This window comes from Dipteris shenzhenensis, chromosome 5, assembly GCF_047967505.1.
Source record: "Dipteris shenzhenensis isolate YYH24624 ecotype China chromosome 5, Dip_SZ_1.0, whole genome shotgun sequence".
Classification (NCBI taxonomy): Eukaryota; Viridiplantae; Streptophyta; class Polypodiopsida; order Gleicheniales; family Dipteridaceae; genus Dipteris; species Dipteris shenzhenensis.
In genome coordinates, this window is record NC_141600.1 from 47,703,588 (window position 1) to 47,847,766 (window position 144,179).

At 42.8% G+C, this 144,179-nt stretch overlaps 1 protein-coding gene and 1 non-coding gene across 4 annotated transcripts; both read right to left on the minus strand.

The window, feature by feature from the left end:
- Positions 1-30,022: 30,022 nt before the first annotated feature.
- On the minus strand, positions 30,023-120,154 carry LOC147902113 (O-fucosyltransferase 2-like). 3 transcript variants are annotated; one of them, XM_087374771.1, is made up of 10 exons: positions 119,360-120,154; positions 106,878-106,967; positions 106,702-106,801; positions 106,415-106,491; positions 105,911-105,999; positions 89,164-89,284; positions 88,896-89,039; positions 50,188-50,600; positions 30,668-30,908; positions 30,023-30,500 (listed from the first exon to the last, which is right to left on the minus strand). In XM_087374771.1, the coding sequence occupies exons 1-10, from the start codon at positions 119,939-119,941 to the stop codon at positions 30,159-30,161; spliced, it is 2,199 nt and encodes a 732-aa protein (XP_087230897.1). In that variant the 5' UTR covers positions 119,942-120,154; the 3' UTR covers positions 30,023-30,158. The 3 variants fall into 3 exon arrangements, 2 of the variants coding, with proteins under 2 accessions (XP_087230897.1, XP_087230896.1); XM_087374770.1 differs by having other exon boundaries at positions 30,668-30,911; XR_015541005.1 differs by having other exon boundaries at positions 30,365-30,500; positions 30,668-30,792.
- On the minus strand, positions 87,279-87,397 carry LOC147902114 (5S ribosomal RNA). Its single transcript, XR_015541078.1, has one exon. It is a non-coding gene; the product is annotated as a 5S ribosomal RNA (ribosomal RNA).
- Positions 120,155-144,179: the final 24,025 nt, after the last annotated feature.

Genomic DNA, 144,179 nt, shown 5'->3' on the forward strand with positions numbered 1-144,179 from the left:
TCTTTAAGGCACATGTCTTTATGTGCTTAGATCTTGAATCAGATACTGTTGCAAAATGTTATGAGTCTCTGTGTTTGACAGTTTGTTTTCATGACAGTTTTTACCCCCTTCTAGTAGACTATCCATATCTCTTCAACCATCTGTCTGTTTTCAATGAAACTTATATCAACACGAAGCCCATCTCAAGGCGCTCTCTTTTTGTGCTTGAATCTCTAATATCATGTCTCTACTAAAAGTTATAGGCCTCTGTGTCTAATGATAGTTTGTAGAGTGTTTTGAGCTAAGTGTAAAGGTGTCTATGAAGGAGGTGCAATGTTTCCTCAGAATCTACCCATCCGACCCAATCATCCCCTTCAAACTCCTCGATATATATCAGTTCATATCATGTTGAGTTGCAAGATCTTCTTTCAACAACGTATCGCTCTTCTCTTTGGCACAGACCGGCTCGCTGAGATTATGGCCTCTGCTGATCCTTTCCTTCTCCCTATGCTTGATTACAACATCACTTGGGATGTTACCATCTTCATTCTCATCTGAGGTAGGAAAGTATGGTGTGGTATCTTAGCATAAAAGCTTTTTTCTAATGTCCCATTCTCAATGATAAATATCTTTGGTTGTGAGTTCGAAAGCAGCACGAAGTGAAGAGGTGCGTGAAGTTTATTACCCCCAACTTCATGTCATATCTTTTGGTGGAGACGCCGGGTACGTTTGGTATTGGATTCATCCCACCTTACTAAATGGTCTCGGGTGTACTTGATTGCATGTTATGCCTAGAAGAGGCATGTGTTTTGATGAGATAAAGAAGATGCCTGGAAGAACTCCGTTAGAAGAGATTGCAACCCGTTTAAGAGAACTTGAAGATTGTGAAGGTGATGCTCAAGCTATTCGCACAGTCACCATGATCATATCCTTTATGTTTGCACTGTTGAATATGTTGGTGAATCAACAATGCCGGCAGCAGGCACAATGATAGATTGGGGATTGTTCCATGCACTGGCAGCTTGGTATGAAGAAGAGTTGAGTCTTTGGGTAGTTTTCGACTATAACAGTGGAGTGGTGATTCTTAATGCTTTCAACTTCTTTTGCTATGCAAATGATGAAGAGTACAATATCTTGAAGATTTTATGTGCACTTCCTATTGTGAGAAGGGTGATTCTAGAATGCATGTATACACAATGTTTTCATGGTGCTGGTTGGTCACTTATTTTTGAAGATTTTGTTGAGGATCACATTGTGGAGGGTTTTCAACAAGTGGTTATGCATAATAAGTTGGTCTTGGTATACTAAGGCTCTGTGGGATCTTGTTCGGATCTTGTTTGGGATATTATTTAGATCTTGGTGTTTCCTTTTTGTGTTTCATCATGGTGAAGATTCCAGTGTTTCGAGGGACCTAAGGGGAAGACCCGGAGTCTTATCTTCGGGATTTTGTTCGAGGATGCCGGCTTTCTGGATGGTCCATGAAGGATCGGGCAGAGATTTTGCCTAATTTTCTTGAAGGTGTAGCCTTGAGTTGGCATGAGACCTTGCCGGACTCTACCAAGGAGGACTGGGACCAAGTGGTGGTAGCAATGAAGCAGAGATTTGGGACAGTGGAGTCGCCAAATGCTTTGATGTTGCAGTTGGACCGGTTCTATCGAGGAGAGGGTGAGCTGGTCTCTATGTTGGCAATCCGATATGAAACTTTATGGACAAAGTATGAAAGGGCAGCTTTGCGAGTTGTGGCATCTGCATCATTAGCCTCTCAAAGTCTCTCAAGGATGGAGCACTTAAAGATGAGCAAATTTGTTATGGCTTTGGAGCCTCGTCTTCACTCAAAAGTAATGAGTAAAGATCCAACAACATACGTGGAGGCACTTCGCATTGCAACCAAGAAAGAAGCTTCTCTAAAGATCGAATCCTCTTTTGTGTCTTCAATAGCTTCAACTTCTAAGGTGGAGGTAATGGGCACTCCTCAGGTACAAAAGTCCTCTAAGTTAGATCATAATATCTCCCAATTGATGGCAGAGTCATTTGAAATTACATTTGGTTAATGCATGGCAACCTAGAGCACCAAAGAGTGAAGATAGGCCTCGAGATAGGAGTGGGGTCACTTGCTATGAATGTAATGAAAAAGGTCACTATCGCCCCGAGTGTCCTAGATTGAGAAAGAAAGAAGAAAAACAAGTATCCTTGTTAGAAGCTTCTTCAGGGGATGAGGAAAAAGAGGTAATGATGGCTAAACGGGGGCGTGGTAAAGCAAAAGAAGAAGAAGAAAGCAAGGAAGAAGTAGATGAGGAACATCAGGAAGAGGAACACCATAGTAAGAAAAAGAAGGCATCTAGAAGGAGAATTAGCCAGTCAGACTTTCCTTTAGGACAAGGAATTGGAAGCTATGACTTGTTGTCCGACCTTAAAGAAAAGGAAGCTCATACACCTTTGCTCAATTACTTGCTTTGTCTCCAAAACTACGGAAGGAATGGGGAAAACTAGCAAGCACAAGAGTGTCAAGGAAGAAAAAGAAGAAAAGTGCCATTCCTATTGTTCAAAAGGTAGATATAGATGTTGGTGATGATGTACCTGTGGTTGATGTGATCATTGATGGTCAAGTGATTTCTAATGTGTACATTGATGGAGGTGCATCGATTAATGTCATGAGTGAGAAGACCATGATAGATGCTGATTTAAAATACTCTAGTACTACCTCTCCTTATCGCATCAAATTGGCTGACAACACTAGGGTTAAGACCTTGGGAGTTGTGAAGAATCTAGAAGTGGATGTATGTGGAATTTGTGTGCCGACTACTTTTCAGGTGATCCCTACCAAGCCAGATGCACGTGCCTATCCATTGATTTTGGGAAGGCCTTGGCTACGCAAGGTGAAGACTGTTCAAAAGTGGGATACTGGAGAATTGATTTTGCAGGGAAATGATAAGAAGGTGCGCTAAAAAGGAAGTTGTCAAGGAGGAGTCTTCAACATCATAGAGTTCAATTAACCGATGAAGAAGAAGAGACAGGGTGTAGCTCCGAGGAGTCCAACTTAGAGGGTAAGGTGGAAGGAGTGGCCTTTGGTCTTTGTCTTGGTGCTAATCGGGATGAGTCAGGAAGGAACAAGGTGGTGGTGCAAGAAGATCCTGTAGAGATACTTCATGTGGAGGATGTGGAGCACACTAAATGATGCCAATGCAATGAAGAGCTTCTTGGTGATTCTCTATCAGGTAGTGAGAAGCTCCAGTACTTGGATATGTTAGATGATTTTCCATGTCTCTTTGCAACAAGCTATTCACAGGTTCGACCAGTCTCTCTTGTGGAGCACAAGATTGAGTTGAAGCCAGAAAGCAAGCCAGTTGTGCAACGCTTAAGGCGATTGGGGGTGATCCAAGCTGAGGCACTAAAGAAAGAGGTAACACAACTACTTGAGGCAGGATTCATCTTTCCTGTTGATGATTCAGAATGGATATCTCCTGTAGTTGTCACACCAAAGAAAGGAAATAAGTGGCGAGTTTGTGTGGACTTTCATCCTTTGAATGCATGCACTAAGAGGGATCATTTTCCTTTGCCATTCCAAGATGAAATACTAGACCAAGTAGCAGGGCATGAGATGTATTCTGTATGTGATGGGTATTCTGGGTACTTTCAAATTCGTATTCGGGAGGAAGATCAAAAGAAAACATCATTTGTCACACCTTGGGGAGTTTTTGCTTATAGAGTGATGCCTTTTGGGTTGACCAATGCACTAGCTACATTTCAAAGGTTCATGAGTCAAGTCCTGGAGCCTTACTTGGGAAAGTTCATAAGGGTGTTTTTGGATGATTTTTGCATTTATTCTCGGCGCATAGATCACATGGAGAAGTTAAAGATGGCCTTAGCTAGGATTGATGAAGCAAAAGGGTGTCTAAATCCTAGCAAGTGTCATTTAGCTCAAACAAAAGTAGTCTTGTTGGGGCATATTGTGTCTAAAGAAGGCCTGCAAATGGATCCTGACAAGGTTCGAGCAATCATGGCATTGCCAAGTCCTGAGAGTGTCACTGGTGTTCGCAGAATTCTAGGAAAGAGCAAGTATTATCAATGCTTTTGTGATGATTTCACAGAGATAGTGCATCCCATGAACTTGTTGACAAGAAAAGGAGTTTCTTTCCAATGGGGTGTGGAGCAACAAGAGTCTTTCTAGCAACTTAAGGAGGCCATGAGTAAGGGCCCAATATCGAAGCCCCCTGATTGGTCTCAAGACTTTTATGTAAATCCAAGTGTATCTTTGCATTCAGTTGGTACTGTATTGCTACAAAAAGGAGAGGCAGGTAGAATGCAACCCATCTATTATGCCAGCTGACAGCTTACAGATGTGGAAACAAGGTATGAAGAAATGGAGCAGCAAGCTCTCTCTTTGGTGTTTTCCATCAGAAAGTTTCGCTCCTATTTATTACCTCGACCATTTTTCTTCCTTACCTCTTAGTCTGTATTAGCATATCTAGTTCGCAAGCCTAATCCTGGGGGGAGATTTGCAAAATGGTTGTCAGAGCTTCAAGAGTTCTCTTTCTCTTTTATCATTGAAAATACCACTAGGTCCACTATGGCAGATTTGCTCATAGGGTGGGAGGATCTAGGAGAAGAAAAGAAATGTAAGGAGAACATTAAAGATGAAAGGGATACACCACCAACAGCTTTTGTTTTGTATTTTGATGGGGTTTTTAGTCCTTCATGCCAACAAGGAGCGGGGGGGATAGTCTTGATGAATCCTGAAGGTCAAGAGGTATGGGCAAGAGGACAAGAGCTTCCAGGTATCACAACTAACAATGCAGCTGAGTATAATGCTTTGATTCTTGGTTTGGAGGGTTGTCTTCAAAGTCAAGTTAAAGAATTGGAAGTAAGAGGAGATTCTCAGCTTATTATAAAGCAAATGCAAGGGCATTACAAGACAAGAAGTCCTCATTTGAAGGAGCTTAATCAAAAGGCTATGGCACTATGCAGTCAGTTTGATTTTTACAAGTTTGTTCATATAAACAGAAAAGAAAATCAAAGGGCAGATGAGTTAGCTACTCAAGCCATTGTAGTACAAGACCGGGGGGTGGTTTCTTTAGTAGACACTGGATGGCCAGAACTGCAAGATGTTTAGCAATATGTGGAAGAAGGCATGTTTCCTCAAGGGTTAGCTCCACAACAGAAGCAAAGATTGGTAAGGAAGGCTTGTTACTATACTATTGTTGATGACATTCTTTATAAATTGGGAAAAGATAAGGTGCTCCGTCGGGTGGTCCATCCCATGGAGACTAGGAGAATCCTAGAAATGTGTCATGAATGCTCTGGTCATTTTGCTTCAGTAAGCACAGCTAGGAGAATTCTTAATGCAGGATACTTTTGGCCACACCTCCATAAGGATGTATATGAATGGTGTCGAAGTTGTAAAGTATGCCAAAAGTTTGGAAGGCGATAGTTGATTCCTGGGCCCTTAAAGCCTATTCCAGCATATGGACCATTTGAGAGGTGGGGGTTGGACTTTGTGGGACCACTCCCTCGCTCATCTCAGGGCAAGCATTATTTATTGGTGGCCACAGATTATGCGACTCGATGGGCAGAGGCCAAGGCCATAGTCAATAGCAAGGCAAGCACAGTTGCAAAATTTCTCTTTGATCAAATTTGTTCACGCTCTGGTTCTTTGGAAATTCTCACTGATGGGGGAACCTCTTTTAGAAATGAACTAATTGAAGATGTGGTGCATAAGCTAAAGATAAATCATAGCATGTCCACACTATCTATCCCCAATGTAATGGCTTGGTTGAGAAAACAAATGGATTGTTGTGGAATTCAATGGGAAAGCTTGTTGACACCAAGAAAAGGCATTGGGATAGGCACTTGGCAGAAGTTTTATAGGCTTACAAAACCACACACAAGCTAGCTATTGGGTTTACACCATTCCAACTAGTGTATGGAATAGAAGCCATTTTACTTATTGAATTGGAGATACATAGTCTTCGCACAGCTGTTGCCAGAATAGAAGGACAAGAGGATGCCTATGCTCAATCCTTGGTACAGCTAGAAGCCTTGGATGAATGCAGATTACAGGCCTTACAAAACTTTGAATCTTCTCAAAAAAGGCGCACGGCCCGTTTTGACACCAAATTACACAAGAAGAAAGATATTGCAGAAGGAGATTTGGTAATGAGATTTGATAGCCATCTGGACAAGCGGCTAGACAAAAAGTTTATCGGTCGATGGGAGGGACCATATCGAGTCAAAAAGAAGTTCACGAATGGACCCTGTCAGCTTGAGGAGGTTGATGGCATGGTGATACCCGGACGCACCAATGAGTATCGCCTTAAATTCTTCTATGCTCGACCACCTTGAGGGCCAGTAGACCCTCTCTGTACTAGAGAGGATCTGCTGGGGGGGGAAAGATGTGACGCCCAAAATTGATATTTTTAATTTGGCATTGGTATTGTTTTTCTCTATGTTTGATAAGAGTTTGAGTATCAAGTGATAGCCTAGCAGCTCTCACTTATTTCTATTTTCTATGATATTGTATGGGATGGAGAGGATGAGTGGAATGGCACATTGTAAATACCATAGGTATGAATTATAAATACCCTGGTATGGGGTGAGAGTTATTTGTGTATGGGATATTATGGAGTTTTTTAGAAAATAGGAAGAGTGAGTCATATAAAGAGGTGGGCTCATGTCCATGTGTTCCAATAATATAAGAGAGGCCACATGCCAAGCGTGTGGAAGGCATGTGGAGGAGTGTGAAGTCAAGAGGAATCCTTCTAGAACTCCTATGTGGAATAAGGAGGATGTGGACATGTGGAAAAGAGAGGGTCCCTATAGGCTCCATGTGAGGAGACTCTTGACTTTCTCAATATTTTAAGAGTCTTAAGCATCTTGTGATGGGACACATGGCAAGAGTAGCCAAAAAGGACATGGATGGTGACATACGTGCTTATGTGATTGATGGGTAAAGGAATCTACACGCAACAATTATAAATGGGTGAAGGAGGGTAATAAAATCTCTATAAAAGGAGCCCTCCTCTCCCTTGTTCATCAATCTCTTCCACCATTAGGCCTCATGTTGCTATAGCTCTAGTCTCCCCAAGCCTCTTCCATGAGCCTTCTCTCCCTCTTGTAGATATTCTCTTATGTAGACTCTTGAGTCCATCTCTCTCTAGTTTATTCTCTCTCTATGAGTAGTCTTGGAGCTTCTACTCCCTCTTGTATGTATGAAACCTCTTCTTCTCCCTTGTGTTTGTAGTGTTGAAGTGGATTCTCACTCTATTTGTAATGAAGGTCACTTCAGGTTCTCTCTCTCTTGAGTGTTTCGTCCCTTTTCTCTTTTAAAGCCTTGAAAGTTCTTTCTATTCGGCCGCTCACTGTGCATACATGGTCCATTTGTTTCTCGAGCCACCATGCAAACTTCTTCCCATCTTCTAGGAAAAATCTATGAGGGGTGGATCGTTGATGAAGGTGGAGTCTTGAGGGAGCATCCTGCTCAGGCGAAATTAGCCTGGGTGGAGGATAGTTTTCATGACAGTTTGACCCCCTGTTAGTGTTTTGCTCATAACTTTCTGCTCGATAGTCCGATTGTAATGAAATTTATATCAACGCGAAGCTCTCTTCAAGATGCATGTTTATATGTGATCAGATCTTGAATCAGATACTGCTGCAAAAAGTTATGAGTTCCTGTGTTTGACAGTCTGTTTTCATAACAGATTTTACGCCCGTCTAGTAAACTGTCCATAACTTTTTGGCCGCTTCTCTGTTTCTTACGAAGCATATATCAACGCGAAGCTCTCTTTAAGATGCATGTCTATATTTGCTTAGATCTTGAATCAGATACTGTTGCAAAATGTTATGAGTCTTTGTGTTTGACAGTCTGTTTTCATGATAGTTTTTACCCCCTTCTAGTAAACTATCCATATCTCTTCAATCGTCTGTCTATTTTCAATGAAACTTATATTAACATGAAGCTCATCTCAAGGCGCATCTCTTTGTGTGCTTAAACTCTAATATCATGTCTCTACTAAAAGTTATAGGCCTCTGTGTCTAATGATAGTTTGTAGAGTGTTTTGAGCTAAGTGTAAAGGTGTCTATGAAGGAGGTGCAATGTTTTCTCGGAATCTACCCATGCGACCCAATCATCCCCTTCAAACTCCTTGATATATATCAGTTCATATCATGTTGAGTTGCAAGATCTTCTTTCAACAACGTATCGCTCTTCTCTTTAGCGTAGACCGGCTCGCTGAGATTATGGCCTCTGTTGATCCTTTCCTTCTCCCTATGCTTGATTACAACATCACTTGGGATGTTACCATCTTCATTCTCATCTGAGGGAGGAAAGTATGGTGTGGTATCTTGGCATAAAAGCTTTTTTCTAATGTCCCATTCTCAATGACAAATATCTTTGGTTGTGAGTTCGAAAGCAGCAGGAAGTGAAGAGGTGCGTGAAGTTTATTACCCCCAACTTCATGTCACACTAGCTTGTGAGGCGAGAAAAGAGTAGAAGACAACTTACCCAAAAAACGACAATGCCAAACCAAAGATGGTACAAGGTTACATCAAGGTGTGTCTAGGTTGTAAGGCAGTGGTGGCAAGTTGCAAGTACTTAATCTTCCAAGATTTGACAGGCACAAGGTGTGACAATTCAAAATTCGTGTGAGCAGCAAAATTTTTAGCCGTTGGTTTTCTCCCCTCTGGCGATACACGTCAATAGAATTGGATATCCCAAACAACTGCAATGTGGCCTCAATGCTTCAAAACACAAATAGTCCAAAGGGCATGCTATTGGGTTTGATGCTGTGTATTATGAAATGCAATGAACTTTGGCATGCTTATGAGCCATATAACAAGCAAGTGCATCGAAAAAGAAACAATTCAAAATTGTAAATAGTGTTGGATTTATTAAAAGATCTTTGCACATGCACAAATTGCATATTTTCAACTTCTTCCATTTTAGGGTGAATCTAGATACCAATACCAACAACTATCAATGTTTTAAGACCACCATGCTGTAGTCCCACTAGTTTGGATTCAAAATTTTCAATTCGTCTTAGTTTTCAACAAATCAAAAAAAAGTTATGGAGTGTGTCCTCAAATGGGTATGCATCACTTTAGCACAACATTGAAGGCCCATTAATCTATGCCTAATGTTTGTATTTAGGTGTGGCCTTGGGTTGAGGAGTAGCTCACATAGTGTACTTTTGAATGATTACTTGGTTTCATGTATGTATAGAAAAAAAATTTAATATTTTTGAATAAATTACTAAATCCTATAGTCTTCAAGATGCATTCTCCACATGCAACATAGCACTTGTAATGCTTTAATGGTCTCGTTACAAATCCTTATTCCATAATTTTTTGGTCTCATGTTCAAGTTTGGAATGTACTACAACTTGAAGACAAAGTTTGCCAAATTCCATTGAGCAATGCATAAGTTATGGGTCATGCAAGATACCTATGTACAGAAAAGTCCGTGAACCTCACCAAAAATGGTAATGCATAAGTTATGGGTCATGCAAGATACCTATATACAGAAAGTCCCTGAACCTCACCAAAATGGCTACACCCAAGCAAACAATGACCCAAAAAGATGCATGGCATGTCAACATGTGGCAGTTTAAATGTTGAGGCACATTAATGCAAAATCATCATGCTAAAGAAAGGGATACTCATGAAGCCACCATTGATTTGATGGGACATCCTATTGTAGGTTTGTTGGCTCTTTCCCACAGCTTTTGCAGGAAGAGCAGGGTAATCTCAATATGCAGAGTTCCGAGGCTTTTTGTCACCTACAGATATACTGGGGTTGTCGTTTGTAGTATACGTGTAGCTTAGGACCTCGAGTCATATTTCGGGGAGAGACATAGGCTTAAGTGTGGTAAGCAAACATAGTGCATGCATGTGTAAAAGAATCATGCATCATCATGGTTGAGGTAATGAAGGCTTTCGCCTTCATTGGGCATTGAGGGGTTTAGGAGGAGTTTAAGGGTTAGAGGGAAGTTCTGCGTTTAGAAGGAGGTTCCAAGGTTTAGAAAGAGGTTCCAGATTTTAGAAGAGGTTCAAGGGTTAGAAGGAGATTCCAAGGTTTAGAGAGAGGTTCTAGAGTTTAGAAGAGGTTCCAGGGTTAGAAGGAGGATCCAAGGTTCAGGGTAGAGTACAGGGTGGAGAGCTCATCTCCCTTGTAGATCATGGAGGTTAAGGGTTTAGGGGGAGCATAGGAGTGGGAGAGGAAGAAGGTGTAAGAGCATAGGGAAAAGAAGAAAGAGGAGAGAGGAGGAAGAGGGAGGAGGAGGAGGAGAAGGGAAGAGGAGGGAGGAGGAGGAGGAGGAGGGAGAAGGAGAAGGGAGGAGGAGGGAGGAGGAGGAGGAGAAGGGAAGAGGAGGGAGGAGGAGGAGGAGGAGGGAGAAGGAGAAGGGAGGAGGAGGGAGGAGGAGGAGGAGACGGGAGGAGGAGGAGGGAGAGGATGGGTTGCAAGGTTGGAGGAGTTGCAATTGTGAGCACGTAGCTGGGTTGCCATGACTTTAGTCTAGTGGCTGTGGAACTTGTCTCTTGCCAGTCGATCTTGTTGTAAAGCCTTGGCACCATACAAATTTTGCTCAGTTTCCAGGTAGCCTGTATCCACCATTTTTTCGAACAGAGATATGTGGTGTGCTTTTAAAAAGATCACTCTTTGATAGAGTCGGCTTGTAATATGAGCATCGACCCGTTCAGTGGGATTAAAATTGAGTGGAGGCAATGGCCATCGAGGTAACATGGGACCTCCAGAATGTATTCCAATGTTTTGCAGAAGATAGCACTTAGGCGAAGGAAGCGATCAATGTTGCCATGCATTATTTGCTCATGCTGCTAAAGTGCTCGAATCATTGTGCCTTGGGTATTCCATTCTATACCAAAGTATGGTTCGATCATTAGCCAATTAATGGTGTGACCTTCATCCCAAAGTGTGTATGTTGGCTTCCCATTTTTTACATCATGGAACTGCATAGAACTTGGGATGGGTTCCGAGACATGGAGGTGCACGTAGGTACTCTTTCAAGAAGATTACATCAAAGAGCTTGGGACGGCACCAATCAGATTGTGGATCCAACTTGCTTATCCAACCTTCACTAATTTGATGCTGACGAAGGTTGGTAGGGAAGTTGTCCAAGGTCCATCCACCTCGAGTTTTCATATCATGATATTTGCTCCAAAATTCCTTGATGGGGTTATTGGGAAGTGGTATCTCATCAAAATCATACTCATCATTGGAACTTGGCATGGAAGTACGAATTGGATTATCCGGATCTTGATATTCAAAATCAAATACTGTGTCATTTTCTATTCATGGAAGCACAAGTAGTGTCGGAGGTGATGATGGGGTAGGGAGAGAATCTGGGGACATGGGGGAGAAATATGGAAGAGTATTAGTTGTGGAAGGGGGAGCAGAGGGGAGGAGGGGAAGAACTGGGCAAATGGTTTAAGCAGCTTGGTAATCCTCGAGGGTAGGAGTAGCAAGGGTAGGGAAGAAGCTAGGTGTGAGGGTTTTGTAAGTTTGTGATTGTTGGGTTAGTTGAAAATGGTGAGAGGCATGAGCAAAGAGACGATGGAGGGAATACATGTTAGAATGGAGCTCGAGGAAGGTTAAGAGGGTGGTAGCAGCAACAGTAAGTGAGGTTATGAGGTTGGCAAAGAGAGCGGTTAGATATGGGAAGTTGGATGTGAGATAGGTCCTGTCATCTTCTAACACTTCTTTTTGCTGGTGCGATGGGATCATCAGTTGCATGGGTGGGATGTCGATTATGTCATGCCTTGCAAATAAAAGTGATGGCCTTTGTAGCAATGGCAAAAAACCAGCAAAATAACCCTGAGGGGAGGACTATCCATGATGCAGCATACATATGCAATGAAAGCATCCACCCTAAGTGCTATAAATTGGCATGTGTAGATAGGTAGAAGATATTTTTCTCATCTTTAGACAAGTCTTGGCAAATTATGCACAGAGTTTTGGTCCCTATGGAATGTTCCCATTTGATTGTTGGATGAGCGGATATGATACTGATTTGGAGTTGCTTCCATTGGATAAGCACGCATGCGTTGAGGTGATCTTCCACTTGTAGAGCAGCCACAAGCTCTTGGTACACCACCGTTGTGCATTGTAGTGGGGCTTCATTGGTGTTGTCTTCCATTGCCTCATTGTTGTGCACTAGCAATTGGAGTTCAAGCTTGGAGATGATTATCTTTTGGGAATGCATCTCATTCATTTTTTCTTTGTATTTCTGGTAGATGGTTGTATATGCCTCCTTAAGCTTTCTCATTTGCAAGGTGACCTTCGCCTGTTGAGGAATGTCTTCAATGGTATTGGACCATTGGTCCAAGACTTGTGCTTGTGAAGTGCTGGCCTCTTTAGTGGTAGCAAGTTGGTCCTTTAAGATTCTGCATTCCCTTGTAAACTCATCAATGCTAAAGGCACGTATTGCCAAAGATTATTTCATGTCTTCAAGCTTGTCTTTGCAATCCTGGAGCTCTTTTTCTTTGTGAATTAGAGTGTGAGTCGAGAGCTTGTGCACTACCTCCATCTACTCTGCTAAGCATGTGCGGAGGTCAAGGAGTTATAGTAGGTCTGTAGGGTTGCCGTTGCTTGTACCGCTGCTGTCAGCTATGTTTGGCTTTGGTGGAGGTTGGAGGTCACATCCCTCACTACCTTCTCTTGAGCTTGGAGAGCTTGGTTCATGCGCTTTTCTTCTACCTCCTTCTCATCTATTTGCACCTGAAGTGCCTTGATCTCTATGGTGATTGCCTGGAATTGGTCTTCGATTTCTGTTGCAGTTTGTCTGTCATATTCTCTTGCATATTCTTCCTTGGCCAAGGTAGTGAATAGTTCGAACATTTGGATCATTTGGCTAGCTTGATGTTGGAGAATGACAGATGGTGATAAGGACTGGCGATACTACTGATACAAGTGGTGCCCATGTAGCCATCCTGATGATTTTGTAGTACTTGTGGGGGGTTGTTCCAATTGTATTTCACTCACTTTGGTACAATAGTCATACTGTTGATCTAACACTAGCTCCCCTTGTGGCTCATGGACTGGCATGGCATCAATGGGAGGTGCTAATGCAGATGTAGCCTCAAGCTCTAGTGCCATCAGCCTCTGGTTGTTGTTGTTGTTGGAGATATATTGGTTGCAGTTGTGCACTGAGTTGTAGCATCTTGTGGGGCACTTTCTCAATTACGACCTCCAGAATAGGCATTTCTTCTTAGGTATCTGCATTTTCCGATGTGATTTTAGGCTCTCATGCAAACTGCCTAGGCCCTGTCAAAGTGCAAATTGTACTAGCCTAATCTATCACCTAATGAGCATAAAGATCACGGAGGATCAAACCAAATACGGAAAGCCATGGGGAGAGAGACAAGAACTATGAAACACTCAATCTATTCCAATGTGCTATATCAACAATACATGATAGGCCTCTTTTATAGAGAGTGCTCCTTGAATAGTCAACACATGTGGGATCCTCTCATCCACATATCTCCTTGTGGATATCCTCAATCCACATCTCCACATCATGTAGTCCACATCCTAGGGTGGCTACTTTAATACATTCCTTATCACATATGTACCTTAGCCTCCAATTATGTGCACATGGCACCACAACTCTCAACACCTCCCCTTGGTGCCATGATTCTTTGGCTACCACAAGGTGGTCAGATGTGAGTTACAAGATCAAATCCTCCCTTGGGTGCTTACATGGCTTCTCTCAAGTGGTCAGGTTTGATTTACAAACATATGGGCTAAAGGTGGCAAGGCTTTTGCTTTTCAATGCTTCATGTCGATGTCGTTGTCTTCTTTGCTTGACGTAGCTTGAAGCATGATGCTTTGTTCTACCATGTGTCTTGATGCTTTATGTGTGGATGCCATGTTTCATGCTATGGTCATCTCATACACTTGCGCTTTTGGCATGCTTATGACAGCGATGTGTGCATTCATGCTTTGATTTGTCATTTGTTGCAAAGGTCTTACCAATTGATTTCTTTCAATATTGGCAGTGTCTAATTGCATACAATGATTCTAATTTGACAAGTGCATAGAGCTTGAAAAGACAATCACTTTTCCTTTTTGGAGCATGTCGAAATTCTTCCTGGATTGGAAGTTACGGCTTGTCGAAGTTTCTATGAAGAAGAGGGCTTTTAATGATGTGGCACAGGGTTTGTTCACATGCTGCTTGTAGACTGTGCTTGGCCGAGACTATGTGCTTAGGTGGCACTTAACTAATCTTACCCTCGCCATGGTTATTGGTGGTGAGTTAACTTAACCATGGTTTCTTTTGATCTGCCACGTGGCAGAAAACTGACCAAGTCCTTACCTAACCTTACCTTGGTGGGTTTATTTGACTAACCCTAGTTAATTTTAGTCTACCACGTGTCAATTAATGGTGACTTTAGCAAGGAACCTTGAGGGGAAAAAAAAACTTTGATGGCGTCGTTGATTTCGCTCATCTTTCTCATTGCAGCTCGTTGGTTGCAAAATGCTCTGCGGAGATCTCCGTGGATGGTCTGCCTATGCTTTTAACAGGCTGGACCAGCCGACGTTTTGCATGCTTATGGCACTGTCGGGTCGATGGAACAGTGAGAGAGAGAGATATGTGTCACAAAGAGCGAATCCTTCTGTGGTTACAACCCCCTGAGAGCACTTGACGTGAACTCAAAAATTGGCTCGTCAACAACCTTATCAGGTCTAAGCTTCCGGATATGGCACCTAAAACGGTGACTCTCACAGTGAAGAAACGAAAAAGTACTATCCACACACTCCACTGCCACAGAATAAGAGGGGGCCACCATCAATTGAGGAAGCGGGATCTAATACAGCCACTAGCCAATGCAGATCTTTTGGCGGCCCGCTGTATCCCATATTTGAGCCTTTATCATCTTATGATCCACCACAATTGTTCTCATCCGAAATTCTACCCCAATCGTGGCTTTAGAGTCCATGGTGAACTCGTTTCGAGCAAAACGATTGAGCAACTACGATTTCCCAACGGCGGCATCACCAATCAAAACCACCTTAAAGACATAGTCTATTTTCTTATTGTAATCCCCATTGCTAGCTATTTTTGCAGGGAGCTCAAACCAAGTGCAGCATCGATAATATGGCAAAAGAGAAGAGCAGATCCTGGGGTGGTTCTCAAGGAAGTGGGAAGACGAAGAACATAGTGCCGCAGTTCAGTTGAAGGAGGCGTTGCTCAAGCCAGTGAACTCTTTGGAGGTGCTAGTTGTCACACTCCGTGAGTGACCCGAGTTGGCAGCTGCGTTGATAGGCGTTGTGGAGCGTTTGAATGTGTTGCTGCTCGTTCTGTCGGTTGAAGGAGGTTTGTGACCAGCTGTGTGTCGTGCTACTGAGCGTGACCTTTGTTGGAGCATTGTGGGTGCTGCTACAGGTCGTGGACCTTGGAGTCAAGAGGCTTGGCTGTGTGAAGAAGCCTTTGTGATCGTATACTTTCATGGCTTTAGAAGGTCGTCACGGCAGGGAGCCTCCGTCACGACAGGGAGCCTCTATTTGCTTGAGGGCATAGAGGATGCTAACCTTGTTGCCAATGGAATGCTTTAAAGTTGGCTGCTACTACGGAGTAGTTGTTGAAGGTGCTCGTTTGAAGATTACTACAACCACAGAGAGCTACAACAAAGAACCTGAATCATGCTCATGACCTAGGAAGCTTTAAGGCTTGTGAGGGGTCTCTCGGGAAATTCTCCGTCTTGTGGTTTACATAAACCTCTCTGAATCCCTCTCGTAATGGAATGGATTCCTATCTTCCCTTAAAGAGAAGAATACCCCAATAGACAAAGACACAAGAAACAGAGAGTCTCTTTCTTGTCGAATGCTCAAGAAAGAACCTGAATACAAAACTCGACACATCTATTTCTCCATAGCTCGGAATGATGAGCTTCTTAAAGCGAATCGAAGAGGGGAATGAGCTCTACAAGATGAGCTAGAGAAGGAATAGAGATGCCTTAAGCGGAGGGCTTGACACTCATGGAGAGAATGGAGCACATCGGCTCTGATACCATGTCAAAGTGCGAATTGTACTAGCCTAATCTATCACCTAATGAGCATAAAGATCACGAAGGATCAAACCAAATATGGAAAGCCATGGGGAGAGAGATAGGAAGTATGAAACACTCAATCTATTCCACCCCTTGAATAGTCAACACATGTGGGATCCTCTCATCCACATCTCTCCTTGTGGATATCCTCAATCCACATCTCCACATCATGTAGTCCACATCCTAGGGTGGCTACTTTAATACATTCCTTATCACATACCTTAGCCTCTAATTATGTGCACATGGCACCACAACTCTCAACAGGCCCCTTTGCTTTAAGTAAGATGTTGCTTCCTTGGAAAGAGCACAAGTCGATGTAGGTGGCCACACAAGTTCTAGTGACTGGGCCTCGTCAATGGTTGTGTAGGCCGATGGTGACTAGGGAAGCATTTGTTCTTCTTGGTCATGCACTGAATCCTCCTCGAAGCTATTGCTTTGGACCATAAATGCATGTGGTCACTGTGGTTGTGAGGATGTAGATGGTTGCGAACTCTGGAGGGGGTCTCATGGTTGAGGCTGTGGGCTCTTTCTGCACATCCTCTTTAGTGGCGACATTTTTCTGAACCGGCATCCATGTGCATGTGGTGTACCATCGATCATTAGATTAGTTGGCATGCAGGTATGACCTTTGTGTGTGTGTGTGTGTGAGAGAGAGAGAGATCTTATTTTTATACATGCCTTGAGAGTGTGGAATGAAAGTGTGTGGCATAATTATTCATGCAATCATCTATGTGTCTAAGCGAAAGCGTGTGAGTGCACGACATGACCTAGTAGCTAGGTAGGGACTAACTATATGCTTTTTTTGTTGTTGGGATTTCAAAGGGCACCTATAACTCAGGCATCACTTCTGAGCCCTAGGTTCAAATCGATTGATGCTACCTATATGTGCAAAGATGTACATATGCAAGTGAGTGCTCGTGATACAATCTAATCCTAACTAAGGAAGACGGGTTTCCCAAATCTTCATTTTTGTCGGGGATGGCTGGCGTGTTGAAGTAGTAGTGCTTCAATCGACTCCCATTTATTATTGTGTTGAATTGGACTCCATCTAATGTTTCTAGTAGCACAGCTCCGATGGGATTCATCTTTCTTACTCGGTAGGGTCCTTGACCTAGATACTTTAGTTTCCCCTTGTGTACTTTAGCATTGTATAATAGGACTAAGTCACCTTCCTTGATGTCTTTAGCTTTAAGATTTCTGTCAAACCACTCTGCATTTTTCTGTTATCATGGCATGGTAGGTGACTAGTCTTGTTTTTGTATGCTTCTCCAACTGATAGAGTCTTTCTTTCAAGGATTCATGGTCTCCCATGCGTTCCTGTACTGCTATGCATAGGCTTGGTATTACAAATTCTAGTGGGACCACAGCTTCAAGGCCGTACACCAATTGAAAAGTTGTGTTCCCTATACTGACCTTGAGTGTGGTTCTGTATGCCCATAAGGTTGCATTCAGTTTCTCTGCTCAATCAGAACACTGTGGTTCTACTACCTAGGTGAGTTGGTGGATTCGGCCTATCCATTCCCTTGGGGATAGTAGGGTGTGCTTTTTCTATGGATTACCACGAAGCCAGACAAGAGTTCTTGGATTACTTCATTGATAAAATGTGTGCCTCTATCCAACACAATTTCAATGGGGCATCCAAATCGGGTGATCACATTTTCGTATAAGAATCTTGCTGTGCTTCTGGCATTTGCCTTTCTGACTGCTTTAGCTTCAGCCCATTTTGTAAAGTAATCAGTGGCCACAATGGTGTAGCATGCCTGTGTTCCTTTTGCTGCTAGATGTATGGGACCCACATAGTCAATCCCCCATTTTTCAAATGGTTTTCGTGCAACGACTATTGTTAGGCGATTGAAGTCTTTGTGTTGTGGTTTAGTAGTCCGTTGGCATACATCACAACCTTTTACATATTCATAGGCATCTGCCCATAGTGTTGGCCACCAGTAGCCTACAAGGATAGCTTTTCTTGCTGTGGCTTCCCCTTAGAAGTGTCCTCCTGCAATGCCTTCATGGACTTCACTTAGGATTGGCATGATCTCATGAGGCATTACACATCTTCTTAATATCTGGTCCTTGCCCATCTTGTACAGTTGTCCTGCAATGAGTTGATAGGGTGCATCCTTTAGAATTAGTTTTCTGGCATCTACTACTTTCATTTCAAGGGGTGGTCTTCCTACCATTAAGTACCTAATGATATCTCCACACCACTCTGGAATAGCATCTATTTGAAATAGTGTAGCATCTGGTAAGTTGTCTTCTACTCCAGTGGCTTCTTCTCCCAACTTAACATGAGACATGTGATTGGCAATGTAGTGTTGGGCACCTTTGCGGACCACTTTTTTGAAGTTAAATTCTTGAAGCAAGAGGAGCTATCTGGTTATTGTTCTTGTTGTACATGAACGGTTCACAAGATAAAGTAATGCTTGATGGTCGGTGTAGAAGACAAAATCATTTGCCAGTAGATAGTGTCAAAATTTCTTAACACTATACACCATTGCTAGGGCTTCTCTTTCTGTGGTGGTATAGTTAATCTCTGCATCATTGAGTTATCGACTAGCGAAGTAGAATGGGTAGTATTTCTTATGTTCACCAAGTTGACAAAGCACACTCCCAATTGCATACTTGGATCCATTAGTATGAACATGAAATTCAATATCCCAATTGGGAGATATAAGGATGGGTGATGTGATTAGGCGCCACTTTAAAATCTCAAAGGCTTAGTCGCACTCTTCTATCCATAAGAATTCCACTAATAATTTGTAAAGTGGTCTAGCTATCATGGCATACCGAGTGGTCTAGCTATCATTTCTTATGTTCACCAAGTTGACAAAGCACACTCCCAATTGCATACTTGGATCCATTAGTATGAACATGAAATTCAATATCCCAATTGGGAGATATAAGGATGGGTGATGTGATTAGGCGCCACTTTAAAATCTCAAAGGCTTAGTCGCACTCTTCTATCCATAAGAATTCCACTAATAATTTGTAAAGTGGTCTAGCTGCATCATTGAGTTATCGACTAGCGAAGTAGAATGGGTAGTATTTCTTATGTTCACCAAGTTGACAAAGCACACTCCCAATTGCATACTTGGATCCATTAGTATGAACATGAAATTCAATATCCCAATTGGGAGATATAAGGATGGGTGATGTGATTAGGCGCCACTTTAAAATCTCAAAGGCTTAGTCGCACATAAGAATTCCACTAATAATTTGTAAAGTGGTCTAGCTATCATGGCATACCGCAATATAAATCTTCTATAATAGCCGGCATGTCCCATAAAGACCTGTACACCTTTGGAATTTGTAGGAGGAGGCAATTCCATGATGATTTTGATTTTGTCCATGTTAATTGCAATCCCATGTTGAGAAACGATGTGTCCCAAAACAACCCCGTGGGTGACCATGAACTGGCATTTTGTTGGATTTAGGGAGATGCCATACTCCTTGCATTTGATTAGTACTACTTCAAGACATTTGAAGTGGTCTTTTTTGTTCGAACGGATGCACAAATCAGCCAAGAACACTTGTAAAAACTTATTCAGAAATGACTTGAAAGCTATGAACATGACTTGCTGGAATGTGGCTGGGGCATTACAAAGGCTAAATGGCATGACTCTATATGCAAAAATAACCCATTCAGCAAATGTTGTTTTTGATTGGTCTTTAGGAGCAATTTGCACTTGGTTATAGTCACTGAAGTCATCCAAGAAGCTATATATTTCGGAACCTGCCACCTTTTCCAACATTGTTTCTATTAAGGGTAGGGGATAGTGATCCTTAATTGTGGCGGCATTCACATTCTTTAAGTTTATGCATATTTTGAGCTTCTTGTTGCGCTTAGGCACAATGAAAATGGGTGAAACCCAATCAGTGTGCTCTATCTTGTAGATGAATCCGGCATCTAGGAGTTTTTCCAGCTCATCATAAACCATTGTGCCATACTTAGGATTTGTGCGATAAGCTTAGTCCACATACCTTAGGGTGAGCACCTTCCCTTATAGGTATCATGTGTACTGCCACGTCTGGTGAAATTCTTTTCATCTCTTTGTATGACCATGCTAGGCAGTCACGGTATTCCATTAGTAGTGCTTTGAGTTTGGTTTCATCTTCCTGTCGAAGCTGTTTCCCAATGAAAACCATTTTTTCTTCCTCCCCTTTAAGGGCGAGGTTTGTTGTGCGGGTTTTTGCCGGTCCCTCATAGATTGGAGTTTCTCCAATGCTATCGGTTTCTTGAACTTTAGATTCTCTTAGTGGTCTTGGCATTGCTATTGGGACACTGCCTGATGGTGTTGAACTAGCCTGACATGTGCCATGTGTACTAGGTGGCATAGTTTCATTTACCAATTTGTTAGGCTCTTTTTTGCTTTCTTTTTCTGAAGTCACTTGATCATCCACACATGTGGCTTAACTTCTTACATTGGGAACTGTGGGGTAACTTTTCCACTGGTAAGGTGTTCCCAAGTAAGGGTTCATTTGCTACGCATACTCCTTCCAATCCCTCAGGGGACCATTCAAGAGGTGGTGGTATTGATTTTGAGGGAGCTAGCTTTGCAAGATATAATTCGACAATCCTTGTTTGGACTCGTTTGAATTCATTGAAGTGTTCGCGGCCTTGGCTTTTCTATGATTTCCTGCTTCAGCTTTCTTGCGAGATCTTCTGCTGGATGTTATTCAACTTTGGAGGTTCAACTTTTGGGAGCTCGACTACCATTAGGGCATGTAGAAAGTCTAAGTCATTATCAAAGATTTAATCTTCAATTTCAGCATTCTCAGCCTCAGTTTCAAGGTCCCAAGGAAAATGGGAGTCATCATTGGTATGGGTACCTTCTTCAAGTTCATTATTCCACTCGAGGTCAGCCATAAAGAATGGCACCTCTAAATCGATTGGTTCTTCATGTGTGAGTGGAGGATCTACCTGTAGCACCTTAGAATCTATCTGTGAGAAGATGGGGTCTAATGAATGGCAGTTGTCGATGGTTGCCAATGTTTATATCCAATTATTGACATTGCTTTATGAATCGGCCGCTATGGCATGCTATTGCAGGGGAGCTGATTTGCTTGAGATTGTCATTGAAGATGTGTCATCCAACACTCTAGGCACAATTGGTTTTATAGCTCCTATCCCCACATTCACCCTGACTGTAGTGTCACGATTCTGGATTATCAGTCTATCAGTTTCCTAGTCATGGAGGACTGATGCTTCCCGTAACCAAGGACATCCTAGTAAGATTTGATAGGATTTTTTGGGAAGATCGAAGATTGTGAATTAAAGGGTAAAGCGGACTCCTGCACCCTTTGTGGACACACCATTCACTATTCCCAAGGGTTTAGCCCATGAATCATCGATAAGGCAGATGTTGAAATTAACCTTTTGCATTGGTGGGAGACCCCATTCATCATAGAGCTCCTTTGATAAGACATTTACACCTGCTCCACCATCCACTATGGCTTAAACTTCATTATATGCCTTGTGGATCAAAGGCACAGTAATGTTGTGTATGTCATCTCTCTCACCCATCTGCACAGGCATATCTTTGATGTCGTTCATAGGTGGAGGGGGATTTGCGAGTTCAATCCATCCTTTGAAACTCTCCCAGATATTGAGACAATTCCGTAGGAGGATTCCGATGGGAATTGACACATGGCAACTCAGGATGCTAGAGAGTGTGGCTCCTTCAAGTTGATGTGGTGGTACATTATGTTGTGGAGTCTATTGTTGGAACAAAGGCTCAAGTACAGTATCAATACTTTGTGGGGCCAAGTCATGGATTGGGTCTTGAGCTTGTTTCTCGGCCTCAAATTGAGCTTATTCCTTCTGTACCCATTGTTGAAGTGCCTAAAAGTGAGCCTTCTCCACTTCTGCATTTGGGTATAAAACTTATTTTATTTGAGGCTCGAGAGCTGATGTGGATGAGCTTGGCTGCTCATTGCTTGGCGGAGGTGGAGGCACTTGTGCTTTCTTTTTAAGAAGTTGCTTCGATTGGATTGGAATGTTAGGGTCCTTGGTGGCCTCTTTCTGCTAGCATGTAATTACATTCACAGGATGTGATATTATGCTTGCTGGCCCCAGACTTTGACGGTCCACCCAATGATGCCAATTGGGACGTCAGGCTTAACCTCTGTTTGTTGTGGGACCTTATTTTTCATGGGACAATCCATACAAGCATGTCCTATGCCACAATCTCTGCAGAGTGGTTGGAAAGAAGCGGGGCTACCATGATGAGGGCACTCTGTGATCCGGTGATTTTCTCCATAACCTTAGCACTTGATTGGTGCTCGATATGTGTTGGGACATACTTGATTTGCATATACTGGTATTAGTCCCTCTACTTCTTCTACATAATACAATGGGTACTCTGCTTCATACTCAAATGGCGAGTCTACTTCCTTGGCTTGTAATTGATGTATTGGAACTGCCTGAGGAGCTGGATTTGGCGCTCTTGGATATGATCGTGGATTCAGATTCCTGAGTAATTGTGGGACTTGTGTCCAAACAGGAACAGGATTTAGCCTCAGAGTTAGGCTTGTGCAAGTGCCGATTGCCTGTACACTAGCATGGATGTTGCTTGGTATTGTTGAGGTCAAGGTGGGTTGTTGCACACGTTGAAAATGCAACTGTTTTCATCATGGTCGCCAATGACGTAGATATGGCACCACAACCTTAGTGGTGGATTTGCTTGTGCAGTGATCCTGGCTCTTAGGACCAGGCACTCATTTGCTATATAATTGGCCATGCAGTGTGGACACCATACATTTTCTCGCCTTGGATAAGTTTGAGGTGGCAGTTGAGACAAGTGAAGCTTTTATTCCATGGCCTGCATCATGTCTTCTTTCAACTTCATGGTCATGGTCTTTAGGTGATCTTCATTTGATGTTTTGGCAATGGACTTGGATTTGCCCTTTTTAGAGCGCTTATCTCGTGCACTGGATCTGCCATCATCACTGCTAGCGTCAGAGTTGATCATGCCATCCTCGATGCCAATGGCTACCGCATGAGCAGTGATGAACGTTTCATAGCTGCTAATCTTTTTCATATCCTTCTAGATTTTCTTCCTTAGTCCCGCAATGAACCAGGCCGTGAGGTACTTTGCATTAGGGCGTGGGTCACATTTGGTGATTAATCTTTTCATCTTGCCTAGATACATGCGTACATCTTCTTGACGGCCTTGTTCGATCTTGCTTAGTTGGAGAGCGGGTTCATCTTGTAGCCTCTCTGTTTGAAAGTGCCTTTTGAATTCTATTTGAAGCAGGTCCCATGTGGCTTGCTCTTCCACTAGGAGCTCTAGGTACCATTCAGACACTTCATCGGTTAAGGCCATGGGAAACCAGGCCACCTTGGTTTCATTGGATTGATCTCCATCCGCTCGGCATGCAAAATTAAAATGTTGGAGGAATCTGGCTGGGATCTCCCCTACCATTATATTTGGAAAGTTCCCGTTTTCCCAAGGGGTGCCTGCCTGGATTGTTATTATTTCTGTGATTAAAGAAATTGCCAGCCTTTGCATCGAGGTCAATATCCCCATCATTATCACGACAGCATCCAACCATGTTATAGCATGGAGGAGTTAAAGGGATTTCTTGAATTTCAGGGGGGGAATCCGGGTAGAGGATTGTCGGAGGCGGTGGTGGCAGTGGAGTTGTATGTGAATTTGGCGAGCGTTGGAGTTGGAGGCATTGGCCGGAGCATAGCTGCATGCAGATTGGGCGAGAGTTGCAAAGGGTGTCTATGCCGCAAGTGCAAGTATTGATGTAGTTGTGTTTGGAGGGTTAGAGTTGTGTTAGTGTTGTGGCATGTTAATAATGTGCCTAAGATTGTCCCACGTGTGTAGGGAAATGTGCCGGTGCAGACGAATCATCAATCAGAGGTCACGGTGTAAAGATATGAGCGAATTAGTGCGAAACGAGGCCCACATAGGGGCGCAAATGAGCGAGTGCTAGGGATGCCGAAATGGTGTGCCATGGGCTGAAAAAATTCCCCATAGCATGGTGTTTTCATGTGTGAAATAGTGGTTCAAACGGGGTCCAATTTGGGTCCCAAATGAGCGCGATACGAAGTGTTGAAGTAGGGGTAAATTTTGCCTTTTTGGGGAGGGGGAGGGGGGGGGCTTAGTCTTAAGATTTGGGGTGAATGGGCTTTAAGTCTAACTGAGAGGTAGTAACTGACCCAGGTCAGTTGACCTAATTGGCCCAATTAGTATAACTAACCTAGCTATCTAGTTAGATGCCTAAAAGTTAGTCTAACCTAACCTAACTATGGTTTAAACTGACTACAGCTAACTAAACTAACCACAATTAGTTGAGCTAACCTAGTATAGTCAAACTAACCTAACTGTGCAGTTAGTCTAACTAACTCAAGAGGGGGGGATTGGTTTTTTGAACGAAGGTAGGAGATGCAAGAGGTTTGAAGGCCTTTGGCTGAAGACACGGGAGGCAAGCGCCCTGAGGCACCGTTGGGCGAGGGGGGGGAGCACGGAAGGGCTAGTTGGAGGCGCCACAGGAGGGAGGTGTGGAGAACGGAGGGGGAGGAGGAGGCGGATGCAGGCAGAGCAGGAGGGGAGGCGGACGGAGGCGGGTGCGGGCAACGGTGGAAGTTGCAAGGCTGGCGGCTCTCTGCACATCACTGCTGGTGACCGATTGCACCGCCATTGGCGAGCGCTACGCACACGCCACCGAGGGCTCGCAATAAGGGCTTACAAGCCCTTACTTAATAGAAGGGCTAAAGAGCCCTTTAGTAAGAATTAGGGTAGGGACTAGAGCGGCCGACAAGGGGGTAGAGAGAGAGAGAGAGGGGGGGGAATAATAGAGAGAGAAAGAGAGAGAGAGAGAGAGAGAGAGAGAGAGAGAGAGAGAGAGAGAGAGAGAGAGAAGTGGGAGGGGGGTAGAAGAGAGAGGGGAGGGGTAGAGAGAGAGACAAATAGACAAACAGAGACAGACTTAATGTTTCTTCAATTCAGTCAATCAACAATCAACTCTTTAGTACATTGGGGTATGTAGACTTGAAACTAATTGTTGTCTATCAGGTGGTATAGATTTGTTTTTATGTTCTTCCCATAGAGATGATCGATGAACATATGATATTGGGAATGTGGAGCTATGTCATAAACTGCCAAATTGGTTGGAGAGCTAGAACCGCAACTCTCATGTACGGGGGACGAACCGTTGTAATTCCACTCTATAAAGTTCATTCCACTTCCCCCACAGTACGACCACTCACAAGAGGCAATGAAATTTTAAACGAAGGCAATTCCAAAGCTCCAAAAGCCTCCAGTGCCCCCTCATCCGATCCTCGGAAGGAAACCCATACAAATGCAACTCAAAGTCCTAATCTTGAGATAAAGGCAAACCCTTGCCACTACTCTCCCACCTCTACTTTCCACGCCCAATGCTAGGGCCCTACCTAGAAATTTTGCGAACAAGAGGTGCATGAAGCTGTCCTTTATGCACAAGACAACTTCAAAAGAGGACAACAGTCCTAGAAGACCAAAGCCATGGAAGGGTTTTTGATCCCTCCTTGTCCTACGCCAACATGGGCAATCCCATCAAGGAGCGGAGCTCGACGTCCAATCACCTCATCTGCAAGGACAAATTCCAACACTCCACGGGCAGAAGTTTCACAAGCGTTGGGTTGCAATAAGGCTCTGTTGGAAGCCCAAGGCTAATATCAAGGCAAGCGATACATTTGGGTTCCAAAGGTTCCAACGACACCGAATACGCGACCTCAACTCACTAAGATTTATAAGGTAGTAATACAAGAACTTGTGTCAACTCCTAATGCAATCCCACAAGAACCTACCCTTGAGCCCAGCATAACGAACAAGATTATGAGCCCAAGGGATGTCATGATTCCACGTATAGTGCAACTCAATGAGAAAGCCGCCAAGGTCATTGAGGAAGCAACATAGGAGCCGACCCCTAAAAGGGGGGTAGTTACACAAGAACCTTCCTCCAAGCCACCATCATAAGTCACCTTACTCAAGGGAGCACCCACGGTGTCACCCAAACCTACTCCGTCTGTCAAATCCAAGGTCGCAGTACCACAAGAACCCACATGCCTTATTCTGAGAGAGGTCCATCAAAGTGAATGCCGCAGTGCCAATACACACCTGACAACCAAGATGATGCACAAACTCAACACATGCTCTACTTGGTTGATGACAAGGCATGTTGTTGTTCGGCATTCAATTCCATTGCATTCCACATAATCGACACCCCCCCAAATGTGTGCAATCATCAAGTGAGTCTATACGGTAGGCATATCACCCACATGCACCAGTAGCACACAAGTCCTGGGTTTTTCATAATGCACCCACCTCATTCCCGGTCAGCATTAGGTGAATACAACCAATACATTTTTTGCCTTTTTTGCTTTTTCATATTTTTCATCCTTGCACGCTGACCTCACGAGTCTATGCATCACCAAGTTCATCCACCCCATTTTCCCTCCAGGAAACACCCTCAGCATCAGCATCCGCTCTTTCCCCTCTCTACAACTCTAGCAACTGTCAACCCGATGACTGGTTGAAAACTGGGCAGATTACTTATGCACACAGATGAGGGAAGACCTAAAGACAGTGGGCAACCCGATGCTATACATGCCCATACTTTACCATATGTTGGGGCAACAACTGCCTATCGAATATGGGCTGGCCAATAAAGCAGCCACAATATCCGTTCCAACAGTCGAAGAGATGACGGTGGCCAACCCCAAACAGTTGAGAAGTGATCCAAACGCTACCCCCTCCGGCCATTCTGCTGAACGGCCACTTGATAGTCAACGGGGGGAACAATACGAAGACCATCAAGTGCAGGAATTCCTAAAGAGACAACAATGCCTCGAGGCCTCCATCCGACACCCTAAAGTCAAGACAAGCATTCAGGTTCCCAATGATATGGAAGGGTTTCATGGGGACGATACTATAAATATTGGTCTCCACCTCGCGGCAATAAGCATTCCCCCCACCCGCTCTGCTCCCAAGACTACAGCCACTACCCTTGTACAACCCCAAGAGCCCACTTCATTTATCACAAGCTCTTCCTCTTCTCCATGGGCGGGGCTCACATAAGCCCTACAATTTTGCAACATGGAGCTTCAACTACTGGATGCAATGGCCTAGCTCCCTTAGGTAGTGCGCACAATTCAACAAAGGTAAGAGCATGCCACCAAACTGTCCTCCTCTTTCCTACAAGCACAACAACCACACCCTCATTGTCATCGCAAAAGCCACCGGGCAAACCGCCCTCGAAAAAGTAGAGGAGTATAGGGAAAAGGCCGAAGAGCTAGAGGTCACTCTTACAAAGCTCAAGGATGACCAGTGAATCTCTAGTTCAAACCATGATGGACCAACTGGACAAGGTAGAATCTAGCCTTCGTACCGTGGAAGAATGAAGGGCACAAGCCGAGCACAAGTACGCTAGGCTCAGCGAGGGATCCGACCAATAGATCCAAACCCTTCAGGATCTCCTCGCATAGGAGCGAGCCCTCACCGTTGCCATGCAATCTGACAACGAGAACCTTTGCACCTCTGGCCACCTAGAGGAATCCGTGTTGGAAGACAGAGCAGTAGGAGTTCACGATGTACAGGGAGGTCTCTGCACAACTCACCGCCTACACTGTAGCCCCACACACCGTCCACCAAATACTTCAGATGCACTCCGCACCCAAAACCTCATCTTTCACATAGATGTCACCGCCCCTCTCCTGCCCAACACACTCCATACCATCCTCCACCGCAATCCACTGTTGCCCCATCCTTGCCATCCCTGGACATTCAGCCCACTAGCCTATCCCTCCGATCTTCAAACCTTAGCTGCCCACCCCATCCTCCTAAACATCTAAGCATGGTATCGAGTAATCACTGAGTCCACCAATTATCCACAGGACAATGAGGTGATGCAGCTAGCCAAGCCCAACGAGCTTAGCCCATGGGTCTGTACTCCCAATAGCCTACAAGTCGACATCGACTGGATGCAATCCTATGGCCAGGCTTCCGCAGTTCAAACACAAGAACATCTAGTTGCATATCGCTCCACGGCCTACCATCCCCTCGGCATCATCATTTGTACAATCGGGTGCTACAAGCTCTCCAGGTTTCACTCAAGTCCTTGGTCAACAATTTTGAAACAATTCATGTAGCATACCCCAAAGATGTCACCGAGGAGGAGGGTCAAGATGGCATCTCCATCTTTAACTCTACGGTCCCCCCTATAGAAATTCCGTAGACATCCCCTACAAACCCTACCCAACCCCCTCAACAAGTCGCCGATCATGTCCCGCCTCCTCTTCCCCTCGCACAAACCTACCTGAATACTCCTCTAACGCCTCCAACACTAGCACCAAACAGCATGGGACCTCCCAGTCCATCTCCTCCAACTCTGCTCTCGACCTTCCAGACGAGGCTTTCAATACACTATTGCGGCCAACAAATTTTGTCCGTACAGAAGCACTCTCCAAGACCTCTTCCAATCTAATGACGAGAGTGACAATGCCCTCCAATGTCACCAAAACCGAGGGGCTTATTAGCATGAAGCAACTCCTGTTCCATTTACTGGCAAAACCCTTGTCGACGAGCAAGTCTAAGCCAAAGGTATCGATAGCAAGGAAAGGAAAGGGGGAGGGGGGGAGCAATGCTAAGCAGGAAGTTCAACACCACCCATGCTCAAAGAAATGCTGGGGTGCAACGAAAAGCGAAGAGGTGACTTTTCAAATTGGAACCCTACACTACAAAGGGCCTTCCACAACTTTTTTAAGTTAATTCTTATATGACCAAGGAGGTTGATCCAACAACAATGGAGGAAATTTTTATGGAATACAAAATCATCAAATATATTTGAAGGCATATATGTAAAGAAACCTTGATAAAAGCATAACAATAAGGGCACATGTATTTTAATTGTAAAAAACTAGACAATGATCCAACCCAAGTAGTATTGTTCTCGATAATGGAAGAGCAAATAACCACCCATGCAACTATAGCATCATTTACGACCATGCCAATCGAATCTATTCAAGGATTTTAAAAATAGTGAGATGACAAATCAACCCCTACACTATCAAACAAGCACTTAAAAGCAATGCAACTCCCTGAAGTTTAATCTTGTTCTTGTTGGTATCATAATTGGCATCCCTAGCAAGTAGCCCATTGTGTCCCCACTTGTTTAACGTTTGCAACTCCCACTTTAAAATTATTGTTGAACCTTGTGTAGATCTTCCATCTCCAATACCATGGAATGCTCAAGGGCAACAACTACCTCCACATGCCATTTTTGCATCCAAGCACCCACAATGATGCAAGGTAAACCCTTCTTTACTATTAGACAAAAGGGCGATCAATGCATGCCATTGGATACATGGGAGGTCAACAGTGCACACTTGGCACCACACTACATTGTCAATTGTGCCCTCCATGATCGAAAAGTCCAAAGAACATGTTCATTCCAATCCTTCAATGAAATTCACAAATCTTGACCATCCAAAAGCCCACCTCAATTGCCAAATAAATCTAAAAATAAGTGAGTAGTCCACTTCATAAATATCCCCAAATTTAAGAATTGCAATATTCCCATTACGAAGCCCTTTTTGAGGCCATGTCACACCACATGAGTGCTTAAAGAACCTTTTAAAATATAGCCAAGGATCTTAAAAACTAAAATAGTCCAAGGGGCTCGAAACCAAGGTTGCAATTACATTGATAATACAAAGTAGGCCTTTCACACTAAAATGTATGGCATGCCTTGTAACAATAGAGCTAATGTACAAGACATATTTAAGCCATGACCATAAATGTGAATCTCTCTCCTCATTAAGAGGACCACATGCTCTCAAGAACCAACAAAAAAGCTTAGTACAAGGCCTTAGCATAACTCTCACAATAAACGGGCATTATTTTTTAGTGTCCAAAAAATCAAAAAACACATTTCCTATCCACGAATTTTCCCCACAACAAAGATGCACATTCACAATGGAAAAGGTTCACTCTATATACATGGAAATCTCTTGATATGATTTTCTTTGTATTGATGCAATAAATTTTATAATTGTACATATAAAAACTTGCAACCATACATGGAGGGGCAAAGACAATGCTCGCTTTTGCTATTTAAAGAATACACCCATTCTATGAATCCTTAGCATCATGTGGCTTATCAGCAGCACCTATCTTACACATGCACTCTGGACATCTTGGATGCCTATATATGCTTCTGGCTATTGGACGCACTTGGACCCGTTTACTCTCTTTCACAGTCTTTCTCACTCTATCCCGGAATTCATCCCATTCAATGGTTCTGTTCTTGGAGAAGATACTAGCTAAGCGTCGTTTATTAGGTCGAATCGTGGGAAGGAGGCCCCCACCATAATAGATTCGATGACCAGATACTAAAGAGGACAATTGACTGCCTGAATCAGTCATTGCAAATACATCAGCTGCAGCGCAGACGATGAAGTCCAAAACAGCCAACTGCGGCAACGTAGTTAAAAAATGGTAAGTAAAATCTCCATATATGCACAGAGCCAACATAAACTCTTTTGAACGGAGAATATGACATTTTGGTTTCATTAAGCAAAGCTAAAATGGGAAATTTAAACCCCCCTCTTCTTTCAAAACAAAAGTCAGTGTTTCAATACCTGGGATGAGCTGTTCATAAAGGGTTCTAGTTCTTTTGCAGACAAAAGATCCTCCTTAGTGACTAAATTTGGATATAGAGAGGTCAGTGCAACCATGCGTGATTGACCACCAAAAATGTGAGCACCTGCCAAGTAGACCCGGGTTCCTCTTTTAAAACCAAGAGCCACAAGCATCAACACAGCCTCCTCTGGTGTCAGTGGGCATTTCCCTTCTTCCCTCAACCGTGCTGCTGAAAGTAATCTGCTGTTGAGATGTTGGGATTAAAAAAGCAAATAGATATCACTAAGTCAATGTCTACTTGTCAGTTCACCATACACAACAACAATATCCATACTTTTGCAGAGGCAGTATTTCCATATCTAAGAAAATTTTGTCAAATTACATCCCCCAATGCCCTAGCACTAAGTGTAGCTATATTCAGAAATAGCGTACCATATCTGACCAAATTATTAAGCCATGGATTGGGGAGGAATGTAAGTCAGAGAATATGAATCTGAAAATAGAGAGCAAATAACACCCAGCTAGATTGCCATATAGGAGCCAAGGAGGAAAAAGATAAGCTGACCAGAACCTAGACCAATCTTTCTAGCTGAAGACAAAGTAAGGAGCTCTCACAAGGCATTCCTTCTGGACAAGGAGCCTGATGTGGGATATGGCTGCAAGCTAGACCATGCTCTATGTTGAGGAATATCTTTTTGTGAATCCCTCTACAGATCGTCAGTGTACTAGTGATATACAATTGTCAACCAGTGTTAAGTTAAATCCAACTCAAAATTAGACCAGGAGATCTTGGACTGGGGGGGGGCTCTCTTGTATTCCACTGTTGGATCCCACAGCGTAAGACAGCACGGTTCTTACGTTGTCAGGTGCATATTGAAATTTCAGCTGAGCAGCAGATGCCCCGGTGCTAGAGAGTGCATGGCACAAGCTACCTTATTGGAGCTCGTCCAAACTCTCTTTAGCAAGGTGGGCCCTCATGGCCAGCCATGCCCACCAACCATGGCTGGTACATAGCCTCTTAATGATGTTTTCACAGGGGACATAGGGGGCAGCTCAGGCGCTTGGTGCACAATTTCTTATAGGCGAGATCGGATGGTACCCCACATGCTAGAGCAAGAGTCGCTTCGCAAATGGTGATCTTGGCCCACGTGGAGGGAAGACTTGGCATCATCCATCCGAAGATGCAAAGCAGAGCCTTGTTGGGCAAAGCTTGTAGTGTGTGGCCTCACCCAGGTTTAGAAGCTCTTGCTTCGGCAAGGACTTCTCAGGAACACCCCTGCACAGGATGACAGTGGCAGCAGTCTCATTGGTGGATCTTCTCACAGGATCCCTTCACAGGGAAGGGATCACCACTGATGAGGAGTTTACATAGGAATGGCAATGCTTGTCTAGGGGACTCATCTAAGCCAGCCCTCAATGTCACGAGGAGTTTGAGCACCAGCACCTTCTCTAGCATCCAGAGGTCCATGATCATGATGGATGTATGCTGGGGAAGGGGAGGCACATTAAGTGGGCACACTCGGATAGTGGCTTGGCTAGTTCCTTTGGAGCATGGAGTCGGCTTCCTCGGGAGATGCAGGCATGTGTTAGAGCCCTCTCAATTGAGAGGGGCCAATTACAAGTGGATGCTGCCATTCCTAAGTCTTGGAGGGTTGGTCTGCAAAGAGCCTCAGGTCCCCTAAGTTGATTCTCTAGAACAGAGGTGCCTTTGCAGATCCTTTTCATACATCAAGTCCTCATGCTTCCAATCCCGTGTACTACAGAGGGGGGCTAGGAGGTTTTCTTCAACCAATAGCGGGAAACCTAGAGTTGGATGGGGCCCTAGATATGCTCGAGTGGGATGGAAACAGAGTAGTCAATTGTCTTGGGAAGGATAGACCATTGACCTACTTTGGGAGGGGACTCTCTCAATGGTGGATTTGGTTGTTGGGAGGGTCATTCCCTACGAGAGTTACAATGGGATCCGAGTGAGGGGTTTTGAATTGCTAGAGTAGGGCACTCGGAGAGGATTACAGAGGTGCACTTTTTCTCGTACACTACACGCTTAGATCGTTGTCTTAACTCGATGTGCTTGCATGGCTTTTTGAGAAAGCGACATTGGGTAGAGTAGTCGACGCCCCAGGAGGTCATTTACCAATTCTGGTCTCACCTCTGGACTAGCACCTGCCCACAAAAGAGTACATCTCTCTTCTGGATGGTGGCCTGCGAGGGATTGTCCATTGCCCCATGGTAGAAGCAGATGCAAGTGGACAGAAGGTGCCACCGATTGTTGTATATTGCTTGTGGAGCTGTCTCACAACACAGGATCTAGCTTGTTATAGCCTTGTTATGGCTTGTTATAACTGGCCTTGTTATGGCTTGTTATAACTGACCTATAAAGCCATAACAAGGCTAAGCGCTAACCATGGAGGGGGGTTGCACACATCTCAGGTATACATGGTTGCACATATTCATCCAAGATGGATATAGGCTATAGCAACCTATAATAGTACAGGGACATCTCCACTGACGTCATCAGCACCCAAACAATGGGTGTAGACCATAGTATAAACATATGCTCTTACACTTACAAATCCACACACCCACACATACTTGAGCATCCATTCATACAAAGGTCTTCAAACCATAGAGGGCCTTTTTCAGCCGACAAACCATACTTGAGCATTGCAAAAAGAAAGTATCTCGACATACCATGCCTACGGTGCCTACTTCAAACCATAGAGGGCCTTTTTCAGCCGACAAACCTGCGTTTCGGAGCCTGCAACCTCAAATCCTGGAGGCTGAGTGACATTGACCTCTTCCAATAAATTCCCATGAAGGAGAGCGATGTTCATGTCCAACTAATGAACCTCCCAATGCCTATGAGATGCAAGAGCCACAAACAACAAATGGTTGTAATGTGTGAAGTGGGAGTGAATGTCTCCTCAAAGTCAATGCCATGTTGTTGGGCATAGCCTTTCGCAACAAACCGGGCTTTGTAGCGGTCCACCCTGCCATCAGCTTTCTACTTCAATTTGTAGACCCACTTAGTGCCTATGGCACGCTTGCCAACTGGCAAGTCCCATGTGCCATTTGCATGAATGGAATCAAGTTCATCTTTCATGGCATTCATCCAATCTCTACTATCAAATGCATCCTTATGATAGAGAAGTTTCCTATTACAAGATGTAGCAGTCAAAGCAACATGAAGCTAATTGCCCTATATTTGTTTTTGTGCACCTCTAGTGTGAGCAGCCAAGGGCTCAGCTTGGTTGCTGACCTGTAGAGTATCCAAGAGCCACCTTGGAACTCTTTTCTATTGTCTAATGACATCCTGCTCCTCTACAAGTGCCTGATCAATGGCATGATCATCAAGGGGATGCAAATCAGGCTGAACATTGGCAACAATAGGAGGCTGTGAATTGCTAGAAGCATTTGGAATCGTACCCTGCAAAGTGTCATCTGAACCTGTGAAGGGCGGTATGGAATTAAATACATTAGAGGCTTCTACTGATGGCTGGTTTTTTACAGCCCTCCCAAGGTAAAGCTGCATGCTCAGCAAAAAAAACGTCTCTACTGACAATTACCTTGCATGTGCTAGGCTGAAACAACTTGTATCCTTTGCTCTGCGAGCTGTAGCCAATGAAAATGTATTTGATGGCCATACCATCAAGCTTATGCCTCAGCTGAGGGGTACATGTACATACATATGCAAGAGATCCAAACACCACCATGTGAGAAATTAGAGGCTTGCAGCCGATCCATCCTTCATAAGGGGTCATGGTCTTAATGCTCAAGTGGGTGCTTGGTTGAGCACATAGTTGGCACACATAATGGCATGCAACCAGAATTTATTGGGTAAAGACTTCCCCTTAAGCATGCACCTGCCCATCTCCATTTCTATTATATTTTTCCGCTCTGCAAGTCCATTTTGTTGCGGAGTGTATGGCACTATGCACTGATGTATGATATATTCACCCCCCTCAGCCTTGTCACTGCGGAGGGCCAAGAGTTTTTCCCCACTCTCATTCTCTGCTAAGGCAAGAAAATGCTTGAAGTCAAGAAAGACATCCAACTTGGATTTCATGGGATAAATCCAAGTGAACCTAATGAAGTCATCCACAAAATTAACAAAGTGGTGATGCAGTCCACATCGGCCCACACACATCACTATGTACTAGGTGCAACTTCCTGGATGCACCAAGGGTCCCATCTTTTGGAAACGGGGACTAAAGCATTGTTCCCACATACATGTTTTGTAATTACATGCTCGGATGGGAGATCTATTACCATGTCCTTTGAATGCATCTTCACCAAACTGTTCAGTTTAGATCCCCCAATCTTTCATGCCATAAGTGACTAATGGAAATCACAGATTCAACCATGGCATTAGCTTCAATAGCAGCCTGTTTTTCAAATACACCAAGGTTATTACAGCCCTTTGTCTAGTGAGTACAATATAGTTATCGCGCTGGTTATCATACACGACACAATGATGACCATAAAAAAGAACTCTAAAGCCATGTGTTAAGATCGCTGAAATAGAAATCAGATTCTTCTTGATACGTAAAACATACAAAACTTCCGCAAGTGTCACTATCTCTCCTGACACTGACGTGACTTGCACTTGACCAATCTCTTTCACGAGATAAGCTGCATTGTTTGCACAAGTGGCAATGCCCCCATGTGGAGCATCACTCAAGGACTAAAATAAGGACTTACAGGAGGTAATATGCTTAGAAGCACCGCGGTCAAAATACCAGGCTGACTTCGAATTGGAAAGAGATAAAGGTAAAGCATGCATCTCCAAAATTATAGTGGCAGTCACAACAAATGCCGGCTCATCTTGAACCAGGTTTGCTACCTCATGAGAGTGATCGTGGGTAGCAGGAGCATGTGTAACTGCAAGACCTTTTTGTTGTTTTTTCTTCTGCAAAGCAATGCGCTTCCAACATTCAGGGATGTCATGGCCAGGCTTCCGGCAATAATTACAGCGCTTTTTCCTCTTCCTGTCAGCAGGAGAAGAAGATGATGAGGTGCCAGACGGCGCTTTAGGGCTTTTTTTACATTTTTCCTCTTTTTGGAATATTTGCTCTCTGAAAGGTTTGGGCTTTCGCCAGATTTGGTGTCAATTGCTGTGACATTTTCTTGGTACAGCTCAATTTGGTAATTTCATGCATTTGCCATTTGATTTGGGTAAGTTGTCCTTCAGAATCTAGGGCCTTTGTATCATGTGTCCTCCATTTGGCATTCTTGCCTCTAGATTGGTTTACAATAACATTCAGCAACTATTCGTGGACCTATTCAGCTTTAGATTTGCATTGGTTAGATTTGAAGACATTTGCCCTTTGCTTTGGTCTGGTCACTTTTGCAGACTAATGTTTTCTTGAACATATTTTTTATAGGACAGCCTGTTGGCAAGACACCTTGTTTTTAGGACAGCAGTTAGGGGACAATCTTTTAAATTTTTGCTCAGTGTTTGAGCAGCCCTTTGTGACATTGCTGTTATTTTTTGAATTGACATTTGCAGGTTTGCAATCTACTTTTGAGCAGCCAGCTCATTGCATTGTAGCCTTGAGGCTTCGACATTTGCAGGGCACTTAATTTTTGGGGAATTTTCATTTGCAATGGCAAACCATGAGTCATTTGGAATGCTTGCCGCTGTCTATGAAACTTGATGGACTCCCTAACTCATACTAGGGATTGGCTACAACATTGAGGCTAGTGGCCATGGGTAACCCCAACCACTATTCTTTTGGTTAGCTTATTTCCCTACTCCTGCAAGAGTAGCAGGGTCGTCAAAACAGAGCTACTTCTACTCATGCAGATCAAGCGCTTGCCATCGATCATGGGGGCAAAGGAAACCGGGGGGAATTTTTATAGCAAGCCCAAATCCAGCAAATGTGACTCAATGTGCTGCAATTTCTAGCCAATGTCAATGCTCCCGCATGCCATGTCTGCAATAAATTGCCCCTGGCCTCAAAAAATCCCCAAAATCTACCAAAATCCGACCCCTAAAGATAGCAATGTCTACAATCTCACTCAAACTGAGTGGAAAAGTTCCTGCAAATCTGCCAAAAGCCTTGTCCTTTGCAAAATTGAAGCCCAATGTGAGAAGCCCAAATTCTGAAGGGCAAATTGCAACAAAAGAGGGCAAATTAAAGAAACGGCCCCAAAAAATTGTCTACAAATTCGCAATCTTGTTGCAAGTTTTATCAATGTACTCAAAATGCCGGAATTAAAAATGCGTGCTGCAAATAAGCGCAAAATTTGTACAAATAGGTGTACGAAAGCTATGCGAACCTGTATGACAAATTTCGAGAGTTGTACAGCCAACTTCTGCAAGATATACGGCTGATTCGAATGGCTGTATGAACAAATTTTGCAAACTATATAGACGAATTTGGTCAACAGCCGATTTTTAATAGCCATACGAACTACTTTAGAAAATCGTACGGACGAATTCCATACAAACTTACGAACGAAATCCATACAAACATATGGCTTGACAGCTGACTATACGGCGCTAACGCAAGCTGTGTATGGCGTTAAGCCTAGCATAGAACGTAATACAGCAATACAGACGACTTAGAAGATGAATCATACAGCAACAGCAGACTTATATGGCTGATGTTGAGCGAAGAATCATACGATGACTGCAAGATGCAAATACACACTATTGACGGCAAAACTACAGTAGTTCTCCAAGATGGCTTTGGAATGCAAGAAGAGAGCCGCAAGTGCAACATGAGCAGCAAATACCAACTTGAATGCAGAATGAGCAATGACCAAGGAAGAGCTAAACTACAGAGGACTCGATTTCAACAAATGTGCACAAAGTGAGTAGTCTAGAGCAAGAACCTACTCTGACACCATTGTTGGGTGCAGGGAACAATGCAATGCAAGTGGAATACAAGGGAGCAACAACAGATGAAGGAACTAGATGTATTACATGTGGTGCCCTATATAGGCCCCAAAGTCAACCAAGAGTTGACAAATAAAGTCAACCTTAGGGTTGACTGAATTCCTAACTGGCCTACAAGACCATACCAAGGCTAAGTACTAACATTTCCCCCCCTCTCATGCATTAGTAGAAAGTTCTTTTCTTTGGGAAAAAAACAACAGTAGTTGATCCTTCCACATTTGACCCTATTGCAAAGGCAAGAGATGCAGCATGTTTCCCAACAAGACAAGCGGCACATCCACCCTTGAGAGCACTTGTCACAATTATTATTATATTCTAGGCAGTGGCCAATGTAATGTAATAAGTGGGTTAGGGGCACTTTTTGTTACGCTCTAGCCGAGGTAGCATGACCTCGGAAGAATCAGTCGGCATTTCCCTTAAAGGATCTATGTTTGTAATTATTTGTTTGCGCTTCATGTAAATGATCGGGAGGGAATTAATGTCAAGGTCCTAGGTGAGGGTTGATAGCACCAGACTAGGTGGATCTAAGGCTAAGGGCCTAATGCAAGGAATGTGCCTAGGGGCAAAGGATTTTAATGCATCCCAAGAGAGGGGTGAAATGTTGCATTAGGAAGGCCCTGTGATGATGACATGTGGCATCTAGATCCATCTAGGGAGATGGGGCTTGTTGAAGCTAGAGAGAGAAGAGAATGTGTGATATACACGTATGTTTTCTGATTCGTAATTCTCTGTCAACTCGTATGCTTCAGCAAGGTTGGCTGGGAGGAAAGAATTGGTGCTGCTCCCATGATCTGCAGTAGGAAATAGATGTGTGTTTAACATTTGGTATCAGAGCTCAAGGCAAGGATTAGAGAGACGATCTGGGTGACGGAAGACCAGAGTTTCAAGAAAAGGCGTGGAGCTGTGTCGTCGAAGGACCAGAGCGCCAGATCAACGGAGAGTCCATGCAGGGTGTTAGATGAAGATCAACGTGTGTGGGATGCGTGAAGTGCATGGGAGCGTGGAGCGATTCGGCTGCTCATAACCTCCACGCGACGGACACACTGGATCGGCGCTGCGACGTGACGACGAATTTATTGGCGCTGCCTGTGGTCTATGAGGGAAGGAAGGCTTATTGTTAACCTTCCCGTTTCTGAACTGTTGCTGGAGCGGGGGATCCCGTAAGGCAGTTGACGAAACGCAGGTTAAGAAGGACGCACTAGCGGGGTAGATGGACACACGGGTGGTGGTTCGTGAACGAGGAGGCCTACAACGCGATGCGTGATTGTTGAATTTTGGAGTGGACGACAGGCTTGGAGCGCAGAGGTGACGCAGAATAGCGTGGTGGCTCGTGTTCATCTTCGAGGAGATTTGTGGATGGGCGACCCGTAGCCAGAGAACGTAGGCTGCAGGCTTCACGATATCTGCATACTTGATTTTCCAGTAGATAGAAGTTAGTGTTTGACTTGATTCCCTCATACAGCTTTTGATCAAACAACTACGCCTTGGCAGACGAAAAGAGGAGTGAACAAGACCAGGGAGCACTTTATCTATTTTCCCTTTTTGCTTTTCGTCATTCCTGTTTTGTCAGAAGCAGTTTATGCTTTTGCGGTTGTAGCAGAGTTTGCGGTTTATGATGCTATAGCAGGGACGGATTATGCCCGTGCATATGCCTGTGTGTTTCAATCAGAGTTAGTTTGCAAGAATTTCCCTAGTATAGGGAAAAGCGGGATTGGATATATGCATGTGTCAGATGCCTAGTCAGTGTGCATGTGGGATTGCAGATATTTCCTAGTATAGGGAATTGTGTCGGAGTGTCAGTACACTGAATTGCGTCAGTTTGTAAATACAGTTTTCTAACGGTGTTTTAAAAAAAAAAAACAAACAAACAAACAAACAAACAAAACAAAACACCCATTGAACTGAATGGAAGCAGAAGAAGGAGCTTCCAGGAGGGACCCTGGTGAGTCAGGAGTCCGGCCGACCCAGCAGGTGTCACGCCCAGTAGCTCACACTTTATCTGGCAGGATTGCATTGCTTGAGGATGCCTTGCAACAGTTATTAGCGCAGCAGTTGCAGGCCAATGTAGGGCAGTCTGAACTTAGGAGAGCGATACACAGTATGTCTGTCACACCTTCTCGAGAGGAGAAGGGAAAGGCTCCAATGGAACTGGAGTCTAGTGTCCATAGGGTCGAGCCTAGGAAGGCTAAAGTGCCAAATATTGCCAACTACAGGCCAGAAAAGTATTCTGGTCGGATGAACGACCGTAGCTCCGATGTCATTAAGACCTGGTTACAGAAATGGGACGAGGCGTTCACCATTTGTGAAATCAGAAATGACATCAAGAAGATCCGCGAGGCCACCCACATGTTTAGTGAGGCAGCGGATAGGTGGTGGATTAAGCAACAAAAACATGGTATAGCATCCACTACCTGAGAGGGGTTTAAAAGAGAGTTCAGGAAACGCTTCTTACCTCCTGACGAAGCATACCGAGCTTGGGATCAATATAGGAACCTTCGTCAGAGAAATTTATCAGTGGCAGAATACACTGATAAGTTTCAAGAGAGTGTAATGAAGGTTGACGAACCCCTGCCTCAATCAATCCAAGTGAAAGATTTCATATTTGGATTGAATGATCGAATAAAAATGGAAGTTTGGGCTAAGTACGTGAACACGTTAGATGATGCAATAGCCATAGCCCTGAACTATGAAGATGCCAAGGGCAGCAAAGTGGGTTTGCACAGGTTGGAACCCAGTATGGGTATCCGAAGAAATCTAGGTTTAAGAAGAAATGGATTAGTAGAGGGAGTGGTTCTCAGCCGAGTGGTCAAGCTAGGCAGGCGAAACCGGCTGAAACTCCTAAACCAAGTACCACCATTGGAGTGAAGAGGAAAGTAACTCCAATGGCAGCCCGGGCTTGGTCTAAGTCTCCCTTAAACCCAGAACAAAGGGAAAAAGCGAGGAGAGAAGGCTTATGTTTTGGTTGCCTTCAGTCTCATCAGTGGAAGGATTGTCCACGTAACAAAGATCGTCGAATGGCTGAGATGGTGATCTCAGAATGCGACGTGGAGATGGAGGGAAGTCCCAGAGCGGAAGAGATGCAGATTCAGCTAGCAGGATCTTCTCAGAGGTTAGTACCTTGTTTGTTATGTGTGTCTGTTGCTAAGCTAGTAACGAGTGCACCTGATAACATCCTATCTAAGCCCGCAGCAACGGGGTATACAGCCTTCAATGATACGGAGTTAATTAAAATGAAAGGGCAAGTGGCCAATCATGATGTCATTGTGTTGTTTGACTCGGCATCAACTCACAATGTGATTAACTCCAAGCTCGTGAAGAGGCTGAAATTAAAGACAAGTCCATCTGACTATGCGTATACAGTCAGGATGGCAGATGGAAGTTCAACTGAAGTATGGGACCAAAGGGTTACCCAGTTGGAGCTTCGTATTCAGGACTATGCTGAGAAGCTTGATTTTGAAATGACCAAGCTTGCTAATGCGGATATAGCCCTGGGTATGGCGTGGCATTCTAGGAAGGATCCAGCCATTGATTGGAAAAAGCACGTATATCAATTCAAGATGAATGATGTGCTTTATGTCTTGCGAGGTGAGAAAGATATACCTCAGGGACCGTTGGTTTCCGTGATGGAAATCCGAAAAGCTCAAGAAGAGTTTTTATTCCTTTGCACAGCATCGGTAGAGCCGGTTGATGATTCTTCGGCTAGCACTGATGTTACGCAAAGTGGTGAGATGGCCAAGTTGGCTAATCTTATAACAGAGGAGTTCTTTGAATGTTTTAGGGATGAACTACCTTATGGGTTACCTCCAGAGCGGAAAGTTCAGCATAAGATTGAACTGATCCCGTGGGCAGAACCTGTAAATAGACCTCCCTATAGAATGAGTTTTACTGAAGAGGCGGAGGTGCATAGACAACTGGAAGAATACCTCAAGTTGGGACAGATTCAACCAAGTTTCTCACCTTTTGCTTCGCCAGTGATATTAAAAAAGAAAAAGGATGATACGTTTCGCCTCTGTATAGATTACAGAGCATTGAATAATATCACTGTTAAGCACAGGTATCCGATGGCTCGGATTGACGATTTGCTAGATGCATTATACGGAGTTGTGATTTTCAGCAAGATAGATCTTAAGTGTGGCTACCATCAGATCCAGATTAGAGCCGAGGATGTGCATAAAACCGCTTTCAGAAGCAGGTTTGGTCATTATGAGTTTTTGGTAATGCCCTTCGGGCTTACCAATGCTCCAGCGACATTCGTCATGCTTATGAACAATTTACTACGTCCGTATATCGGAAAGTTCGTAGTACATTTTATTGACGATATCCTGATGTTAGTAAAAGTATTACTGAGCATCGTGAACACTTAAGAGTAGTGTTCAGTACTTTGAGGAAAGCCAGTCTTTATGTAAATAAAAAGAAAACTATACTGTGTATGGTTAGGCTTGAATATTTAGGATTCATAATTACTCCAGAGGGGGTAGAAATGGATCCGAAGAAAGTAGCTGCGATACTAACTTGGCCAATCCCTCAAAGTCTGACCGCGTTGCAATCATTCTTGGGATTTGTCCAATTTTATAGAAGGCATATCAAAGGATATTCCGAAATAGTATCGCCATTGACTGATCTGACCTCAGATAAAGTACCTTTTATTTGGGGACAGAATCAACAAGAAAGTTCTAATACCATAAAACAAGCTGTGGTCACAGGACCGGTGTTAAAAATAGTTGATCCCCAGAAACCGTTGTTCCTGGAAACCGATGCAAGTGGCATTGCGGTAGGAGCAGTTCTCCTTCAAGAGGAAAGGCCAGTAGCCTTTGAAAGCAAGAAGCTTTCTCCCTCTCAAAGGAATTGGCCAACTCATGAATTGGAGTTGTATGCTATTATCCATGCTTTGAAAACATGAAGGCATTATTTGTATGGTTCAGAGTTTTATGTGGATGTGGATCATGATACTCTGAAACATTTTTGTAAATAGCCTGACTTGAGAGGCCGCCAAGCTAGGTGGGCAGAGCTCATGCAGGAGTTTACTTTAACGATTTGGTACCGAAGAGAAAAAGATAATAAGGTTGCTGATGCGTTGTCTCGCATTATACACAACTTGAGTTTCACGGTATTAGAGAGTGCTCTAATGACCGAGATCAGAGAAACTCAAAAGGTGGATGAGTTTGTCCAGAGCTTATGGCCTAAAGCTCATGTGTTAAAACCCGGGGAAAATGAAAAGGATGACCTGGCATCCAGAAAAGGCCAAACTTGTACAAGATATACCATAAGGGATGGTATGCTGAAAAGAAATGGCAAGGTTGTAGTACCTAGTCAGAATGATCTCAGGCAGAGAGTCATTCGACAGTGCCATGATAGCCCATGTACGGGACACCCAGGAGTCGAGAAGACATATGATCTCGTGAAGCGAGATTTCTTTTGGCCAAAGATGAAAAAGCATATTCATGAATATGTGACACGGTGTTTCTCGTGTCAGGTAAGGCCGAGCGGGTGAAGCCACCTGGACTTCTATAGCCCTTGGAAATACCACTAAGTAAGTGGGAGAGCATTTCCATGGACTTCATTGTAGGGCTGCCTACAACACAAGGAGGGCATGATTCTATCCTTGTGGTGGTTGATCGTCTAACCAAGATGGCTCACTTCATTCCGACTAGAGAGTCTGTTAGTGCCCCACAAGTGGCGGATTTGTTCATTAGACATATATTTCGTCTGCATGGATTGCCTAGATCCATAGTGTCAGACAGAGATGTCAGATTTACCGGTCATTTTTGGACAGCGGTATTTGAGACGCTAAGGACTGAGTTGGGAATGAGTAGTGGGGATCATCTTGAGACGAATGGTCAGACGGAGAGAGTCAACCAGACTTTAGAGGATATGCTGAGGGCATATGTGTCATTGAGGCAACATACGTGGTACAAGTGGTTGCCATTGTTGGAGTTTGCCTACAATGATAGTAAACATTCCTCTACCGGGTTCAGTCCGTTTGAGCTGAACTATGGTTATAGACCAGCAAATCCAACTATAGTTGGAGTACCTCAGAAAGTACCTAGTGCCGCGAACTTTGTGGTTCAGATGCGGGAGATGCTAGCACTTGCGAGAGCTAATATCCGCCAGGCTATGGATAGAGCCAAGGTGTATGCGGATGAAAACCGGTCTATAAGAGTATTTAAGGAAGGAGAACAAGTTTTTCTCAGAGTTCCTTCGCACTCGAAGTCGTTGACTTCAGGAGAGTGTGCTAAGTTATCGCCTCGATACCGTGGGCCATGGTTAATTCTAAAGAGAATAGGCAAGGTAGCCTATAAATTAGAATTGCCACAGGGGTGTAAGGTGCACCCGGTTTTTCATGTTTCGCGCTTAAAGAAATTTTTACATACAAGTGACTCACTAATCGAAGGTGTGGTTTTGTTTCAGGAGATAGAGGATAATGCGAGGTGCAAACCAACAAGAATCCTGGACCGAGGAACAATGCAAATACGAAATCAAAAGATACCCACGGTGTTGGTTGCATGGCATGGTCAGCCTCTATCCGAAGCTACCTGGGAATCCGTATATCAGTTGCGGAGAGTGTTCCCAGACTTTATCATCGAGGACATTGATGTATGAAGAGGGAAGGAATGTTACGCTCTAGTCGAGGTAGCATGACCTCGGAAGAATCAGTCGACATTTCCCTTAAAGGATCTATGTTTGTAATTATTTGTTTGCACTTCATGTAAATGATCGGGAGGAAATTAATGTCAAGGTCCTAGGTGAGGGTTGATAGCACTAGACTAGGTGGATCTAAGGCTAAGGGCCTAATGCAAGGAATGTGCCTAGGGGCAAAGGATTTTAATGCATCCCAAGAGAGGGGTGAAATGTTGCATTAGGAAGGCCCTGTGATGATGACATGTGGCAAATTCTCTGTCAGCTCGTATGCTTCAGCAAGGTTGGCTGGGAGGAAAGAATTGGTGCTGCTCCCGTGATCTGCAATAGGAAATAGATGTGTGTTTAACACATTTCCCTCTTAGAGGTTTTTTTCCCTAACCACTATCTAATCCCTAACTACGATTAGTGATTAGATAGGGTTTTGTCACTTAGACAAAACCTCTCATCTCTCTTTTGTACTCACTTCATTTCAGTCCACTATTGAGTAGACCTACGTTCAGCTCTCACTCTTGCTTACTCTTGCTCTCCCTATTTCTCACATTGGGTATCAGAGCAGGTTCACCCTGCCCGACCTTCTGCTTCCAGCCTGCAAGCTCCATCTTCAAGTTCAGCTCCAACTTGTCCATACAGTTCCGTACTGTACGAGCACCGTTGTACTGCTCGCAATCAATCCGTACAACAGTATGGTCATCCGTACTGTTTGCCACCACCATCTGTACCTCTTTGCGTAGGCGCTCATACAGCTCGTGCGCCATCTGTCTGTACAGGTCGTACACCTGCGCCAAATCCGTACAACTTCCGCATCATGTTCGTACTTGCATTCCGTACCAATTTTGCCGTACAGCTCCCGTACCCGTCATTCTATACAAGCAGTCGTCGTCCGTACATTTGTATGATTTCCGTACAGTCGACTGCACTTATGCCGTACAGTTTAGTTCGTACAGTACGGACTCTTGATGATTACCACCACTCTGAATTCTCTTCATGTGTCCTATCTTGGTTTCCACACCTCGCTGAATTTGTCATTGAGGGGGGGCAGTAATTCTCTCTCTTTTCACGAGTTGGTAGGACTTTTGTTGCAGGAAGAACAAACACGAAGAAATATGGCAACACGGGCTGGTGAGCATGCCATGCTTTCTAAGTTTAAGCCCAAGGGAAAAGGGCAGCAAAAGCAACATGCCAATCAGCCCGCACATCAGCATAAAGCTGATTCAGGACAGCCCTCTTATAAGACTAAGGGTGATGAGATAAGCCTAGGAAAAAGGGCATTTGTCACTATTGCAAGAAGCCAGGTCATTATATTGGTGAATGCAAGAAGCGCATAGCTAAAGAAAAGAAAAGGGATTCAGGTATGGCTGTGTCAGATGCATCAGCTCCTCATTCACATGATGGGGGAGATGTTACAACCAACTTTGTGGAAAAGCACTATGTCTTTTTGTCTTGCATTTCAGATTTTTCAGTGAGTAGTTCAGATGCTACAGCCACTATTGAGGATGACCCTTATGCTTTCTTGACTTGCAGTTATGACCCTTTAAAGGATGCATGCTTTTTTAGTGTCAATGAGACACAGAATACTTGGTATTTTGATAGTGGTGCTTCTAAGCACATCACTTCTAAGAAGATCCTTTTTGCATCTCTGCATCCCCCACCTACTAAAAAGAAGGCGACTTGTGCAAATAATTCTTCTTATTCAGTGTGTGGAGTGGGGGACATCATTCTCACATCCACTGATGGCACAAATTTCAGAATTTCAAATGTTCTATAGGTGCCAAGTATAAAGAAGAATTTGCTTTGAGTATCCTCTCTTGATAGAGACAAAGAGAATGACTATGCTTTGATGTTGTCTGGCACTTTGTATTAGGGTCTTTTTCAGCTTGATATATATGAGAAAAGATCTGATCTTGCATTTTCAGTGAGCACTCCCGCTGCTGCGATGCAGAATGCGGAGTTATGGCATGCTAGGTATGGACACATGAGCTATGGCAACTTAATGACACTTCAAAAGCATGCTATGGTTGATGCATTGCCTCCTTTGGAGTCACTTCCTCCTCATGCATGTGAGGGTTGCATCCTTGCCAAGATGCATAGATTTCCTTTCAAGAAGGATGGTGCAGTGAGAGCTACACACAAATTACAGCTCATTTACAGTTATGTCTGCAGTCCCATGAGGACACCTGCTTTTGGGAGTTATCTCTATTATGTTACATTCATAGATGACTTCACCAACTATACTTGGGCCTATGGTCTTAAGGCAAAATCAAAAGTGTTTATGCATTTCAAGCACTTTGTGGCTATGGTTGAGAATGAGATAGGACTCAACGTGCAGACACTTCACACAAACAGAGGGGGAGAGTGTATGTCTCATGAGTTCGAGGCATTTTTAAAGGAGAAAGGCATCACGCATCAGCTTACAGTGAGGCTTACACCTCAACAAAATGGCAAAGCTGAGCGCAAGAATCGCACTCTTATGGAGATGGATAGATGCATGCTTACCAGTAAAAAGTTACCTCACACGTTTTGGCTCTAAGGCCTCATGTGTGCCAACTATGTTTTGAATCGGGCTCCCACAAAGGCTTTGAAGACAATCACTCCCTATGAGGCATGGCATGGGAGAAATCCTTCAATGGATCACTTCAGAGTTTTTGGTTGTGTTGCCTATGCCCACATGTTTGTGGAGTTTCGACACAAGTTGTCAGATTAAGGCACTTAAATGCATTTTTGTTGGGTATAGTTTACAAAGCAAAGGCTATCGTCTCTACAATCCTGCTTCTCGCAAGATTTTTGTTAGTAGAGATGTTACATTTTCAGAGAATTCAGCACATACATATGCTGAATTTAATATTCCAGCTTCTTTAGATGATGTTTTTGAGGAGATGCTTCCTATAGCATTTGGTTCCCCCGCTGAGGTTCATGCTGAAATTTACAGCAAGCTCCTCTTAATCCACATGCCCTGATTCAGCCACCAGTTGATTTTGTATCTCCATAGGGTGTGGATGAAGTTGTCAGGCAAGAGATTCAAGAGATACACACAGCCAAAACAGTCCTGAATTGGTTGCTACAGACTCTAAAGGAGAGCAGGCTTGAGGCCCCATTTCCTGGCAGGACTCGTAGTGCAGTAAGACACGCATGGGGGCTCTTTCAATTGAGACAGCTTATGCAGGTACTCTTCTTGATGAAGAAGAACCTGACTCTTTTGAAGAAGCAAAGGATAATGTGCATTGGATGCACGCTATGCACAATGAATTGCAGTCCATTGAGAAACATTAGACTTGGGATGTTGTGGATTTGCCACCGGGAAAGCATGCCATTGGTACCAAGTGGGTTTTCAAGGTGAAAAGGAAGCCAGATGGGTCCATTGACAAGTACAAGGCAAGGCTAGTTGCCAAAGGATATGCACAAGAGAAGGGCATAGATTATAAGGAGACTTTTGCTCCTACATCCTGGATGACCACCATACGGTCAGTTATTGCCATGGCTGAAATTTTGTTTGGAATGTCCATCAGTTGGACATAAAAACAGCTTTCCTTAATAGGGACTTGCAGGAAGAGGTTTATGTTAAACAACCTCCTAGATTTGAACTTTCTGGCAATGCACTTCAGGTTTGCAAGCTTAACAAAGCTTTATATGGGCTGAAACAAGCCCCACGTGCATGGTATGCCAAGATTGATGCATTCCTGGCAAGTAAGGGGTTACATAATAGTCCCACGGAAAGCACCCTCTACATCAAGAAGGATGGGGGGGATATTTTGGTCATCATTCTTTATGTAGATGACATGCTACTCACAGGATCAAATGAGGAAATAATTGCAGATTTCAAAGTTGAGTTGAAAGCTGAATTTGACATGCTAGATTTGAGCATGTTAAATTTTTATTTTGGTGATTGTAAGCCTATAGCCACTCCCATGGAGCCGGGGCTGAAGCTTACTATGTATGATGCAGGTGAATTAGTGGATGTCACACTTTACAGCCAGGCTGTTGGATGCCTCATCTATTTGTGCGATACTAGGTCTGATATTTAGTATGCAGTATCTCAGGTGAGCAGATATATGCACAGCCCAAAGACTACACATTGGCAGGCTGTCAAACGCGTCTTCCGTTATTTGCAAGGCACAAAGTCTTATGGCTTGATATTTCCCAGGGGGGGTGGCTTGCAGATGCATGCTTACAGTGATTCAAATTGGGCTGGAGACTATGATACTAGGCAGTCCACTAGTGGTAATTGTTTCTTTTTTGTCAAAGCTTGCATTTCTTGGCTGAGCAAGAAGCAATCTACAGTGACTACTTCTACAGTGTCTCCTTTTGGTAATTGATCACTACCTTGTACACCACATTGGCACTGTAGGGGGGGTGTTAGAATTATTATTATATTCTAAGCAATGGCCAATGTAATGTAATAAGTGGATTAGGGGCACTTTTCCCTCTTAGAGGTTTTCCTCCTTAACCACTGTCTAATCCCCAACTACGGTTAGTGATTAGATAGGGTTTTGTCACTTAGACAAAACCTCTCATCTCTCTTTTGTACTCACTTCATTTCAGTCCTCTATTGAGGTAGACCTACGTTCAGCTCTCACTCTTGCTCACTCTTGCTCTCCTTGTTTCTCACAGCACTTTCACGCCAAACCCCCTTTAGGACCCCCTGCAAACATCCAATCACATCATCGGACAAGAAAAGGGCAAGAAAATCAGCCATGGGGGATAGGCTGTGAAAATAACACAAGGATGGCGAGCGATTGAGAACACAACAGAGCAAGAGGGAAAGGAGAGTGGAAGGGTAAAGAGGGAAAAGGATGCAAAGAGAAAAGGTGAGGAGCAAATCAAGCTCACAAGCTTTCTCTAATCCTAACCACCTAACTACCCCAAGGGTGAATCAATGAGCTAAACTCATACTTCATGACTTGACTTTCTAGCAGAAAACGGCCATGCATTGGACCAAGAGACAAACTCATGGATAAATCCTTTACAAGCAATGTATTACCCTTGCACAAGTGAAGGCTCCACTCAAAACAATGTATCTTTAATCGCTCCCCCTTAGCAAAGCTGGGTCATCCAAATAATTAAACAAGATCGGGCCTCTCAGGTCAAAGAGATCATAGCTCTCATGAGTCATGGTTTCTTGTCATCCCTTGGATAATTTTTCAGTGAAAAAGAAAAGCTGTGTTGCTCAAAAGACTCTGGGGGATAAGAGGCTGCTCTAGTGTACAAAACAAGGAAGAATTCACTGTGCTGCATTAGAATCGAATTTCCATGGATAAGAAGATGATGAAGAACCATCAGTTTCCTAAAACACAGTGCTTATTATGGGGAAATGTGCATCCTTGAAGATGTAACACAATGAAAACCTTGGCTTTAGGTTGAAATTTGGCAATGATTTAGTATTTTGATTGACACCAAATAGCTGAGCTCTTTCCATTGTAGGTTGAGTCCTTGCAAGTCCTCATTGAGGGTGAACGATCCCAGTCACCCTCTATTTACTTCATTATAATCTCCAAGTGTCAGTTAAGGCTACCAGGGATACTATCCGCATCCTTACAATGGGATTAGCTACCTGTTGATCTCATAAACCCATGTTTCTTGATCCCATGCTCTATCATCATAAAACTGTAACAGTTACTACTAAAAGAGGTACTCTTGCTACTCCCTTTGAATGGTTCTGGCCTATGACTCTTCTACTGGATCTAAAAAATCCCTGCAGTTCTACACAAATAAAAATGAAATCATTTCTTTCTGTTCTGTCTGCCGGTGCAAGCATGGGTGCACATATGTATTATGGAGTCACAAGATATATAATCGTATGCATGCGGGAGTAAGCAATTTTCAACCACTGTCTACCCCTATCTTGTAGTAAACCATAACCTGCACTGTATAACTTTCCTTGCCTTTGTAATAGCCAGGCTGAAGAGACATTAACTTGTAACTTTTAAGTAGAAAACGGACTAAAAATAGAAATTAAACATCTCTAAGGATAGACATGCTTACTTTCCACTCTTCTTGTATGCTGTAAGCGTCGGAAAATGGATCTCCCTGTATGCTTCCAGTTCACGCTGTTCACTTTCGCCCCCTCCGAATTCACACATAGAATAAGCAGCCATGTCCATCTCAAACCTCAGATGAAGTCCTAGGTACTTAACGTTCCTTCTCTTTCCATGCTGGACATTGTCCTCCAGCAGACGAGAGAGATTGCCAGTGCTTTCAATATCCACCAGCATACGAAGACTATTTATCTGAGAAACATGTTGACTGCTATCAGCATCACCTTGAGACTCTGGCTCTTCCTGCAAAGGTCCCCATCTACTGGTCCTTTCCCTCATTCTTTCAACCAGCAGCGCTGCAGTTCTTTGAATTTTTGGAATAAACTTTAATGCATGAAAATTACACCTGCACCTAAGTCTCTGCAAGTACATATCACACAGTGCAAAAGAAATTACCTAAAAATACAAAATACGAAAGCATGTTTTACACTGACATGACACTCATGCTCCAGCAAGATCTTAAGCAAGTTGCTTAGTGTACTGTCTGCATACATACCATGTTCTTACCATAATGACAAAGCTTTACTTGGTCGGTTTCAATCCATTATACAAACAAGTACAAAACCGTGTATCCAATCAACAAATGACAGATGTAAATCATTAAGTCCAAGATACACAGAGCTATTTTTTTCCCAGGAAAAATCTTTCGAACCTCAATAGATGATATACAGAATCACAGGCTCAAATGAGTTTTTGGCCTGTCTAGGTGTTCCACGAGATCGATGCTGACACTGAGAAGAAGACCAAAACATCACACGCACTTCGGCCACAGCAACATTTGATCACAATAAGCAGGAAAGAAAGGGAAATATTATGTGAATATGGCTACATATTGAGACAATGCATCATAGATTAGCAGATGAGAGCAGCCCAGTGCTTTTTAATGGCAAGTGCTGCCACAGACTCCATTCAGAATTGAAAACAAGCCGCATCACCACCTTGGACAAGGGAAGAGAAGAACAAGCACAGCATCTACGAGCAACATTAAGCATGGGATCCTAGTGTTGGTCAATACCTGTAGAGGAGAATTTATCTCATGAAGGGTAGCTAAATCACAATACTCACTTTTAAAAGATGATAATGTACCTAAGCAGCGACAAACATAGAGGAGTGAGAGGAGACGAGAGAATTGTGCAGGGGAGGAAGAGATCAAATTGAGTACTTTTGAACCTACACCCTCGTATCGAGAGAGTGAAAGTATAGACAAGAAGCAAACTCTAGATGGCTCCAAACTACAAGCACGAGGGTCCAGTAAACGAGTTTTCTCATCCATTTGAGCACTTGCCTTCTTTGTTACAATATGATCTCAAAGACGTTTTCATCCAGGAGTTTGATATTGTGTGCTATGCACTTAATTCCCATAAGAGAATAAAAGGAGGGGAAGACAGCTTCAAGAGGAATACAAAAACAAAAGAAATGAGGCAGACAGCGGAAGGGGGCACTTGCTGCAGATAGACCGTATTGTAGTACTAAGAAAGAAAGAAAGGTTCATTAACGTCTGCGGAAGGCCCAAAAAGCCTATGAAACCAAAGAAAGTAAGAACGGGTATCAGCATGAGATCCTACCCCCCACGGGAGCAGCTGGAGGTGTCTATCACACCTACAAGAGATAACTGATGAGCCTAGGAACAACTCAGAGAATGCACAAGGAGAGAGGTTGGAGCTATGATCGGAAAACATGCTTCACTTCATGTAAAAGCTCCTCCTTACATCTTCTTAAGATATTGATAACGCAACACTTAAAATGCAGAGAAACATCATGTTTTTTACCTATGTGTACCTCACTAAGTCTAAATCAAGAGCGAGACATCACTTGACTATGTATAGCGCCTCCTCTTGATACCATGAATTTTGCAAGCAATCATCTGTTGGAAATATTAAGGTAGTGTCAGTGTACTAATTAGAACAAGGTTGGGGCACTTTTTCCTTGTAGTATAAGGTTTGTCCTCCTAACCACAGTTAGTGGTTAAGTTAGTAGGTGTGTTTAGCTGTGTGCTCTCAACCCTAATTGGTGGTTAAGTTTGAGTTTTAAACGTTTTGTCATATTCACACCTTTTTGTACTTCACTCATTCATTGGGTATCAAAGCAAGTTGCTCATTGCCCTCTCGCTCTTTTGCGAAAGGTTTATGGGGTCTTGTGAATGTGGATGATGTCCGACCTTGCACATGCTGCATCTAATGCCCTGCCAACCCAGCCACACATGATGCTTTGCCAGCCCAGCCACACCTGCTAGAACACAAGCTGCAGCCTAGGAGGACAACCTTGATGGCCCCAATTACTATTGAGTTTAAAGATAAGTTTGAAGAAAATTTTGGTACATTGTCACCTAATGCCCTGCCAGCCCAACCACACTTGCTAGAACACAAGTTGCTGCCTAGGAGGACAAACTTAATGAATTACTATGGAGTTTCATTGTTAAAAATGTGCTGTTGCCAAAGATTTATGGGGTCTTATGAATGGGGATGAAGCTCGACCTAATGTTGCACCTAAGGCCATGCCAACCCAATTACACCTATTGGAACACAAGTTGCATCTTAGGAGGCCAAACTTCATGCCCCAATCACTATGGAGTTTCATTGGTAATAATTTGTTGTTGCCAAAGGTTTATGGGGTGTTGTGAATGGGGGATGAAGCTCGACCCCAAGGATACTGCACCTAATGCCCCGGCCACAATTGGTGGAACACAAGCTGCAATAGTGGCTAGACTGACACCTGTAACAGCTGCACTGTCACAGCTCATCAGAGAAGATGGGATGCTTGTGATGCCCAGGCTCTTGCCTTCAATCTTTGTCAATCAAAAGGTTTATTATTCCACACATCAAGCCTAGCAAGACCTCTTTGCATGCATGGCATGTCATGCAGACCATGTGTATCAGGCTAAGAATGAGGCAAGGGTTTCATTTCTTAAGAAGGATCTTGCGAAGCTAAATATGCATGAGACCGATAGTATCCAACAAAGATACAACATCTTAGAGAGTAACTCCTGAATATTAATGAAATTACCTTTGATCTCTACGACATTGCAATCATTGCCAGAGTCCTATTCGAGTTACCACAATTCTCTCTACTTGTTGACAAGGATAATGCTTCAACAAATTGTGGCTGAAGAGCGGTCCTTTTTGGTATGCAGTTATGATCCTGTTATTGAGGACAGTTCGCTCAGTGTGAGTAATACTTCACATGCAGTTTGGCATTTCACAGTGGTGCATTTAGGCAGATTATTTCCAAGAAGCACTTGTTCGTTGATTTGCAACCTGCCCCTTTTGGCAAAAGAGTATCCTGTGCCAACAATTCTTCATATCCTGTGAAGTGAGTTTGGAAGATTATTTTTTCATGTGCAGATGCAGCCAATTTGTGTCTTCCAAATGCCTTTATTCTCCACGAATATGTACGAATTTGCTTTCTGATTCCTCTTTTGGTAGAGGAGGATATGTTGTCATTATTTAGGATGATCAGTGCATCTTAAGAGAGAGAAAACGACTACCACATAGTCACTACAAGCACTTTACATCATAGTTTATATCAATTGGTGCACACGACAGCAGCATGCAAAATGCTTGTGTGAATAGCAACATCTGCAATGAAAGATGCGAACTTGTGGCATACTATGGGGATTTGCAGCTTTTATAAAAAATACAATATGGTATTAAATACACCTTCACTAGAGATCCCTCCAAAACATGTCTGTGAACCATGAATTTTGGGAAAATTGCACAGGAATGCCTTTCCAAGGGATGGACCAGCTACGACTATCAAAATATTGCAGCTTATACAGAGTAATGTGTGTGGTCTCATGAGGACACCATCCTTGAGAAAGAATCTGTACTTTGTGACCTTTGTTGAGACGTTTCTAAAGTTACATGGGTCTATTCTTTGAAGGATCAATCTGATGTATTTATGTGTTTGCAGCATTTTGTTGCCATGGCTGAAAACCAGACAGGCTGCAAGGGTAGACTCTAAGGACTGACAGAACGAAAAGTGGCAAGGGGGCGGGCAAGGGAGGGGAGGTGGGGGGTTGTGGGGGGTTTGCTACATGTCAAGTGCTTTTAGGAAAATTTGCAGGAAAAAGGCATTAAGCACCAGTGTACAGTGCCATATGCACCTCACCAAACGATGTTGCTAAGAGGAAAAATGGATTGACAAAAGTAGGTTTACCATCTCTACAATCCTCACATTCAGAGGATCATGTCGGTACAGATGTGGTTCATGTCAGATCAGTCCATGACTGAGTTTGAAAGACAGCTACCTGCAGGTTCAAAAAAGAAGTATTTGAAGACTGCCAGTTGACAGCAGATTAGAACAAGCAGCAGAAGATCAGCATTTGCAAACTGCGCAACAAACTTTGGATCAGTATTTGCAGCCTGCACAGCAGACTTTGGATGCTCCAGATCAGGGTCATGAACAGCCTATAGCACATGCTGATGTGGAAGAAATTGTCAGAGAAGAGGGCAGCTGCACAAGAAGCCAGATCAGTCCCTCGGTGGCTTCTACAAACTTCGCAGGGCAGTAAGCTGTCAGCTCCTCTCAGACAGCAAAGTATGAGTCTATTCAGGAAAACTACACTCGGGAATTAGTGCATTTGCATGTTGGTAAGAAGGCAATCGGTGCGAAATGGCTGTATGAGCTAAAAAGGAAGTCAGATGGTACCATTGATAAGGTATAGGGCCTCCTCTTGATTCCATGAAATTTCATGCAGCATGAAGTGTATTAATAATTAGAAGGTTACAGGCTCATTTTTTCTTGTAGTATAAGGTTTTTACTCCTAATCACAGTTACTAGTTGAGTTAGTGGGGGCGCGCGTGTGTGTGCTCTCAACCCTAGTTAATTATTAACTTTGTTTTTTGGGGGTTTTGCCATGTTTGGACCTTTTTGTACTTCACTCATTCATTTGGTATCAAAGCAAGTTGCTCATTGCCTCCCACTCTTTAGGCTTGACCAGTTCTGCTTTCGTGCACCTCAATTCGGTTGCTGCTTAACCAAACCTGAGGTGGTTTTGTGCAAAATGGAGATTGGCAAACCGAATGGACACAAAGTTGGACGATGAGAGATTGAGTGTGTTTCATGCTATAAAGAAGATGCAGACTTTGTAAATGTACGAAATTCAGTCAAAGCAGCTCGACTTGCTGTTTCTTGAACTCTATTTCTGCTCAGGCTGTTTATTCCCCCTAAGAAAGGTGCATTTGCGTTTGCTCAGAAATTTGGGCTTCTGCTCTTAGACACCGTGAGAGGATACTTCAAGCACGGAGACAGGAGTAGACTTCTTCCTCGGCTGATCCCTCTCAGAGCTCTATCACGGAGTTCTTTCAGCTAGATCACATGGACCCCCACAAGACGAGGCCTCGACATGACCGTGACCCGGAGCCCGACCGCAGGGGTCACAATAGCCCTAGTCAGACGCAAAGCTACGACCAGGAGACGTGCCAGGACTGCACCTCTGAGTGGCCGACAGCACTCTATTGCTGACTTCATGCCTCCACTGCCTCATCCATCCTGATATCTTGCTGCTGCCGATGATGATGATGACAATGCTGAGACTGATATATAGTTGACCATCGACATGACTATGTTGTACTTAGGACTTAGTACTGCCATTCTGCATTTTTGCTTTTGCATTGGTACGGACGCTCGTTTAGTAGCTCCACTACCACAGCTTGTTGTATCAGGATTTTCACAGTCTCATAGACCCATCGGTCTTCCGAAGACTTTAATAAACTTTCTTTCTTTCTTTCTTTCTCCTTTGCTTGCTTTTGTTGTTTGCAGGTACATTCCATGTGCATTTGTTAAGCCAAGCATTGGCTTGTGGTGACGTAACAAATAGCCTTTATTTGGTGCAGAAATCAATCACAGTAAGTGAATTTTGAGGGCAGCTTGTGCATTTTTTTGACAATGGCTCAGAATAATAATTTGTTTGTTGGAGCTTTGTGCTAGGAGGACAAACTTGATGGCACCAATTGCTCTTTATGGAGTTTCATGGTTAAAAATGTGATGTTGCCAAAGGTTTATGGGGTCTTTTGAATGGGGATGGGATGAACCCCAACCCCACCGATGCTGCACCTAATGCGCCAGCAACACCTGGTAGAAAACAAGCTGTAGCCTAGGAGGACTGAAACCGGCCTCAAGGCCAACAAGAGGGCGGTATTAGACAACTAACCAGCCAAAGCTTTCACACTAACAAAATTCAGCTAATAACTTAAACACAGATTGGGAGCTAGAGTTCTCCTGCTCCAAGACCAGGACACAGATTGGCCCCAAACCCTTGGCGCCCCTTTCGGTATTTCTTTATTAGTTGGAGAAACCAGCAAATTAGATACACAGTGAACTCAATCTCACTAGCATTCAATACATTTCCCACTCTCACTAGGCATTAGTTTTCCAAGCAATGACCCTGCTCGGTTCTGCTATTACTCCCCCCAATGGAAATGGGCATCCATCTATTCTCAAACACCTACATAAGATTTGGAGTTGTTGCTAGCAGCCCATATGGGGTCACACAACTCCCCTCACTGCCACAAGTGCTCTCGGATTCACTAAAATACCCAAGCAATGGGTGAGAGAGCATAACTGGCCTGCCCACACCCTCAGGATCAAGGACCTAAACTGTAAGCATCCACCATGAACGGCATCTATATTTTTGACATCTGATATTTTGATCAACCCATCTCGGCTGGGAACCTTGGAGGGCATCCAAAAAGCTCCAAAAACGACTCACAACTGGAAGCAACTCAATGAGGCATGTGAGAACTCTTAACTAGCCGAAGTTCGAACCAAGCTCATTCGCGAGCTAATGCATACCCATTTTGAAAGCACACTTTCCATCTTGCCTCACAAGAAGCTGCCCGTGCAGCCAAGATCCACTTGCCCGCATACGCAGCCCGAAGCATCAGCAAATAGCTCGTGCTTAGCCCATCACAATCCCGAAGCAGCTGTATGTGTTATTCCGTACAGCAGTCCGTACACTAGCATGTCCTTGTACGGCTGTTTGTACACTGCTAGCAAGAGCATGTGCATAGCTTTCCCGTGCCAACCCGTACTCTAGTACGTAGAGTACGGCTCATACGTATAGCCACTCTCACGACATATGGTCGTCCGTACCAGCCTGTTCCAGCCCGTGCAGCGTCCATACAGCAGCGGGAATCTTCCTTCAGGCCTCGCCTTAGCCCATGGAAATCAGTCCATAAGCCTCTGCCGTCAGCCCCGCATGGATTCCGTCCGTCATCTCTCGCTTCCCTCTCCGATTTCATATGTCCCGTATGTGCTTTTTTGCTCTCCGTCAATTCGTCGCATCTATCTTCCCCCCCCTGGGTTCTCCAGGTGTTTCCTCAAGTTAGCTTCCAAATCCATCCAAGGTATGAGAGATGCCACATGGCATCCCCCTCTTCATTTGCCCCCATGCCCCTCTAGCAGGGCACTCTTTAAGACCAAACTAATGGCCAACTTAAACTTCTAAGGTTATTTGGCCCCTCTTGGACCTAAACCCTAAATTTTCCCCACGATACAATTCCCTAGGGGAAAATCTTGCACATCCACACCATGTGGCCTTGCCAACCAGTTTTCCAGGGCTCGTGACATACCCCTCTCTTGAAACATGGCAAGCGACCTCAATTGCAACTGGATGTTACAAGGCTATGCAATGACTGAAATACATGTGAATATACTATCATAGAAGCATGTATTACGAACTGACACAGCATATATGATTGTTCGGAGCCTAGGATAGCAATCCATATACACTGCAAAAACCATCTCATAGTGACTAGTACATTGTCATAGAAGTCCCAAGGCAAATATACTGACAGCAAGCAGTACCGCGGGTGAACATACAATGTCACCAAGCGACCTCTAGATATCTAAGCATGTCTGTACAAAAGAAACAAAGGTTCTAGCCCTCTCTTGAGCATCAGGTAATGCTCCAGACATACGCTCTGTTGAGCTTGAAGGAGCCACAACCGAAGTAGGCTCAAGCTGAAAGCTTCTAGGTAGAGCTATAGCAAATGAGATGTATCTGCCAGATCATCCTCTTCCAACCACTTTGTGAGAATGTGTGTGTGTGTGCAAGAGAGCAAGAGAGAGCAAAAGCACACACTATACTGAAGAGATAGAAACAACATACAAGCCTTGGGTTTTGTCAAAGTGACAAAACCCACTAACCACTAACTGTAGTTAGGGATCCTAACTGTGATTAGGAGGAAAAATCTCTTGAGGAGGGAAAAGTGCCCCTAACCCACTTATTAGTCATACATTGGTCACTGCCATGAACTTTGGCGATAATTCCAGCACCCCCCTGCTCTACCAATGTGATGATATACAAGAAAAGGATCAATCACCAAAAGGAGATAAGTTCAAAGTATTGCAGTTGATGTAGTGGGTACTTTCAGTTGGACTGTTATGAAGCCCCTTTCAGTTGGACTGTTATGAAGCCCCTTGCTAGTCAAAAAGGCATCAATTGTAACCAACCTCAACAACGTAAAGGGTGGTAGGATCCACTTAAATACAGCATACACAATAAATAGACAAGTAAATATGCACCACAGAACAAATCACAGGGAAGCTAGAGCGCTCCTACTCACAAACAAGACACCGATTGGCCCCAAACGTTGGCACCCCTTGCGATATTTATTTAACATTCATTTGAAGAAAAGCAACTGATTACAAAGGTCTCTGGGAAGCTGCACCACATGCAAACCAACGCCCGCAGACTCCTCGTCCAGCCCACCCTGTAATTCCTGCTCAACTTCAAACGGTGATCGGCAACCAATCACTAGACAACCCTGTATTCTCAGCCAACCAAAGCATGCAACAAAGACCCCAATAGCATCCACTGTCTGAACCACTCTTGCAATCGCACAACCAAGTGCCCAACCAGCCAAACACAACTGAACAACTGCAAGACAAAGTCCTCAACAGCTGAACTCTGGTGCAATCAAACAACCAAACACTTCCCAACGGATTGCCTCAATCTATAGCCTCCCTAGCCACTGCCCAACAGCATAAATCAACCCTTCTTCGCGAGGAAAGAAACCCAAACGCAATAACTAGCCAGCAACCAATCAGGGAACGGCAAAAGCAAGCCTCCTTCTACCCGGTATCCATAGAGCTAGGTCACCGGGGCTAGGAAACCCAAGATCTTGCAGAGAAAAGAGGATTCCGTCCTACCATAGCCCAGAAGCAGCCTAGAATAGAACACCCACGCCTAGAAAGATACCAATACCAGCCACAACACCCAGAAAGCTCCAGAAATCAGGTTGAAATCTCCTGTAGAGTCTGAAATCCTAAAAAAGCAAGTCGCAGTTCACCCGGAGCAGCCTGGTCAAGTCCATAACTCCTGGAACAGCCCTAGAACCAATCGCAGGCACCTAGAACAACGTGGAAGAGCCCAAAAGAAATCGCAAACTGGAATAGACACCCTGGCAGAAATCGCCACCAGCAACAAGCTCCTGGATCAATTGTGTATTTGCTCTGGCAAGCCTTGGATCACCTGGATCTGACCCCTGGGTAAAACCGAATTTCCCTGGCAGGCCCTGGATCACCTGAAACTGGCCCCTAGGTAAAAAACGAATTTCCCTGGCAGGCTCTGGATCACCTGAAACTGGCCCCTGGGTAAAAACGAATTTCCCTAGCAAGCTCTAGAACCTCCTGGTAAAAAGCGATTTGACTCTAGCAGCACCTAGCACGCTCTGGCAGCTCCAAACTAATGATCTGGCTCCTCTGAAACTGATTTGGCCGACTGAACCTAAAAGAAGGACTCCCTTCCCCCTTTTAAAGCCCTAGGCTCCAAAAAGCAACGTTTTTTAATTGCACCACTCTTTTGGCCCCTAAAAGCAGTTTTTTAATTGCACCACTCTTTTGCCCCCCCTGTTGCATACTTTGGCCCTAGGAATTAATTGCCTAGTAACTGGGTGCACATTCACTATTTCCAAGGGCCCACTAGGAATTTTAATTCCCCAAGTCCCGCCCCATGGCCGGACCCTGGCGCCCCAGAGACTCAAGGCAGTCACACGCAAATTACGGGAGTCGCAAATCAAAAGTCCCATAATTTCACGTCCTCGTGACATCAATCTTGGAGTACCATGCACATGGGGCTTGTTTCAGCCCATACAAAGCTCTATTCAGCTTGCAAACTCTATGTGCATGACCTGAAATTTCAAAGCCAAGAGGTTGTTTGCCATAAACCTCTTCCAACAAGTCTCCATTAGGAAACGTTGTTTTTGTATCCAATTGATGAACATTCCAATCAAAATATGCAGCCATAGCGATAACTGATCTGATAGTTGTCATCTTGGAAGTAGGTACAAATGTCTCCTCATAATCAATGCCCTTCTTCTGAGCATAGCCTTTTGCAACGAGGCATGCCTTGTACCTGTCAATGGAGCCATCTGATTTTCTTTTTAATTTGAAAACCCATTTGGTACCTATGGCATTCTTGCCTGGTGTCAAATCCACAAGATTCCAGGTCTGATTTTTCTCAATGGACTGCAACTCATCTTGCATGGCATTCATCCAATGCGCATTGTCCTTAGCTTCTTCAAAAGTATCAGGCTCTTCCTCATCAAGAAGGCCCCCCCTGCTGCACTACGAGTTCTACCAGGCAAAGGAGCATCAAGCGTACTCTCCCTGAGAGTTTGGAGCAGTCAATGGGGAACTAATTTGGCTGTATGTATTTCTGTAATCTCTTGCCTAACAGCATCTTCCACTGACTGTGCAGGAGCTAAATCAGCCTGTGGCTGAATCGGGGCATGTGAAATATGAGAAGGTTGCTGCAAATTCTTATTTTCAGCAGGGATATCAGCTCCAGAACCCAATGCAATGGGTAGCAATCCCTCAAAAACATCATCCGAGGTGGAAGAAGCTGGAACATTAAATTCAGCTTGTCTATGTGCTGAATTTTCTGAAAATATTACATCTCTGCTGACAAAAATCTTGCGTGAAGCAGGATTGTAGAGACTTGCTCTCTGCACTATATCCAACAAATATGCATTTAAGTGCCTTGTCTGACAGCTTAAGTCGAAAATCAACAGGCACATGGGCATATGCAACACATCCAAAGACACGAAAATGTTTGACTGAAGGCTTTCTCCCATGACAAACTTCATAAGAAGTATTTGATTTCAAAGCCTTAGTGGGAGCATGATTCAAAACATAGTTGGCACACATGAGACCCTCAAGCCAAAATATGTGAGGCAACTTTTTGCTTGTGAGAATGCATCTATCCATCTCCATAAGAGTTCTATTCTTCCGCTCAACTTTGCCATTTTGCTGAGGGGTAAGCCTCATTGTAAACTGATGTGTGATGCCTTTCTCTTTCAAATAAGCCTTAAATTCATGAGACATATACTCCCCCCCTCTATCTGTACGTAGAATCTAAACTCATTCTCAACCTTTGCTACAAAGTGTCAAAAAATGCTTAAACACATCTGATTTTTTATTTAAACCATAGACCCAAGTGTAGTTTGAGTAGTCATCAATAAATGTGACATAATAGAGATAACCCAACGCAGGAGTCCTCATGGGACCACAAACATCACTATGAATGAGCTGTAATTTACGAACAACTCGTACAGCACCATCCTTCTTGAAGGGGAACCTGTGCATATTCTCAAGTATGCACTCTTCACACGCATGAGGAGGAGGCAAAGCATCAACCATAGAATATTTTTGAAGTGTCATCAACTTGCCATAATTCATATGCCCCACATCTAGCATAACTGCAAGTCATAAAAGCATAAGAGTCATCCTCAGATATGGCTATAATCTGTAGAGCAACCACCTGAAAATCAGGACTGCAAGTCAAAAAGGCATACTCTTCTTCCACTGAGTTGGCTGAAGCATTACCACCATCATATGCATGAGGAGCTGAATCTGTGACAGCCATACCTGAATCCTTTTTCTTTTCCTTGGCAATTCTTTTCTTGCATTCCCCTATGTAGCGACCCGGCTTCTTACAATAATGACAAACACCCTTTCTCTTGGGCTTCTCTGCATCATTCCTAGCCTTGTGAGAAGGCTGTCCAGAATCAGCTTTATGCTGATGTGAAGCCTGATTTGCATGCTGCTTATGCTGCCCCTTCCCTTTGGGCTTGAATTTCGAAAGCATGGCATATGTTCACCAGCTCGTGAAGCCATGTTTATCCTGGTTTGTTCTTCCTGCAACAAAAGTCCTATCAACTCATGAAAAGTGAGAGGGTTGCCACCCCCCTTCAATGACAAATTCAATGAAGTGTGAAAGCCAAGATAAGACTCAGGAAGAGAATTCAGAGTGGTAGTGGCCATCTCTGAATCTGGAATGATCTCATCAATATTCAACATTTCTCTCTCAAATCTTGAAGTTTGGTGAGGTACTCAAACATAAAGTCACCCTCATCCATAAGAGATGAGTCAACTCTCTCTTCAGGAAAGAGACCCTACCATCATTGCGAGCTGAAAACATACTCTCCAAAATTTGGCAAAATATATGAAGCTGCCTTTGAGGTCTTGCATGACCGAATGTGCGGAATGATAAACCTTTTGACAGATTGGGAGATAACTGAAAGTGCTAGTGCATCGTGTGAATCCCACCTTTTCTGTTCATGTGTGGGAGCCACCGCTGCAGCAGCTGCTGCTCCTAGCACTTGTCCTACACCTTGTGTCACCAAATTGGTACTTCTCCAAAGACATAAAGAGGATTCTTTATTGCATTGGCGATGGTCAAGAAAGTTGACTTTGGTTTACTAGAATAAGCCTTGTTTAACTTTTGCTTTGCATTAGTAAAAGAGAACTGTGGGGACGCCCACAAGCGACTAGGATTAGCCCAAGAGCTAGGAATGCATGCATTTCGCTAACCTCTAATGGGGTAAAGTCTTGGAACTTGTTTGTGCAATGTGTAGGACCTAAGAGAGTGCAAAAAGAATCCAAGAGTGGGAAGAAATGCACAAAAGGCAAGTCCCACGAGGCCTAAAAGCATGGACAAGCGGGACACCTCTTTAAAAGGAGGGCCCACGAGATTAAAAAGGCACCAAAAGCACCACATTTAAAAAGAAAGCCTGAAAAGCTTGGTTTTTTTGTAAAAGCAGCTTTTAGAAAGCAAGCCCTAGCTTTTTGCTAGGTCTAGTCTATAAAAGAAAGACCTGAGGCCTCGCAGATCCATTCAAGAGTTGTACCCAGCTTCATGCTCTTTTCAAAGGCATATTCTATTGCAATAAAGACCTTCGGGGGGGTCCAGCCCTTATTTCTGGGCGCGTGCTGCATCTCCTTCTTCACTCCCTTCGTTCTATCGCAAAGAATCTTTGAGATAAGTGCTGCAATTCTGATTTTCAGATTTCAGTTTGTGTTCTCCAGTTTCTATCATGAAGTTCTTGTGAAATATTGCGTGGAAGTAGCAATCTTTGTTTTTTCTGTCCCTCTCTCAGTTTGTTTTGATTCCCCGAAGAAATCTGCTGCTACTCGTCATATGAAGCTATTAGATGCTGTTTTTCCCTGTTATCTATGAAATTCAAAATCTATCTTGGTGATTATCTGCTGCGAATCGAAGATCCAGGCCACATTTCTACCAGAAGTGATTCGTTTTTAGGGTTTAAAAGCTGAATACAGATACGCTTTAGGGTTTCTGGCCCGGTTTCAGAGCTGAATACATATTTGTTTTAGGGTTTCTAGCCCGGTTTCACCTTGAGCTTGTCCTCTACCCCTTCCTACACCTTGTTGAGGAGGAGTGGTAGGTGCTACCACATTCTCTGGTCGTGGCTCGTCCCCATTGACATAGTCCCATAAGTGTTTGCCAACTAAGATATTGTGAACCATAAAACTCCATAGGGAGTAGTTGGTACCATTGTAACCTCGAAGGCATGGAACCTCCCTCATACGCCAGCGTCAAATTCCTGTGCTCAATTCACTCTTTCAAACTCTCCCTCATTCCCTCACTCTACAAATAGCTAGGGCCCAGGACAACATGTCGAGCTGGACCCCCCCGAAGGATTTTATTACTTGAAGAGAGAATTCCGAGTACATAGTTCAGCATAGAGCTGTGTCTCCAAATCCAAAAATGTGAATCCATATTACAAGAGCTTCAAGCTCATTTCAAATTGGCAACATGCCACTTGTCTAAAATCTAGACTAAGGCCTTTTACATGCCACTAAGGGCAACTCTGGAGTCTTCGAAGCACTTGGTCACGCGAACCGCCTCCTAGATGCTTGTTAGGCTCCATAGCACTCGGGAAAAATAACCCTTCCTAGTATCTGCAACAATTAATCAAAGCGCACTACTGAACACATGTGCACACATAACAAATATATAAATATATTTATTCTTTGGTTGACCAAAGTCAACGCTCTTGATTATAATTAAGGGGCTTTGACCAAAGGTCGAGGCGCCTTAATTATAGTCAAGTCTCTCCAAACGAAGTTGGCACATCTTGGTTAACCGCAGTTTGGTATAAACCAAGTCTTCCTGATCGAAATCAGGCTTACTTGACCGAAGTCAAGTATCTTTGACTGTTGTCAATTCTTTGACAAATATAAGAACTCTTTTGACCATAATTAATCCAGATGGAAAACTCTTTAATTATGATCAAATAAATGGTCAACTGTACTTTGACTTAGGATATTTACCTTGTGGTGACATCCCCTCGGCTTTTATTCAGTTGACCTCAACTGAAAAGCTTCCTTGTAAACATCCAAAAGCTGTGGATGATCGGACATGTATTAGTCCATCCACTTGGCATCCAATGCCGTATAATTCTTGAATTTTACAAGGTACCTGTAAAATTCCTTGCCCTGAGGGCCTTTGCGTACAGTATGGTACACAATCTGCTCTGGCTAAAGGACCTCCTCCAGCGCATCCACTTCTGGTGGATCCTCTGATATTGCCTCTATAGGCTCTCGCCCCTGAAATTTATTTAGAAGACTCACATGGAATGCATTGTGAATCCTCCAATGCTCTAGGAATGTGAATTTGTAATCCAAATCCCATCATTCCCTGACTTTGATCTTGGCAAATCAAAAATGAAGTCCATTGTAATACTTTCCCATAGTGCCTGAGGCACGGGAAGAGGCATAAGTAGGCCAAGTGTCTTCCGTCTATCATACTTCACTTTCTGACACGTAAGACATTCAGTAACAAACTGATGTATATCTTTCCACATCCCTGGCCAAAAGAAATACCTCTCTAGTGCTAGAGTTGTTGCTGTAATTCCTCTATGTCCAGCATAGGGAAGTGCATGGCATTCTTCCAAAATCTTTTTCCTCGTCTCCTCGGTGATGCATAGGCAGTCATCTTTCATTAAATACCCATCTTTCAAGGAAAAGTGACTGGTGGACTGCCCCTCTTGCATTTGCTATAATATCTCACCAAAATATGCATCATTAGCATATTGCTCCCTCATGCCTTCCAAGTCCTGATGATAAGCAATAGTCACATTGTTGACCTGGGGTCTTCGGGACAAGGCATTTGCTACTCTGTTCCGTGGACAATCTGAAAATGATACATTGACAGCATATTTGCCCATTTCATATGCTTTTCGGAAAGTTTTATCTGAGTTAGAAAATATCTCAGACTTTGGTAATCTGTTTTAACAGTAAAATCTGCACCCAAAAGATAACGCTTCCATGTATTCACAGCATGAACTACAGCCAACAATTCTTTTTCATAGATTCCCAGATATCTTTCAACATCACATAATCTTCGGCTTTCGTATGCTACTACATGTCCATTCTGATGTAATGTAGTCCCAACACACTCTCCACACGCATCGCAATCAACATCAAAAGATTAATACAGATCCGAGACTACAAGAATAGGCTCTGTAGTCAACTTCACCTTGAGTGTATTGAATGCTTTCTTATGTGACATTCCCCATGTGAAGGCTGCATTTTTCTTAGTAAGGTCATGTAGTGGAGCTGCAATATTAGCAAAATGCCTGATGAATCTCCTGTAGTAGGAGCAAAGTCCCAAAAAACTACAGACCTGCTCATGCCATTCTTGGATGGCTCAAATCTTTGCAGGATCCATCTATATCCCATTCTTGGATATTATGTGACCCAGATAATGGATGTCTTCCAAAAAGAATTCACTTTTCTTGCTATTGGCAAAAAGTTGATGATTTCGAAGTCTCGAAACACCAAAGCAAGATGTTCCCTGTGCTCTTCTTCTGTCTTTGAAAAGACTAGGATATCATCAAAGAAAGTACCCGTGAAGTGCCTGTACTATTGGAAGATGCAATCCATCATTCTATTGAATGTGGCTAGAGCATTTATCAACCCAAAAGGTATCACTAAGTATTCATACAACCCAAAAGTAGTGCGAAAAGCTGTCTTATGCACATCTTGTGGTTGTATTCTGACTTGATGATAACCACTCTTCAAGTCTATCCTGCTGAAAACTGTTGCTCCTTTGAGCTAGTCAAGCACATCATCTACTCTATAAGGTGGTCTATTTGGTGGCTCACTACCAGGCATTAACTCTATCTGATGATCTTCTGGTCTCTCTGAGGGTAACTCCCCTGGCAAAGCATCTGAAAAAAATCTCTAAAGTTTACAAGAAACTGAAATTTATCTTTGTCTGCATCATTCATTTCAGCATGCATATCATTCTCTTTTTCTTTTACAAAAACCATGTACGCGGAAATTGCAGACTTTATTGCTTTACCACATGTAACATCAGATACAATCGGGATAGTTTCCCCTTTATTCCTGGCAACTAAATGCTGGTTTTCCTCCCTATGGATAAAACTCAGCACCCTCTCAAGGTATTCTATCGTTACTTCCTTTCGATAGAACCACGGTGTACCAAGTACAACGTCATGCTGCTTGAGAGGAGAAATTAAGAAGTCCTCTTAATCTACGTAACTCTGCACATGGACACGAAGCTTTCCAATCAAACGAGTAACTTGCACTAGATTTCCCTGGAATATTTGATCAGCATCAAGAGCTCTACCTAGCTCTTCAGTTTTTATCCCTAATCTCAGGGCTAAATCTTCAGATATGAAATTGTCTGTGGACCCTGGATCAAATAGGATTAATGCTTGCTGATCTCTTATCTTTCCCCATGATAGTAAAAGCTCTTTTTCCTTTGGGTCTGAGGTACTACCCAAAACATCTGGGACTGCTCCCACCATTGGTCTTGGTGGTACTTGTGGCTTTTTCTGCTCCTTAGAACCCGAAGGCTTATCACGGCACTGGGCAGCCATATGCCCCTCTTTCCCACATCTAAAGCATTTCCCATCTCTACGGAATTCAGCTATCTATTCAAGAGTGAATGGGGATTTGCCTTTATATGACCTTAAAAGCTGAGTACCCCTCGGCTTCTGAGGCTGAAACCCTTTCTTTTCAACCTTGGGATACTCTTTCTTTTCTCATTTTGAAAAATCACGTTTCTTCCTTTCAGTACCTCTTGCATGCAAGGATAGCAATGTGGATGGATCTTGTAACGGCACAAGACTAGCTGCTGAGGCTGAATGCATAATGTCCAGAATGTTCTTTGCCCCCAAAGCATTCACCACTGCCTGAATTTTTGGACTAGGACCTGCTCTGTACTTTCTCATTTGGGTTCTTTTGGAGATCTTTTTGAAAGGTGCAACCTGCAAATTAGCATCCCAAAACTTTTGGTTGTACACATCCACTGTATCTCCTGCATCCATATGCAAACTGTCCCAATCTTGAAGAACAGGATCTCTAAACTGTTTAGGCATGAACTGCTGGTAGAAGGCTTTCTTGAAGCCCTTTCACCTCTTTGGGGCTGCCCCATCTGTGGTCTGTGCACTCCACCATGTACTAGCTGTCGCTATCAAGTGCAAACTGACCATTCTCAACTTGGAGGATTCTGAAAAAATTTATGTACCAAATATTGTCTAATGAACTGCAGTGCCTTGTCTGTATGACCATATTGTCCATTATAGGTCATAAACTTGACAGATTTACCTCCATCTTTGAATTCCTTGGTCTCTCTGGAAGACTTGCTCTTCCTAGACCTCTTGTGTTTCCTTCTTTTCTTGGATGGTTTATCTAATAAAGAAGAAGATACAGAAGTTGAGCTCGAGGTAGACGGTGAAGGGCTTGGAGATCGGGGATGATGCCTCAATCTCTTCCTGCTATGAGACCGTCCCCTATGAGCTCCCTCTCTCTCGGGCTGTACACGAGAGTGTGCCTCTGGCATTGGCACATCATAAGCTACATTAGGCATAGTTTCTGCTTGAAACAAATGCTGAGCTCTTGGATCCCTTCTGAGATTTTCCATCTCCTGCATACGAATGCGTACCATCTGCTCAAATTCTTGCTGATTTTGCTACACACTTCTCTATCTTGGATGTGCATCCCTATCTTGTGAATCCCACTAGATAGGTGATTGAGCCATTCTCCTTCAACTTGTCTGAGATCTGCAAGTTTCTCACACACACTGTGTGCGCAACTGATGCACGCAACCTTTGCTTTTCAAAGAGAAAAATTACCTCAACAAGGGGTGTCTTGCATTCACAACTTGTGCCAGTAATGGGCTGTCAATTCAAAGCATATACCCACAAAGTGGCCAAAGCATCAACGACTGTGTTGCCCCTTTCTTGGTTGCTGCAAAAAGCACTCAGAATGCATTTGTTTTTCCCTCTTTTCACTGCTCAAAGGCATGCATATTCTTTTTCTGCAAATCTCTGATTTTCTCTGATTTCTGCTTTTTCTGACAGTAAATACTCTCTCAGGTAGGTGAAAACTGTTGGCAGAAACAGTCTCTGCAACTGTCTTTTTTTTTATAACAGTAACCAGATGGGTAACTGCTGGTTACTCTAACCAGACTGACTGGTTCTGGTTTGGTTAGTCTGCAACTAGACTAACTGGACTGGTTACAGTGACCAGACTAGTCTGGTTGAACTAACTGGACCTCTAACCAGTCCACTAACCAAGATTAGGTTAGATGAAGCCATGGTCTGCCACATCAGCCACGTGTCAGTGCCATGTCAGCATCTGATCTGGCTGCCACATGTACTGCCACATCAGCATCTGCACATGCATGCCACCTGGCTGCCACGTCATCTGCTGACCTGCCACATCATCTGCTGCCTGACTGAGCGCCACATCAGCGCAGCCTAAGGTTCCAGACCTTGGTTGCTGGTCAGCATCGCGTGTCGCGGGAGCCTGCGTGAAGGTCCGTCTATCAGCCTTCCCCGTCCGGCGACGTCTCCTAATGAAATCTCATGGCCTGAGCTATGAACACACCTGCGCCATAACGCCCTTGGAGCATCCCGAACGACAGTCTTTTTCTTTCAATGCTAGGAAAGGGAGATAGCTCCCGTCGCTTACGGACACCTTTGGACCTGTCCACTAAATAACCTGCGATGGATTTCGCTGGCGTCGTCTCCATACGTGACCCCTACCTCAGGATCTCGGTTTCTCTCCACCAATTTGTGTTGGTTGACAGTCTATGCTTACGTGAGCATAGCCTGCGTGGGTAGTCCGTCAGACACCTTTACAATCCTTGGCATTCTACGTGATCACACAAACTGCGTCAATGGCCAACCTTCCACCTTTGATACGCCAAAACACCTTGTCTGGGGTTACATCAACAGAGTAGCTGGCTCTCCGTCCGTTGCTCTTTCAATGAGAATTTAAGGTCAGCGTTACCACAAATCATTCATACGTGACATCGCTAAACCTCCTGCTCTTGGATCGTCACGCTCTAAGAAGAGCGATGAAAATTCAGCTCTGATACCAATGTAACCTCGAAGGCATGAAGCCTCCCTCATACGCCAACGTCAAATTCCTGCGCTCAATTCACTCTTTCAAACTCTCTCTCATTCCCTCACTCTGCAAACAACTAGGGCCCAGGACAACATATCGGGCTGGACCCCTCTGAAGGATTTTATTACTTGAAGAGAGAATTCTGAGTACATAGTTCAGCATAGAGCTATGTCTCCAAATCCAAAAACGTGAATCCATATTACAAGAGCTTCAAACTCATTTCAAATTGGCAACATGCCACTTGTCTAAAATCTAGACTAAGTCCTATTACATGCCACTAAGGGCAACTCTAGAGTTTCCGAAGCATTTGGTCAAGCGAACCGCCTCCTAGATGCTTGTTAGGCTCCATAGCACTTGGGAAAAATAATCCTTCCTCGTACCTGCAACAATTAATCAAAGCGCACCACCATGGCACCCATTAATTGTCAGCGCTTTGCATGCAAATAATACACTATGCACTAATTTTAGTGACAATGGGCCTCCCCACTGAACACATGTGCACACATAACAAATATATAAATATATGTATTCTCTGGTTGACCGAAGTCAGCGCTCTTGATTATAATTAAGGGGCTTTGACCAAAGGTCGAGGCGCCTTAATTATAGTCAAGTCTCTCCAACCGAAGTTGGCACATCTTGGTTAACCGCACTCAACCTTCTTGGTATAAACCAAGTCTTCCTGACTGAAATCAGGCTTACTTGACCGAAGTCAAGTATCTTTGACTGTTGTCAATTTTTTGACCAATATAAGAGCTGTTTTGACCATAATTAATCCATATGGAAAACTCTTTAATTATGATCAAATAAATGGTCAACTGTACTTTGACTTAGGATATTTACATTGTGGTGACCACCATCCAACTTATCCTCCTGTGTGAGGACTCCAAACACTTCATTGGGATTGTTCTGGGCCATAACTGCCAAAGAAAATGCAGCTAATACCAACAAAAAAATTCCCTTCGTGGGAATTAAGATGCACAACACAAATCCCTTCCGGGATATTGAAGCAAACCGCTCATTGCAAAAAAAAAGCCAAACAATGGCTCAAAATGCAACAGCCCAAAAGCATAAACTGAATTGAATCTCTACCAAATGTGCCTGCAAAACACCTGCAAAAAATCCAAAAGCCCTAGATACTGAGAATTGGGTGTCCAAAACCAAAGGACAGCTTGCTCTCAACCTATCAAAGGCTCAAAATGCACCCAAATAACCTGCAAATGCCCAAAATTGGCCAAAAAACACTGCAAAGTCTGCAATGTGACTCAATCTGAGTCCAAAAATGCATGCAAAGTATCCAAACACCCCGTATACTGTGAAATTGCAGCCCAATCACAAAAGCCCCAATTTCTTGAGGAAAATTGCAACCAGAAAAGGGCAAATTGACTAAAATCCCCGAATGTTGCCAAGATTGCACTTGGCCTGCAAAAGCTCTAATTCTAACTGCAAATAGTTGCAAATGAACACACCCAAAATCCCAACTCCAGGCTGAAAATGCAGCCTTGAGTGCAAATATGTACCTGTGAGCACACCCAAAGCCCCCAAATGTACGGATAGGACAGATGTACGAGCAGCTGAGAGTTTGTACGGCAGCTATACGAACATGCTCATTGCTGACGCAGGTTCAAGCTTAGCTGTACGGAATCTACGGTGCAGATGTACAAGCAAAGTATCGGCATCTGTACGGGCGGCTTTGATTGTACGACATAGGTACTGCGGAGCTATGACTGTACGACGCACGTACTGCGGAGCAGTGTACGGGTGCCTGTACGGACGCCATATAGTGTATGGAGCTGCAAAATGGTATGGCGCCTACAGACTGGTACGGATAGGCACCAAGCGGATACGGGCTAGCGCTATACGGACGAGAAGACTGATGCAACGTTTGGCACATGTGGGCGGTACGTCTGTACGGCAGCCATACAATGGCTGAACCGGGAGCTTGGGCTGAAGAAGAAGACGGAAGCTTAGCTGCTCAAATACTAAATGTGAGAATGTGTGTGTGTTTACAAGAGAGCAAAAGAGCTGGAGAGAGCAAAAGCACACACTATACTGAAGAGATAGAAACAACATAAAAGCCTTGGGTTTTGTCAAAGTGACCAAACCCTATGCTAACTTTAACTGTAGTTAGGGATCCTAACTATAGGAGGGAAAAGTATCCCTAATCCACTTATTAGTCATACATTGGTCACTATCATGAATTATGGCGATAATTCCAACACACTTTGCATGCAATGATAAAAAGTTCCTAAATTTCACCAAGTAGCGGTAGGAAACTCTACCCCTGATCTTCCTTTTTTTATGTACCAAAATCTGCTCTGGAACTAGGATCTCATCCAACTCCTCAACCTATGGTTGCATCTCAAAAGGCATTTCATCTGGCACATCTCCCTTAAATGGCTTAAGCAGACTTACATGGAAGGCATTATGAATCCTCGAAAGCTATGGTAGCTTCAGCCTGTAAGCTTCATCACTAATCTTTTTGAAATTTGAAAAGACCCATAGTATCTCATATTGAGCTTGGGAAACAACCACTCTTTGTCCCTCTTCTTTGTCAGCCTTGCCTTTTCAAAACGCAAAAGAACCCAATCAGCTTCTTGAAATACCAATTCACGACAGTGAGGATCGACTGCCTTATTTTGCTTGCCTGAGTCTTTTGGAGAGCCTGCTTCACCTTCTGATATGCCACATCCATGCTTTGAACATACTTATCAGCCTCAAAAAATTTATCCTTGGGCTTTCCTTCCTCCTTCCACTGTTTCAAAAGGAGCTTTCCCAGTGGAAGTATTCACAATATTGTTGTAAGAAAACTCCACTAAGGGAAAATACTTCTCCCATTGTATCTTATGGTCATGCACATAACATTTCAGCAAGTCTAGAACAGTGGAATTAGCCTCTTTGGACTGCCCATCTGTCTCAGGATGAAAAGAAGATGAAAACTTCAATGTAGTGCCCATATTCTCAAAGATCCCCCTCCAAAATAGACTCGTCATGCGCGGATCTCTGTCACTCACGATAGACTGAGGCATGTTCTGTATGAACAAACTTGCCATATGATCCGTTGTAATTTTCTTCCTCACCGGAATGAAGTGTGCCTACTTGGCTGAACCGGCATATAATAGTCCAAAGGCCATCATTTCCCATAGGTGTCCTACAAAGATCCAATATGAAATCCATGGTAATGCTCTCCTACGGTCTATCTGGGATTGGCAATGGCTGCAACAATCCCGGTTTCTTCTACCGGTCAAACTTGACCTTCTCGCAGATGATGCATGTTCTGACAAAAGGCATCTACATCCCATCTCAAAGGTGGCCAATAGAAAAATTGTTCCACTGCCTTCACCGTGGCATCAATGCCTATATGCCCTATGTACAATGGAGCATGACTTTCTATCATTACCTTTGACCTCAACTGCTTTGTGACACAAAGGCGACCATGCATCATAAGAAAGTCATCCCTGAGAGTACAATGGTCATGCCGCTGATTATTAGACAGCTGGTCATAAATTCTTGAGAAATCCTCATCCTCAGCATATTGGTCCTTCATTGTATCCAACAAACTGTGGTAAGCAATAGTTACTACAGGCTTGTGGTTTCCTTGACAATGCATCGGCCACTACGTTCTTTTTACCCTCCACATGCACTATCTGAAAGTGAAACATGGATAAGAAATTAGCCCAATGCATATGCTTCTCAGATAACTTCGTCTGAGTGAGGAATTATCTCATTGACCGATGATCTGCGTGCACTGTGAAATCAACCTCAAGTAAATAGTGCTTCCATGTAGCAAGGGCATGAATTACAGCCAACAATTCCTTCTCATAAATGCCCAAATGTCTTTCATCATCCAGAAAAATCCTACTCTCATAGGCCAGTACTTGTCGATTTTGCATAATGACCGTTTCAAGGCCATTCTTTCCACATACATCAGCTTGGACATGAAAAGCTTTACGGAGATCTGGTAAGACAAGCACTGGAGCTGTGGTAAGCTTTTCTTTTGGCATCTCAAATGCTGCAATCTGATATGAAGGATGTTCCCTTCTTCTACTGACCAATTGCGAATTGCCTCAATCTTAGCGGGATCCGTGCGCACTTCATCCTTGGAGACAATGTGTCCTAGAAAGTGAACCTCAGGCATAAAGAATTCACTCTTCTTTGCATTTAGAATCAGCCTGTGTTTGCTGGGTTCTGCTTGCCAAATGCTTCTTGTGCTCTACCTTATCTTTTGAATACACTATCATGTCATCAAAGAATGTGCCCACAAAAGATCTGTGCTCTCGGAAGATTCTGTCCATCATCCGGTTAAAGGTGCAGGTGCATTCGTAAGCCCAAATGGCATAACCAAGAACTCATACAACCCAAAGCTGGTCCTAAAGGCAGTCTTGGACACATCCTCTAAATGAATGCGTATCTGGTGATACCCACTCCTGAGATCTATGTGACTGAAGATAGCTGACCCCTCCAATCTATCCAAGATATCATCTATTCTTGGAATGGGAAATCCATCTTTGATGGTTATCTTCTTCAGTGCACGATAGTCAATGCACATTCTCCATGAACCATCATTCTTCTACACTAACAGAGCTGGTGAACAGTGAGGGGAAGAACTGGGCTGAATTCAGCCCCTTCTCTAAAAGATCCTTCACCTGGCTCATGATTTCTTCTTCTTGAGCTGCCGTCACCCTATAAGGTGCCCTATTTGGTGGACTACTGCCTGGCACTATATCAATCCCATGATCCTCAGGCCTCTCAAGTGGAAGTTCCCCAAGAAAAACACTCTCCAAACTGATTAAGTAAATATGTCTACTCTTTATCCAACTTAGAGATTACAAATTTTGGATCGTCAGACTTAGTATCCTTTGCAAAAATTAAATATGGTGAAATATGATGTTTCATTACTGAGCATATAGCTGAAGCAGATATAACAGGGACTGACTCTCCCTTAAGCTTGACATCCAATACATGTTTCTTCCCTCTATACTCCGGAGAGATCTTCTGATTGTATGTATCCACCAGCAAAACATCACAACCCTCAAGAGGCATTATATAAAATTCCTCGCTGCCCACAAAGCTCTGAATGTGCAAACGGAGCTTTCCAATGATAACGGTGACCAGAGTGCTAAACCCAGGAGAAGCCAAGCTTGGCTTGCTCATAGGCCGCATCTCCTGTGCACAGATTCCAAGTTTGCCTACCAGCTTCGGAGAGAGAAAGTTTGCAAGAGCCCCTTGGTCAAAGAAGATCAATGTCATCCGATCTCTCACTTTACCCCATGCCATGCAAAGCTCCGTAGCATCCCCATTGGGCTGCTCACTGATAACAGCAAGCATTAATCCTACAGATGGTTTAGGCTTCTTGCCTTTCTGCTCATCCATATCATCCATTTTCCCTTTAAGCTTGCATTTTGGGCAATCCCATGCCACATGCCCCTCGTCCTTGTAGTGAAAGCATTTATTCACCTCCATCAAAGCTTTCCTTTCCTCACGTGACAACCAATTGGAGCCTGGCTTATCATGCTTCTTTCCTTTGCTAAATGGAGCCTTGGAAGCATTCCCTCGTTGTAGGCCATTCTATGGGCTATCCATAGGTGCCAGCTGATTCGCATTTTGGAGCTGTGTCGTGCTACGTGCCGGTTGTTGGAGACATTTCGAGGTTGTTGAAGCGATCCGGGGGCCTCTTCGTGAGCCCATTCCTTCTCTTTTGGCTTACCTTTGCCTCAGGCTACGAGTACCCCTCCATTGGATCACTTTCCTCTCATTTCCAAGTGCTCTCCTCCTCGTGGGAGCACTTTCTCTTGCTGTAATCCTCATTTCCAGCCCACTTTTTGCATGGACTGTTGCGGTCTAGTAATCCCTTCCTCCATCGTTAGCCCCTTCTCTCCGTCGCTAGCCCCTTCCTCCGTCGCTCAGCCTCCCTCTCCTGTCACTCAGCCTCTCCACCTCCGTCGCTTAGCCTCTGTGCCTCAAGCCCCTCCTCACCACTTAGCCTCTCTGTCACTAGCCTCCCTCTCCCGTCGCTAGCTCCTTCCTTCGTCGCTCAGCCTCCCTCTCCTGTCGCTCGGCCTCTCCACCTCCGTTGCTCAGCCTCTCCGCCTCAAGCCCCTCCTCACCGCTCAGCCTCTCTCTCTCTCTCTCTCTCTCTCTCTCTCTCTCTCTCTCTCTCTCTCTCTTTGTGTCCCATAGGCCATGTATGGCCTTCCGTGGACCTTTAATAAAATCTCTCTCTCTCTCTCTCTCTCTCTCTCTCTCTCTCTCACATATTGTGAACAAGGAATGGACTGAAGCAATTGATTTTATCAAGCATCCTAGAAGAGCATGGAAAGGAATTAAACAAAGGTCAAATGACATTATGGGAGATTTTACAGAAACACAAATGCTGGAATATGCTCAACAGCTCTACACACATCCCAAGGCTCGGCCCATGGTGAGCATACCTCTCAGCAGTAATACTCAGGGTCTTTTCTCATTGAAAGATGTACAAGATGGCCTCAAGAAAATGGTAAATGGAAAGGCAGCAGACACTCTACACCTAGTGGCTGAACTCATTAAGTGGACCAATGAGCACACGCAAAGGCACATAGCAATGGCACTAAATCAGGCTTTGATGCATGGTTTCCCAACAGAATGGCAAGAGAATTGGATCAAACCAATCTACAAAGGGGGTGACCGCAATCAATTAACAAATTACAGAACAATTATGGTATGTTCCACTCTAGCCAAACTATATAGCACAATAGTAGAGGCAAAATTGAGTGCTTGGGCAGAGAAAGAAAATAAAAGAGCAATGGGACAAGCTGGTTTCAGACCAAAACACTGTACAGTGGATCACCTAGTCACTCTTCGAGTTTTGATGGAGGAAAGCCGCCTCAAGGGGAAGCCACTCTTCTGTTGTTTCATTGACTTTAAGAAGGCATTTGATACAGTGCCTAGGGATGTGCTATGGGAGAGAATGGAATGCATAGGGGTGCCCGAGGAAATAAGGTTTGCTGTCTTTAGACTTTATGAGAAAGTAAAATGTCAACTAAAATGTAAGGATGGGATGTCACAAGAGTTCTATAGTAATATGGGGGTAAAACAAGGATGTCCGCTCTCACCCACTTTGTTCGGCCTATGCATTGATAGACTTGAGGAGTTGGTGAATGAAGAAGCATGTAAAGATGAGTTATACAGCCCTCATCTAGCAGGTCTCGTGATTTGGTTGCTTCTTTACGCAGATGATGTGGTTGTTTTCACTGATAGTGAAAGTAAGATGCAAAAAATGATGGATATCTTCAGCATATTTTGTGCAGAGAGTGGGATGGCTATTAATGTCAACAAAACTAAACTCATGATAGTCAAGACTATACAGCCAAGCAGCCCCCTCCAAATCTTATATAAAGGACAACCCATTGAGACAGTGCACTCATTCAAATACTTGGGTATTGAAATCCCCGCCAATAATAGATGGAACAGCTGTGTGCAACGGAGACTTGATGCAGGATGGGCAAAATACTTCCAATTTGAAAATGAGTGCAACAATAGCAATACGAGAAGGTGGCAAGTACGAAATATGATCTTTGGGGCATATGTGATACAGACAGTACTCTACGGAGTAGAGGTATGGGGTGGGAGTATATCTCCATCAACGTGGAATGAGATAGAGAAAATGCAAAAGTCTTTCATTAGGAGGCACCTGGGCATCAAGGCTACTACACCATACTCTTTGTTACTCCTAGAGACAGGATGTATACCCATAGAGCTACATGCTCTGAAGAGAGTACTCAGATACATCACAAAGGTCAAGTGCATGGATAATGAAAGGCTACCAAAGAGAGCATGGAATGAAAGTCAGAAGCTTCAAAAGACAAACAAGGGCAAGATTTTGACATCCGGATGGGCACAGGACCTAAAAAAATGGTTCAAGAAGTGGGAAGTAGAAGAGTATTTAAACTACTCTTCAGAGGAGATTGATGAAGAGGCTTTTCATTATGACCTGCTGAATGCACTACACAGGAAATGGCAAACAGCAGAAAACAAAGATAAATTTGAGTACTATCGCACATATATCAACCCCGAATATTGGTCAATTTATACAGGAAGGGAGACAACAACGCAGAAGTACATATGTACACCTATAGCAGTGCATAAACGGAGGGCTTTAGCCTCGCTTCGCACCCGATCACACTAGCTGCAAATAGAAACAGGGGGATGGAAAAAGATGCCAAGGGAGAGTAGAATATGCCAACTATGTGATCAAGGTATGGTTGAAACAGAAGAACACATGGTAATGATATGCCCTCACTATGCACACATTAGGGAAGAGTTCAATCACCTCCTTGAGGGACATAACAAACTGGCTGATTTGCTGCATAAAGGGTCACCTTCAGCTTTAGGAACATTTGTGTATAAGCTCTTCAAGCATAGGAATCCACCTGAATCCTAGAAGGTGGTTTCTCTTTCCACCCTCCCATCTTCGGGAGGAGCTTTCATGTACTTGTGATATTGTATTGCCCAGGTCCCATAGGCCGGTTTTGGTCTTCAGAGGACGATAATATATTCTTCTTCTTCTTCTCTCTCTCTCTCTCTCTCTCTCTCTCTCTCTCTCTCTCCCGTCAACCTCAGCCTCAGCCTCGCCCGTTACCTCAACCTCGTCGCCCGTCACCTCAACCTCATCACCGTCTGTCGTCGACTCCACCAGCGCCACCAGCACCGCACCAGTTAACCTAACCAAGCCTCGACAGAGGTTAACCCAACCCAGGGTTAACCCCTAGTTGGGCTGAACCCCCAACCCAGCTAGGGGGTTAGCTCAGCCAAGGGGCAGCAGAAGATATGGCCAGCAAGGAATGGCCGAGCCTCTCCTCAAAGTCTCCCCCCTCAACCCCAATCATTTCAGGCAACAAGTAGGTCCCAATACGCCACCGTTGCAGCTATGACACCCTCTCTGTATGCACATACCTACCTACGAGGAGGTCTGGACCGACCCATCATTGGGCACTATGAACAGATTTCTTATCTAAAAGAGCAGGTAAGAGAGTTAAAGATGCAATTGGCAGATGCATTAGCTAGAATTCAGGTTCTAGAAGGACCTAACAAGCAGGCAGTCATCAATGAGGTTGTAAAATCTTACAAGGCTTCCCCCCCTACCCCCCAGCTAGTCTCCACAGTCAAACACCTAGTTCACCCTGAAGTACAGACCGCAAAGAAGGAAGTAATTGTGGAGTTAGATGCAAAGGTTAACGAGGCTGACATTCAGGAAGAGATTAAAGAACATGCAGCTAGGTGTGATAACGCTTTGAAGATTAGAATAGGGGGACTCCCCAAAGGATGGTGCAAAGAGGAGGACTCTTTCAGTGACACCTTAGCACATATCAAAGCAACCATGCCTAATATTGATTGGATAGTTGATAAGGATGATGCTCTTGATGATGACCATGAACCCAGAGCAACTTGTATCTTACAGTCTAAAGGTCATGCTATCACTACGCTTAACTCACGGGATCTACGAGTCAAGGTTCTCAGACAATCCTATAAGCTGAAAGGAACTAAGATATGGATAGCTGAAGAACTTACGCAAGACCAATTGAAAAATAAGGCAGCGGAATTAGCTAAGGTCAAGGCTGCAAGAAATGATGGAAAATGGGCAGTGTACTGTGAGGTCATAGCACTCATTAAAGAGTTTAAATCCAAGCCAAAAGACTCTCAGTCTTAAACTGATGTATGGCCGATTATATTTCTTTCCAAGTCATTATGTAGGTACTCTAAATAAATGGAGATGCTTTATGCACTCCCTGAGAGCTACCCTCCCTAAGCTGATGTACTAATTGGTTTTCATGTTATCCCATAGACTTCTAGGTCTTCCATGGACCTTAATAGACTTTCTTTCTTTTCTTTCTTTCTCATTTTCACCTCTCCTTCAAGAGTGAATCTCCCTGCTCGCATTCAAAGCTTTTTTACTCCTATCCTTTCGGGCTACATCATTGGGTAAGCCGTTGTTGCATTGGTTCTTTCCAATTTCTGCTTCATTTGCATTTTGGAAAGGCCCCGTGTTGCCTTGGAAGGCCTCGTGTTGCCTTTTGGGGATTTTTCTTGCAACAGGTACTCCTTGGGACAGCAAAGTCTTTTGCAGGAATAAGCTTTGAAGCTTCAGCACAATTTTGCACTTGATTTTTGAGAGTTTGTCATCCTCTCATTTGCATTGTCAGATTGGTGCTTTTGCCTTGCAAACAAGATACTCCTCTGCCAACCCATTCTAGAGCAGCTGTTCGGAAAGAGCATGCTAGTTTTGTTGCTAATGCATTGGTTGCTACAGCATGCAATGAGGAGCCATAATGCCATAAGGATGCCTTTCAAAATGATTGTTGGTTGAAGGCTACGCAAGCTCAATTCAATTCTATCTATCACAATAACACTTGGGAGTTGTGTGACTTGCCTCCTGGCAAGAATGCCATTGGAACTAAGTGGGTTTATAAGATTAAACGGAAAGCTGATGGTTTAGTGGACTATTACAAAGCCCGTCTTGTTGCTAAGGGCTATGCTCAGCAACAAGGCATTGACTTTGAGGAGACTTTTGCTCCTACTTCCAGGATCACTACTATTCGCATTGCTATTGCCTTTGCTGCCCACTTTCATTGGGAGGTACATCAGCTCGATATCAAGACAGTTTTCCTTCATGGGCATTTGCAGGAAGAGATCCAACCTCCTCGCTTTGCGGTTGAAGGTTCTGAAAGCAAGGTATGCCGGTTAAAGAAAGCCCTCTATGGATTGAAGTAGGCACCTCAGGCTTGGTATTCCAGGATACATACTCATTTACTCACACTTCGCTTTCAGAACAGTCCCACAATGGCTACCCTTTACATCCGCAAGAGTGGGACAGATTTGCCAATTTTAGTCCTTTATGTGGATGACATGCTTGTGACTGGGACACATGCTAAGCAAATTGCAGATTTTAAGCTTGATTTGCAGAAGACATTGGCTATGTCTAATCTTGGTCTTTTGCACTACTATCTGGGCATCCAATTTGCTAGCAGTGAGGGGGGCATTTTGATGTCACAATCCAAGTATATTGGACAGCTTTTGCAACGTTTTCAGTTATTCACTGATAGTGATTGGGCTGGCTGTTCGGACACCCGTGTGTCACATAGTGACAAGTGTTTCATGCTTGGTACTTCATGCATTTCTTGGTTAAGCAAGAAGTAGGGTACAGTTGCTACTTCTAGCTGTGAAGTTGAGTACAAAGCAGCTTTTACAGCTACAGTGGAGTGTGTTTGGCTTTGGAAGTTACTTGCAGACCTTTATGCATGTCAAACTGCTCCGTCATCTTCACTCATAGTCAGAGTGCTTTGGCTGTTGCACGAAATCTTGTTTTCCATGCTTGGACAAAGCATATTGAGGTTCAGTATCATTATGTCAGAGAGAGATTATCAGCGGGTGATATTCAATTGTCTTATGTTCCCACTGAAGACAACTTGGTAGATCTTTTTATGAAGGCTCTACGTCGACCTAAGTTTGAAGCTTTTCAGTAAGCTTTAAACTTAGTACCTTTTGTGATTTGATCTGTTGTACTCTGTACAGTCATAGGTTGCTATATCCCTACATGATGAACATATGCAACCATGACATTAGATATTCAGGTATCATGAGTCATGTCCACGATCCTTCAGCCCATAACATGGAGGGGGGTTTGTAGGCCATTCTATGGGCTATCCATAGGGTTTCAAAATAAATTCTTTTGAAGCTCACACCTAGTGCACCTCAAACGCTACGCACTTGCCCCTAACCACAATTAGTGGTTAACTTAGTATGTGGTGTTAGAATTATAGATATAATTCAGCAGTGACCAATGTAATTTAATAAGCTAGTTAGGGGCACTTTTCCCTCTTTAAGAGGTTTTTCCCCCTAACAGCAGTTAGTTCACTAACTATGGTTAGTGACTACTAAGGTTTTGTCACTAGGACAAAACCTTATCTCTTTTCTTTTGAGTTGTACTCTACACACTCTTCTATTGCAACTAAGTTTTCAGCTTCCAAGCTTTCAGCTCTCACTCTCTTGCTCTCTCTCACTCTCCATTCTCTCACATTTGGTATCAGAGCATTAGATCCAGCTCCCTACGACTTCCCCGTTGAGCTCTAGCACCCAGCCCTGCTTCTCCTGTCGCTCCTGCTCCTGCATCAACAACCCGTCCGTACAACTCGAGCTGTCCGTACAACGCCGTACATTCCGTACAGGTCCGTACGGATCCGCTACTCTAGTACCTACGTAGCTGTGCTAAGTCCGTACCTGTCGTACCCTGCACATTCTGCGTACCTGCGTTGACGCCGTACCAGTGTACTTGCACCTAACCGTACAACAAGTACTGCACGCACGCACCTGCAGCCTTACCTGCGCCGTTGCAGGTAATCGTCGTTGTACCTGTGCGTAAAATCTTGATCTACCTGTTGCAACCATACTTGCGTCACCTTCCGTACGAACGTTGTACCTGCAGTACCTGCTATTGCCGTACCTGCGCGTACACACTGTACAACAGGTAGTCGTACCTGTTTCGTACAGGTTCTATTTCAGTATAGCTTGCTATCGCCGTACATCCTGCAGCCCCTTGTCATCGCCGTACGGTTCTGCGTCATCTGTCGTACATCCGCACGTGTGGCAGATCTGTACCTACAGATCCGTACAGGGTTTCCTTCATCTGCAGGTGATCTTTGGCAGGCACATTTTGCAGACAGCCATTGTTTGGCTCAGTCTTTGGGAGTACATTTGGGGCATTTTGTTTGTTGCAGACATTGCAATCAAATTGCAAGATCTACTTTACAAATTTGGGGTATTTTCAGGTTCACAGTTACTTGCAAAGCAAACATTGCAGATAGATCTACAAATTTGGTCTAAAATTTGGGGCTTTTGTTCAGAAATGGCAAATTTGGGGCTTTTAGTGAATTTGCCCCTTTCTGATTGCAATTTCAAGCTCGAAATTTGGGGCTTTCAGTTTTGCAGTACAATTTCTTGAATAAATTTGGGGATTTTGTGATTACACTACAATTTTGCAGTAAAATTTGGGGCTTTTGCAGACAGAGCGCAATTCTTGCAACATTTGGGGCTTTTGATCAATTTGCCCCTTTCCGGTTGCAATTTCAAGCCTATTTTGGGGCTTTTGTGTTGGGAGAGCAATTTCTGGAGTTTTCAGTTCATACTGCCTTTCTTGGAGTGTTTTGCAGCACTTTTGGCAGATTCTGGAGAGTTTTTGATGCTTGGACAGATTTCTGACAGTGCAATCTGAGTTGACTTTACAGCCGGTGCTTGGCTGTGTTTTTTTGGGAGTTGTGCATTTCATTCCCAGCAAGGGAATTCAGTTTTGTATCTGCTTAAATCTCTTTCTCAGATATGGCCCAGCAAAATCAGAATGACTTCCAGTCTGGTGGACTTTCACAGGAAGACAAGTTGGATGGTACCAACTACTCCCTCTGGAGTTTAATGGTACGCAATATTCTGATTTCTCGCAATTTATGGGATTATGTGAATGGGGGTGAGAATTGACCAGCAGGTATGGCACCTAATACCCCTCCTCAGCAAGGAGGTGGAAGAAGTTGTGCACAAGGGGCAGCTGCAGAACAAGTTGTTGGTGCAGCCATAGCCACTACTCCAGATCAGAAGAGATGGGATTCACGGGATGCCTTAGCTTTGTCATGCATCTCTCTTTCAGTGGAAAGATTTATCATTCCAGCATATCCGGTCGTGTAAGACCTCGAAGGCAGCGTGGGATATTTTAGAAAGCATGTATGCAGCTCGGAATGATGCAAGGGTATCTTTCTTGAAAAGAGAGTTAAGTAATACACATATGGAAGAGGGTGACTCCATGTCAGTCCACCTCACAAAGCTACAGGATCTCAGAGAGCAATTGTTAAATATAGATGAAATTATTCCTGATTCAGAGATGATTACAACCACTCTGAATTCTCTTCCTGAGTCTTATCTCAGCTTTCATACCTCGCTGAACTTATCATTGAGGGGGGGTGCAAATCCTCTCACTTTTCATGAGTTGATAGGACTTCTGCTTCAGGAAGAGCAGACCAGGAAAAACTTGGCTTCACGTGCAGGTGAACAAGCCATGCTCTCAAAGTTTAAATCAAAAACAAAGGGACAGGCAAAGACATCAGTAAATCAGCCTTCCAGTGGGTCAGGACAGGCTTCACAAAAGGCTAAAAATGATGCAAGTAAGCCCAAGAAGAAGGGTTTTTGTCACTACTGCAAAAAACCAGGTCATCACATTGCAGAATGCAGGAAAAGGCTTGCAAAAGAGAAGAAAAACAGCTCCGGTATGGCTGTTTCAGATTCAGCTCCTCATGCATCTGACAGTGGAGATGCTGCAGCCAACTTTGTTGGAGTGGATTATGCCTTTTTATCTTATCTTTGAGGATGACAAATGTGCTGTCCGTGACAGGGAAGATGACTATGCCTTAAGGTTATCTGGTACTCTGCTGCATGGGCTTTTTCAGCTTGATCTTTTTGAGAAAAGAGCAGCCCCTGCTCTTGCAGTTTCTACCCCTACAGCTGCCATGCAGAATGCAGAATTATGGCATGCCCGATATGGCCACATGCATTACAACAGCTTGATGACACTTCAGAAGTATTCCATGGTTGATGCATTGCCACCTCTTGAGATACCTCCTCCACATGCCTGTGAAGGGTGCATTTTGGGCAAGATGCATCGATTTCCCTTCAAGAAGGATGGTTCAGTTAAAGCTGTCCGAAAATTACAGCTTATACACAGTGATGTCTGTGGTCCCATGAGGACTCCATCGTTGGGTGGTCATCTCTACTTCGTTACATTTATTGATGATTACTCCAATTTCACTTGGGTTTTTGGGCTGAAACGCAAATCAGAAGTGTTCACGATGTTTAAACACTTTTCAGCCATGGTTGAAAATGAAACCGGACTCAAGATACAGACATTGCGCACAGATAGAGGTGGGGAATACTTGTCTGCAGAATTTGATGCTTTTCTGAAAGGCAAGGGTATTGTGCATCAGCTCACAGTCAGGCTGACCCCTCAGCAAAATGGCAAAGCTGAGAGGAAAAATAGAACTCTCTTGGAGACGGACAGATGTATGCTGAAAAGCAAACACATGCCTCACAAATTCTGGCTTGAGGGTTTGATGTGTGCCAATTACATTCTGAATCGGGCTCCCACTAAGGCTTTAAAAACAAAACCTCCTTATGAGGTCTGGAATGATAGAAAGCCTTCAGTGGATCACTTCCGAGTCTTTGGATGCCTTGCTTATGCTCATGTGCCAGTTGAATTTAGGCACAAATTGTCAGATAAAGCCATTAAGTGCATATTTGTTGGGTACAGTGCAGAAAGCAAGGGATACCGTCTCTACAATCCTGCTACACGCAAGATCATAGTCAGTAGAGATGTGATATTTTCTGAAAATTCAGCTCACACTCAGGCTGAATTTCAAATGCCTTCTTCTTCAGAGGATGTCTTTGAGGGGTTGCTACCCATTGCCTTGGGTTCCCCTGCTGATTTTTCTGATGCAAATCAGAATTTACAGCAACCTCCAGATGCTTTAGTTCCGCCACAAGATGTCTTGCCCCCTCCACAGGCAGTGGAACAGGTGGTGCAGCAAGAAATTGCAGACATACATGCAGCAAAAACAGTCCCAAACTGGCTGTTACAGACTCTCAGGGAGAGTAAAATTGATGCTCCCTTACCTGGCAGGACTCGCAGTGCAGCAAGGCACATGGAAAGTGCTAATTCAGTGGAATCAGCATATGCAGGTACTCTTCTTGATGAGGAGGAGCCTGCCACATTCGAAGAGGCAAAGGATAATGTGCATTGGATGAATGCCATGCAGGATGAGTTGCAGTCCATTGCAAAAAATCAGACTTGGGATGTTGTAGACTTGCCACCGGGTAAACATGCCATTGGCACACGATGGGTTTTCAAGGTCAAACGGAAGCCATATGGCTCCATTGACAGATATAAGGCAAGCCTTGTTGCTAAAGGCTATGCTCAGAAAAAGGGCATAGATTATGAGGAGACATTCGCTCCTACATCCCGGATGACCACCATCCGATCAGTTATTGCAATGGCTGCACATTTTGAGTGGAATGTTCATCAGTTGGACATAAAAACAACCTTCTTAAATGGGGACTTGCTGGAAGAGGTGTATGTCAAACAACCTCCGGGCTTTGAAATTACAGCAAATGCACTTCAAGTATGCAAGCTCAACAAAGCTTTATATGGGCTGAAACAAGCCCCTCGTGCATGGTATGCCAAGATCCATGCCTTTTTGACCAGCAAGGGGCTGCACAATAGTCCTACTGAGAGCACCCTCTACATCAAGATGGATGGGGGGAAAATTTTAGTCATCCTTCTTTATGTCGATGACTTACTGCTCACAGGGTCCAATGAAGACAAAATTGCAGATTTCAAAGATGATTTGCAGACCAACTTTGACATGTCAGATTTGGGGCTGCTTCACTTTTATTTGGGGATCCAGTTCTCTCATGAGAGACGTGGCACTGTTATGTCTCAGTCCAAGTATGTTCAGAAACTCTTGGACAGATTTAACATGCATGAATATAAGCACATAGCCACTCCCATGGAGCCAGGGCTGAAACTCACAATGCATGATGCAGGAGAATTAGTTGATGCCACACTTAACAGTCAGGCTGTTGGATGCCTCATATATCTCTGCAACACTAGACTTGATATTCAGTTTGCAGTATCTCAGGTGAGCAGGTACATGCACAGCCCAAAGACTATGCATTGGCAGGCAGTTAAGCTTCCGTTATTTGCAGGGCACAAAGTATTTTGGCTTGCTATTTCCCAAGGTGGGTGACTTGCAAATGCATGCATACAATGATTCAGATTGGGCTGGTGATTATGATACTAGGCAGTCCACTAGTGGCAATTGTTTCTTTTTGGGTAAATCTTGCATTTCCTGGCTGAGCAAGAAACAATCTACAGTGGCTACCTCATCATGTGAAGCTGAGTACAGGGCAGCTTTCACAGCAACAGTTGAATGTGTCTGGCTGCAACATCTATTTGCTCATCTTCATCTGTCTTTGGAGGGTCCTTCAGAGAAGTTGCATACAAGAGAGATCATCTTTGTGTCCACACATGACAACGTTGCAGATATTTTCACCAAAGCACTACCACGTGAAAAGTTTGAAGCATTTCGCAGTACCCTGAACTTATATCCGTTTGGTGATTGATCAGCCTTGTACATGACATTGGCACTGCAGGGGGGTGTTAGAATTATAGATATAATTCAGCAGTGACCAATGTAATTTAATAAGCTAGTTAGGGGCACTTTTCCCTCTTTAAGAGGGTTTTCCCCCTAACAAGGCGTGGCATGACCCCTAACCTCGGCAGCAAAAAGGGTGCAGCACCAGGACTTCCCGAGAGGTCACCCATCCCAGTACTGTTCTGGCCCAAGCGCGCTTAACTGCGGAGTTCTGATGGGATCCGGTGTATTAGCGTTGGTGTGACTGCACCACGTAAAATAGCCGTGAGAAATTAGTATTGTCTTATTTTGTGAAGGTGGATGCAGGGGGGGGGGGGGGGAGGCCAAGGGGGCCGAGTTGCGCACAAGGGGGGATGGGGGGGGGGCGCAATAAGGGATGAAAGGGGGGGGGGGGGAGCGATGGGGGATGGGGGGGGGGCACAATGGGGGATGAGAAGGGGGGCAGCAATGGGAGATGGGGGGGGGGGGCGCGCAATGGGGGATGAGGAGGGGGGCGGCAATGGGGGATGTGGGGGGGGGGGGGGGAGATTTGTCAGTTCATGAGGATGGATTTGTATGAGAAATTTAAGCAAGGTGCACACTAGGCAAGTAAATATCATGAAATACAAATCCGACTAGGACCTAGATAAGGACAATGATAGATTGGTAACCAAATACTATCAAAGCTTACTCAAAGTTAATTAGTGTAGCATTTTTTTAAAAGGGCCCCAAGAAACAGTGGGTAGGGAGGAGGATCGGATTTTGGCAAAGGGTTATGCTCAAGGATACATTATGATGAGAAGCTTGCTGCCTCAGCTAGAATGGCCAAGATTGAATCAATCATTGTCATCAAAAGAAACCACTAAGACAAATGAATCCAAAGCCCAATAGATCCAAGGGGAGGACTGCGTCTAGCAACTTCTAGAATTCCACATGCATACGGAGTGAGGACTTTCTCAAAGCCGGTCAATGTCACTCTATACCAGATATACCTTTGTAATACTAGAATAAGTCTAATCACTCTATACTAGAGTCTATTATATAACTTGATTTATCTCTACACAATGATAAGTGACCAAAGGACACCACACAAGAGACTTTATAGAAGGCCATAAAGATGGCTCATAAATCTTGAGAAACCCAAGTGTGGCTAATTCCATGTATTCCCAACTTGGAGTTCTTGTGAGATCAAACTTACAGGAACCATTTCTTTAGACATATACAGCTTTCTATGATGAGAAGGGAGACGTAAAGAAGAGAAGTTGTAAAGTACACTAGTGGTTCACCAATTGATAGCATTTAATTGACAAGTTAAAGAAAGGGCAAATCAACAAGCCAGCACCAACACCATGTTGTAGCCATTCAAAGGATTTACAGTGCGGTGGAAGAAATGTACAGTTGCATTAAAGCCTCGTCAAAGGAGGGCCTTGCACAATGGCATGGAGTATGAATATGTATGAGTACAATGAACTGAATTACAAATCAGAACTTCTGAAGGAAAGAACTGGCTGCAACTGAGACCGACATTGAAAGGACATCAACAAGATCACAACTTGGTGGCAAACAGGCAACAAAAGTATTCTCTGTTGTTAAATGCTCTCATTCTTTTGTTCAAATTTCATTTTCATTTTGCAATCTCGAAGATAACCACATAAAATGCTTCAAAATACTTGATGATATTGTCCCAACCTAGAAAGCAAAAAGAAAAGAATCCATTAATTTAATTTACAGAAGTTCTAAGTGATAAAGTTTATTGAACCAAGCTGCCAACCTGTATGTCAAATGGCACTGGATCAAAGGCCAATCGATTCCCAAATCCATGGAAATGTACAACACGATTACGTAAAAGAATTGGAAGGATATAAGTTATATAAAAACTTGGCTTTGCCTCTTTTATCACATCCATGTCTGACACCTGCATACGAGATCATATATTAAGGGCGACAACAAAATAACAAACAAAATTCTCCACTTTCAAAGTTACTAGAAGACTCAAAACAAGTGTTCAACCTAAAATGAAATTGATATGTGACTCTTACAAGGCTCCCAATTGCTTCTAGGTCAAGCGATTGCAACTCCACAGGAAGCTCCTTAACAATTGTGACATCACCCTTTAAATAATCAATGAAGAAATTTTCTTGATAGATGTCCCCAAATTGACTGTAAGACCCAAATATGTAATATCAGTCTCTCTCTCTCTCTCTCTCTCTCTCTCTCTCTCCCCCCCCAACCACACACACAAGGTGCAAATTTATATTTATCTTCCCTCTTTCTTTCTTTATAATTGTGTGGCATAGTGGAAAGCTTCCTTTTTCTTCTCAAACACATCAGCATGATAAAGTATGTGGAATGGTACACCAAAAGCACTTGAGAGCACACACAGAAAGTAATATACTTAGAAAATAAGACCCCTGCAGGAATGACGATCAATGAAAATATATCTTGGTTTCAAGACCCTTTACGCAATACATTGACAACGTTTATGCCTAAGAGATAAGGTTAGTTAACGGATTCCCTCAAAAGAGCTAGACGCTGAAGAAGAGACAAGGTTAGTTAATGGATTCCCTCATAGCGTGTCAGTTCGGCATGCAGAAATGTCATGTAGTGAATAAGAATACATGACAAATAACGAGATGGCTATAATGTAGGTATACTAAGCATATGGATCAGGGATACAAAAATGTCAAGTAGTCATACAATATGCGACAAAAATGGGATGACTGTTTAATGTAGCTGTTGATTGAAAACTAAGCACATACAAAGTCAATAAATGAAGTAATTACAGTTAAAGGTCCTTGGGGTCCCAAACTTGGTGGGAGAGATCCTTGATCCCTTAGAGTTACAATTAGGGGAACTTAGGGTTATGTCTTCCTAAAAAACTATGCATCATGTCTTAAAGGTTTGTGTTGTCATTTTGAGCTTCATCTAGAGAGCTCCCTGTGTGGGCTTCTTATTGAATACAATACATTTCACCTTTTTGCATCATATTTTGTTCACCTTCTCTTCAATAGATCTTACGTGTAAAGATGCATCCACTCATTACTCGAAGAATATGTTTGGAAGTCGAAAGACCCACTTGTGCAACGGAAGTTGTTTAAGCTCATAGCAGCATTCTTGCCTTAGAAGCAGCCTATGCAAGCTCCCCTATAAGAGCTTCCAAAGTTATAAAGTGGAAGAGATAGATGATAAGCTACACGATGATGCAAAGAAACATTAGCGTCGATCAAAGTGGCAAACAACCTCAGCTTCTTTGAATGTCAAGGTGACAAGATTGGAGTTTAGTGGTCTCTTTTCCCATAGATGCTACTGAGTTGGTCAATGATCAAATGTTGAAAAGGGATGATCCAACATCAAAGAAAAGAAGGTACACTTTCATTAACAAGGTGCCTAAACAAAGAGAGCCTCCAACACCAATGTACAAAATGTCACTAGATTCGGTGCAGCAGGTTTCTTCCATCGATTGTTGTGGGAGTAGGTGTTGCCAACATGCAGAGCAAGATCTCTTAATGAATCTAAGGAAGAACTTTTGGGGCAGCTCCTTGGAGTCTCGTACAAACTTTATATACGATGTGTTGTCAATGGCTTGGCATCATGACTACACAAGGAGGATATGCTACAACTTCAAGATAAACGGTCGGGATGTCTGTTGTAGAGCATGGTATGAGATGCATGGAATTCCAAGGACATCATTTTATCGATACAGGGAGCAATTTGAGAGTGGTGTGCAGCGATATGTGCATGGCAATTCAGGCATTATGAGGAGGAGCAGGGAGCACATCAGTTCGTCTCCCAAACCTTGGGAGTCAAGGTCCAAGATATTGCAAATGCATCAAAGGTAGAAAAGGATCCAAAATCCATGTTAAAAAGGAATTGGCTCTCCATGAATCACATTTGCAAGATGATTGTAGAAAAAGGAGACGAGGCAAATTTAGAGAAGGGGAATAGAAAGCAAGGAGTGAGAAAGAAAGAAAGAAAGAAAGAAAGTTTATTAAAGTCTTCGGAAGACCAATGGGTCTATGAGACTGTGAAAATCTTGCTACAACGAGTTGTGGTAGTGGAGCTATTAAACGAGCATCCATACCAATGCAAAATGCAAAAAATAAAGAATGGCAATACTAAGTCCTAAGTACAACATAGTCATGTCGATGGTCGACTATATATCAATCTCAGCATCATCATCAACATCATCATCATCAGCAGCAGCAACAGCAGGATATCAGGATGGATGAGGCAGTGGAAGCATGAAGTCGGTATCTCAATATTAGTGTGATTTTGCCATTCCCTACAAATGATGCATACAAAATTTGTGATAGTTTTGTCAAGTGGAACAGTGGAAATGTAATGATGGTACTACAAAACCATGTTGAAATTTTTGACCATGCTTAAAGTATATTGCTTTTGACCATGAAAACGACAAAAACTAGAGGCAACATTGCAATGTGATGAGGTGTTTCAAATTTATGATTGCATGAGGGTGTGTGATAGCTGGAGGGAAAAGAGAGTGGTGCTATGGTTAGAGGGGAATAAACAATGCCTAGCACAATTTTCATCCTTCTAGCTTACCCATGTGAGGCTATTGATTTTGAATTGTGAGTAGTGGATAGGGGATACAATGCAAATGCATAGAGTGATGTCGGCCACTCAAAGGTGCAGTCCTGGCACGTCTCCTAGTCGTAGCTCTGTGTCTAACCAGGGCTACTGTGACCCCCGTCGGTCGGGCTCCAACTTTAAACAAGGAGGGAATGACCCCTAGTGTGATATGTGTGTCAACCCTCTGTTTGAGCAGTCGGGTCACAGGCTCCAGGTCACAGTCATGTCGAGGCCTCGTCTCGTGGGGGTCCATATGATCTGGCTCAAAGAACTCCGTGATAGAGCTCTAAGAGGGATCAGCCAAGGAGGAAGTCTGCTCCTGTCTCCGTGCTCAGAGTATCCTCTCGCGGCGTCTAAGTACCTCATGAATGAAACCTGCCAAACACCGCTAGTCTGGGTAGGAGAGGAAATAGGCCAAAATTCCATAGCTATCTCTGAAGAAACGCCCTCGGATCTCATAGGAAACAGGACACCTGAAGATGAAATGCTCCTCTGCCTCAACCTCCTGCATGTCACACAATGTGCATATGCGCCTCTCCTTGGGTAGTCGCTCTGCTCTACCGCTCTCAATACGAAGTCTATGTGAAGAGACCCAGAACTGCCCAAGAGAGATCCTTAGCGAGAGGGGTAGGTGAATTTGCATGTATCTTGGTGGGTCAATGAAACCCTCCGCTATGATATGTAAGAAGTGATCTCTGTAGAAGCTAAGCTTCACTAGGAGTTCACTCGGTCCCAACCAGGTCCGAAATGTGTGTAGCTGTAATAGATCCTCATGGATAACCTGGTTGACCTCGTGTGATAGGAGGGGAGAAAACGGAGCATCCATGCTGTACTAGAAGGGAGGTAGTCTATCCATGTGGAGCCCCACAGTCGCTCAAACCATCTCTCTGTACGTGCATACCAGCACCTCTAGTCCCCTCCTGCTGCAAGTGCCATAGAAGAGGAAGGGGGAAAGAGGAAGAGAGAGAGAAAGAATGAAAGAAAGAAAGAAAGTCTATTAAAGTCTTCGGAAGATCATAAAGGGTCTATGAAACTAAAAGAAGTTGATACAATGAAATTGATGGGTGGAACCACTAAACATGCATCACCACCCAGGACAAACACAAAATCCATAACCAAAATTCATAATTGATAACCTTACCTTGCCCATGATGGCGTCAGTAAATGCAAGGGAAAACTCTTTGAGTGGAAGCCATTGAGAGTGTAGGCTAGGGCAAGCAATGGAGACTCAAGAAAAGAGGCAATGGAAGCAAAAACGAGATGCTGAAGTGTATTGCTACAATCAAATGAATGAGTACAAAGTACAAAAACCCTAGGACAAGTCCTAGCTGGACTAAGTGTCCTAACTAGTACATTGTACCAAGTATCCTAACTGCCTATATCTAGGCCTACAAGGCACATACCAAGGAATGAGTGACAACTATGGATACCCCATAGAATGGCCTACACTTTTAGTAAGCAAGCCCACTTTACTCCTTACAGAAAACAGCTTAAAGCTCCTGAAGCAGCACACCTATTCATTAGGTATATCTTCAGACATCATGGGATACCTAAGTCCATTGTATCCGATTGAGATTCTAAATTTACTAGTAACTTTTGGCAAGCACTGTTTGAGAATCTGGGAACCATTATAAGTTCTTCAGCATTTCATCCCCCAAAATAAAGGCCAAGTGAAGTCACGGACATTAGCATGTTAGACCTTCTTAAAATGTATGTCCATGATCAACAAAATATGTTAGAAAAGTATTTGCCTATAATGGAGTTTGTGTATAATAATACCATTCACTCTTCCACTGGAAAAACTCCTGTTGAATTCATTTATGGAAGATCTTTACCCACTCCTTTAATGCAAACTAAGGATAAAAATTTTGCCATTGATCAATTCGTTCAAAACTACGACTCTACTAATGCCACAGTCGAAAAAGCCATTCAAAAGGCTCAATAAAAACAAAGGGCAGCTGCGAATAAAAGACGGAGGGCATTTGAAGTCAAAGAAGACCAATGGGTTCTATTGAAATTTGAAAAAACCTAACTGAAAAATGTAAGCTAGGGCAAGCAATGGAAGCTCAAAGAAACAAGGAATTTAGGCAAAAACAAGCTGCTGTAAAGAATTGCTGCAATCAACGAATAAGTACAAGGAACACCCAATATAACAAAACCCTAGGACAGAGAGTCCTAAATGGACTAAGCGTCCTAACTGGTACATGTGCTAACTGTACTAAGTGTCCTAACTGCCTATAACTAGGCCTAAAAGACATACCAAGGAATGAGTGGTATGGGCTGAAGTATCCTGGACACGTCTCAGAATACCTGAATAACTAATGTCATGGTTGCACATGTTCATCCTATAGGGATATAGCAACCTATGATTGTACAGAGCATAACAGATCAAGTCACAAAAGGTACTAAGTTCAAAGCTTGCCGGAAAGCTTCAAACTTAGGTCAAGGAAGAGCCTTCGTAAAAAGATATGCCAACTTGTCTTCAGTGGGAACATAGGACAACTGAATATCACCTGCTGATAATCTCTCTCTGAAATAGTTATACTGAACCTCAATATGCTTTGTATAGGCATGGAACAGTGGATTCCGTGCACCAGCCAAAGCACTTTGACTATCAATGAAGATGATGGTAGGAGCAGTCTAACATGCATGAAGATCTGCAAGTAACTTCCAGAGCCAAACACACTCCACTGTAGCTGCAAAAGTTCCTCTATACTCAATTGACCTCACAGCTAGAAGTAGCAACTGTAGTCTACTTCTCGCTGAACCAAGAGATGCATGAAGTACCAAGCATGAAATAATTGCCACTATGAGACACACGGGTGTCGGAACATCCAGCCCAATCACTATCAGTGAATCCATGCATGACAAGTGAAGAATTCACCTCATAGAGAAGACCCAAATGTTGAGTGCCTTTGAGGTACCTAAAGACACGCTTCACATCCTACCAATGGCGTGTAGAGGGGCTGTGCATATATCTGCTTAATTGTGAGACAGCATATTGAAGATCGGGTCTAGTATGGCATAAATAGTTCAAACAACCAACTGCCTCCTGATAGAGGGTGACATCACATGCACCATTGCTATCCTCAGACGAGAAGTGAAAACCAGGCTCTAATGGTGTGGATACTGGCTTGCAATCCTTAAACTGAAACCGCTACAAAAGCTGTCCAATATACTTGATTGTGACATCAAAATATCCCCCTCACTGCTAGCAAATTGAATGCCAAGATCATAATGCAAAAGACCAAGATCAGACATTGCAAATGTCTTCTGCAAGTCAAGCTTAAAAGCTGCAATTTGCTCAGCATGTGTCCCAGTCACAAGCATGTCATCCACATAGAGTGCTAAACCCAGCAAATCTGTCCCACTCTTATGAATGTAAAGGGTAGCTTCTGTAGGGCTGTTCTGAAAGCCAAGACTAAGCAAATGAGCATGTATCCTGGAATACCAAGCCCGGGGTGCCTGCTTCAATCCATAGAGGGCTGTCTTTAAGAGGTATACATTTCTTTCAAAACCTGCAACCTCAAAGCCAAGAGGTTGCATAACATAGACTTCCTCCTATAAATGCCCATGAAGAAAAGTTGTCTTAATATCAAGCTGATGTACCTCCCAATAAAAATGGGCAGCAAAGGCAATAACAACCCCGATAGTAATGATCCTGGAAGTGGGGGCAAAAGTCTCCTCAAAGTCAATACCTTGTGTTGTGCATAGCCCTTAGCAACAAGACGAGCTTTCATGATGTGCCCTACACTCTCAGCCACGCGAGTCTGCTGAGGAGTGTAGGGCACAATGCATTGATGATGTATGCCACGTGAGGCCAAAAAATCAACAAATTCCTTTGACACATATTCACCTCCCTGTTGGTATTTATATGGGCAATTTTCAGCCCACTTTCATTCTCTACCGAGGCAATGAAATGTCTGAAGCATGCAAAAACTTCACATTTGGATTTCAAGGCAAAAATCCAAGTTTGTCTAGTCAAGTCATCAATGAAGGTAACAAAATAGTAAAATCCCCCAGAGCTCAAACCACATGGGTCCACAAGCATCACTATGAATCAAATACAACTTGCGTGAGGCACCAACTCTCCCATCCTTGAGAAATGAAGAGCGGTACATTTTTCCAAGCAGACATGCTTTGAAAGCATATGCATTTTAGGAAGATCAACAACCATACCATCCTTATGTAACTTCACCAGAGCCCCAAAGTTGACGTATCCAAACCTCTCAGGCCACAAATGAGTATCTGCCATGGTAGAAGTATCAACAGCATACGCATCTGCATCTGCAAGTCCAGCATCATCCAAGCCTCTGTCAAATGCATCAAGTCTATAGAGCCCTCTAGTCAATGTGCCAGTCAACATCATGGTAAAGGCATGTGTAGCATCATAGACTGCACACAGAACACCATCAAAGAGAACCTGATATCCACAAGTAGCTATGGCTGAAATGGATATGAGGTTCTTGCAGATGCCTAGTACATAAATTGCATTGTCTAGAGTGACTAGACCACCAGAAACAAAATTAATGGCAACTTGCTCAATGCCTTTTACTGTATAAGATGCATTATTGGCACATGTAATTGTCCCCCCCTTAGATGCATGCTCAAGTGAGCTAAATAACTTTGGGCAAGAAGTGATGTTCTTGCTACACCACTATCAATGAACTAGGCATCAAAAACATCAGAAACTGTCCTGCACGCATCATGAATATCAGGATTATACCGACAAGTAATAAGAAAAGCCCAATGCTGGTCATGTGCAAAATTAGCTGACTCATGTCAATCATTTGGAATAGGAGTACCAGAAACTGCAAGACCGAACTCCTCCTTTTCAAATGCAAATCTCTTCCTGCACTCAGGAATATCGTGCCCAGCCTCCAAGTTTCCTACAATAGTTGCATCTCTTTTTCTTCTTCTCCTCCCCAGAAGAACAGGCATCATGGGAGTGACCAGCATGCATACGAGGGGGCTTACTAGCTCAAACCTTGCCTTTGCCCTTGTTCTTATGCTGTGCAGCGAAGGCTTGATCACTAGCCATAGAAGCATTTCTGTTTACACGACTTTGTTACTCTTGTAAGAGGGCAACCAACAGGTCCAAGGAATAATGGTTGGCATTACCACCTACAACCAACCTCAAAGTAGTAGCAAAGATCTGGTAAGAATCAGGCAACCCATCAGGCATCATAGAAACAAGCTTAGAATCACGAACCACCTCATCAATGTTGGCCAACTACTCTTTCAAATCCTTCACACTGGTAAGATAGGCATCCATATTACCACCCTCTTCAAGCTTTAAGTCCCTCAACTGCTTGTGGAGATAAGCAACCCTCCCCTCATTCCGCACCTGATATAAGGATGCAAGCTGATCCCATGCTTGCTTAGTTGTCTTGCATGACCGGATATGAGGGATAATGACCCTTTTCACTGAAAGAGCAATCAATGCACGTGCTTTGGCATTACGTCCATCCCACTGAATCTACTGTTGAGTAGAAGGCAACATACCTATAGTGGAAGATGCAACTGCACCAGAAGTAGCATTAGACCCATCACCAAATGAGCCTGAGGCAGAAGTACCAAATGTACCAAAAGCAGCTAGTCAAGAAGGCCTGACCTCAGTGCCTAAAACAATATTCCAAAGGTTCTTGGCAACAAAAACATGCCCCATCATATAGGCCCACATGGGGTAATGTGTGCCATCAAGTTTGTCCTCAAGCCCAAGCATCCCAAACAAATCATCCTTACTGCCAGCCATAGTGCTAAAATGCAAGGCAACGGCACCAACTGACAATGCAAATGAGAGGAGGGCAATCTCTCAAACGAAAAGGCAAATTTTTGCTCAAGCTTCAAAGCTTTTCACTGCAAATGTGTGGCTGTCACAAGGTGTACCTACTGCAAAAAGATTCCCAAAAGGAAACACGAGGCCTTCCAAGGCAACACAGGGCCTTTCCACAATGCCAATGAAGTAAAGAAAGGACTGTTTTGCAGAAAATAAAAGGAATCAACACAATAGAGGCTTACCAAGTGATGTAGACCAAAAATGAGGGTGAGAGGGCGTAGGCAGCAGGTAGAAGGAAGGAGACGGGAGAGTAGATAGGATTAGATGTCGGATCAAAACGTGTACAATGAGGGGTGGATGGGGACTTACAGTCCCTTCACATTTTCCACCTAAAAGGACATGCCTGCACCGTACAGCCGTTGTACTCACTCGCAGTACCTGCTACAGCCGTACGCTCTTCTCCGTGCCTTCCATACACCAGACGTCCATACATCGTACCTACGATGTATACCGTACATTGGATCTGCTTCGTGCAACTGTACACAGCAGCTGTCCATACAACGTACATGTTCCGTACGTCACCGTACAGTGTTCCGTACTGCTTTTCGTACCTTCGTCGTACATTCCGTACAGCTGTACATGCACTCTATACAGGCACAGCACATGTTCAATACCTGCTTCCGTACAGGCATCGTACTTGTTTTTTTTACTGTACTTCCGTACATTCACTGTACAGTGCTACGTACAACGTGTCAGAATCCGTACTAGCTAGCATTGGTTGTGAATACGGACATTGGCAGTTCTTGGGGCTTTCCACCTTCTTTGGTTGCAATTTCTTGCAAGAACATTGGGGCTTTGGAGTTTCTTCTGCAATCTCTTGTTTGTTTGCAGTACATTGGGTCAGATTGCAGGACATTGAGTCACTTTTGTAGGACATTGAGTCAGATGTGCATACATTGGGTCACATTTGCAAAAATTTCAGCAAAATTTGGGGCTTTTATGCGGCCTATTTGCCCTCAATAAATTTGGGGCTTTTGCCGGATTTGCTATTTTTGCAGTGAACATTGCCTGTCACAGTCACATTTGGGTCAGATCTGCATTTGCCCTTTGATTTGGGTCAGAAATTTGTAGATATTTGCTGTCATTTTTTGGACAGCCAGCTTTTTGCAGTGATAGCCTTGAGGCTTTTGGGTTTTCAGGTCTCTTTCAGGGTATCACATTTGCTATGGCTAGGAATAATCAAGATCTATTTGGCGTTCTTCGTGAAGATGATAAGTTGGATGGCACCAACTATCCGATGTGGTCTTATCTCATGAAACATATTCTTGTTGCAAAGCATTTGTGGAATATTGTTTCTAGGGCTGATCTGAGGCCAGCCAATGTTACAGTGGTTGCCTCTACTGCTGGTCCCTCTGCAAGGGGTACTACTCCTGATGCCTCTTCCTCTAGCACTCCTGCTGCTGCTGAAACCGGCCTCTAATCACTCAAAGGGCAGTGGAACTAAACCTTTAATCACTTCAGCACTTATTTACAGCCCACAAAGCATATATCACAACCATTAACCATTGCATGATCACCATTTGGCATTTACCCTTTTGTTCACAAACAAAACCACTGAAAAAGGGATGGAGGCTTAGAATGCCTCTGCTCAACAAACATAGATAAGTGCACCCGATTGGCCCCAAACACCGTGGCGCCCCTTTCGGTATTTCTTTATATTTCACAGTGAAATGATTACAAGTTGCATCTGGGAGACCTTCCCTGCAACTCTGAGCACGTAGCCCCAATTCACTAAGCCTTCACAAGGCTTTCAAGCATAGAACACCATCACATAAGTGCACTTAACCCATAGGCTCAACCCAAAGACATTCTCTTTCCGAGTGCAATTCCATTGGCTGTCCAGATGCAATCACACTGCACCCCAGCTGCACTCTCTTTGAGTGGTTTCCAGATGGCATTCACAAAGCTTTTCAAAGCTCCAAAATAAAATCAGCAAAGTACCCAACCAAAGAATGACTCATGTAGCACTGCCTGGGCACCTGTGAGCCAAGAAAGAGGCGGCACACGAGGCCAACCAATAGCTTATGGCCAAAAGAAATTGCAGCAGCAAAATCACAACTTACCAAGCCCTGAAAACTTGAACCAAGTCCTCAATCGCCAAGAGGACATAGTAGCCAATGCCCAATTGCATTCTCAGCCAAAGAGGAGTTGCAAAGGCATGAAGAAAGAGCATTTACAAGAGCCGACCAGCAAGAATTCCACTGAAAAATGTGAAAAGAAGCACTTCTGTCACGAAGAAATGGGAGTTCTTGGGCTCAAAAGAAGCGTGCTTCATAGAGGAATGCATTGAGAAGGTTTTGGAGAAGTTTCATCGCCGGAAAGTCCTCCGAAACTGAGAAAAACCAGTCAACCAGCGCGTGGGACCACTCGAAATTCAACAGAAAGCTGTAGCTTTGCAAGAGGAGAGGCCCAGGAGGCTGTAGAAGCAAAAAGGTCCAGAAAAAGCCACTTTTGCAAATTCGACCAGCAAAAGAAGTGCTCAGCTCTGCCCATTCTACCATACGCACGGAGGGAAAAGCATATCACTGCGAAGGGGAGGCAGAGGGGAAGCCATCGGGCCAAACGGGTGTCGAGGAATCCAAACGGGTGAGGAGTTATGAAGAAAAACGGAATTCAGCTGAAGGAGTCTGAAAAACCAGTCCAAAATCTCAACAAAGGGAGAAGATGAGAGAGAAAACCACGTGTGAAGTTTAGAAGGCCCAGGAAGGTCCAGAAATGGCAAAGGAGCATGTAGAAGGCACTAGAGCCACCTGGAACTCTACGGGGGCCACTGAAGGTACATGGCCCTCTAGGGGGCCCATTAAAAATGCCACATCATCATTTCCCAACAACCACTCTTTTGATTCCTTGGAATGCCTTTGGGCCTAGGGATTAATTACGCTTATGTGCTAGGCGTCATGCCGCGTTTAATTACACATTATTAAGCCCATGCTTGGACTTTTAAAACCAAAGTTGTCACAGTCTTGTAGTACATTAAAGTACTTAGAATTCACCCCCCCGTGACAGCTGCTCTTCCAACCCAAGAATAGTCAAGATGGGATGCAAGAGATGCAAATGCACATTCATGCATTGCTTTATCATGCAAAAGAATCATTATTCCACACATCCGGTCTTGCAAGACAGCAAAGGATGCTTGGGATAAATTGGCTTCTCTCTATCAGATTCGCAATGAAGCTCGTGTTGCATATTTGAGAAGACAATTACAGGAAGTCAGTATGAATGAAGGTGACTCTATGGATGCATACCTGACAAAGGTCAAGGACCTCATGGAACAACTTGCCAACATTGATGAGGTGGTGCCAAATTCACAGCTTGTCAGTACCACATTGAATGGATTGCCAGATACATATCAAGGGTTTGCTACAACCCTTCGATTAGTGGCCATGGGTAATCCACACCACTATTCTTTTGATCAGCTAGTTACTTTGCTTTTGCAGGAAGAGCAAAGTAGAGCTAATAGACAAGCCATTCTTCCTGATCATGCATTTGTTTCACAGTAGACAGGAAGAGGCAAGGCTTCCAAGCCTATGGGCAAGCCAAAATCTGCGCATAGCAGCTGCAATTCCTCCCATGCATCTAAAAATACAGCAGATAAGTCAAAGAAGAAAAGATGCAACTATTGTCGCAAGCCTGGACATGACATTTCAGAATGCAGGAAGCGCATTGCTTCGGAGAAAAAGAAAGCAGGATTGACAGTTAATGCCTCACATGCTATTGAATCCCATGAGCCAGAAGATGCTTCACATGCACATGCTCTTCAAGATGATTGGGCATGGGCTGTCCATTGCTCATTTGATCCCTCCAAAGCTGATGCATTCTTTATTGCTAATGATGCTCAGTCCTGGTACTTTGATAGTGGTGCTTCCAAGCATGTCACATCTTGCAGACAGTTGTTTCATTCTTTAGCTGATGCACCTCGAGGGGGGACTGTTACATGTGCTAATAATGCTTCATATGCTGTAAAAGGAGTTGGAGATGTGCAGCTCACATCCATTTCAAGCCATCCTATCACTCTGACAAATGTTCTTTTTGTGCCTGGAATTGACGTCAACTTGATTTCAATTTCAGCAATTGCTACTTCAGGTTTCAGAGTGATTTTTGATAGCTACAGATGCCTAGTTTATGATCTTCGTGATGACAATGCCATAGTTCTCACTGGCACTTTACAAAAAGGGCTTTATCACCTTGATCATCATTCAGCTGCACTTTCTATTGAAGCATTGGCTATTTCAGATTCACAGCTTGCTGAAACTCATCTTTGGCATGAGAGAATGGGCCATCTCAATCATAGAGCTCTTGCAAAGCTACATTCACAGCAGATGGCAAATGATGTACCTCAGACTCACACAGTTTCCAAACATGTGTGTGAGGGTTGTCTTTTGGGTAAGATGCATCGATTTCCTTTTCAAAAGAATTGTCCAAAACTCTCACAAAGGAAATTGCAGCTAGTGCACAGTGATGTCTGTGGCCCAATGAGGACAAATGCCATTGGGGGGTACAAGTATTTCATGACTCTCATTGATGATTTCACAAGATATTGCTGGATATATCCTTTAAAAGCCAAATCTGAAGTTTTCCTATGCTTTCAGAGATGGCTGAATATGGTTGAGAATGAATCAGGATGCAAGCTTGTCACCCTCAACACAGATAGGGGAGGAGAGTATATGTCAAAGGAGTTTGATGCATTTCTGTCTTCACGGGGCATTATTCACTCATGTACTACTTCTTACACTCCTCAGCGGAATCCTATTTCTGAAAGGAAAAACAAGTCCACAATGGAGATGGCCAGATGCATGCTTAAGGCCAAGTCTTTGCCACCTGATGAAGCATGGAAAGACAGGAAGCCTTCACTTTCAAACATGAGAGTTTTTGGGTCTCTTGCATATGTTCATGTACCATCTCAACTGAGACATAAGCTTGATGACAAGGCAATCAAATGCATATTTATTGGTTACAGCCAAGAGAGCAGAGGGTATCGGTTATATCAACCAAATACTGGGAAAATTATTGTCAATAGAGATGTAATCTTTGCTGAACATTCAACTTCTCCTCTTGTGGACTGCAAAGCAAAGCCAGATGTTGACATGTTTGATGCCTTTGAATCTTGGTTACCTCTGCCATCATCAGAAGAGGATTTTGACCAGCAACATGAGCCTCCTGCAGGCCCTCCACTAAGCAATAATCAGCCACAACCTCATGCTAATTTGCAGGTTTCTCTTCCGACACAAAATGATCCCACTACTCATGATGCAGTCATTGAAAAAAGAGCTGTCAATAGACAGCAAAGGCAAGTTCCCAGATGGCTTCTTGATACATTGAGGGACAACAAACAAGATCAGCCTTTTGCTGCCCGGACAAGATCAGGGAATAGACAACATGGTCACTTTCTTGAGTTTGCACTCCTAGCTTGCAATGAAGAGCCTCTGTGCCATAAAGATGCTTTTGAGGAGGGAGGCAGGGGCAGATTGGAGGAAGGAGATAGAATTGGCCAGAGGGGGAGAGAGGAAGGGGGAGAAGGAGTGAAGTGAGGAAAGGGGGTAGAGGGAGAGGAAAAGAGAGAGAAGGATGAGGGAAGAGAGAGAGAGAGAGAGAGAGAGAGGTAGTAGGCAGCGAGTAGCAGAAAGGAGAACGGAGAGTAGATAGGATTAGATGTCACATCAAAACGTGTACAATAAAGGGTGGATGGGGACTTATATAGTCCCTCCACATTTCCCACCTAAAAGGCCTCTAAAGGGCCTCTAAAATAGCCCTTTTGCCCCCTTCATTACATTTTTCTTTTGTTGTTTAAATCATTCATATAGTGCATAAATTTTAATATAGGATGTGTTTAAAAAAGAATCCAAATGTTTTCCTACTGTTCAATTAGGTAGTAGTTGGCTTAGGGTCTGGCATTTGAATGTGGACCTCCTTAGAGGGGGTTACAGGCATTAGTGTCCCATAAGTTGAGATGCGTTCCATAAAAACACACCCCACCTGAGTACCCGAAAACGGGACCAATCAAATGCACAGACTGAATACCGACCCAGCCACTACGAGAAGAGAATATCGATAGAAGCTTTGGATGCAGGCTTATGGATATGCAAGAGCTGAGGAGAGATAAGATAAGACGACAAAACTAATGGCTTATAGGTTGTCCACGAAAGCCAACCAAACTGACTTTGGACAACGTCAAGTTGTAGAGCTAGTTGTCAGTATTCCAATGGTGAAATCGGAGTACTATTGAGACGGAGTTATCGCAAAATTTTCAATTTTAGTATTAGGGTCATCTTGTTGATGTGGCAGCCTGCTGACGTGGCAGGTGTGGCTGCCTGTGGACACGGCAGCCTGCTGATGTGGCAGTCCGTTAACATGGCACAGTGCTGATGTGGCAAGCTGACTGGGCAGCCCACTTGGCAACCATGCAAGAAGGTTCACCACTTGGCACTGTAAGGGGCCAAGTGGAAGGCCAAAGGGAGCCATGTCGGGGAAGAAAGGGGCAAGTGGCTGGGCCAACCCCCCTTTCCTTTTGAGGGCTGGAACCTACCATTTTGGAGGCAGCTAGATGGGCTGCCCCCTCTCTCCTATAAAAGGAGAGGCCCCCTCCCCTCATTTTACATTCCTTACCCTTTGAGATTGGAGCTCCAGCCCTCCAGCCCTCTTCCTTGGTGCAGCTGATCCACCTCTTCCCTCTAGAGTATCAACAAGACTCTTCCCTCCTTTGCAGCAGACTTCTCTCTCTACTGCAAGACAATCTCTCTCCACTGTTTTAGACCCCATTTGAGCAGATTCTCTCCACCATTCTTCTCCCCTTTGATGCAACAAACAATCCTCACCATCCTCCCTCCTTTGGAGCCGCATTAGTCTTCTCTCTCCTCCACCATTATTCTTTCTCTCTCTGATGCAGATTTTCTCTCTCTGCAATTCTGCACCTTTCTGGCAGATTTCTTCAACTACAACCATTCCCCTTTGCATCTTCCTTACGGATTGGAGAGACCTGGGACTGGCACTGACTTCTTACCCATTAGTCTTGTTGAGTCATTGTTCAGTCTACAGTGGTAAATACTCATTTCTCAGTCATTGGTCCATGCAATGTACATAGTCTCTATCTAGTCCTAAGACTTGCAAAATTTTGATCGCAGAGTTTGTAAGGTGGATTTACACCTTGGTTTAATATCTCCTTAATAAAAGAGCCTCGATAAAGGAGGGGGGGGCGCGGTACGCTGGCATAGTTCCCAGGAGTTTCGGAAATAGGGAAACAAAAACAGGCGGGAAATGGTGTTTCGGAGTTTCGGGCACCAGAAGAAACGGTGGAAACGGAGTTTTGGTTTTTATAGTTAATAAAATATATATTATATATGTAATTATTATTAATACATATGTCATACAACAAGGCCTGAGAGGACAACAAGGAGGAGAGGAGAGGGCAAGGGCTGAGGAGAGCAACGAGAGGAGGGCGATGGCTGAGGAGAGCAAGAAGGAGAGGTTGGAGAGGAGAGCAAGGAGGAGAGGAGAGGAGAGGGCAAGGGCTGAGGAGAGCAAGGAGGATATGCTAGAGAGGAGAACAAGGAGGAGAGGCAGCAGGCTGAGAGGGGGGTTGTAGGATGAGAGGAGAGCAAGAGGAGAGGCTGGAGAGGGAGAGCAAAAACTACCCTACCCGCCGATGGGGTTCTAAATTCTTACTCAGTGGTTGAGGCAGGTGTGTGTGTGTGTGCTGGTACTTTTGCTTCTATAGCTGAGCATTGGTGTCTACAAGCTCTTACATTGCTGCTCTATATATACGTTTCCTCGGATAAATTCCAGAGGCACTGCAAAAGCACAACCCCCCCCCCCCCCCCCCAAAAAAAAGGCCTGTCCGAAACGCCGTTTCTGGTTTCGGAAATGGCACGGAAACGGCGAACCGTTTCAGGTACCCAAATACACCGTTTCTGGGCACACTGTGCGCTCGGGACCGTCTTGGCCCCTTAATCTTTGTGCACTTTTCTCAAGCAAATTGTATCTATCTTTTTCAGCATCAAGTGCCAATTATATAATGACCTCTGAGTAAAGGTCGCTTCCGCAATTGTTATTCAAGTGTACTCCATTTTCTCCTGCAAAGTGCAACGTAACTCATATCTCGCAATTTTCTTAAGAGAGAGCACAGATTGGTCTCATTTTAAAATACCGAAGTGCAAGCGGGAAGAGCTTTTCTTATAATGTCGGTTATGGGTCCATGGACCACCATCTTTTGATAAAATCAAACATCAATCAATCTTTCTGGACATACATGCATATACATGCTCTTTCCTGAACCCACACCCACGAATGAGATCACAATTTATCTGAAGTACTTTGGATTCACTTATTATTGTTATTTGACCACATTATGTAAGTTACCACACCTGTTGTCTTTCCAAACGCTGCTGTACAGAAACTGTGGAAGCACCAAGGTTGCATTTAGCAAGCTAGCTACTGCCACAGCATTGCAAATCTGCAGGCCAATGCAATCATCAATCATACAGTTTTTATTTTTTATGAACAAAAAACCAGAAGATAGAACAGGTAGCACGACCACTCCAGTAAATAGATTTCAAAAACATGCCCATACTTATCATGAAAAAGAATGTATTGTCTGTTAAGCCGTCTGTGCAAGGTAGGAAGACATAAGCCTGTGTTTCAGACAGTCCTTAAAGAAAATTGAGATCCTGTGAACAGAATGTTCTGGAAATATAGGTACAGCAAAGTAGATGAAGCTTACAAGGCCCTCCACAAAAACAAAAAGGCAGAAGGAGGCAAAGCGAGGCAGGGAAAGGGGAAGCGGGAGGTAAGTGGTTGGGGATTTTGTTGGTGGTGTGTATGTAAATATGCCAATTTCTGCAAGAATGGAAAAACTGCTCAAGACTTACAGCGACTCGCTGCTGATTGAGACCACCATTTGCACTGACCATAATATATCCTGTGCTATTATGTTGCCCAATAAATGCTGAAAAGAAAAGTTACACAACAGCAATAGAAAGAATAAAAACATGAACAAAATCTGATTACAACAGAAAGTCGTATCAGATTCATAGAAAGGCTGTGTACACAGAATCTTAAGATTTAAATGGGAACAAAAAATCATTTTCTTCTTGAAGACCAGATGCTGTAATCAGAAGAAACCAGATCCCAGCATGGAATCACCTCAGAAACTCACATTTGGAATCACTGAAACTCTCATTTGCACAGGGTTTCCACACAGAGGCATCAGCAAAAGGTTCCTCCCACAAGTCTCGTGGTTCAGGATTCAGCTCACCCTATCAGAAATTGCAAAATGTTAATCTAACATCACGATGCTTGAAGAACTCTTAAAAACCTTTTAATGACCCATACCTCTGCAAGGGCATGGGCAGCCAAGCCCAGCAGGCGCTCATACATAACTCCTGCAGGCCTTTCGCCCTTTGGAAACCTGCTCCACTCACCCTGCCTCAAAAGCATTCCAAACACTGCCTTAATATGGTGCTTGACGTAACTTGAGTTCATTATTCAATGCAGAGAATAAGATAAAGGTCTACTTCTAATACAAACCAAGTCCCCCTCCACCTTTTTACCTTTCTTGTCCCCACACTATCCCACAAGAAAAGAGGGAGGCCATAGGTCGAAAGCAATTATATATATACCTAGATGAATCCAGGAACATTCCCAAACTCGTCCTCTAAAAACACGACATAGTGCAGTTTCAATCTCATGATAGTCACTCATAAGGTTGAAAACCATGAACTCCATCACGCATAGCAGGGACTAGCTACTATGGCATCCCTACTGACGAAAGCAAAACTTGCAATTGCAGGCAGAGACCTTAAGGCTCGCAGATTGCAGTCACAGTTCAAAACTCAAACTGATAAGTCAAATGTAGCTCAGATTGCAGACTCGCATGATGTTGAAGGCCCACTGTTGTCAGATAGATTGTTAATTGTTCTAGATCAAGTTGCAAGTTGATTACAGGTGCAAGAAGTACATCATACTTGAAGAGTCCACAAAGGCTCGCACCTCTTAGTTCATAGGTAAAAGACCAGAGAGGGTCATGACCTATAGATCAAAAGAGTCAGGGCAGATCCAGCACTAGCGTGCACCACTCCACTGCACCACTCCACTGCACCACTCCACTGTACACGGTGTGTAGTTTGTGAGTGCACCATTTTGTAATACATAATGTGTCCTTTCTTGGACATTCTTATTCAAGTATTGTTGCTGTCTATTCCAGATCTGACCGTGTGGTTTACATTTACATGTATGTGTACACATCCTGTATACGATCTAGAGTGCTCAGGTGTGATCTCGTGGGTGATTCAATTCGCCGCTTGCGTGCTCTAACATGGTACCAAAAGCCAAGACTTGAGCTAGATGTACACGTTCAGATATTTTCCCAACTGGCATCAGAGTCAATTCACGATTCAGAGTTGTAAGAGTGATTGAGCTCCAAGGACACACAGATCGACAAAGGAGTGGATCAGAAGGTCAACTCGGAGGTTGTGTGCTCACTGACATCACTGATGACTTCAGAGCTCCACAATCATCTCCTCAATCTGCTCCTAGATTCTCTCAATCATCCTATGTGGCTTATCACCACCTAACTGTGCTTATGGGCACCTACCTGTGCCTCTAGCACTCACACATAGAAACCAAGGTGTGCCTGAGGCATACACCTTGAGATATCCCAACAAACCTCCCCTCAAGGGAATGCCTCAGGCTATGTCAAGGATACAGCTAGCACAAGGTGTCTCATGCCATCTCATGGTGGTCATGGATCTATCAATGGCTAGGATCTCAAGCTAGCAAGGGTTCCCATGGGTGTAAGGTAAACAAAAGGGATACAATAAGACCTTCCAATGGTTATCTCCCCTGCATGTACATGCACACAATGTCTGCGGGAGGTACCATGGAGCGAAAACACATACACATGGCCTACGTCATATGGTGACCAGAGGTGTTTACAAAACACACAAAACACAATAAGAGAGATCTGGAGCATACATAGAGATGATTTAAAAAGCATAATCTTCAAAGGATGCCTCATCTTGTGGAGGCACATCAACTGAAAGTAGATTGGCATTTTCTGTCTTTGAAGTTGCTTCCTTTTTGGCAACCATTATCTTGGCAATCTTCAACAAGGAAGCCATGTTGGCATTTTCTTCCTTTGTAGCATAACAAGACATTGCTTTATGTTTTGGCTTTTCACATATTTTGCATAAGCAAGCCATGAGAGGGTCTAACCCAAGTATTGGGCAGTGTCTTCTCTCTTACAAGGCTAGAATAACAACTGAAATGCTTCAAAATATAAGCATTTAATGTAGCAAAGTCTTGTGACCAAATTCCAATCAATGATGCTTTTTCTTACATGCTTCACAGAGGTGGCTAAATGAAAGCTTTCCAATCAAAACCAGGTATAGTAACTCAAAGCAAAGCTGAAGCCACAGTTGTACTGATGCTATTGAAAACTTCAAAAACTCAAGAATGCTAGAGTAGCATCTTATGTAGCATCACTTTCAAAAACTTGTCAAAACTGTCAAAATCAAAAGACTGAACTTGGAGGGCTTGAATCTCACTCTCCAGAGCAAAGAAAAAGGGGGTTTCTGAGGCAAAAGAAAGCTTATATACCACAGAAGGTCCACTGAGGAGAAGGGGCGCGAATTCGCGTCAGGGCGCCATAGCTTGCCTCTTCATTTTTGAATCTCTCTCATTGACTGTTCATACATGCGAAGTCTAGGGCTGCTCCTCCATGCATAGATGTGGACTAATTGCTTGACATCACATAGGAAGACTTGCGTAGAATATACCTTTGTAGACTAGAATATATCCAATCCTACAAATTTAGATAGTTTACAATAATAGTGTCACCTCCCCACTTGTGAGCCCCCACATGACAATGTAAGATGGGATAGAGAGGGTAGAATGAGGGCTGCCATGTAGGCAGCACTCCTCCTTGTATTAGTTGTAGGGCAGCCTCAAGGGCCGTCAATTGGCTGGCAGAGACCCTCGAGAAAGGGGTGTACGGCGCAGCAGGACTGTACAGCAAACAGCAAGCCTTAGTTGTAGGAGACGTCCAAAAAAGTTAGGAAACCCTGTTTCCTTAAGTTTCCAAAATTGGGGTGTTTCCGAAACTTGGAAACGCCTATTCTCTACAAGTACGCCAGAAGAAAAGCCAACAAGGCAGGTATTGACAAGAGATGATGACAGGCTCTTGCATTATCATGGTGGGTGCATAGGAAAGGCTTTAGAAGTAACACAACACTTGGAGTAAGACGATCTACATGGGTGACGATTAATTCGTCAATGCAATATACGAATCGCATCTTCAAGGATCATCTACTCCATGCCCTCCAAGAATCCAATTGCTTGACCATTGATTGGTCGGTGCTCTCTAGTAATTGCATTTCTAATAGATTGCCCGTCTCAATCCATAAACAATTGGATGACATGTGCTTTCTATGATTGCTTGGTGACCCTGCATGCACGCTCGCCTTGCACACACGTCTAGCTTATATGGTGCATGTTTTTTTAAGTTGCTAGCTTCCGTATGTGAGCAGAAATATACTTTATTCAGCCTACCCTTGCCGTTTCTGATTAATTCAAATGGCGTTTCAGAAACGTTCGAAACTACCACGTTTCCTGCATGGAAGCATTTCGTGCAACTTTGGTACAAGCAAGGGGATTGCGTCGGGTACCAGGGCCTAGAAGAGGGCAGATGGACTGGGCATACAACCAGCCATAGGCCTGCAGAAAGGCCCTTATAGGCCATGGAGTTGCAGCAGCAGGTGGGCTTATCTGGCTGCCTATACACTGAGTCGGCTGAACCTGGCCTGTGAACCTACAGACTGACCAGTTGGTCTAACCCTAAATAGGTCATATATTTTGGGGCAAATTCAGCCCTATATAAGGAGCCCCATATGAGGGGTTCCCAAAATCATTCGTGCTCCTGCAGTGTCACGATTTGTGACGTATTCCTTTCTCTATATCTTAGACTTACGGATGGTTTGATGAATGGACACTTGTGGAAGGGTATGCCCTTTCAACGAGACACTTCCTATGAGGCACAACCCTTCACAAGAGACATTCTATGGAAGAGACACTCCTATTGTAATGTACCCTCTCATCAAGGGTCACACCCTTCACAAGGGGTACACACCTCTTCATGCACGTACACTTTGGAGTACACACCTTTTCATGTGTGACTCTTCACTCTCTTTATAAGAGAGGCCCAACTGTATGGATGACAGACACTCAAGCAATACAAATATTCCTTGTTCTCTGCTATTTCAGTCTCCTTTCTGTTCCTTAGCACATTTCTAAATATAGTAAATCTATGATTTCTTACAGTGGTATCAGAGCAAATTTCGCTCCTGCCTGTAGGAAATGCCCCCCACCTTCTAGCGCCTATCTGACACATCTTTTTCCGCTAGAATAATATCCGCGCACATTGTGCATGGAAGAGATGGAGAGAATGAGCGTATAAATTTTTAGCGCCAACCCCACCTAAAGTCATCAATGGCCTCTCCATCTCCCCCACATCACGAGTTGATGTGAATGGACACGACAGAAATCGTGTCTTTTGATGTGCTTGGGCTGTCCCAAAACCAAGGGACGCACCTTTTCCACCATCGGACACACCTTTTGATGAAGAGTTTTGACTCCTCACCCAAGGGACACACCCCATCTTGGAAAAAAGGACATCTTTTCGTGTGGGGACACCCCTTTTTAAAACAGGGTCACACCCCTTCATAAAAAGGTACACCTATTCCAAGGGTCACACCCCTTAGAATAGGCACACTCTTTGGCACCAAGCACCAACTTACAAAAGGGTACCTAGAGGGCCTAAAAAGGGCAACCAGTCCTACACCCAAGGCCTAACCCTAGACTACCCAAGGGTTCATTAAACCTACGTTTTAATTTTTTGGTAACCACCACCCAGCAATAGGCGCACAAATCAAAACGCGAATTCATGAAATATGTTTCGCCTTTTCTGTCGTACGTGATTGCGCCATACCCTTGCAGCAAGCTGTGCCCTTCATTAGGCCTCCATCTTGTGTAATACTCGATTGCCTGCATCAGCCGGCTCTTTTGCATACCTGCCTGCAAGACCTTTTGATCGAACAGATCTCCTTTTGCAGCCTCTATCGTCATCTTTCCTGGCCCAGATCATCAGCCCTTGCTGCCCGCAAATCAGCCCTGGAAGCAAGCAACAAGCAGCGCCAGATGCAAGCAGCCTCTGCTAGCGAATTAAATCAGCCTGGTCCCTGCTGCGCATAACCTGTGAACAGCGACTCTTGGCAGCCCTCTCTTTCCGTCTAGCCAGGCTCGGTCCTCTTCTAGTAACCCACAGGTCTCAACACAGGCCATCTTCGCCAAGCTACAAACTTCCACGCAGGAAAAGTGCGCCAAATCTCATGCGATCTGCAGAACGCCTCTGCCAACGTCCCTTCTGCCTCGAAAGTCTCGCCAGGTACTTGTTGCTTGTTCACACATCCACGTGGACTTGCAAAGACAGCAACATGGACCTCCGGACAGAGATCTACAGGCCTTTTCTATGCAGCTAATTGGCAGATCTAATCTATGCCAAGTGGATTCTTTTCATTCTATTTCTAAGGATTCTCTTTCATATTGTTATTTGACGCTCATTATCAAATTACAGCAAATGAAAGCCACCTCCTTAAAGCATGGAAAACCCTGGTAATTCCCCAGTTCCTTCAAGGACACCTCAAGCATCATCTACCACACAATATCATGTTCAGATTGCACAACCAGCCCATTTCGGAGCTTTTGCATCGTGGGTCTTCTGTGTCACGTGCCCTTCCAGTGACTTGGACCACATCCTATACCTTCAGCGTGAGGTACCTCAATTACATTACTTCCTCAGCACAGTCCAGATTGTGTTTCACGAGACACGAAGATACCCAAAACCTGATATTCCTCACGAGTTTGCTATCCATCTTTGGAGAGACTTTTACCCCTCAGCTTCAGCATCTCCAGGGTACTCTCCACCTCCTTCAGCTCCCAGATATCCTCCTACACAGGTTTTACCTTTCCCAAGACAGTATTTACACTCTGAAGGTACTCCTTCTCTTGGATATCCTCCACTCCCGACAGCAGCTCCTTATCCCTTCTCACATCCGTGGACTCTACAACCTACCCCTGTACTCTCACGAGCAGTAACACCCACTTCGGCATCACCAATGTTACCTCAGACACGACCTCCTTTACCAGATTTCCACGGGTGGTTCCATCCTACCTCGCCTGCCCCCTCCAACATGAGCAACCTCAAGGAGCAGCCCGGATCTTCTTCCACGAATGGTACAAACTAGAGCACAGGTTCGTGCTTTTCTCACAGGGATCTCAGATATGTCGCAACGCTCACGTGCAACCTCTCCGGAGATCAACGACTCAAGTCCAAAAAAGACCCCTGAAGTCAACTTACAAGGCGAAGCACTACTTCAACTTCAAATTTCCCAGCTTCAGGACAGCATCTCCGACTTGGTCCAGAAAGTCCAACAACTCCAAGATTCTCGCAGTACCACACATACAGAGGATGACGTGACGCTACCAGACGACTATGTGGACTCATTCCCACCTCAGGTAGAAAACACTGAACTCCGTGCCCTCTACCGCTTACTCCAAGCTTCCAAAACTAAAAGACTTGACATTAAACTTCCGGAAGCCTACACTGGTCAACGAAATCGCCGAACAGTTGACCAATGGCTCACAAAACTGCGCATGTACTTCGATACTGTTGACCTCACTGAAGGCAAAAAGATTGCCTTGGCAGCCTCCCTCCTCAAGGATACAGCTTTCCTATGGTAGCAACAACGCTTAAAGGACGGCAAAAGTGTGTTAACGTGGGAACGTTTTGAACACGAGCTAAGTAAGCAGTTCATACCTGCCAATGCAGACTTCCAAGCACGTTCAAAACTTAGACAGTTGGAGCAAACAGGCTCCCTGTCTTCCTACATCTCTCAGTTCACCACATTGGTGCTAGAGATTGATGGTTTAACTGATGATGATCGCCTTCATGCTTTCATCTCAGACCTGAATCCCTCGTTACGCATTGATGTCCTCAAAGCAAACATCACCACCACAGTTGGCGCTATTGCTTACGCAGAGCGCATTACAAATTTTCAAAACACAGGGAAGCAGAGTGCTAATAGAACACAGAACTCCACTATGGCCAAAGGTACTCGCCCTCAAGATAACCCCAAGTTTAGAAAAAACTCGGGTAATCAGGGTCAACAACAGTCTCAAGATCCCCACAAGTCTCAGAAATCGTGTGCTGGATCCCAACAGAAGCACTCCTCCAAGGATCGCGCCTCTTCTTCTTCACAAAGTCATCACCGTCATCCCCAACATAAAGATGCGGCCACTGACAAAAAGAACAACTCCAACACAAAAGGACTTTGTACCATCTGTACAGGCGACCATAGATGGTTCGATTGTCCCAAGCGACCAAAGCAAAATTCCAATATGGAACCTAGCACTTCCCAAACAGAAGATGCTACCCCAGCACAAGACAAGAAAGGCAAAGCTGTTCGAATGGCAAATACCATCCACATGAGCCTTGCCAACAACCCCGAACCTTCCCTGGCCACTCAAGTACTTTGTGTTCAAGGATCAATTCGTGGAACAACGGTCACTATCCTCATCGACAATGGTTGCTCTCATAACTTCCTAGCTAGTTCTATGGTCGACAAACTTCAGTTGACCACCCGTCCTAGTCCCATGGACTATCAGATTAAACTCGCAAATGGAACTACCTTCTTGTGCAACACCAAGATCAACAACTTGTGTTTTCGCATCCAACATTATACAGACAAGTTGAACTTCGACATCATGCCTTTTTCTCGATACAATGTCATACTTGGACAACAGTGGCTCTACGACTATGATCCATCAATCAGTTTTCACAACCATACTATCCAGTTTGTCCACCAGGGAAAACTTATTGAGCTCACTGGTTCTAGGGACTCTCCTTCAACCCCAGTTGCCTCTGCCCTACAAGTAAAGAAGTGGGTTCGTAAACATTAAGTAAAGACTTCACTTCTGTTGGTTACGACAGTAGAGGAGACACCAACAAAGGATCCTCCTGAATACCTCAACCAACCTTTTTTCCAGCCCTACCTGGATATTTTTCCACAGCAATTGCCAAAGTAGCTACCACCTCGACGACCAGTGGATCACCCAATCGAACTTATTCCCGGTAGTAATCCACCGTCGAAACCTCCTTATCGGGTTTCTTACACTCAATGAAGAAATCCAAAGACAGGTGACCGAACTACTCGACAAAGGTCACATTCGGCCCAGTCGCAACCCTTTTGGATCTCCTGTACTACTTGAGGAAAAAAAGAAAAAGTCAATGCGCCTCTGCATCGACTACCGAGCCCTCAACAAGCTCACTATCAAAAACAAGTATCCATTGCCTCGCATCGATGACCTCTTCGATCAACTTCTACACGCAACACAATTCTCAAAGACTGATCTTCGTTCACGTTATCATCAAATTCGCATACGAGAAGGCGATGAGTATAAGACAGCTTTTCGAACAAAGTATGGACACTATGAATGTTTGGTCATGCCTTTTGGGTTAAACAATGCCCCGGCCACATTCATGACACTAATGAACCACATCTTCAGGCCTTTCCTCGATAAGTTCGTCATCGTTTACCTCGATGACATCCTCGTTTTCAGCAGATCCCTACATGAGCACAAACAACATCTTCACCAAGTTTTTGAAGTTCTCCGCGCAAATTCTCTCTACATCAACGTTGAGAAGAGTGAGTTCTTCAAGACCCAACTTGAATATTTGGGACATGTTATTTCAGCTCAAGGCATCTCTGTGGATCCCAAGAAGGTCGAGGTAATCTGAAACTGGCCTACTCCTAAGAATGTTCATGATGTCCACTCTTTTCTCGGATTGGCAAACTTCTACCACACAAAGGTCTATCAGTTTTCCGAAATCGCAGCTCCTATGTCCGAATTATTGAAAAGCACGGCAGTTTTTCAGTGGCTTCCCGAAACAGAGTATAGTTTCTAACAACTCAAGCAAGCACTCACTACCACACCAGTTATGGCTATTGCTGACCCAAACCTTCCATTTGAGGTCATGACCGATGCTTTTGACATCGCTACAGGAGCAGTCTTGACGCAAGAAGGCAGAGTTATTGCTTTTGATAGCCATAAACATTCCGATATCCAAACCCGATACCCGGTTTATGATAAGGAGTTTCTTGCCGTTGTACATTCTTATCGCTCTTGGAAACATTATCTCATGGGAGCCGACTCGGTGGTCAAGACAGACCATCACTCTCTAAAGTATATCTTTACTCAGCCAGTCATGAACGCTCGACAAGCACGCTGGGTTGAGTTTCTGGCCAACTTTCACATGACCATTGAGTACATTCCAGGACTACGCAATGTAGTTGCAGATGCTCTCAGCAGGTTAACTCTAGCATCAGCTATGGTAATCTCTACATTATTTGTGGATGTTCCGAATTCATTCAAAGGGAAGTATTTCAATGATAAAGACTTCGGCACAGCAGTACAAGTTCTTTCAAAAGATCAACCTTCGACTTCCGAACAGAAGATTTTCTCATCCTATTCTTATACGGACGACCTTCTGTATTATCAAGATCGTGTCTGTGTACCACATGACAAGGATGTTCGACGTCTTTTGTTAAAAGCGCATCATGTAGTTCCTTATGCTGCCCATCTAGGCATCAACAAGACTTATAGGTTACTCAGTGCAACATACTACTGGCCTCAAATGAAAAGCGACGTCATCAAAATGGTTACATCTTGCTTATCTTGTCAACAAATGAAAGCAAGCCGACGACTTCCAGCAGGACTTCTTCAGCCTCTTCCAGTTCCAACTGAAAGGTGGGAAAGTATTTCCATGGATTTCATTACAACACTACCACGATCCTCCCGAGGTAACACTTAGATTATGGTAATTGTTAATCGATTGTCTAAAATGGCACACTTTGTTGCTTGCAAAAGAAGTGCACAGGCTCCGGACATCGCCAAACCCTTCATACAACACATCTTCCGACACCATGGATTGCCCAAGAATATCGTATCCGACAGAGATCCTAAGTTTACCAGTCACTTTTGGATTTCACTGTTCGAATCTTTGGGTACAACTCTACTGTTTAGTTCAGCCTACCACCCAAAATCAGATGGCCAGACTGAAAGAGTCAACCAAGTTCTGGAAGAAATGCGTCGACATTATATTCAGTCACGCCTAGCAGCTTGGGAAGAGTATCTACCACTCCTTGAGTTTGCTTATAATAACTCTTTCCATAGTGCCATCAGCATGACTCCATTCCAAGCAACTTATGGACACACTCCGATTGTACCAACGAATTTTGTACTTCAACATCGAGTGGCCCTAGCTGATCAACTGGTTCAAGAAATGCAAGACATTCTACTCCAAGTCAGGGATCATATGCGAAAAGCGCAAGCGCGGTATCAACGGTCTGCCAACAAACATAGACGTCACCTCGAATTTGACACTGGTGACATGGTGCTATTATTTGTAGCCCCACATCGCTATAAGACGGTTAAGTCTGTGTTTCCTAAGTTGCGACCAAGATACTATGGACCTTTCCGGATCATCAAGAAAAATTCACCTTTAAGTTACAAATTGGAATTACCACAATCATGGGGTAAAATCCATCCGACATTTCATATTTCTTGGCTAAAGACGTACATTCCAGGCGATGAAGCAGTTCCTCCTGCAGGTAGAAATCGAAGACGATTATGTTCTCCTTATTCCTGAGCGTATTCTGGACCATCGACAGCGAGAGACTCGACATCGACTTATCACGGAATTCCTTGTTCTTTGGCGAGATCTGGACGACTCCGACACTACTTGGCAATCTGATGAAGACTTACAGCAGTACCCTGACATTTTACAGCAGTATTTTCAGAATTTGCCGTGATATTTTCTACATCAGTTCATTATCTCCACCAGGGTCTTATTTTGAGTGGGAGAGTATGTCACGATCTGTGACGTATTCCTTTCTCTATATCTTAGACTTATGGATGGTTTGATGAATGGACACTTGTGGAAAGGTATGCCCTTTCGACGGGACACTTCCTATGAGGCACAACCCTTCACAAGAGACATTCCATGGAAGGGACACTCCTATTGTAATGTACCCTCTCATCAAGGGTCACACCCTTCACAAGGGGTACACACCTCTTCATGCACACACTTTGGAGTACACACCTTTTCATGTGTGACTCTTCACTCTCTATATAAGAGAGGCCCAACTGTATGGATGACAGACTACAGACACTCAAGCAATACAAATATTCCTTGTTCTCTGCTATTTCAGTCTCCTTTCTATTCCTTAGCACATTTCTAAATATAGTAAATCTAGGATTTCTTACATGCAGATCAGCTCAGAGGAGTGAAGAGCAGTGGGAGCCCCTAGTGATCACCATATCAAACAGTTCTTGCAGAAGCAAAGTTCCTGTCATCTCCTGCAGACCTAGATCAGACCTACACCCTGTAGGAGAGCCATGGAAGGGAGCTTTGTCTGCAATGAACATCAGAGCAGAGTGATCTACTTTTAAGCAGCTAGTAAGCCTCCACAGAGGCAGATGGCAGAAACTTAGAGGGTGCAGCAAACAGAACGGTACCTTACTTGGCTTATTCCATTACATCTATTCCAGTTTGGTTGTACAACTGTGTTCTCTTTCAGATCCATGTTGCCAAGTTGTTGGGGTAAACCTTCCTCTGCGAGGGAGTTGGCCTATAGCAAGCAACTACCCCGTGTTTCCTCCTAAAGAATGAAGGCAAGCTAACAATCCACAACACCACGCTAGCCGGGGGGGGCCCTTTATATACAGGCTATACCCCACCCCTCTTGGACTATATATGCAATACGTTAGGCTGACCAGGTCTAGGGCTTCTCAACCTTGAGCCAAGAAGATCCTGTGCTGGTGTCTTGAATGGAAATTGCAGAATCACAGTAAAGAAGATGTGTCATGGTTCACCGTCCAAAAATGGGGACACTGCTAAAACATGGGAAATATCAACGTGTATAGATAAATGCCACTATAAAGAAAGGCACAATACAGGATCCACCGTCTCAAGATGGGGAACTCCTAAAATACTTCAAGTCTCCAACATAGGAGTCAGGACTCGGCACCCACTGCAGTCACAAGATTGCCTATCTTTTTAAAAGAGGATCAAAGTCCACACGAACATAAAAATAAAACGGCTTCTCTTCTATGAAATGAGAGGGTTGAAAGGCATGCTAAAAAAGAGTATGAGATGCATCACAAAGAAAATATTATTGCCTTTCAGATTGGGGCTACCTGATTTAGAGCTCTACGTCTGATTTTTCATTGGAGGCCCTTACTCATCTGGATTCATCAGCTATTCAGGATGCCAATTACATGATTCATATGGACATGCTTGCACTGAATCCTTATGGACCCTCTTACTTCCTCTAGACATTAATAGATCTCTGCATTTAACAAGAGAATTGAATTTCCCACAAATCGCACTTGCTGCACTTGAAGTCCATACTTAGATCCAGTACAATAGACTCTACTCAAGCTAACAGGCCGAGAGAATCTCTACCCGCTTATTCATTGTCTTATCATCAGTTTGACTTTTGTGTTAAAGGCACCTCGAACTGGGACAATGACCTTGGTCTTAAGCAACTGTGTGAACAATGAAAATCAAACCCAGTCGTCTTTAATATGTTAGACAAAAGCGTCTTGTAACATGCGACTATATTGGCAACTTTGCAATGGCGGTAATATTTAAATTAGCCGCACATGATTGTCTCGTCAATTATGGCTAGATTTCCCACCTGTAGCAACGTTGGGAGCTCTAAGTTGTCATCTGAGTCAGTTGGCAAATCTCGCAAGCCCGAAAGAACCCACCAATCCAACAGGAAGTAGCCCGCCAATGCTATCAACATTAACAAGATACCATTTAAGCTTTTCTTCTGAAATCCTCGGTTCCTCCTTGACGTCTGGATGTTGCTGCCAGCGCGGGGAGAGCGGAACCGTAAAGAATTTTTGCGTAACAGCTGCCTTGAGGGTGATTCACCACCCAACTTAAGCTCCTCCGAATCCGAATACCTACGAGGTAGGACCAATCTGCCATTTTCCTTAGGGACAGAGGCGCCTTTCAGGTTGGCCAAAGCCGCTTGCCGGCTTCTCGGCGTGGAAGGGGACCTGAAATACGGCGAATTGGCGCGTGCTCGAGGTTCTGCGGAGGGCGAAAAATGTGCATCTGGCTCATCGTGATGAACGGATGCAATATCAAGTTCTCTAACCGATCGAAGGTCGAGAGAATTGAAATCTCGGGAGAGGCCATTGGAGGCGATGGATGTGAGTCGTTTCTCTGCGAGAGGGTAATGGTCAGGATTCAACCCACCGGAACCCATGCTGAGGGCGGAGAGAGAGGGAGGAAGCTTGCGAAAACATCTGGAGGGGGAAGGATCATGATCTCGCAGTGTGTGTTTCAGAGGGAGGAAGACGAAGCCATGGAGGAATTGGCTATGGTGCAATATATTAGTTTGATTGTTTGAATCATGAAGAAGATGAAGATGAAGATGAAGATGAAAGAAAATGATGAAGATAGGAAGAGAGGACTTTTGGTCTCCCTCTTGTTTTGCCGGATCTTCCTCGGAAGTTCCTAGTCACCACCTGGCACCAACCAGTCACCACTTGGCACCAACCCATCCCGGTTTCGGCATTCTCACAGAAAACCGGCAAACTATATACAATGACACTGCAAACCTTCACGCCTGTCGAATATATTTATTTGCCTGCCATATATGGAGGCTTAAGTGACGTCGATGGGTGCTCATTTTTTTGTGGGATTCTCGCCGCGTGAAGCCACACCAACGCTTAGGATTATTGCCACTTTTTTATTGGTCCAAGTTTCTCATTGCTCATTTCTTCGCTTTCAAATCCTCTCTCTCTCTCTTTCTCCCTCTCTCCCCCCCCCCTCTCTCTCTCTCTCAGCTTTCTGCCCCCTTTTCCATGCTGCACATTCAATTCGTCTTCTTTTTCGATCTCGAGCAAGCCTTATGAATGATATTCATCATTCAGCTTGTTATTGCAATTTTGAAACATCCGAAAAACTTGTTGGGCAAGCCCAAGGGTGTTGATGCAAATGAAGATGTCAAAGAGAAGAAGAGAAGAAGAGAATAATTTTTTAACACAAAGGTAGAGAAGAAGACACAGGGAGGGCCCTCACAGGATCCTCTGACATTGATCGTGGGGATCGAACTCAACACACCCAACAACCACCTTGGAAGAAGAAAACACATCAGGCACCATGGTGGGATAAAAATGAAAAGTTGTGCTCTCATTCAGCCATGTGTCATGCTCTTTTTCTATAAGTCACTTGATTAAATAAGTTGTGAGCCTTGCAAGCCAATCCATCACCACGACAACAATCAGTTCTGGCCTTCATAGCAACACAAATAGCCCATCGCCAACCTCTTCTGCCTCAGAACTCCACCCCCTCCCTCCTCTCGCACCTTCCCCTCAATATCTCCCCGCTTTAGTCCACGCTTCTTAGCTTGCCTATTTCTCCTACACAAGTTTTCCATAAAGTTCACCTTTCGCACTTTTGATGTTCATCAATTATGGAGCAATACTTCGTGTGCTTGTCTCTGCCTTCGTACTCCACCCCTCCCTCCTCTCCCACCTTCCTCGAAATATCTTTGTACCTCCACTTCCGGTAGTTAGCTTTGCCTATTTCCGCTAAGCAAGTTTGCCATAAAGTTCTTGCTTTTTCTGCTTTTACAAGTTTGATGTTCATTGATGTTCTAGAGACCCGCAACACTTCCATGTGACGTGTGAAATCAAAACACATTGCGGAGATATATATGACAATCAAGTCACCCCTCCATATATGGCTAATTTTTAACCAAGCTTGTTAACAATGCCTCCTCCCATGTAACAAAACCATTGGGTCTAGATGTCGACAATAGTACCGATCAACTATGGGTTGTGTGATCAAGACTGCATAATATATCACTAGCATGTAGGAGTCTACCATATGGGACCGTCTGGATCAATTATGAGGTTATGGAGTTTGTAGGCAATTTTAGGTGATTAAATGTGACCTGGATTCATTTCATGGAACTTATCCAACATCCATCAGCACTATGCCTAATATGTTCAAATCCAGATGATGATTTAAAGCTCCTCGAGAAGAATTGGTTTCAAAATATACCATGCACTTTGAGGGAGCATGTTATGTGCCAGATTCAAATTGCTATGTGCTAAATGTGAAGTGCTATGAACCCAAGGAAGCGCATGTTACTTGGACTTATAATTTTTTGAGAGGAAGTGTGCCAACCCTCCACACAAATGTGTGGTTATGTGCTAAATGCAAAGTGGTATGTGGGTAATGCAAAGTGCTATGTACCAAATGCAAAGTACAATCTGCCAATTTCAAGTTGCTATGTGCTAAATGCAAATTGCAAAATGCTTTTCAATTACCTAACAAACAATGTCTACTCTCATTATCAATATTCAATTTCATCTCACTTTCCCAAAGTGCTATGGGATGAACGCAAATTGTTGTCTTTCCAAGGAAGGACATGCTCCTTGGTCATATAATTTTTGGAGAGGAACCATGCCAACTTTGCCCCCATACAAACATGTGCACTGTGATAGTAGGGTCGAAATTGATCCTTCTTCAAAAAGGGGATGCATCAACGGGGTTGAAGGCTGGCGTCCGAGTCAGTGAGGGGAATGGGTGCCTCTGGGGCTAAGTGGTAACCATCACATGTACACTTCAGGTGGGTTCACCTCTAGTCATTGAAGAATTGGGTGATAAATTGACTGTGTGGGAGAACTTCCATGATCTTGTACAGATGAAGGCGAGAGCCTTTCAATTGGGCTTCTAGTGATGCATGAGGGCATTGTCGGGTAAGTCCTGGAAGGATTGCAGGTCGGGCCGACATTAGATGTCTTCAAGCGGTGAGGAGGGGGTGCTAGAGGGACATCATCATCGACATTGGGCAGAGGGTCCTCCTCTGCATTCCTTGCTTACTGGGATTCTATTTAAGCCTACAAGAGCAGTAGTAGCCTTGCTCGTATCTCAACCTTTGTGTGTGAAGATTAAATTGGGGGTATGGATGTCATTGTGCAAACTACATTTGCATGTATATGTCCTTTACTTTGAATGCAATTCTCACCTACAAATCATGGTCTCACTTGCAAGGGTATCATGGATGTACATATGTGGACAAGCGTGGTTTAATGTCACTTAGCATCTATTTCTTCAAAGGTAATGTGCATGGTTATAACAAGCATGTGTGTTCATTTGTACATAAATATTTATCTATTTTCTTATGCTTATGCATGTTCAAAGGTGTTGGCTTAAGCACCTCTTGTGGGACTAATCAACAAGGGCTAGCATGTTCAAGAACTTAGCAAGCATAAGGAACAATAAATTATCTTCAAGCCGTTGTATTGAATAGATCGTGGAGTGAGCATTGGGGACTAATTAAGGAATGAAAGACTAGTTATTGTTTGATTTCCCATGTTATTAGAATTTGTGCAATGGAAAGACATTCACAACCATTGCACAAGCTACGAATCTACAATAGTATTGGTAAATATAATGCTTCTCTTGTTTTTGATATGACTCTTTCTCTCTTGTATTTGATAGATTTTGGCGAGAGCAAAGGGATCAAGCGACAAACGACGACACCACATATGCCTCAACAAAATTTGGTTGTTGAATGTCGAATGCCGACCACCATGGAGATGGGGAGGTGTATATTGAAAGGTGTTGGACTGCCAAACCACTTTTGGGCTGAGGCTGTCAATACTGTGGTTTACATCCTTAATCGCAGCTATACAAAGGCACTCAAAGGTAAAACACCACATGAGGCTTACAACGGTAAGAAGCCATCTGTCTCCCACTTTAGAATGTTTGGGTGTGAATGCTATGCGCATGTAGCAAACAAAGAGAGAAACAAGCTACAACCAAAAAGCACCAAATGTATCTTCTTAGGCTATTGTGATGAGAAGAAAGCCTATATGTTGTGTGACCAAGAGGCAAAGAAGATCATAGCGAGTACTATTTTTTAATCTAATATTTTTTTACATAAATAATTTAATTCAAAATATTTTATAAACATAGATAAAAGAATTTAATTTAATTTTTCTAAAATTTAAAATTTTTTATTTTATTTATTTATTTATCTATATATCTAAAATTTAATTTAATTTTTCTAAAATTTTATTAACATTTATTTATTTATCTAATTTTAATTTATTTTTAAATTTTATTTAATTTTAATTAACTAATTTTTTAAAAAGTTAATTTAATTTATTTTAATTTTTTATTTTCTTTTTAGATTTAATTTAATTTATTATTATTATTATTATTTTATTTTTTTGGGAGCTCGAAAGGGCCCCCACTTCCTTAAGGGAGGGTTAGTCCCCTCCCCTAAGTCCCTAAAGGGGGGGCTTGTTGCATGCGCAACAGGTTGGCCGATGGGCTTAGGGGAGGGGATTAACCCCCCTGAAGTTGTTGCGCGTGCAACAGCTTTAGGGGGGGTTAATCCCCCCCTCCTCTCCTCCGCCTCCTGCCTCTGGCATGTCCTCTGCCTCCTGCCTCCCTCCTCTCCTCCGCCTCCTCTGTCTCCCCGCCTCTTGCCTCTCGCCTCCCCCTCTACCTCTCCTCCACCTACTTGCTCTCCGCCTCCCCACTCCCCTCCAAAAAAGAAGTCGTACCGAAGGGGAAGGGGAGGGAGGGAGAGGATTCGTCATCGAAGGGGGAAAGCGGGAGAAGAGAGGAGTGGAAGCGAGAGGAGAGGGGAAGGGAGGGGAGGGAGGAAGGGAGGAGAGGGGAAGGGAGGGGAGGGGGGAAGCGGGGGAAGGGAGGGGAGGGAGGAAGGGAGGAGAGGGGAAGTGAAGGGAGGGGAGGGGGGAAGCGGGAGGAGAGGGGGAAAGCAGGAGGAGAGGGGAAGGGAGGGGGGAGGAGAGGGGAAGGGAGGGGAGGGAGGAAGGGAGGAGAGGGAAAGGGAGGAGAGGGGGGAAGTGGGAGGAGAGGGGAAGGGAGGGGGGAGGGGAGGGAGGAAGGGAGGAGAGGGGAAGGGAGGGGAGGAGGGAAGCAGGAGGAGAGGGGAAGGGAGGGGAGAGAGAAAGCATGAGGAGAGGGGATGGGAAGCGGGAGGAGAGGGGAAGGGAGGGGAGGGAGGAGAGGGGAGGGGAAGCGGGAGGAGAAGGGAAGGGAGGGGAGGGAGGAGAGGGGAAGGGAGAGAGGGAGGGAGTACCTGGGTGGGGAGGTGGAGGAGGAGCTCGAGGAAAGTTGTGAGAGAGAATGAGGAGGAGTAGAGTTTAATAGAAAATGGGTAGCTTTCAGGTCAAGTCAGCTTTTTTTAGTTTTTAAGGCTTTTTTAGTTCTTTTAGGTTCACTATAAGTAGAACGTTCTTCATTCTCTCTTTCATTCAAAGTTCATTCTTTCACACTCCACGCTTCTCTCCTCTCATCAACCTGTTGTAGGATTCTCAAAATTTTCAAAATGTTGCAAGAGGTGACTTCATTTCCAACCTATTTCGTATGTAAGAACTTCTAAGAATCAAGTTTTTGTAAATTTGATTTTTTTTTTCAAATGTGATTCTTTTCTCAAAAACCTGTTGCATACATAACAACTTCAAAAAACCATCTTTTGCATTAAATCTTTTTTCCCATAAATTTTCCTCTTTACCTCAAACTCTCACAACCTATTGTCATAAATTTCTCTCAAACTCAAACTCTCCTAGCCTATTGGGCATGCAATAATTTTTCAAAAAAAGAAAAAAGAAAACAATCTATTACAAATTTCTCTATCAACCTCAAAGCCACTCAAACCTCCCTACCTATTGCGTATGCAACAACTTCAAAACAAAATTTAACCATAAATCTCTTCAAAAACTCTTCTCACGACACTTTATTAATATGAGAAATCCATTTATGATATTTTTACTCCATAATATAATAAATTTTTATTAACTAATGTTAAAATATAATTTTGCTAAAAATATATATTATTAATCTATAAATTAATATAAATATTATATAATTATATATATAAATACATTAATTTAAAAAATATAACAATGAAAATATATTTGAAAGGGAGGTCTTCTAGCATATGTGCTTTATATAATACTTATTCTTCAAACAATAAAGAACTAGTGAATGTATTTGTAAGGTAGTTCTTAATATGAAAAATCTCTACAATATTCTTAACTAGATATTAAATTGTAGTTTTAATAAAAGTATATATTATTAACTTAAAAACTAATATAAATATAATATAATTATTGTATAAATTTAAATAAATATATAAATTATTAATATTATACATTAATAACATTTATATACCAATAACCTTTAAATTTTAAAAAGGTAGTCAGTCAAAGAATTGAATTAATTTAAAAAATAGGAAAAATTAAAATTTACACATGTGCTTTTAGCATGTATGCTTTTCTTCCATGTGTATAATACTTATTAGTCGAAGAATGAAGAATTAGAGAATGTATTTGTAAGGTAGGTATTTAAAACCATAGAATCTGGAAGAGGCTTAGCATACTTGCTTATCTTTGTTATTATAGTATGTAATACTTTGCAAAAGCCTTAAAGTTTGTTTAAGGCTTTGCATAAAACTACAGTATCATTGAATCCATATCATTTTTCTACTTTAGTAACCACTAGATATCCATGGTATGAATCCATGATATGGAATACATATTTCTTTTGAATATTTATTATCACATACTTCTTCATTTCTTCTGATACACAATGCAGAATGAATGTAAGAAAATATGAATCGGTGTGCTTTTAGCCTATGTGCTTGTCCTTAATCTCAATATGATACTTTGACTAGGTAGACTTATAATTACTTAAAGTAAAGCCTTTGTAAAGTATCATACCTAGTATTGGATATAAACAAAACCCTTTGAAAAGCATATGATATATAGTCTATATATATCTAAACTAAATACTTTGAAATGCATATTTTATATAGTCTATATACCTTAAATCTTATACCCTAAATCTTAAATCCTAAAGTTCTCTAAATCTTAGGTTATACAATCTAAGCTCTTAAACTTATATAACAATTCCAATCCCTAAACCCTAAACCCTAAACCTTAAACCCTAACCCCTATAGCTTAAATTCTAAAACCTAATTCCCAGATCCTAAACCCTAGATTCTAGACTCTAAGCTCATGATCTTATATATTAAACCTAAACCCTAAACCCTAAATCCTAAACCCTAAAACAATAATCATAAACCCTAAATGCTAAATCCTAAATCATTAACCCTAAATCCTAAGCCCTAGATTCTAAACCCTAAACCCTAAATCCTAAACCCTTAGCCCTAAACCCTAAACCCTAAAACCATAATCATAAACCCAAAACCCTAAACACTAAATCTTAAATCCTAAGCCCTAAATCCTTAACCCTAGATACTAAATGCTAAACCCTAAACCTTAACCCTAAAATACAACTAAAATTTAATGATTTTTTTCAATTTGTGCAATAGGTTTAATATATCCCCCAACCTGTTGCAAGTGGAACAAGTTAATGGTGCACCCAATCTATTATAAAAATCAAGGAATTTTCTTGATTTGTGCAACAGGTTGGATATATCCCCCAACCTATTGCTTGAGCAACAGGTTGGGGGATATATGTTACACAAATCAAGAAATTTCTTGACTTGTGAAACATGTTGGATATATCCCCCAACCTGTTGCTCAAGCAACAGGTTGGGGGTGCTAAACACTAAATCCTAAACTCTAAACTCTAAACCCTAAATCCTAAATCCTAAATCCTAAACCCTAAACCCTAACCCTAAAGTACAACCAAAATTTAATGAATTTTTTTTATTTGTGCAATACGTTTGATATATCCCCCAACCTGTTGCACGTGCAACAGGTTAAGGGTGCATCCAACCTTTTGCAAAAATTAAGGAATTTTCTTGATTTGTCCAACAAGTTGGATATACCCCCCAACCTGTTGCTCAAGGAATAGGTTGGGGGTGCACCCCCAACCTATTCCTTGAGCAACAGGTTGGGGGGTATATCCAACTTGTTGGACAAATCAAGAAAATTCCTTAATTTTTGCAAAAGGTTGGATGCACCCTTAACCTGTTGCACGTGCAACAGGTTGGGGGATATATCAAACGTATTGCACAAATAAAAAAAATTCATTAAATTTTGGTTGTACTTTAGGGTTAGGGTTTAGGGTTTAGGATTTAGGATTTAGGATTTAGGGTTTAGAGTTTAGAGTTTAGGATTTAGTGTTTAGGGTTTAGGATTTAGTGTTTAGGAGTTTAGGATTTAGGGTTTAGGGTTTATGGATTAACTGTTTAAAGTTTAGGATTTACGGTGACTAAGATGTTTTGGTATTAATTGTTTGAAGTTTAGGATGTAGGTTTAGGTTTAATGCCTTCTCTGCTAGTTTTGATATAAAAGTTATTAACTAATAATAAGCTCAATGATTATTTATTGTGTCTTTTTTTGAGTTGCTAATCTATTTTTGTGCATAAAACATGTATTCACCCTAACAAAGGGTATCGATGTGGTGTTATATAAGAAGAATGAAGTGGTGGCTTTTGGACGACTCAAGAAAACTTATTTTGAGGGGGAAAAAGTAGAGATGTTATCTTGCTCCAGAGAAGTTTTAGCAATTGGCAAATTTAAGGGCTATGCTCAGAGTTTTCTCTATATAGTGGAGATAATTAAGTTGACTAGTGTAGGTATCATTCAAAATGCAATGGATAGTACTTCACATCTAGACGTCCATAATACTACGTCTCATCTACAAGTTCATAGTACTTGTAAATGGGGGGTAGCTTTCTTGAAATCAAGTTTGCCCAAGATAGTTTCCTTCAATGTCATGGAAGACACAACATAATATTATCAGAAGAAAAGGATTATAACACAAATAGGATCCAAATTGATAAGAAGCTATAGTAGTGATCAAGAGTATCATAGTGGCATGCTCACAGGTATTGAGGACATTATAGTAACAGATGTTGATGCAGAAAAGGTTTCTTGTATTGCAAGTGACTCAAATATACTCACTGGTATAGAAGACTTGTCTTGTGCTGCAAGTGACTCGAACAGGTTCACTAGTATAGAAGACTTGTCCTATGTTGCAAGTGACTCAAACAAGCTCACTGGTATAGAAGACTTGTCCTGTGTTGCAAGTGACTCGAATAGGCTCACTGGTATAGAAGACTTGTCTTGTGTTGCAAGTGACTCAAACATGCTTACTGATATAGAAGACTTGTTTTGTGTTGAGAATAATAAGATGGGACCACAAAGAAAAATACATGCAAAGATCGATGGGATAAGTGATGCAATAACAGGAATTGATGATATTAGTGACAATGATCATGATGTTACCACTCGAATGCAGGGCAAAGGGGGCACAGAATCTGAAAGCATCGTGGATGTTTTCCAAGCATATGAAACATGAAAGACTCATGAAAGATATCCTTTGAGGTACCAGAGCACACTGCAACTCAGAGGAAAGCATTAAGGTTTGTTCCAGATGCAATAATGAAGAAGTATGCAACAAGATCCTAAGAGGTGACTACTTCTTTGGAAAGAAGAGCAAGCATAGCATCTTGGATGAAGTGGTCACCCAAATGATTCAAAGTGAGGCTGCTCTCTCGGCACTATTGTTTTTATTGAAATCTGATGATAAGCTAGCTGGCAAGTCAATTAATGTAAATAAGGAGAACGCACTTAGCCTAGGTCAACTCCTTGATAAGACATGGGCTAGAAAGTGGTTGGCTTCAATGGATGCAGATGCCACACCAACAAAGGATCTAAGAGCTAAAATGCCAAAGATTGTTGAGACATAATATATGGACATCAAGAAAAAGGCCTTGCAGCCCACTGCCCAAGGTAGAGCAAATGGTGGTTTAGATGATGGTTCTCTATTCAGCTTCTCCTATGATATCTTGCTATCAGAGAATGATACAAATTTTGCACACATCAATGGCATTGATACAGAGCATTTCATAACAATGAGTGGTCATGCTTGGGAGAAGCCATGTGTATTTTTCATAGATGAATTGCAAGACCTTGTAGTGTCACGGATAGTTGAACTTGTGTGGTTTATCACAGAAGGTCCTATGGCAGATAAGAAAAGATCAACATTGCTCCTGTTCATGATAGAATCACAAAGGGATGCCTTGTATGCGAGTTTGACATCTACATTTGGGTATTTACTTTCAAAAGTATACCATGGTATAGTCCTATGCAATCATATGAATGCCTTGGAAGGCATTGCCATTCAAGTCTTGCAACCTTTCTTGATGTGCTTCTTATCCAGGGGTGGTGGCAATCTAATCAAAATTCCTTTAAGGACTCTCGAGCTTCATTACTTTGAGGACAATAAGGTTAAACTTGATGCTGCAATGGTGGATTACAGAAAGCCGATGGATCCTGATGTGATACTAGAGATGACAAAGAATTTACTGAATGATGGGTGGGAAGTAGCATTGTATCGAATGGGTTTTGCTGCTGAGAAATTGCTATGCCAAGGTAGAAATGTAAATGTCATTGATACCACCCATCATATTGATTTCTTTGACACATATTACAGCTGCACTACCTTCTTTGAAGAGGAAAATGTCAAAGAAGAGGGTAGTGAGGAAAATGTCAAAGACGAGGGTAGTGAGTCTGAGGGTGATGATTCTAGCTCAGGTGATGATGAGGATGAAAGCTCTGCATCTGATGACTTACACCAAGAAGAAATTCGCACAAAGAATAAGGGTGATAAATTATCAAGTAGAGTCAAGGAGGTTCCACTCATCATACGGGAAGGCTCGTGGTAGCAAGAAGTAGTAGTATAGCATGTCATAGGAAAAGGTAAGGCTAAAGAGGTGGAAGAACTTCCCTTGAAATTAAAAGTGAGGAAGGCACCTTTGATCTTGTGTGAAGGACATGCAAGTGGATCAAGCAAGGAAGCCTTACCCAAAGAAGGTATGGATGAGGAAAAGCATGACCAAGAGGAGTTACCAGGAGGCATAGATGGTTCTTCAACCATGACTTTATAGACTCCAGAGGAGCCTACTAGTTAAGAACCTAGTAATACCAAGTGAGGTGTATATGTACACCACTTACACATAAAAGGATCTATGTACACTACCTTTCTAAGGGGTTTATGTACACCACCTTTCTAAAAGAAATGGTCATAAAGGTGTGTGCACACCACTTATACATAAAGGTGTTTATTTACACCACCTTTCTAAGAGAATTGGTCATCTATTGATGTTCTTAGGTGATAGTAGCTCAATTCATAAGAAGTTATGAAGATGTTTATGTAGATCACCTCTATAAAAGATTTGGTTATGCATTGATGTTCTTAGTACTTAATCACTAAATCTTTTAATTGGAGTTGTCAAATCTAGTTCAAAAAACAACATTACTAGTATATTCAAAATTTTTGGACTGTTTGTTAGTCCATTTCTCAAATTGGACTTTACACAAGTCCAAAATTTTTGAATAGTGTGTTACTTGTAGTCATGCTCTCATCCAAACCTCAACATGATGGCGTATTATCTTCATTTGAAATGCAGTGCACAATCTCTTAGTAATCCTCTTCATGGAAAAATTATTGTATTAAGCCCACATACACACACACACACACATATCATGTGTGTGTGTGTGTGTACATTACATACATACATATTTATGTATGTATGTCCTTGAATACTTGCTGCCCCTTCAACATCTTAAATTTATATCATTGACACCTTCAACTCTCACTTTTTCCTCAAGACCCTCCTTTCCTATTAATGTGAGATTAATGTGCACACTTAGGGGGCTCACTATTCAAAGGACCATCTATCTAGCATGTCTATTCCTTGCATCAAGTGTAAGTCGCCACATTCTAGATAGGGATTTTATTAAGAACCTTCACAAACTCAAATAATTAGTGAATAAATCCCATTATTAAGATCTCATTAAGATGCATATATATAATCTCTCAATTAATTACCCTTAAGGGGTTCACCCAATAATCTTTAGTATACTATGTGTGTTCAAATGGAAGGTTTTAAGTTCAAAAATTTAACTCAAATTCAAGTATAGGTTTCTTAATTGAAAAAAAAAATTGTATATAGAGAAAGGGGTTGTTCTATTTGTACAAAATCCATACTCAGGGGGTGCAATACTAAGAAATCCTAGGTATCACATGCATTTAAGGGGTATTTTAAAAACCCATCAGCTAAAATTTCCCCCACCAATAAAATCCTCTTTACTTATGAACTAACAGAATTTTCCCTAAGGTTGAATTAAAACCCCTCTTGTTATTGTAAACCTATTAAATTTTTCTCAAAAGTGGGATTAAAATATGCCTCCTTTTCAATGCACATGGTACACTAAAATATTTGGAGGTGAACCCCCTGAGAATCCATAGAGAAGAAGTCTTTAAAATACCCCTTGAATGCACGTTGTATCGAGGATTTCTTAATAGAACACCCCCATATAAATGCCCTTTCTCAAGAATGCAAGTGATCTCCTACTTAATCCTTTGCAAAGATTCCGTATTTTTCATAGGTATTCATATCTCATAGAATTTTATCTGATATTCATCGTCAAAGTTGTTGGCCAAGCCAATATAGTATAATCTTTATACACCCAAACTTACTTTTATTCATTGATGACTATTCATATGATATTCTCATTATGATGGCTCCTAATCACTCCTTTGCCTAAATCAATTAATTAATTAGTGTATCGGTCCTCCCCCCCTCATTCATTCTCAATTAAGCATTAATTTGCATATGTCTATGCTGCTCTCCTGCCTCCTGCCCGATGCTGAGCCATCTCCTCTCTATTGCTCCTCTCTACCTCTCCTCCCCTCCATCACTAGGCCTTCTCCTCCCCTCTGCCTCTTGTCCTTCTTATATCACTACCTGGAAGCAATCAAAAGGGGCAGAAAGCTACGAATTCTAGAAGCAACTAGAAGCACAACCCAAAGATTCCCCAATATGCCACCTCCACCCACCCGCTTCTCCAATATGCCACCGCCACTCATACACCACCTTCTTATATCACATCGATCGGTTGTCATATCAACCTTAGCTTAAACGTTAGTTTTTGTGATTCCCCCTCCCTCAACTAATTATTTAATAGGCATTTTCTCTTGCTGGGGGTCCTCTTAATTGATGGATATTTCCTCCCATTACTTTAGTTACAAAAGCCTTTGCTTTTAATGTTTTAAGAAAATTATAGTCATGCACATGTACTTGTAGGAACCTTATGTGATATTCATCTTTAAAGTTGCTCACCAAGCGAGTGTGGTAGAATGTTTGTGCCCCAGGGTCCTTTGTTTCCCCAAAACTTTAAATCATTGATAGATATTTGAACCGTCCACTTAAGTTTTAAATATGCTTATTGAAAGTCATGGTCATGACGAGTTCTAATCTTTTTAAAATTATAAAGAGTTGTAATCTATTTAAAATTATGATTTTGAAAATCATGATCATGAAAGGTTGTAATCTCTCTCTCTCTCTCTCTCTCTCTCTCTCTATCAATCAATCAATCATCAAATGGTACCTCATTATTGGTTCTATTCCCAAAGTCTACATTACTACTACATGCCATGTTAAATATGTCACATCTACTATAATTCAAGTTGCACATAACACATACCTCGAGGATGCTGATGCCTGAAAGAAAGAAAGAAAGAAAGTTTATTAAAGTCTTCGGGAGACCGTGAAGGTCTATGAGACTGAACATCCCCCTTTTGTGATCCACTAAATAAAATATAATGTATAAAGATATTTAATTCTACCCATTAAACTTTCAGAGTCTACTTATGAGTCAAAGGACATTGAAATTATCATTAATGTTGAAGTTGAAACTTTGCTCTTCAAATCCACTTTTTGGTATATTATTAACACCTTTCTACGGTCTCAAAGGATGATACGCCCCTATCAGATGACTTAAGAAATGAGGTTCATACTTTCTTCTTCTCTTCTTTGAAGATGACACATGACATATAGACATGTTACCATATCATTTTGGGAGCGCTCCTTAATGATGAATTTCCTCTAGGAAAATTAATGTATGACTACAAGGATTTGTGGAAATTTAAATTGATTCATTTAAAAAATTGGTCTAGGTTTGATTTTAAAAAAAGGATGATTTACAATGGATTACCAATTACAACTAATTACCATGCATGAAATATAAATATTGCATATAATTATTTGAATTTATCACATGATATTTCAAAATTTATCATGTTGTATAATACCACTGCATGGTGGGAGCACAGTATCATGCACACACCCATGGGTGCATGCGCATGTGCGTGCGCATGCACACACACACACACACACACATGGTACCATTGTGGTGCTCTCTATCTTTGAGATTCGTGTGCTCTCTATATGAATCATTGTTTGAGTCTTATAAAAAACAAAAGGGATTCCAAAAGGTCTAACAAAGCTTCAAACGCCAAAAAGTATCATATGCAAATTATGGGGCTCACTTTATAATGGCTTGTATCATATAGATATAGTTATCATTATGTTGAATTTTGTTGGTTTTTACTCTATTATTTTTAGAATTAATTTTTAAAAGTAGATGGATTAGGTTTTTAAAATAATTTGACGACTCTAAACTAAGATTATTCATTAGTTGATGTAATTGAAATAGTTATTAATACTAATAAATAGTTATTAATAGGGTCACTGCAAGCTTGAGTGCAGCCACATTGATTGTATATTGGTAACTTGCCTATCCATAACTTATGTATTATCGAATGGAATTTGATAAAATTGGTCTCCAACCAATAGTACACATTGAAAAGTTGAATATGAGACTAAAGTAATAAGGAATGAACATTTTGAATGAGGTTGTTAAATCATTTCAATGATAGAAGCATGCATCCTAAATAGTATAGGGTACGAAAATTTATTCAAAAGCATAAAAGGTTAGTTCTACACATACATGCAACCATGTAATCATTCAAAATTGCACTACTTAGACACATAAAAAAGCTTCAAATCTAGGCCCCATTAGGCACCCATCCTCTTTGAAGAAATAAGGAATCACATAATAGGAGTTGACAAAATATGAAGAGGGGAGAGGAGAAGAGTGGAGGAGAGAGGGCACAGCTAGAGAGCACACCACAAATGACTACTTGTACACTAGATTTAGTTGAAAAAATAGAATATATACAAACCTATTTAGGGTTAGGGTTAGGGGATCTAACCCTTTCCTTTATAGCACTCTATAAGATTAGTGCTATGCACATATGATCACATGATGGTGCTATGCACACGTGATCACATGATGTTGAGCGTGAACTCTCAACACCTTCCCTCAAGATGCTAGCAATTCTTGCTCTTCTTCATCAACCTGTTCAGTAGATGACTGTGAAGTCGATGCTTCCTGGGGTTTTCCATTCTAATTCCTCATCAAAGATTACATCTCTGGAGATAATGACCTTGCAGTTGATGGTATCATACAATTTGTATGCTTTGCTTTCTTCACTGTAGCCAACCATGATGCATTTGCATGACTTCGCATCCAATTTCCTGCGATGATCATCATGTATGTGGGCATATGCTATGCAACCAAATATGCAGAGATGCCCAATGTGTGGCTTGTGTCCAGTGAATGCTTCATAAGGAGTCATACCTTGTATCGGTTCGGTAGGAAGTTGATTAAGCAAATAGTTTGTAGGAGGTTTGTAGTGGCTATTGCTTTTGCCCAATACTGATTCGGAAGATGCTTTTCACTAAGCATTTCTCTAGCACTGTCCGCTAAAGTCCCATTCTTCCTTTCAGCTCTTGCATTCTACTGAGGAGTATCTACACATGTGAATTGTCTTCGATTGCCGTGATTTTTGCAAAAGTTCATGAATGCTAAAGACATGTATTCACCTCCTCTGTCTGATCTCATGACTTTTATCTTTCTACCTGTTTGGTTTTCTACCATGGCTTTGAATTCTTGAAATCTGGAAAACACTTCAGATTTCTCTTTCAGAAAGTAGACCCAACAATATCTGTTGTAGTTGTCGATGTAAGTCAAGTAATAAAGTGAACCATTGATGCTGTGGGTCTGGGCATAACCCCATACATCTGTATGTATCAAATCAAGAATACGTCATGCATGAGAGGTAGTTCTGCCAAAGTTGGTTCACTTTTGTTTGCTGAAGCAGCATGCTTCACAAACTTTTCCAAGAAACTGTAGCTTCGGAATCCCAATTGCCATATTCTGATTCTTGAGATCTAACAAGTACTTGAAATTGACATGACCATATCTCTTGTGCCATTTTCCAGATAGTGGCATTTGTTGTGATTGAGCTGACATGGAATGCTTATCTGGTACTGTAGCTAGTATTTTGTATAAGCGTCCTTCCTTGACACCTTTTGCTACTAGCTGACATCTTTTGGCTGATAGTGCATTCATCACCATCGAAGATGACTCTATAATTGTGTTCTGTCATTTGACCTACTGATAAGAGGTTCTTGCTAAGCTTCGAAACATAGAGTACATCTTTCACTAATCCTTTCATACTAGTGAGATTTTTCATAGGGATGACACATGTTCCTTGAAGTGCATTCGGTGTATTGTCTGCTGTGTAGATGACATTTTTTTGTCCTTCTAATGGCTTCATTTCTGTGAACCATTCTTGATGATTTGTCATGTGAGATGATGCACCGCTGTCAATGTACCAAGGATCCTGTTCCACTTGGTCGACTTGATAGCTAAAATCCTCTTTGGGATTGTAATCAATGTCTGGGTACAGTGTATCAGTCTGATGCGTTTCCTCACTTGCAAGAAACATATTTGCATGTTCATTTGCAAAATGACTATGACTAGAATGTCCACCACAATGATTTCCTCTACCTCGGGACTATTGGATTAACCACCTTGGTCATACTGCTTCTTGTGGCAATCTCTTTCATAGTGTCTGAACTTGTGATAGTAGTTGCACTGAATGTTTAACACATTGGTGGATGAATTCCCTCATCCTTGAAATCTTCCTCGGTTGGAATGATTTCCTCTTTACTGATTCTGATGTTGCTGAGGATGATGATGATGCTGATGTTGATGCTGACTTTGATTTTGTTAATGATGACCACTTTTCTAATATGATCTACCTCTACCTCTGCTTCTGTCTCAAGATGTGAATACCTGAACATTAAAATGACCTTTTCATGCTTGAATAGCTTGAGTTCTGAAGTTCTTCACCAAGTAGAACTGACTGAATTTCTTCTAGTGTCAGAATTTTTCGTTGTGGATGGCAATACTCTGGAATCACCTATTTCATTAATTTTGGACTCTTGCACTGTCCAAATTCATTTTGTGAGATAATTCTGGATAAAACATTTCAAAAAAAGAGGCTCTTATAAAACAAAACATTGAGTCAAAAAGGAAGATTTAAAAAAATCAAATTAGAAAAAATGACGTGAGATGTTAAAAATAGAGTACATCACATTGTTAAAAGAGACAAAAAAGTAAGATTTTAAAAAATCAAATTAGAAAAAATGGCGTGACATGTTATGAAAACTAGAGTACATTTCAAAAAGAGCACATCACATTTGTAAAGAAGTAGATCATATTACTCTTATTAGGATGGATGAAAGAAGACTCTGAGAGTGTTTGCGGAAGGACTAGGATAGAAGAATACAAGTTACTCAGAAGGACTAGGATGTAAGAAATAAGAGAGTGTTTGTGGAAATACTAGGATGGAAGAATACAAGTGCACTAAGGCACGATGTGTTCACTACGATAAGGATAAGGGTTGGAATAAAGTGAGTGGCACGATGTGTTCACTATGATAAGGGTTGGAATAAAGCGAGTGGAGATTGAATGCTCTACTTTAAGTGAGTGGAGATGATAAGGATAAGGGTTGGAATAAAGTGAGAGAAGCATTGCGAATGCTCTACTTTAAGTGAGTGGAGACTGTCCAACTGAATAAAATTCTCATCACACAAGGATTTATTTCCAAATAATCACATCATCACACATTCATATCATAAAATTGTGTGCATGAAGAAATATATTACAAATATTACATCATCACATATTCATATCAAAATTCTCATCACACAAGGATTTATTTCCAAATAATCACATCATCACACATTCATATCATAAAATTGTGTGCATGAAATAAATATATTACAAATATTACATCATCACATATTCATATCAAAATTCTCATCACACAAGGATTTATTTCCAAATAATCACATCATCACACATTCATATCATAAAATTGTGTGCATAATGAAATTATATAAATATCATGATTATGCCACTTAAGTAATAAGTCACAAATTGGTGTATAATCAACAAAAACTACAAACACAACATCATACATGCATCACAACTCTTGTGATGCTTCTAGTGGAGACTGTGGCAACTCTTCGGATGCTTCCAATGGAGGCTGTGGTGCTGTAGATGTACACTCGGTCTCTACTTCTTCTGTAGTATGTAGTGCTTTCGGAGTAGACTCAGTATCCTCTTCCTTAAATGCAAGCGGAGGCGGTGGCAACTCTTCTGATGCTTCCAGTGGAGGCTGTGGTGCTGTAGGTGTACATTGGGTCTCTACTTCTTCTGTAGTGTGCAGTGCTTTCATAGTAGACTCAGTCTCCTCTTCCTTAAAGGGAAGCTCTGGTATTGCTTCAGTTGCACGTTGTATTCTAATGGCAGCAATTAGGTCTCGAATGATTTCAGCCCTAAACAATTGTATATCCTCCTCTGAATATTTGAGCTCCAAAGAGTCTTCCGATGAGATCTGTGGCTTAAGTGAGAAAATTTCTTTGAAAATCAACATGCAGTTGTAGGCAACTCTCCACCCACAACTATGCCCATCTTCCTGCTCTACTACTAAACGCTTTTGGAAGTCTACCGAGTCTTTGTACTGTCCTGTTTCTCTCATAGCAGATACGAACTTCTCAATCGACCTGCTCATCGTGACATATTAAAAAAACTTAGTGTATCTATCACATAAGGTACATAATATAGAAGTAACAACAGATTAATAGAATACTTACGTTTGCACTGAGCCATGAAAGCCTGTAATCGAGTTAACAAACCAACAATAGTTGTCTTCAAGGTTCCAAACCACCAGACTCCAATGTTCCCTACACGAATAATTAAGAACCATTATTATTTAACACAATGTTGCCAGTATAAGATGAAAATAAAGGTTGCCATGATACTTACATCTCATGATATGCCATAAATAGGACTCGCACGCCATGTAAATGTAAAGGCTGTAATAATTTACAAACATCGGCTATTGTCTTTCTGCTATCGCTAAGTATAGGAGAAAGGAGGGAATCCAACATATACACACGATTTTGTACGACTCTACCAAATCGTGAGATAACTATACTGCACCAACAAATAAATGAATATTTGTATCAAACCTGAGAATGGCCATCATAACGTTGTTATTGATCTCATTTGAAGCTCTAGAGAGAATTGAAATCTCCTCTCCCCCAAATTCAAGATACTGAGGTCTATGTTGAATCATAACCCTAACATTAAAAGAGCTTCCCAATTCTTTTAATGAAGCCATGTTTGTAGAGTTGAGGTCATCTATCCTCTTTGACTCTTTGATGGCATTCATTTCGCAATCAATGATTGCTCGAATGGTACATGTTATAAATGAATAGAGATGCAAATCCGTATATGTTGATAGTGTGGTGTCATTTTGCATCTCAAAAATTTGACCAAGTACCAAAAAGCAATTGTAGCCCACCCTCCATCCACAATTATAGATGTGGCTATTATCTTGATGTGATACCTGACATGTTATATACTCTATTTGTTGTGCCAAGTCACATTGCCGCATTACTATGTCGATAGCATCTACTAATTTTCGAGCTGGTCTGCATATCAAAACATATAACAACAGTGAATATGTGCATTGCATATCAATCTACATGTCAAGAAGTGACAACAAGTGTAGTCTATACTTACTCTAACACATTGCCATGGACGGATGTCATTGAGTTTGCAAAGAAGCACTTCTTCGCAAGGATGTCCACGACTACCAGACTCCAATGTGAGCTGCATTATCAATAAAGAATAATTACTGTGTTTGAGACAATTCTAGCAATGCAATAGAAAAAACAAGTAGGGTTTGATGCTTACTTCTCATAATATGCTGTAAAAATAACTCGTGCATCATTCATAGGAATGTGCTTCAACCACTTGCAAACATTCTCTATGGTTTCTTCTTTGTTGCTAAGCACTTCCGAAATACGAGGATCGAGCATATATGAAACGCTTTGTATATTTTGCGGAAAATTTGCTATAACATTACTATATTAAAAAAAAAAGTATTAGCTTCTTGGGTTTAATCAAAATAAGCAAAGTATAAAGCCAAGGAAAAGGCTGCATCAAACCTGAGGATGGTTGTAATGACTTTGACATTAACGTCATTCTTAGGATTCAAGAGGATTAAAATCTCTTCTTCACCAAATTCAAAAAAATGAGGTTGTTGTCGAATTAACAACATAGCAGTGAATGAACTTCCAATCTGCTCCAATAGATTCATATTTTTATGACTCATCTTATTGAGGGAGTAGTCTACATCGTATTCTTCTTCACTTGCTATGTCCTCCACATCCTCCTTCTGCCATAAAAATATAAAAAAGTTATGCGATGTACACATCCTAAATAAAGGCTTAAACAAGCAGATAAGGTTTCATACATGCTTTCATTAGTGTAAGTCTCTCTCCTCTGCTTGGAGCAAAAATTTAAAAAGGTTTCATACACGCTTTCATTAGAGTGAGTCCCTCCTTCTCTTGGATGAAAAATTTAAAAAGTTATGAGATTTACACATCCCAAATAAAAATAATGGTTTAAATAATCATAAAAGTATAAAGATAGCATGCTTTCATTAGACAAGTTATGAGATTTACACATCCCAAATAAAATTAATGGTTTAAATAATCATAAAAGTATAAAGATAGCATGCTTTCATTAGACTCATTCTCTTCTCCTTTTGGAAGAAAATATAAAAAAGTTATGAGATTTATACATCCCAATTAAAGGTCCCAATTAAAGGCTGGAACAAGCATACAAGTATAAAGATAAGGTTTTATACATGCTGCAACGTAGTCATATTTTCATGTTGTTTCCCAATGGTAGTAATTAGATGCTGAATACTCTCAGCCCGAAATGCTAGTAGATCAGCTTCTGTATATGATTCCATTTTGACTGGTAACTCCAAATCAAAAATCTCTCTAAGAAACAACATGCAGTTGTAGGCAACTCTCCACCCACGGCTGTGTCCATCTTTTTGCTCCACTGGCAGACATCTTTTGAATTCTACTTGATCTTGTTGCTCCGTGGTTGTTCTGACAGCAGATACTAGCCGATATGCAGCACTGTCCAGCATGACATATGAAATATATTAATATGTCATGATCATAAGATATAAAATAAGAAAGTGTAAAAAATATTAAGAGAATAATTACCTTGGGGAGTTGGCATGATAGCCTTCTATTGAATTCACAAACCATAAATGGTTGAGTTCAAGGTCCCAGAAGATTAGACTCCAATGTGAGCTACACGACCAGAATAAAAATGATTATTGTTTTACACAAATTTGCCAAAGAAATAGTAAAAATAAGGTTAGAGTTGATACTTACGCCTCATGATAAGGCATTAAGATGACTCGCACCCCATCTAAATTCAAAGGGCTTAACCAGGTACAAACATCTTCTATAGTCTTTTGAGGAGAGCTAAGAATAGAAGAAAGGAGAGCATCGAGCATGTAGACACAATGCTGCACTGTACTAGGAAGCTGAGAAATAACTACACTGCACCAAGAAATAAACAAACATTAGCTCATAGAATTGATTTGCATTCTGCACTAGGAAACTGATATATAACTGAATTGTGAATAAATAAACAAATGTTAGCTTATTGAAGTAGCAATAAATAAATAAACATTACCTGAGAATGGCCAAGATAACATTGTCATTAACCTGTTTTAAAGGATTGGAGAGGATTGAAACCTCCTCTCTACCAAAGCTTAAATACTGAGGTTCTCGTTTCAAAACGATCTTAACTTGAAATGAGCTCTCCATTTTATCTAATGCAGCTAAATTTGATTTTTCAATCAAATTTAGAGGTGGTTGCATTGTTGAAGTAGAAGGGAGTGCCTCCGTATTGACTTCATCCATTTCTTCTCCCTCTATTGCCTGTAAACAAATATGAGAGATTAGATTCATTATCTTTAAATTTAAATCTTATTTAAAAGAATTTAGTTGAGAAATAGAGAGTTCATACCGCTAAGTATTGTCGTAGTGGCCTTTTTTCATAACCCTGCGAGCCATAATTATCAAAGAAGGCATCATCATATTTGATTTCATCCACCAACCTCTCTGTGAATGGGTCATGTAAGTCCATCTTTTCATCATCAACAACTGGGACATTATGATCTTCAAGGTAATCATCCATGTCATCGGTGTCCTTGTGATCTATCTCTTTTTCATAGCCTGTGGTTAGATCTGCTTGAAGCTGGAAATAGGCCATGAAATGCTTATTTTCAATAATATTGGTGGAGTTGCCTTTTCTTAGGAGATCCTCAAATAAATATCCCATCCTGCACAAGGTGACCTCCCAACCTGCCGGCAGCAAATTCTCCATCATGGTAAGCAAGAGACTCCCACTTTTTGCAGGACTTCCATAGTTGTTTTTTTGATAATGTATGGACTTGGGAATATCTTGCTCTTCTAGCATCAATCTCAAATTATTTGAATTCCCTCTTATGTTCTTTTGTAAGGAGTGATCAGGGTTGGGACTCCGCATACACAGAAAGAATGATTGAAGAGTTTGAATCGCTATGCCACATTCTCTCTTGCCTCTCTTTGCTGCATAAACACCACTATAGATCTTCAAATCTGATGAATATGCTCGCTCTAGAGTAACCTGCATGGCTTCTTTGTCTTTTTTATCAACAAATATGACAATGTTACAAATCGCCACTTTGCTAATGGTGGTATATACTATTCTATCAATGAAGTTATGGATATCATCGCTAGAAACTTCATTGATAAAGAATAGTTGTGGCTTATCCCATGCTGACTCATTCTTGAAGAAGTCATCTTCTGAGACTCCCCTGAAGTTGACAAGCTTTCCAGACTCTGCCGTAACCTCTACATTGAATTGAAAGATTTGGTGCATATCTGTCGGCATTCTTATCTCGCTGATTAATCTTTCCACATATGCAACCACCTGTTGTGGGATCTCTTTTCTCATATAAGAGGTTACTATTTCCGACCCATCTTCATCCTTTTTAATCCACCTGTTTGCCCATAGCTTTACCTTGGGTGTTGACAAAGAAGCTATATGCTTCACCACATTATAGTCAATGTTACAATGAGTAAGTGGAATTTTTTTCTCTGATAGCAAATACTTGATGGCACTATGCACTGCATCACGCCTCACCTGTACATTGATGCATTCTTCCATGCAGTGGTCTTTGTCTTTTTTTCCAAAAAACCATTCTTTCTTTAAAATTTTTTGTGCTGCCATGGATGCATACTTATCAGGTAAGTACTTTACAGGCCTCCACATCCTTGCCGTCAACTCCTTCTTATCCATTACCTTTGACTTGCCGGAGATAAACAAAGGAGCTTCATAGGTCAGCTGTCCACGCTCACAAGCAATGCACGTTTCAAGCATCTCATTGAACACTTCAACAGGACGAAATATGATAGAAGTGTAGTCGGCATATCTGTCCCTCACCACCTTGAGGCTTGTCATACTTTCTTCCCGCTCTTGGGTTCCCCTAGGCACAACTGCACTCAAAGAAGTATAAAAGTTTGTGAGTGTGTCGGCGTCTGCTTTTGTGACCTTTCGCTTCAAATCAGGATTTGGAGAACCAAATGTTGTCCATATCACCCTTGCCTTCTGTAAGACCTCTGATGTTGAGGATATCTTACGCTTTCCATGGACATAATGATTAAGTCTTTCGGACTCAATCAAATACTTAATCTCATGCTTGAATATACAGATCGTTGCAGGATAATAATGGAATGAGCTTATCTTTACAAATTGTTCTGGAGTGAGTCTTTTGCCCTCCTTTGCTTCCCTTGCGATCTGATTACAAGCATAAGCCCAATGTTGACCATCAATGGGCTGGAATCTGCAATGAAGGAGAAATTCCTTCTTGACTTCCTTTAGCATATTCTCTCCTTGTGCCTCTTCGCCTTGTTCATGTGGAATATTTTTTAGAGTGTTTTTAAAGAATTGACTGAAGATCTCCTCGAAATGTGTAGGCCCTGTAAATGTTATTTGATCCAGAAAACTATTTTTGGTTGGACAAAACATTATTGGGCACAAGACCACATTACTTGCCATAGGTTTCTTACCATCTCTCAAAGTCTCGTATATTTGCATTGCATAGGATATATCAAGGCTTCGGCTATTAGTAAACAGAGCTGCAGCTTCCACATCTTTGGCATTCACAAACCACGTCCTTTGACCCCAGATATATCCCACATCATCATCTATAACTGCTTCATTAAGACGCAGATTAAGATTTTTGATTGATGTGAGTTCATCTTGATCATCTTCAGCCTCGGATTCTGAGTCTTCTTCATCTTTCTCTTTTTTTGACCGTTTTTCATCCACATTATCTTT

What these genes read in the sequence shown, in the direction of transcription:
- LOC147902113 (XM_087374770.1), bottom strand. Translation starts at nt 119,941, where the DNA reads ATGGGTTCCGGTGGGTTGAATCCTGACCATTACCCTCTCGCAGAGAAA. An exon ending in GAGTTTCAGTGATTCCAAAT is followed by an intron (nt 106,492 to 106,701) that starts GTGAGTTTCTGA and finishes TTTTCTTTTCAG; the next exon opens with CATTTATTGGGCAACATAAT. An exon ending in CAGTGCCATTTGACATACAG is followed by an intron (nt 50,601 to 88,895) that starts GTTGGCAGCTTG and finishes ATGTACTTGCAG; the next exon opens with AGACTTAGGTGCAGGTGTAA.